Genomic DNA, 105893 nt, shown 5'->3' with positions numbered 1-105893 from the left:
CAGATTTTTTCGAAGGCACATCGTTGGAAATGCTGAAAGGTTGGCCTCCCGGAGCGAGACGGAGAAGAGGCGACTGACTGACACTTGCAGGAGAACAGACGCTGGTAGGAACCCACGGGTGACATGACCACACGATTATACTGACTTCTGTGTGTGATGTTGCTCGTGAGGATGCTGAGTGGGCTGCACGGACGCCAGTGACTCAACGGACGCTGACATGCAGGCGCACCAGGGCGACACTAGAATTAAAGAAGCACTGGTGAACCTGTTCTTTGTATGACTACAAACTGAAATTGTGAATTACATGCTGCAAACTCCATGTCCGGGGGGGTCATCTTTGCCCGGCATTTCACTAAAGATGGCCCACTCTTCTAATTAAATCTGTGACAATGTGTTTCGAAAAGTCTTACGATTGAACTTTTGCAAAAAGCAGAGATCGTAAGTGTAGAAAAATCCTGAAAATGAAACACAAACTGAACAAAATCTGAATGCTTCGTTTTAAACTATTTACATTAGGCTAAAACATGAAACTATTATTTGCCTTGTGATATTGTTGTATCAGCATTAGTCTGTTTGTACAAAACTCTCTTTTAACTTAAATATTTCCGTTACAAAATGTGCTTAAGCCCACCAAAAACACTTCTGTGATTGGTCGAGCATCGAGGTGTGTCACCGCTTGTCATCAATCTCAGAAGTCTCCACCTCCAAGTGACTCGTTGTAAAAAAAAAACGCGCCTGACTACAGCTGGCTGTAAGATGAGTGAAGCCATTATAACGTCATGATATGCTCCGCTCTCGTAACCTCTTGTTCGCCGAGATTTTAGACGGGGAGAACTTTATAAAGTAATAAGTTCAAAACATCTTCTCTTACTTCATCTTGGAGAGGAAGACTTTGAAAAATGTCAGTCAGGAGAGTTGGGTTTTCACATTAGTACTGTGAGCGACAATAACTTACAAGTGGGGAGCTCATGTCACGTTTTCCTCACACGATTTCCTCACCAAAGACCTTTCCGTAGAACGTCTGAATATTTATCGTGATTTAAACCACAGGAAAGTACTGACTCTGATTTATTTCCCTGTTCATGTTTCATTGAATTGATGATTTCAGACTTGAATGGACATTTAATTATCGGCTGTATAAATAAAGTTGTGTTTTGAATGCAACAAACATGAACAAATGGATCGCCTGTTTTCCAAATCGTGTACTGCAACTACTTACATACTCTGTTTTTATGTCCCACCATAAAAACATTGGCATTGAGCCTGCATTCACGGATCGTGTATTGACATGAGATATATTTATTTTGTTTACCGACATAAACTTTCTTAACCAAAGAAAAACTTGGATTTTGGTCTTTAAATTACCTTCATTCTCATTTTCCTGATCCAAAATCCGTATGTAAAATTCCAGCATTCAACATGTATTTAAAAATAGAGTCATATATAAATCATTGATTCTCAACCCACCATTTTCTCTCTCTGCACCTGAACTCACCTTGCGAAGACACATGGACACACTCTAGACCCAAAATAATACTGACACAATCCGTTACCATGGAAACATGCCAAAAAAGAAATGTAACTTTTCATTTTAGTTGGGAAAAAATTGAAAGAGGTGGTTTTCCACAAAGTGTGTGTGTGTGTGTTACCCTTCTTCATGCAAAGTTCTTTTTTAAACCTTGTTGAGTATGAGTCCCTCTGTCCACTGCAGGACCAGCACATCAACAGACAATATAGATTAGATCATCCTTCATCCTATGATTTATGGGAAGAGCACAGGGAACATACAAGCATGTGGACCCGACACAAAACAAAATCGTCATAGTTGCTACAAAAGGTTAAACATCCGTCTCACTGCACACCAGAGGTCACGACCCCGAGCACCCAAGTTGAGAATCGTGAATACTGAACGACTCAGATGAATAATTGACGATGATGCGTTAATTAACAAACAGAAACGAACTTGTTCCTGAATTATGTACGTGTCAAGCTGGGCGCGTGGAGGAAGAATGTCGGCGACCTCAAACCAGAGTGAAGACCTGGATCTACGTTTGACATTCTTGATCGTAAACCTCAATTTTCTTCACTAATATCGTATTATTATATGATTATTTGCTGTTTGAACTTATCAAGCTGTCGCCTCATTCTCGGGAAAGCAGATGGCAAAATCTAGAATATATATATATATATATACATATATATAAAGAATTGAAATGGGAAGACTGATCTCTGGTTAGTATTTTATATCAGAGAAAAATGATACTATACAATAAGAATTTTTCATACATTATATCATTATGTAATTATACATTACAATATATTTATGAATAAAAAAACATATCAGAACTTATTTTGAAAATTAATCATGATCAATAACATGCCTTTAAAGTCAAAAATGACATTAAATAAAATATTTAAAATTGAAAATCAAGAAAAGCAAAAGTGTCCATTAGTTCCATCACAGGACTCGGGGGGTCGGCAGGTCGCACAATTAAAGAGGAAACAGTCAAACGTGTGTCATTTAAGGTCCACGGGGAGATGTAGCTCCGCTCCCCCAGAGAGACGGATAAAAGCCGACGATTCTTCAGACACGATCAGCCGGCGTCAGCTCCACCATTAAAGTGACACGAGAAACCTGCGACGATGGCCGGCTGTAATTCTGCCTGGATTACTGGCTTTATTGCTGTCTGGCGGGATTTGTAACGTTAACACACCACAGAGAGAACTCTGCTCGTGTCGTCAGCGTTCTTCTTTTGACCGTCCTCTTCAAATATGTTCATAATTTAGATTAAACTAATTTATAGATACTTCTATCATTTTATTATAATAGCCTAAAGTGATAGTTCACACAAAGTACAAACTTCACTTATTTTCTACTCACTCTCATGTGGACTAATGCTTGGGATTATTTGGATAGTAATATGTTCCATTTTAGAGTTATAGACAAAAATGTATGTAAATTCGAATGTAGCGACTGGAGCTCACTTATCGTTGTCTTCAGATCTTTTTCTGAAACAATTTTTATTGTCGAGGATTTTAATACAAGATGGACATTACAGTAAGTAAGTAAGAAATTATATTTATACAGCGCTTTTCTAGACCAGTGTTACAAAGCGCTTAAACAATAAAAACATTTTTTTTATTTTTTATTTTTTTTATAATATATATTAAAAAGATCAAGATGACACCGAGAAAAACACAGGTGTCCCAGAAAATCAGGGAAAAGCCTGCACGAATAAGAAAGTCTTAAGATGTTTCTTGAAGGAGTCAGTGGATCCATCAAACACAGAGAGAGAGGAAGATTGTTTCAAAGCTCACAACAACCTCAACAGCCTGGAAGGATTTCTCTCCTCTGGTCCTGAACCATGTGCCGAAGAGCAGCTTGGAGGTATTTGGTTCATTTTAAGTTTGTTTGTTTTGGAGGAAGATGGATCTGAGCTCCAGTCACTATGTTAAAATGGACCTATGTTTAACTCTAAAAAGGAACATATTACACTGTAAATAATCTGAACCCTTAGTCAACATGAGGGTGAGTAGAAAATGAGTGAAAGTTGAATTTAGGATGAACCATCACCTTTTTTTTAAATCACTTTAAGTTCTATTTAAACCAACTTCCCCCATGCAAAAATAAAAAACAACACATAATGTCAGGGCCTAAATAGATTAAAAAATGCCCCAAAATCAAGGTTTCAAAAAAATTGATCTACGCAGATAAACAAAGTTACAGTAAACAACATGAATACATAGAAATATGAAAATATCTAACAAAAACAAAAATATGTGTTATAATAGTCAGGGACGAATTGGAAAGATAATAATAATAAAAAAAATAAAATGGAAGAAAATTGTGTTTAGCAGCAGGAAACAACTTCCTTTTTATTGCTTGGATTAAGATGGATGTAAGATAAGATTTAAGATAACCCTTATCCATCCCATAGTCGGGACATCTGTTGTCACAGCAGCAAGTTCACAGGAGAAAAAAGGTATTAAAAAAATAATTTCAATTGTATATTGTCACTTTGCAATAATATAGAAAATCATACAATATGACAAAATGCAATACACAGTATTGATCACCATACTACGTACATATAGTATGTAAATAGTTTCAGAGTACGTGAAGAAAAAACATTTTAGCATTTAATAGATAAATTAATATGGAGTTGATCCAAGCGAGGAAGCAACACCAATGAGCATAGTAGTCTGGTTCCCTCCTGGAATTTGTTTTCCTTAGAGTCTCATATTGGCTGATCATATGAACGTATTCATTTAAATCTTAATATAATCTGACGGCATCATCTGATAGCGTGAGGGTCTGGCTTGGATTGACTTCTGGGTCTGGAGATCTGCTCCGAGGAGTCTTTGGACATTGATCCCTCTAAGTATGCGAAGTCTGGCTGAAGAACTCACCTGGAAACCACCTCCCTGACGCTCGTGCTCACCGGACCAGAGACAATTGATTGGAGTACCCGAGCCTCCATCGATCCCTTCCATCCCGATTTCACTTAATGACTTGTGTAGCTCAAGCAGTCGGCTCTCGGAGCAGATCCTCGGCCTTCCACGCAAGATGCTGGTTATTTCCGTTCCACTCAGAAAACAAAGGGTTTAGTGTGTGGATTCGTGAAAAGGAGGAAGGATTTGTCAATTCTCTGGTGCCATCACACAATTATCATAATCTCTCCATCGTGAGGCTATTTCGAGGAGAGCGTGATGAAGGTTCCTGGCTGCTTTATAAACCTGGGCTGGTGATGTATGGTTGACTGCGCCGACTGAAAGCCCACCAGGACGTCGCTCCTCGGGCCGTGTCATCCCTCAGGCCGAGCGAAAGGAGCTGAGATGCATTCACCCTCACCTGTCAATCAATGCCCCCTCTCTCATCAGTAGAATAACCTGACAGCCACGCCGTCTTTCCCCATCACTGACACCCATGATCCTCTGCCTGGACCCCTATTTCACCACTTTCTGAGAGCAAGTTTTTGAAGGCTTTCACTTTCCATGCTCATCTAATGCATTTTTCTATTAACCCTCATGGGAATGTACCTAAATGGTTTGAAAATTATTAAACGGCATTCTATATATACATCTTTTTAGTCATTTTCCAACATGATATGATCATCAGTGAACATATTAATTAAAAAAAAACAACAATTTTTTTTTTAAACAGATGATTTTGATGACGTTCTTGATAAAATCTAAATAAAAGTTCCGCTTCTTATCTCATAATCATCATTTATGTCCGTCCTGCACTTTTAAATACCATGTATCTCTACGTGTTCAAATTCAAACGGAATGCTATACTGGCTAGCTTAGCCAGTGGCTAACATTGTTAGCTGCAGTGATATGGAATTCACAACCCCCTTCACACTTTTTATTTTATTCTATAATATATAATGTCAAATTGAGGCCTTTATACAACTACAAAAAACTTCTTGGAAATAAAAATAGTGTTTCCTTGTATATCACTGGTTAGGATTTCAGGACCAACAGCAAAGTAAAAATCTGCAAAATAGGAGCACTATATTTATGTATTAATTCACTTACATTTTTAATCACTGTATAAGTACAATAAACTACTATTTATCAAAACAATTGTTGGACATGTTTATGAGGCGTTGCATTAGTTGGTGCTAAATCAGTACTTTTATATTCCACAAAACCTTTGAAACTTGATACTTTCTCAAGGAAAGAGAAAGCGACATATTATATGCGGCGCTCCATGAGCCAATCTGAGTCCAGAATAGACAACTCTTGTCTTGAGCTGTTAGCCAATAGAATGCTGTGATATATACAGTATATGATGTTATAGTATATGTAATATGTTATGTTATTTTTTAAGAAACAATGCCAAAGAAAATTTATCACGGTTCAATATATGAAAAGCAATACTGCAGGGAACACTTGATATGCATTGTGTCTGATATGAAGTGCATCTTGTCCGTTACGGAGTGTAAAAATCACACCTGTGTCGAAATGAAACTATAATATTTATAGATTCATGTCTGAGATGGGAACTTATTATCTGCAGGTTGTATTTGTCTTACATATACAACTTACACCGTTGACTCAAAATCAAAGCAGATTGTTGATATTGTGACTTATAAACATATCACTGTTTAAGTTAAGAAACTATGGATGTTGACAATTCTACAGAGACATCCAATAAGAATAGAAATGATGTGAAAGAAAAGAATTTGATTGGAGGACAAACATATATAGTATGCAACGATCAAGCCTCCAAGAAAGAAAAGATTTTAATAAGAGTCGTATTATCTGTTACAGACAGTTTGGCAAATAAACATTTAGTTTGGCACGTTGTTGTTTGGTTCAGCCAGGTCGTGGCTCGAGCCGAAGGGGAATCCATCATGTTTCTCTCAGATCTGCATGTCATAATGTCTCCCCGGCGTGTGCGCACCCCTTAAACTGTTTCCCCGGGCCCCTGTGTTGACACAAAAATCATGTATTTCTAGCTGGCAGGCTCGGCTCACTGGAGGTCTGACAAAATGATGCAAGATTCCAATAGCTTAACTAATTTACATCCATTTTCTTTCCCACTTTTTTTTTCCGGAAGACACCAATTACGGCGGCGGGATGCCAGAGCTTATTCCCTGGATTTTAAAAAGATATTTATGGAGGAATTAATCTCCTATATTCATGAGGCAATGATGAATATTTATATGGGCTGACAATTTTTGAAATCTTTTTGGTGGGAGCGTCCTATAATGAAGCCGGCCGGAGCATCTCCGTCAGAGGAACTTGACGAGAAGATATGATGCGCCGGCACAAACATGGCTCCATGAAAGTGATTAGCGTGCAGCCTGTCAAGAGAGGAGAAAACATTACAAAGGCTCACTGTCACACTTGTAAAGAATACGGTTCTATAGAGGTGAACTGTTTAGTTTTCGCTTTAGCATCATTTTTATCTCCTCTGAGAGAAGCTATTTTTAGTTCCCTGTTATCTGCGTTGTGAAGTGTTTTGATCAACATCTTTTCAGCGGATCATTACAAAGATCTTACTTTATAATGCATACATCCCTGAATACATGTGTCTGAGATAACATACATTTCAAACAGCTTTTCATTTCCATCTTTATAAAGATACCTGTCCATCTCCGATGCTCAGGATAGAAGATACGTTTCCATTATTTCAGTGGAAAAATAACAAGCGAGCAAACAATTATCATGTTTCCATCAGCTCTACTCTGAGTCTCAGGATGGACGTTGAAGCAACTGTATAGGATATATATGTCCTTGCCTGCCCAAGGAAAATTTGTTTGATACATTTTTATCAAGGCTTTTTTCTGAGCTGTAGAATTAATACACATCTTTCAATTCCAACTTAAATAATAATCATGTTTGTCTGGTGATCAACTAGGGTCCTTCATTAAAATCATTCAGTTAATTTCTTCGTTTTTATAAAATATACCTCCATCCAGTGACAAAGAGAGATAAAAAAGAGAATTGCGAGGGACAATAATCATAGTCTCTCCTGTGGTGAGAAATACATTCATATTGTATATTCACATCTGTTATTATTGATGGTGTAGTACATAGAATGTTAGACCGGACAGTCCAAGTTTTCTGCAAGTGAGATAAAGATTTAAATCAAGGATTTATAGTAAATAAATTACATTTTTAGTTGAGATTTACTTTATACGAGCCGTGAAGCTCTAGTTACCCACCAGGAGCAAGCAGCGATGGAACTGTGGCAAAGAAAAACGACCTCAAACAGGGCAGAACCCTTGTGAGCACCAGACTCCAGGAAGGCAGACTCCTTTCCTTACCAGGGTGAAGGAAAAGTGTATGTCAGTGATCACAGACTAAACAACTAGTGGCATCCAAATGTTTTATGCTAGCAAGCTAACATTAGCCAGAAATGAATGTTAACTCTCAATTTGGGGTAAAACATACTGCATTCATATTTACTGATATTAATTCATATGGAAAAAAATTGTTTGTTTGTATATATTGATTAATATTGACATAAAATTAATTTTAGACATAATTATAATGTTGTTATTGTTTGTTATTAAGTTCCTCTACTCTGTTGTCTTTTTTAGTTCCAAGTAGTTTTCTTAATACTAACAACTATATTAAATATAAAGCATCTTAAATAAACTATTGCTTGATGAACCGTTGTGGAAATGTAATTGAGCATTGAAGTCCTCTTTCACTCTTCTTCTTCACCTCCTTCATGTCTGTCCTACTTGTTTTTGATTTCTGAGTTTCATCAAATTCTTTATTTTTACTTCATGATGATGGAAAAATGCTAAGTGGCTATCCAATAATGTAATCATCTTAGCTGCGAGCTTCACTATTGAATACATCATATTTAATATTCTAGTTTTTTCATCGTCACATTTTTAGAGAACACCAAAGGAATTGTCTCCTTTTATTGATTTCTCAATAGACTTGCATGAACACACCAGTGCTCAGTTAATCCCACAGGCTTAATTGCTTCTAAAAAAAAAGAGCAGTTTTAAATAGTATTGCGGAAGAATATTAATCGGATTACGACGCTTTTAATGACTTGTTGTTGAGAGTTTTAAGTAGAATCCGGTGGAAGGATTCTCCTGAATAATGACTCATCATTGAAATATAAAATAAGTTCAAGTGTTTTGACTAGTAAAAAGGAGGAATGAGGAGGAAGCATGGATGTTCATTATGAAGATAATGCAGGTGTGACTCGACGATGATGAAAATGGAGGGATCACTATTTTAATTGAAGGAGAGGAAAAATGTTGCGGTAAGAGCAGTAGCTTTATTCGGCGTCAAAATATATCTGGTGATGCAACATGACAGTTCTCTGACATGTTCTATAAGCTTCGCCACTTAAGCATCGTAGGAAGAAAACCTCTCAACCTCAACGGATTCATGTCAGATTCTTTAAAAAGTCCAATGGACGACTAGATAACCGAGGATGAATTCAGTGTAACTAATGTAGTGGCTGTCGCTGATCGTTTTCACCTTTTCGGTTTCAAATTAGCAACGATAAAAATGATTATAAGCTTCATGTGAAGTTACATCCACGAAAGGAAGATTCCAAAAAAACACACAGTTTAAGCTAGTTCTGTGTTTGTTCGTTGGCTGCAGCTATTTAGCGCTGGTTGTCTGCATCTTCTCGTTGCGAACATTTTAATCTAATTCTTTATTATCTAATTTTAAATATTTTAGTTAAAGACCATCATGTCAATAAGTGGAGACGCAAAAAAGTTAGATCAGAGAAACAAGAATTTTTTGTTTTTAATCCTTTTTATCGTTCACTGTTGGCATTTTAATGTTCTGAAGAAGAATCTATTTATTCCCTTCACTGAATCGAAGCAAGTGAAAAGAACATTTTGAAAAGGTAAATAGTTGTCCCATGTGCATACAAGTCAATTGATTTCAGTTGTTTGGAGGCCTTTCCAGGTTGTCAATGCCTCCAGGTGATGCATCAGGTGTGTTAGGAACTAGTGTAGAAGGCTGACCCACAAACTATTTCCATGTGGAAGACGAGAGATGAAAAACTAGCTCAAAGTTAAAGTAAATGCTAGCTTACATCATACACACTGACTGAAAGCTGCCTCTAAGAGACATAAAAAAGGTCAAGAATTTAAACTTATAATTTAAAAAAATCGTATTCGTTTTTTAGAGACACATCCCTTCAGAATTTATAGAAAAACTATTTAATTAAAGTAGAAATTTTTCTTTCATCTTTTTTAAATCACGCACGTTTATATCAAATTAAAATGTTTTTTCTTTTGTTATTTTAAATGTTGTTAATTTAATCAAATAATTTACTTTTGTATATATATTCAAATGAACATTAATGGCCCAGCCCTATAGTGTGATATATTGAATGAATGAATTTCCCTCTTTAGAGCTTTTTTTTCCGCCACTTTTGCATATTTCACCTTCTGCGTCTGTCAATCTGTGGCTGTCACATCACAGCACTACTTTCTCTTGTCTGGCAGCGTTATCACCACGGAACCAATTTTAGCACACTGCGGGGCAGTAAACACAGTTGCCATGGAAACCTCGCCGAGACACACATTGATAAGCGGATTGGAGCAGCTGTATTTCTCTGATGACGAATGAAACCTCAGAGAAGGTTTCAGCTGGAGAAACACAATTAAACTCTGCCAATATATTGTGGCAGCCGCGGCCGCTACACACACTCAGGAATCTGTTTGATTTCTCATTACGAGGCCGATAACAAACCACTCTTATCTGGTTTCACCAAAGCAGCCGCTGGTGCCGCTGCCAGGCTGGCTCTGCCTGCGGGTCTGCACATGGACCCCAATTAGTTTCTACTTTACGCATGGAGGTATTGATCTGGTGCAGCTGCCGAGACAGTCGGACTTCATTTGGGACAATCAATAAATCCCAAACTGATTAAAAACAAGGACAATATTGAGATTCAAGTGACATTTCCGAATGTGAGACATGGAAGAGTCATGTTCTGTTGCTGTTTAACAGGGTTACAGCGGGACTCAGCTGTTTTTTTGGGGGAAACTGACGGACAAAATTTGATTCAGGTGATATCACCTAGGTTGAACAAGGACCCCAAAACCCTGTTGTTCACTGAGAATATATTTTGATTGACATACTTTTATTTTAATCACCATATTCTAGTGATGGTTTGATGAGGCCTCGTGAAGCAGCTGATGCTGTATCATGATACAGTTTTAAAAAAAAACACTAGATGGCACTCTGTGAAAATTTTCCAGGTTTCATTGAATTAGTAGATCAGATCCTAAGATTATGAAGCAGAGAGCGCCATCTAGTGGATTTAAAACTGTTTCATAATACAGCATCAGTTGCCTTGTAAGCCAATCTAGTATTTAAAAATAAAGAAACTCTATTCGATGCTTTATCAATCCACCACTACCATATCCCAAATGTCACAACTGTGTGAACTGAGAATTTTTAGATTTTTAAAATGAGCTATGAGTTAATTTTAAGATATTGATTAGTCTGACACATTTTTGAATTTTCGACCCAATACATGCAAGGTTGATTTAGGTATTTTTCAAAACACTACATCCCTTTATCTGCACTGTGTAAATAATTTAAGTATTTTATAAGATTTTTATTTTGGATTTTTGTTCTTGTTTGATGTTGCATAAAGTACTGAAAATCCCTATTTGGTGGTTTTCCACTGAAAATAGCAGTACAAATCATTCTGATTCTGATTCGGAAACGGAAAATATGTAGATTAAGTAGATGTAGAAATAAACAAAGGATTAACTGACACCACACAAAATCGTATGCTGTGTTTACAACACTGGGAATAAAAGTTTCTGATTTAAATGTAAATTATAAGAAAATGGCAAAACTCTGTAATTATTGTAACTCTTAATAATTATTCAATTACAGTAAAATGAAAGACACAACTGTGTTGGTGTTATTTACACAAACTTAAAATGATTTAGTTGGAAAAAATAAATCAGAAATCACCATTTACTGTTAAACTTGTGTTAAGAAGGTAATGTGAAGCAAACAAAGGTACATTGAATTTGGGGGAAAAAATAATAATATTAGCATAAAGAAGACAACAACAACATACATGTTATAACCTGAGAACCATACAGCGAATCAATCAATAATTTATTTTTTATTAAAAGGTAAATTTCCTTTTCAAATGGTCCACTCTGCTTTTAAAGAGTTAAAATTTGACCCACAGGACACATTAAGACGCACTTCACTCTACATCCTCTCACAGGTGTGAGGGAGAAGCCGGTCCAGTTCATCCAGAACTGACTTCTGTACAAAACTTGAACACAACATGCAAACATTCACATAAACTACACAATTGGTTTTTGCGAGATAAGCAAATATTTAAAACATTAACAAGCACAATCTTGTTTATTTAGGTCTTAAAACACGTGTTGGTAGCTTCTTATCTTGGCACTAAGTGATCATTGAAAGTGATCTGGGCTCTGACTAACATGGCTTGATGACTTCTTGTTGGCTTTATTCCTAAATATCATTTTCTCACGGGACCAACTGGATGTGTTGGTGTCGACCCGACTGACTTCCTCTCTAATGGGTCACAGCTGGTACCACCGACAAATGAGCCCGTGGCAAACACAGTCAAGCGATTAATGAATTTCTGTGTCAACCAATCACGAGCGTCCTCAGCATGAGGTCCACTTGGAACCGCTGGTGCCGATTAGACTCCCGAGGTTCTGGTGGTTCTCTTGGTTCTGTTGGTACCATTTTGATATTGTCGTCAAAGAGTGGCCAAAGTCATGGCAAGTCTGGTCAAAGTTTGAGTGGCCTGTGAGAGATTACGGTCATTTTGAAGGACCTTCAGGACCTAAGTTTTTAAATGGTTCAAATTCAGAATAACAAATGTTTTCACTTGAAATAAACATACTTGTCTTACAGTAAAATGACCATTTATTGCTGCTGATGAAACACACACACACACACACACACACACACACACACACACACACACACACACACACACACACACACACACACACACACACACACACACACACACACACACACACACACACACACACACTCACACAATTGCACAAACAGGACAGCTTGTTTGTTACTTGAGAGCTACATTAGTGTGACAACAGCCGGTGTTTTGTGAGTGCGTTTGTTTGTGCACGTGTGTTTGCATGTGTGTATGCACATGAGTGTACTGTATATGTGTGGATGTTTGTGTTTGTGTGAGCATGTTTGTGTGTGTATCTGTGCATGTGTAAGTGTGAGAATGTGTGGGTCTGTGTTTGTTTGAGTGTACATTTTTGTGTGCCTGGGTGTGTGTATGTCCGATTGTGTGTGTGAGCATTTGTGTTTTTATATGTGGTATGTTACTTTACAGTATGTGTCTAATTGTGTTTGTGTACAGTGTAGGTGTGTGTGCATGTGTATGTCTGTTTTTGAGTATACAGTATGTGTGTGTGTGTGTCTTTTTGTGAGTACATGTAGATGAGTTTGTTTGTGTGTAAAAATGTGTTTGTGTGAGCACATGTGGGTGTGTTTTTGTGTGAGTATAAAGTATGTTTGTGTGCATGTGTATGTGTGTTTGTGTCTTTGAGTATACAGTATTTGTGTCTCTGTGTGCTTTTGTTAGTACATGTTTTTATGAGTACATATGGGTGTGTGTTTGAGTATACAGTATGTGTGTTTCTGTGAGTACATGTGGGTGTGTTGTACATGTGTTTGTAAGTACATCTGTGTGTGTTGGAGTATCCAGTGTGCGTGCGTGCACGTGCATGCGTGTGTGTCTTCCATCTGGCGTGTGAATATTCACACTCAGCTGGCTCCGCAGACTCCTCAGTTAATTACTTTGCAGCGGATCAAAGAAACATTGACATGATTCAAGTTGGAGCCTCAACAAGAGCGAGGATGAATAAAATATGAGCGTTTGTCTCTGATGAGTATCGACGGTGGAGAGAGCAGGAAAACAAACTTGAACAACTCCTCAATGACGAAAACAACCTCCATCACGTGGACATCATGACTTTAACCTTCTTTACTGACTTCTTTGTTGTCATGAGTCACCACCTGATCTGAAAGTGATCAACTCTGGCTGCAGCAGCTTCCTCCGTCCGTCCAGGAGGATAATTTCCCTCAGGTAAACTCTTAATCCGTCAAGTAGAGAGCAGCAACCTCTGGAGAAATACACCGTCGGCGACACAGACGACACGTTAATGTGACTTGTTAGTGAAATATCTATCAAGACCATCAAGACTCTCTGCTTCACCTTTTATGACAAGTTGCTGCTGCTCTTTAGAGGTCAAAGGTCACAACCTAGTGAAAAACGAAGAAATCATCAAAGATGTATATGTGGCAATTTAAATGTCAGCATTAAGTTGAATTTACAATTTTTAGTGTGCTCATTTTAATAAACACAACAATTACTGTAATGCTGGAAGCAATACCACAATTATACACTAGAGGGCAGTCAAGTGAAAGCCACTGTCACATCCCGAATTTATTACCAGAATTGAAGTTGCCAGGAAAGAACGTAATGAAGCCTTTTTTTACAATAAACATGTAAAATAAATTAAAAAGTTAAAAAGTAAACACAAACACTAAAGCAACTAAGAATTAATTAGTTGACGATGTCATTATTGCAGGAAGAAATACCATCATAACTCATTTTGATGAAATATATTGCTTTTGGGTAAAAAAAAAAAAAAAAAACTTATTGTTGACTATTGACTATTTTGTACTATAGAGGTTTGGATTTTTTTTATTTTTTTTATTCTAGTTTGAAAACTACAGTTCCTGATTGGAAGGAAAAGATAGTACACTCTTAAAAAGATCACGGTAGATTTCTATGTAAACAAAAGTTTAGAAAAAACTATTATTAATTCATTGTTTTAAATATTTGCGTTTTTCACTAGTTTGATATGACGCAGTGGCAAATCTGTCAAACTCTGAGACTCCTGTGTTGGTCTCAGTGTTGTCTTGACCTTTTAAATATATATATTGTATTGGGTATTGTTTTGATTGTTTAAGCACTTTGTGACCCTGGTCTGGAAAAGCGCTATATAAATATAAATTACTTACTTACTTACTTACATGTGAGGCAATGATTTATAAAAAAGAATAAATGTAAATAACTTGAACACTTTCAAAAATATTTTCTTATAGCAGTTTTCGTATGTATTTTCTATGACTTCATGAGGGCCACACATATATAGTCAAAGGGTCACAAGTGGCCCCTCTGGCCACACTATCACAACATTAAAGTTTCATAAAAGACACTTAATAATAATAATAATAATAATAATAATAAATTGTATCTAATAGCGCGTCTCATGGGACTCAAGGTCGCTTCACATTAAAAACACATACTACAATAAAATAAAACCAGGTGGTGGAGGATAAAAACAACACAATACTTCACAACAACACGAGGATTGAAAATTCTAGTGAGATCTCCAGTGACTGTGATCCACTTGACAGCAGTCACGAGGCCCTGCGTCCCCCCTCCTTGTTTTCCCATTCCCACAATTTGACGAGTTCTCCAAATTTGGCCCCTGCAGGACTCAGTGGAGACCCATGCAGGAGAGCGGAGAAATCAGATCACCGTACTCATGGCTCACATTCTCCTCTGACCTGTGAGCGTCCTCGTGCTCGCCTCAACATTTATGAACTCAAACGAGCTCCGAGGCAACAGCTTTAATAATGGCGGCAGTAATCAGAAAATACCTCATGAGGAGACTCGCACACTCCAGAGAGCAGCATGTGGTTTTCATTTGTCAACACAGTTTCACTGGCAGCTCGGAGAGATACGACGATTTAGAAGGTCTGCTGGGGGAATGATGAACAAGCTTTCTCCAGTGTGATGAGATCTTTTTCCACTGAGGAATGACTGAGGAGTATTTTTAGAGAAAACAACAAAAAAAGAGGAATGAATCATAGTAGAATGTTCTTCCTGGGGAGCAACGCCACCTACCGGCTGATAAGGGGAGTCATCGAGTTATTTTTGTCCAGTTTACTTAAAAGGTCAATTAATGTTTTTTAAGTGTATCTTAAATTGACCTTCGACCTCTATTGTAATAATCTGTATGTGTCTGTTTGTACAAAACATTCTTTTAATTGATATGTTTACATTAGAAAATGTCCTTAAGCCCCGCCCACTATTAGGGATTAATGTTGGTCAAGGAGGAGTGAAGCCATTATTACGTCATAATGGACTTCGCTCTCGAAACCTCTTCTTCGCCGAGATTTCAGACGGGGGAGAACTTTAATAAGTAATAACTTCAAAACATCATCATGATGAGAGATTTACTTCATCGTGGAAAGAAGGACGTCAGGAGAGTTTTGTATCAAAAATGTTCACTGAAGTTTAGTGAATAACAAAATGTTACAATTTCAATTAAAATCTTTTCAAAAGTCATTTATACAAAAGGAATCATTTTAACATGAAATTCTGACATAGAATAATCACCTCAAATTCATCTAAGTATTATAAAAGATTAAAATGTTGCTTTTGCCAGAGTAGAAGTGTTAGAAGTAGAACATTTAGAAAATGTTTAGAAAATATAACATGTTCTTGACCCTCAAAACATTGGAGGCAATTTTGAGATTAAAGTGAGTAAAAAAGGATTTTGCATTTTCTTTGGTGAATATTTATTACTATTAAAGGTTTATAAATATTTGATTAGGTAGGTTCAATTTATTCTCTGTAAAAAAAATGTGACCCCTTTTTTGTATTAGTTTAAAAAAATATTAGTTTCCATCGTATTTTGTTCCTTCCTTCTCTTTTCCTTCCCTTAAAACAGTCACAAGGTAAAATGTGACCCCCGATCATGAGCCAAGGTCTCAAGCAAGCAAGTTCCCAAAGGGTTTTATTTATTTTCTCTTTTTAATTGATAAATATTAGGGGATGACTTGAATGCTATACTTGCTAGGTTAGCTATTCTGGGCTGTCACGCTAGCACTTCGATTGCACGGTGGGTGCTATCGAAGAAAAACATGCCTTAAACTGGGAACATGAAAAACAAGAATTACAAACAGATGATGAAAATCAGCTGTTGTTTGTCTATGACGCACTTTGAAACGTATCCACTGTGTTGCTCTGACCAGATAAGGTATCTCAGGCTCAGTTCATTCGTTAAAGCAGATAATGGATCACAAGATGATGAGTCCACTTCGATTGAAACTCGCACCTCAGCAGGTTTGAGAAGATTGAAGTCATTCCCTCGGTCCGGCTTGTTGACAGTCGTGTTACTGCTGTTTGCCAGCTGTTGGTCCTCCTTAGAGAGCCAGCAGTCCTGGAATGTTCCCATGCAGATCCTCCGAACATGCACGCACAACACTTGCAGCCCAGCGTTCCCGTCTCAACGAGATCTTTCTTTAATCAGGGAAATTCAGCGATTTTTCACTTCTTTTCTGCTCGACCACTTGGACTTTGAAATATCTCTGAGAGCCCACTTGAACTGGTTGAAGAGGCGTCTTGGCCGTCCTTGGTTACTGGATACTCGTTCACAGCCCTGACAGTGATGGGTCTTGTTTTGACCACAGAGCAGGATACTTTACAACTTTCTCAGAAGCAATGACGAACATTAGAGCCTTAAAAAAATCAAGCTGATGAGGAATGGACGTCTAGAAACAAATGAAAGAAGGTTTGTTCTATGAAAACGAAGCCTTGAACGGGGAGAAAAACCTGAAAATCTCTCAATGTTAATTTCAATATAAATAAATAAAGCGTTTTTTTTAGTTACTACAAGAGCATGTCTAGAATTGATCACATTGTTTCTGGCTCCCCATGATGACAAAACAGTGTAACTGCAACGTCATAACTCGCATACAGCATATATATATATATATATATATATATATATATATATATATATATATATATATATATATATATATATATATACTGTATACATATATATATATACTGTATATATATATATACTGTATATATATATATATATATATATATATATACAGTATATATACTGTATATATATATATATATATATATACAGTATATATATATATATTTGGGGTCTTGTTGTGTCTGGTCTTATCACCCTAGTAAGATGAAAGAGTCTACGTATTTAATATGAAAACACTGCTGTACAGTTTGGTCATGAAGTAATGTAGTAAATAGCATTGTTAAAATGAAAGCTAAAGAGTTATATTACATGACTGATAAATGAAAAAGAAACTAGTCTAGAATATATAGAAAAATAATCATGTAAAAATGTGACATATTGCCACATTAAAATGATGATTATGATAATAGAAAAAAGAAAATGTACAAATTCTTTTTTAGAAAAAAGAGAAATGAATGCTAGTCTTGCTAGCTCAGCTAGCGGCTAATATTTCTAGCTACAATGAGATGAAATGTACCACTTTTATTTACTTTGTTTATGTTGAATATAATAAATTAAATAATGAAAAAAAAAATTCTAAATTATGTACTGGCATTTACAATGAAAATAAAAAATACGTTATTTACACAAGCGTTATATTATTAGACATTTAGACAGTAAAACATTGAAGGTTGTGAAAAAAGGTTAAGGGGGGAGTAAAGATGTTTTTTTCGTTTGTTTTTTGACACAATGATGTGGGGCGTTTTCCATCAGCAACGAATAGAAATTATTTTGAATCAGATTTAATTATCCATCTCATCTCGTTTAAAATAAAATATTAAAATTAAAACAATTGAAACAAGGATGAACTTATTATGGACCGGTGATGATTCCGTACTTTTGTTGTAAAAGTTCACAATCTGCCCCCAAAGAAACGACCCGTCTTAAATCGATGACATGGATCCGATTGTTCGTGTCATCAGGTAAGGTTCGATCAGCGAGGGTGAGGGTGAGGGTGAGAGAGAAAGGAGTGGGCGTGTGCGGGCTGTGACGTCACGGGCTGTCTTCCGCGGGGACGCGGGGTTGTGAGTGGCTGCAGCTGGGCCGTCAGTGTGCATCCCTGGACCCGACACCGAGGACGCCGGGACCGCTCTCTCAAACCAAAACTACTTCGGAACCTACGAGGAACCAACAGACATGGGTGAGTCTGACGGGGTCAACCCTCGCGAACCGGCTCGGTTCTGAAAGTTTTGCGCGTCAGTGTTACTGACCTTGTTTCTGGAGCGACCTGAGGAAAGCGATTAGAGAGATTAAGTGAGTCCTGGAGCAGGACTGGAGTTAAACCAGGATCAGCGTGCAGGACAACACACTGCACAGCCCTGCTGGATCATCACCTTTCTGCTGCTCTTCTTCTCGAAACTGAACCTCAACACTCGCCGAACTAAAGCCACTAAATTCACATCGTCAATATACAAATGAATATGTACAAATACCCAATAATTTGATCAATACTTTAAAGTTTCAGAAGTTGTGATTCATACAACTTTTTGAAGTGATGTTGTGTTGTTGTGTTCGAGGGTCCGCCCTGGTGCTGGGAGCCTGGTGTGATGCTGCGATGAAATTTAAATGAATAACTAAACTTCCAAATAGACGCTCTTATGAAGTGAAATGAAAAAAATAAAGCGAAAAAGGCTCAGAAATTGAAGTTAAACAATAAAAATGAGAACTTGAAATGTTATTACTTTTTATTTCCTGTTTTATTCTTCAACTTTTGCCTTCATCTTAAACACATTTTCACTTCTGCTGAACTTCCTGTCATCGCCTGTGTTTTCCAAGAGATGTTCAACTACATAAACGATACAACTTTCCTTTCTCACGAATGAGAAACTTTTATGACTTCAAATGGAAAATTAATTCTAGGCTTTAATCATGATGAAAAAGATAAAATAATACTTCTTGAAAGCTGATTTTATCTAATTCAAACACATTAGTTAGTTATTCGAATTTTAATATAGATTTACAGAAAAAAAGCAAGTCAAAAGTTCTGTTTAAACAACCTGAATATGGAGAGGCAGAAAAAATGTTTCATTGTTGTGGACATTTAGCACCTCAACTTTTTTCACCAATAAAATCCTGGTCAACTTCTCAAGCATTTTTTTGAATTGTTAATATAATATAAACATATATTTGTTGCTTAAAAATGCTTCCTATTTTAGAAATGCATACAATAAAATAAAATGCAAATTTATAAAGGTCTATAAAAGATCATTGTGAAGAGCACAATGATAAAGCATTTTTTGGCACATTGTTCTACACTATAATAGAACCACAAATGGCCCCTCGGTTGGTCAATACATAAAGTATTTCCATAGATGTTCAAAGTAATTCTTTCTACTTCTCTGTATAATTTCAACGTTCATGTTTCGTGTTACTTGATTGAATGAATGTGCTTTACATTGAATCATCCTTTTCAATAATCTAAAGTTCTTTAATCATCTTTATTTTAGTTTGCTTTTCTTAATAGGGGTTTTTGTCGGGGAAAGAACAGAGTTACAGAATGAAAGGGCCTCGACTATTTTAAGAAAGAAGTTACTTTCTCTTCCTCATATCTGGTCCTGCTTTTTTTTCCGGCTCTGATTTTCTCCCAAATGTGTTCATCAATGATGATTGTGGGATTCCCTCAGTGGCGTCTAGTGTTGTCGCCGGAGAGGAACACGGTGTGAGAATATGTATCAATGCTCATTAATTCACTGAGGCTCGCACAGAGGCGTCTTTGTGCTCCTAATTTGGAACCAGTCTTTTGTGCGACTTCACTGGCTCTTATTAACGTCGAGGGAAGTTCTCTGAATCACAGAGGGGATGTGAACCACAGACCCTCTTTTCTCCCTCCAACCAGTGAGCACTAGATCACAAGAGCGTGCACATCACAAGCTAACAACGTTGGTTTTTCCTCGAGTCTGCAGAGAAACGTCCGTGTGGCTGTGACAGGATGTGACTGAGGTCAGATTTGATGTTCCGGTCGTCGTCCTCGGGGACTTTGAGTTTGCTTGAGTTTTTGTTGGCCCCCGAAGGAGGCGACATGCTGGATTGTTCATGTCAGTTTTTTATCTGTCTTGATGAGTTGACCCAGCAATAGTGACCCCTGCTGGTTCACATGGTCGCGTCACAGGTTTAGGCTTCCAAGTCGTTCCTAGTTTCTTTTATGTCTAACATATTTTTTCTCTCTTTGGAATTCCTATTTTAACAAATTTTGAATCCAAACTTAAAATATAGAAAGTTTGGTTTCACTTTTGTTGACTTGGTTATGTGGTCACATGACTGCAGCGTCTAAGAGCTCCCCACATGTTTTATCACCACAACCGAAACTGGTCTTTTTCACCACTTGAGTGGGTTTTTTCTCAAACGTTCCGGGGAAACAAACACGATGAGTGCTCTTCCTGTCCACAAGAACACTTGCTCGGTAGAAGGGATTTCCCTCCAGACTTCTGAATGAACAGATTAGGAAAGTTGAATGTTTCTAACCCTCTAAACTTTACTCTAGCTTCCTGGCAGAACTGTCATCGCATCAAAATAGTGTGTAGATCTGGAAATGTCTTCAGAAGATTCGATTGAATAACAGGCTGGTCTCATGACTGTAGGCTCACCCAACACACACGGAAACAAAAGTTTCACTTCAGCACTTACTTTTAACACAGAGCAGATCAAGTGTTGCATCATTGTCTTTGCGTGATGGAAGGAAACATGAGTTCATTGCAGGTGACATCGAAGCTTTTCCTGCCAGATGTTTTTGCCTTTGGTGCTGATGCATAAACCAGATTCCATTTATTTAAGGTTGTCCACTTAGTGAAGGTATTTCTCAAACGACTCCTATTGAAGTCTAAGTCCAGGTTGTATAATTGGTCTTAAGCATTCTATTGTTTTAACATCTGAACATGATCTATAGCTTCGCACAATATTCTAATTGAAATGCTACCTTTATAGATTTTTAAGTAATGTTTTTAGACCGACGGTGAAACATATTAGCGACATAAAATGAGATCTTTCTAATATTCTTTGTCCTCAAAAGACAAAACCATTGTTTTATAACTTATTATCTAAAATTATTTTATTAAGTTTTACTGATACATTTTCTTGGAAAATCATACTGTTTCTAAATAGTTGCTAGCTCCTAGCTTTAGCCGTGTTAGCATTGGTTCCAGTGATATAATAGCTTGAGAGTGAAAAAGAATCCCTTATATACTTTGTATGAGTTTGTTTGATTTCTGTTAGGTACAGTATGTTAGATTATACTGCATTTGTTTCCAGATAAACACCATCGGTACATCAAAATAATGAATGATTTAATTATTTCTTGAATTAGTTGAATTCAACAATTCAAGTTTCACCAACATTTCATTATTGAGTTTAAAAGGCTAAACATTAAAACTATATCGAATAAAAAAAGATATATTGACTAATTGAAGCTAAAATATTTAACTATTTGTGCAAAACTGCATTTAGCTTGAAAATAACATTTTCATGAAACAAATTCAACCTTTCAATATAGAAACTGTTGAATTTAGTTTTTCAATAAAAACACATGCAATGCTCACATTTCTTTTAATTAAATCAAAAACTTTGTAAATCAATATTCTGATCGCATTGAAATACCTTCAGATCATATAATTATACATTAAGAAACATTTTTTTGTAGCTACGCTTTATCTGAATTAACCATTAAAAAGACTTGAGATGCCTCCATTTCTTAATTAATTAAAGGTGATCTATTGAATCATCGATGTAGGTCACAGTTGATAAAACATTAGCTTAGAGTCACGAAGTTAAGCTCTAGACTAGATAATCAGAAAACAAACATGAACTATTCAACATGTACAATTCTTAGATACACAAATTACTAATTAAGTATTATTAAGAGTTTTATAAGTTTTAATTTGTCAAAGGTTTGACGTGTTGCTTCACAACCATATGATCAATGTTCAATGGACTTGAAGTGCTGTCAGGCTTGAGACTTTTCTTTTACCAGATGTTTGGTTCGAGTTTTGAAAACATTTGCAGTTCTCAAAAGTTTTTTTTGAAGATGCAGCTGTTCTTTATTTTTAAAATGTGGTGTAGATGTTCCTTAAAACGTTGCAAAACAAGCTGCTTTGCGACAGAATCTCGGCTCCTTCACTCAAGTGGAGGATCTCTGGTCATGTGATCAGCTCTCCTTGACCCTGGAGTGCCGGTTGACAATATGTGGAAAAACTACCCTCGATACCGTTCTTGTCAAGTTCCTCTTTACACTCGCAGTCAACGTTCTTCCCTGACTTTGTCCAGTCCTGCGTTCCAATCAGCCGGAGGTCACGGTTCCACTCCCAGCTCGGGCTCTTTCGAGGTATCCCTGAGCAAGACTGTATCTGCAGCGGCTCCTGGTTCCTCCAGATAAACACATGGCAGCTGTCAGGACCTTCTCATGCGTCTGGGACGTGTCTCAGTCGGACCTCGGGTTCATCACCATCTCCTCTCAGATCACCGTCACCGGTGGTGTGTGCCGTGACCCCGGAGGCCGAGGAGAGGGAAGACTGAGTGTTGACACAGGTCCTCACTCTCCAGATCAACAACGGGGTGATGGATGAAGGTTTGAGGTGTTCCACTGCAGAGATGAACTCCTCTGGTGCAGTTCACTGTCCCTCTGTGACTGATTCCAACATTTCTATTGTCGGCACCAACAACCGCCGTCTGTCACCTTGCTCGGCAATTACGGGCCGATATAATGAGGCAGTCGTCGCCATGGTTACGGGGACTATGGGCTTTTCTCCATTTGGCAGAAGAGCCGTTACAGCATCTTTGGTTAATTACGAGTCTCGGAGTGCATCTGCTACAAGCGGCTCTCAACAGAAACACTTAAGTCCGATCAGGACCCAATTTGTCTTTGGCTTCCTGTAGAGCTCCACTTTGTCCTTCTCTCACATTTCACAGCCCTTTACTGCACTAACATATTTAGACGTATACGTGTCGTTACACCAGTCCTAAAGTATTTTATTTTCCAAATATAATTAACTATAAATAAAACAAATGTCTTTTATCCCCAATTTTTCTCATCCTTTACAGTAGAATTATGATTTTTATAATCATTCATTTCCTTGTATTAATTTGAAAAATTGTATTACTTTATCCGTCAACTTAACATTCAATTTTTTCTTATCACTTGTACTGTAGTACTGTACACCTAATACACAACACTGGATTTGTTTTGTTTCTTTTTTTCATTTATAATAATATTCTTCTGTTTTTTTCATGTCTTTAATTTATATCTATCTATATAGAGGTATCTATATTTAAAAAAAAAAAGTATCCCTTTACTATTTTGTGTTCACTATTTTATGATAAAAAGTCCCGCCTAATAAACCTTAACCTCCATTTTAGTTTTCGTATAAAAAGGTTTCACACCAAAAGTTGCATGTATTTTGTCGACCTACTAATATTTAGAAAAAAATGTTACTCTACAAATTTAAAATGGAATATTTTCTATTACAATTCATGTTAATATACACAGTTTTTGCTGCCCTTTTTTAATAGATGTTCTCGCTTACTGACAATGTTCTTCATTGCCACCTACTGGTGGGAGGTATTCATGCATTGTTGGAGCGATGGTCTTTACATGTGCACCACAGTCCCACATTTTTATGTCTCCCGGGTCAGATGAACTTAAAAAAGCGATATTCGGATGATAACAGCTTCACTGTTACTTTAATGTCCGTTCTGGAACAAGGACTTCTATTGTGTGAAGCATCGGAGCATCACCTTCACAATCTCAAAACAGGAAGCCATGGAAATATGTGAAATAGTTGCTGACACAGACAAGCAGGCGAACACTGCATCCTCTATAAAACATCCCAAATATAAAGTACAACTTGTGTGAGAGAATTCCTGTCAAGGTTAAACTGTCAAATACTTGCATACATTTGTGACGAGGCTGTTTGTGAGTGAAGCTGCATCACTGTTGTTCCACAGTCCGATGATTGTTCCAGAAGCTCTGTCACAAATAAAAAGAGCCTGCAGCTGATGAGCGCTCATTCACACAGACGCTCATTCATCCTGTTATCTGCTGGCATTCGCCGCGCCACCAAAATACAGCGCTTGTTTGCTTTGAAGAGCTCTCTGTGCATCACATGAGTCGCTATTGATCAAATGGTCAATATAGAACTCGCTGAATGACCTACTTCTCCTGACCGAGGCATGAACAGCTGAATTGATCCAAATAAAAGCAGAGGCGGTGGAGGGAGTGACGCTCCAGACCTGGCACCAGTGAAGTTACATTAGGATTCTAACACCAGCGTACTTCTATTAAGTCATATTCATGCTCCTGAAAACGCCCTCAGTGATGGAAACGACTTGTTAAGATGTAAAAATGTAAGGCAAAAAAATAATATGACACAATCGATGGAGTTTAAGTGTGGTCTGTGTGCCAGAGTAGGCCCTTTAAAAGAAACTAACTATACCTTCAATGAGGAGAATAAAATCACGATGTGAACTGTTTATTTTTGGGCTATTTTCAGATTTACATCTAAAAAACAATAAATTACCTTTATAAAAAAAGAAAGGGTTTGAATATAATTGAAAGACAAAAGATCACACGTTATTATGTTCGTAACTAATTGTCTCTGGTTCTGGTTATAAATGCTTCATTTTATATATCAATATATATAAATATTTTAGAGAAAAACATACAATTATTAATGAGATTGTTTTAACTACAGTTGCCCATATTAAGGCATATCATGCGTTATATTTATTTTATTTTTTACTCACTAAAGTTGCTGTAGATTCATATGATTTGGTTCCCTTTTAAACATTTTATATATTTTTTAAATATGAAAACAATGGTATGGCAGGATTGAGTCTGGAAGTCTCTTGCACAACACTTACTAAGGACAATAAAAAACAAAGTTTGTGGCAGTGCATGTGGTAATATAAAATATAAAATATACTCAACTTGGATCACTTTACTTCCTTGGAGGGGGTAGAAAAAAAAGTTTTAATACAAATTTTTATTTAATTCATCAAATTAAAAAGTCATGGTTAACCACAGTTACAATATTTGGAAACTGAGAGCTTCTCCTAATGCTGACCTAAAAAACTTTGTTCTGGCTCTGCCCCGTGGCCTCCCCCTACATGGAGACCCCTCATTTATTTAAACCCTTTCTCCTGAGGGACTGAGGTTTCCAGCCTCAAAGGGGCTACCCTCGGTCATGTAGGGAGTTTCTACTTCGGGTGTAACTGCAGTGACTCACATAAGTAACCCTCACATTTGTCATTGTCACTGGCAAATATTGTAATCATGACTTTTGTGTTTGTTTTGAGCATCATGAGGTTCTTGTCGTCTCCACCCTGGTGTTACACAGCGAGACAAGGCAAAAAGTGAGGCGGGTTAAATGAGTTGAAGGGACGCGGCGTCTCACGAAGACGAATCTATTCTAGCTGATGTGAAACTCAGGTGAAGTGAGAGGAAACACGAGGCCTCCAGTTATTTCCCTCTTCTTGAGATGATGTTTGAGACATGAGAGAAGAATTCATTATTCTGCTTCTCAACGGTGGGAGCGACGGGATTGAGCGCTTTGGATGTGTGCCAGCCGAGCGTATTCAAGCCTCCACAGTCACCTCTTTGTCCGCGCCGCTTTCACCCAGCTGCTAAACAACCGTAAGACAAAAGCATCTGGGGTCCCCGAAGCCGAGCGAAGAGAAGTGTTCACCATATGAAGGGCCCTGTCACGGCGACTCTGCCAAGTGCTGCGACCAGGCTGAATTAAACTGGAATTTTAATGAGCCGTCATGTGTGACTTTTGTCATCAATATTCAGGATCCCATGTAGAACATTCATGGCCAGCTTGAGAAGAGAAGCACGGACACCTTCATCCATATGGTGGAGAAAGACCTGAGAAGGCTAAACTCTCTATTGACGGTGGATTTCTAATCTTACCTGTGGTCGCCAGATTTATTATTAGACTCCAGAGATTTCTCTTGTAGTAAGAGAACCTCTGTTGTAATGATAAGTGGCGGAGAAGTTGGTGAATGGTTTGTGATCACGCTCACATATTCAGGGATGCCAAAACAAACATTTTGGGGACATGTTGAGGACAAGATAAAATGATAATGGTAAAAGACATTCCTCTAGAACTCCTGTTAATTCATATGGCAGGATTCATTTACTAAAGACCAAATTCATTTGATGCATCTACTGTTCATGATGGATACATGAAAACAGAAACTTAAACATGTTTAGCAGATGTGGAAGATGACTGTCTCTAAAAGTTCCTTTAGAAGATTTTCCTGACATTTGATATTACAGCACAGAACTGGTGGGTTGGTGAGCAATTGCTGGGTACTTTTGGTGATTGTGAACATTTAAATTAGTAAGTAATGGTTATTTCTAAAGCGCCTTTCTAGACCAGGGTCCCATAGCACTTAAACAATCAAAAACAATACACAGTTAAAACTATATACTATAGAAGGCCAATACACTTAAGACAGAAGATCATGGAAAAGCCTGCACAAATAAGAATTAAGCTATTGACAAAAATGTATGCTTAGTCCTAGCTCGATTGGTGTCGAGGAACATTTTTTCATTTTCCTATTTATATAATTTCATTTGCCTTTGTGTGGTTGTGCTTTGTACCAACCTGAAAAGTGACTTGTATACACCGTGTTCTGTGTTTATTAGGTTTTGTGGATGTAAAAGCAATAAACAGAAGTTACAAAAGAGTACTGTGTTTAATAGATGCGCACACAAAATGTGAAACACTTTATGTTTTTGAGTTCGCATTTTGGCTTTGTTCTACTTCTACAAAGCTAAAGATCAGACCAAAATCTTGGTCCTGACCAGTTTTATAGACTATAACACTCTGTCTTCCGTAACAACTGACAAGAACCAACAGTCAATAGTTCATTTTTTAACCATCAATGTGGAAGAAAAATGCATCTGCAGGAACAGATGAAAAGTTCACAATAGCAATATTTTCCAAAGATTCTATATATAATCAACATGTTCCCATTAGAGGTTGTTTTGGGGCTGGAGTCTGGAAATAGTTTTGGAGATCACTTGAACATGAGAAAGAAAATGTAGCTTCGTTGCCCTGCATTTTTTTTTTGACAGAATCACCAATCCTTCAAAAAGTTTGTCGATCCTAATTGTAATCAGAAATTTCACCAAAATCTTTCTGTTCATTTTCCCATCATAATAAATTGTAAATTAAAAAAAATTATTCACTCTATTCATTCTTCTGTGTCAATCTGAAGTGAGGAAATGAAACCAAGGGTAAGTGTCTCAAAGAGGCCCTTACATGATTTTACTTTCACAATGACGCATCTTTTGTGAAATTTTATTGACGCAAAGAGACCTGAAGGTCATCGACTCAAAGTTTAATATGTCTGTTTTTCTCACAAACCCACTGAGACCTCCTTCAGTTTCAAATGTTGTTCGCGGAGGGCGCATGTCGAGAATGTGATTTATTGTTTGAGTAAACATGATTATGTGTCTCTCTGGGGAAAAATGTGACAGCGTGGAAGGAGGAAGTCCTGAAGTGTGTGAGCACTTTAGCAGCAGCATATGCAGGAAATTCAATATCTGGAGGGATAGACGCAGAGAACTCCGACTCACAGATGCATCAATGCTTTAATAAACTTGCTTGTGTCGCTCAGTTTTAGCTCCGACAGCCAATCTGGGGAGGAAGTTCCAGATGTCAGTCGACCCTGCAGACTGGAAACTGTAGGGACTCCTCCGAGACACCTCGTAACTCATTTAAGCTTTTGACCCCGGCATGATGGGAAAACAGCATAACAACAAACAAGCTGCTGGAGCGGGCAGAGTTTGGTTTCCTCAACTGTTCCACCAGACAATTTATTATCGACTCTGACCACATTCTTCTACAACACTGACAAGGACTCACGACTTTATCTTTATCTGTAGATTATAGTGGTAATAGATGAATCTATCTGTATTAGGGGTGTAAGAAAAGAGCGATACACAATGAATATTCCAATTATACTTCTGGTTGCAGCCGTCATTACATCCTCCGTACCTAAAGAAACGGTGGAATCAAGGCGATGACTGAGGACAAGAGGACACAGATGCTCCTGCTGCTTTTAAAGATGATGTTTGGGCATATTTTGGTGTCAAGACAAATGAAAGAACATCCACACAAGGTTATTTTAAAGGTTATGCACTGAGACATATGGATAGTATTAGCTGGCAGAGCTCAACTAAAATTATAATGAAAGATGTTTTTCACACAGCTATGTCTCTGGTGTTAGCTAACCAGTAAACCAGTTTACTATGTTAACTAGGATCACTGCTGCCATGCCTGTGTATCCTATAAACTTGATTCTGTTTTAACAAACTCTGAATTCTACAATACCGAATTATTATTATTATTGATCTTTTAGTGACAATTGTAGCAGAAGGCACATTTACTCCATTGTACTTGTACGTGTAGAGTAAAGGAGTTATAGAGTTATATAGTATAGTCCCTCAGAAACTGTTCAAGTAAGTTCTTTAACAATGTATTTGTACTTATGTACTGTCAACCTCTAGATTACGTCATTCATTTACATGGTCGTGAAGATTAATGTGTGTTGTCCAGACAGCACCACAATCATTTTTTTTTGCATTCGTTGACAGGCTGTTGTGTTCACTGACATCGTATTTAACTCATCATTTTACATGTTTGAGGATCAACAGACACAAACAATCATGTAATTGTCTACACTTCATCCTCCTGACGATCGACAGAGACATCAAGCCCGGATTACTGATGTCAAACAGCGAGGTAGATGTGTGTACCGGTGCCGAAACAATAACCTAATGGACTGACCAGGTCGCCATGTGGATCAGAAAAAGCCTGCTGTCGTATCTTGATGCTAATAACTTCACCCATGACTGATGTGCCGAATCTGTGGACCAACACGCCTCTGCAGGGGACAAGTCAGGTTCAGGTTACTGGGGGAGGAAGGTGAGTCAAGGAGGAAGGGGGGTCCGGGCACCACCAGGATCTTGCAACCGGACTTGAGCACAAAGAAGGAGCACCGTGTGTGTGAAGTGGTCTGCTGTTGTCATAGCGCCCACGATGAATCTGTCTGAGAGGCTGGCATGAATGAGGGGTCTCCTTCTAAAGTAGGGGGGTGCTGGAGAGGGTGAAGTCTTGGGTCAGAGGTTGGCAGAGTGAGGTGGAAAACAATGGCAGTGGCAGGAGGAGTGGAGGGAGAGGGGTCCCAGCAGCTGGCGGAGACATGGAGGACACTGAGGGGGGGCTTCATGGGAACCCCAGATTAGCCAGAGTCGGCTGTCTCCGTGGTCCTGCGCCTCATTATGCATGTTTGTATTTTATCAAAGCAGCTGGAGTGTGAGAATGTTTAAATATCAGAGCGTTTTCAGTGTTAAATGGACATATGGTGTGTGAGACATGAGCGCACACACACACACACTGAAAAGAAAAGTTTGTCACACTCACCAGATGCATGTTTGTTTCTCTGAACAAGGTCACCTGTTGACCTACCAAAGGGCGAGGTCTGATCATGAAAACAAGTCAACTTCACCACATCACGTGGCTCCTCTTGGTGGCCCTGCATTAGGTATAAATGTGCTTGTAGCTGCAGCAATCATATTAAAAGGATTAATAACAGTAAAAGATGATCTGTGGGATACATGGTCATCATCACATGTGCTGAATGCCTTTTATAAACAAGCAGGATTTGGAATATACAAAGCTTTTTATCTGTATTTAATTCTAACTGTGTTTGAACTGAAGTTTATTCCTAATTTTTTTTAAATTATTGCATGTGGTAATTTCCTTGAAAATTAAGGTCAAAAGCTTCTAGCATGATAACAGCAGCATATTTCATGACGTCAAAATCTAAATGATAAATAAATACATAATTGTATGACCATAAATCATGGATAAACTGGAAAAGCTGCAAATTGATTCATTGGTTTATTAATGATCACAAGAAAGCTCCATCTGTTTTATCAAACATTTAAAAAAAATCTGGACTTTTATGAAAAGTTGGGCATATCAACCAATCAGAGCCCAGATTTTACTGTGGTTTGTCCAGAGAGAGAAAGAACTAATACTACACTGAAGGATCTGAAGGAACCAGAGACAATGTTGCCTCTAGATAAACGGTTAAAATGTTGCCTCTTTTATACGCCATATTTAATATAGATAACTTAATAATAATAACTTAAAACCACTAGTAGATTTACCTACTTTTATAGGTTATTTTAGGAGACGAGGGTGAACCTTTAGAGGTTATAAGTCATGCAGGAAAAACGCAGCAGAACCTCGGTTCCTCTAAGAGAATAAGTTGAAAGGATGTCTATCGTTTTCCGTTCTCGTGAGGTACTCCTGGCAACTGAAAGTTAGTGGTAGAAAATGTTTGGAAGAGTCTTGCTTTGACCCTTGAGGGACCCCACTCTCCTTGACAAGCATTCATCAATGCCAGCCATAATTAGGATTTAAAGCATTTTTTAACAATCCCAGCGAGGCCGAACAATGTCTACCAGGTTTCTGTTTTTTGGCCCTAATCTGCGAACCTGACTCCAGAATACGTTCATGAAGGATTAAGATTCTGGTGTTGGGTATTGTTCCTCTCCTCTTAAAGACACTGATACCCAGCCTGGATAATGGCAAGCATCTGTGCCTTGTGGTCTTCCTCCAACACTTTTGTAGCCAAACCACAGTGGCCTCGGACAAGCCAGCAGCTTTTAGGGCTGCGAAGTCGACGGGCGCCAAGTAAAGTTGTTTCCAAGCCTTGCAAGTCGGTAGCTGAAATGTGCAATTAGAAAAGTGCAGAGTCAGGCACTCGAGGCATTGTTCGGTCATATTACTGAACAAGATTTGACCTGGAGGGTAAATCTAAACGTGCAGGGAAATCCATCAATGAGTATTTCTGGAACTGGAAATACTATTACCTGGTCAAAGGTCACGTCCTGGCCTTCATACCTGCGGTTCATTTGTTCGAGTGATTAATTACTCTTCTCATGGGAAAGTAAATAAAAGCTCTTGAAACAAACAACTGCACTTCATTCTCCAACCAACATGTGGTTAGTATTAGTCCACTCTGTGGTTGAGTGACATTTGTAGCAATAGATCGAAGAGCTTTAGTTAAACTGAGGAAAAATCGCTTTTCTTTGGTTTAGATTTGTGACGGAGAGTTCAACAAGGGACTTGTTATAAATCAGTCGTCTGTGGGTTTCATCTCCTCAACTGTCCCCGCATTTGGCTCTAATGGATGAGGACGGATCGTATTTTTCCGTCACAGACAGAGAAGCTCCCTTCAGAGGCTGAAAACAGAGCCTTCCTATATTCTGCTTCACATTTTCAAATGGTAATAATAGTTGTATATCTAGGTTTTGAGCTCCAGTCGTTCTGTCTGTAATCAATTACGGCAGAAATAGACCATGTGGCGAAGCGCTTATGTGAGACGCCGTAGTTAGACTCATGAGGTAAATGGGTCGTCAAGCGACGGGCTCTGGTAATTTGCGAGGGGCTTTTTTGTAAAACAGTCGATGGCTTCCCGTGATTCATCGAGATGTGATTGAGCGGTGGAGAGTGGCTACAACTGGGTCAGTAATGTCAGCAGTTAGTGCAGCTTGGTTGAGTCACGTCGATGCTGTTTTGGAACAAAATGGAAGAACTGCCACTCCTCTTACAGAGAGAAGTTCTGTGTATTTATATAGTGTTTATTTTTAGAGTAATCTGTTCCTTTTTTAGAGCTACAGGCTAAAATGCATCATCGTATCTTAGTCCAAAGTGACAAACTTAAAAACATCCAAATACCTGCAAATAGTGCTCGTCTGTAACCACCATCTTGTATTGAAGCCTCCACCTGAGGAATTGTTCCCAAAAATGTAAACAAGTCTATATATGAACAACAGTAGCTGAAGCTTAAAGGCTCACTTGCTACATTGACAGGAAACACTCGGGTAAATATCAGTAGAGCTCTCGTGATGGTAAGTAGGTGAAAGGTAGGCGACAACAAAGAAGTATCAGAGATGAAGATAATGAAGAGACGGCTAAAGATAGATATGGGTTGGTTCCAGCTCGGCATCTTGTCAGGACGTCTCAACGATGAGGTGTTCCAGATGTGCCTTATTCTGTAGATTGTATCGTTGATTTGTTCTTGGAAAAAGCCTAAATCCAAATGGAAATCCATAAAACCATAATCATTGTCCCATTGTCCGTCCTGGTCATGTAGTTGGAATCTGTTTTTGAGTTATTTTGCTAATAGGCAGACATTAGGATCACTTATGTTCCTCTGGGGGGACGATGATAAGACCTGTAGATGGTTTTACCGCTGACATTTCAAAGTCAAAGTCTCACTTCAATCTCGGCCTCTGTGCTCTCAGGGGTCCTCCATTGTTTCCGGCCTTTATCTTCATGGTACTTGGCTTCAGATTTGAACCCCTGAGAACTCTTTAAGTGGGTTTGAGCCAAGCAGGTTGCAGGTCTTCATGGGTGACGGGACAATTAGGGGCATTCAGAGCCCCCCCACCACCAACTCACAGCGTGAGAGGTTGACCCACAATGGAGCCACGTCCATTCGTAAGAGATTCATGGCCATTCAGATTGTGTCCTCAAGTTGAGGAGAGTCTGTCTCGACACCATAAGTGAGTCCACTCCTTGTTCACCACTGAGATCATTTGGCAGGTCTCGATTCAAGCCAAAGCGTTCGGAATTGTTCTTGTGTGAACTAATCTCTGACTTTGAGAAATAAATGCTAAAGCAAACGAATCACTTTCTATTGAAATGATGCAACACAATCTTAGTTCTTCATTCCTGAATAGAATATTTAATGTCTTTTGTATTAACCACTGAATTTAATAAAACTTCTTGGCTTCAATAAACATAGATTTATGTTTCTTGCTTATAGTGCAATAACATTTTTTATATAACTGGCATCTTGCTCTTTCACCCGCCGGTTGCGATTCATTCTTTAATAACAAACATGTTAGTCGTGAAACAGTCATCCAGACGCCCTCTGGGTTTCAAATGTCTTTTATATGTTCCCTGAATTAAATCTTTAAAGATGTATGAGCAAATGGCGAGGATTGTGTGTCAGGAAACCTGCTGGATAATCATGAAAGGAAGCGTGAAAGCGTCACATGGATGATGTCAGTGATGATACAGAAGAATAAAAAGATCGGGATTGTTGTTGTGGGATTCCTGCGAAGTTCACTTCCCTGACCCCTCCGGCCCCCCTCCTCCGCAGATCCCCCCCCCCCTCTCTGATGTCTGGTATCCGTGAGAAGACCCTACTTCAGCGCCCCCCCTGCACCCCGACTGAAAAGCCTTCCTCTCATTAGCATGCCCCTGGGCCGGCTCACTGTGCTGTTGCCAAACAAACACGGCCAAGATCCTCCTCGGCCCCCTCTGTGGTCATCCTGAAGACTTTCGACCACTTTTCCAACAACTTTTCTTCGTCTTCCTACATTTGGTGTTTTTCCGATCAAACTTTTCTTTCACCAAAATGAGCTTAGAAGTTGTTTTTTAACAGTTTTCCATGATTAATTCATTTTTTTCAAATTTAATGAGCAGCGATGTTGAACGAAGTGAAAAAAATTGACTCAAACATTCTGAAAGAAAGTCATGTTTGTTTCTCGGTGTATCCCTCTTATCGCTGTTTTTCAATGCAAAAATCCTCCCTCTTTCATCATATATCACAAAGTAAAAAAAAAGAAAAAGCGTGACCTTTGACTGCTTTTATGAGGCCCAGACTATGAACAAGTAAAACTATAGTTCCAGGTCACGTAGGATGTCTCTGTAACCTAAATAAAAACTTTATTCAGAACTTTTTTTCCTTGTTTTAGAGATACATTTTCTTATTCTTCTTCCTTTATGTCCTTTCTTTTTCTCAGCCCTAAAGTTTTCTGGATAGTTGATTAGCTGGAAGCTTAATCACTGAGATATTTAGTGAACTTCTTTAGAATTTATGGGGCCACATATTGCCCTGGAGCCTTTGCCGTGTACAGGTCAATTTACATGTAGAGTTTTATACTCTTTCCCTAGTATCAGATCTTTAAATGGATCTTTATATAGCCAATTAGTTGTACATGTTCAAACTGACTCCATCATTTAATCTGATTATAATGGATAATAACTTGTGATGATGTTTACTGATCGTCTTATAAACAAAAGTTTGAGTAGGGTAAATGCCTGAACAGAGGGATATCTTTTTTAGATCACATGAGTCTTATATAATGTCAAATCTTGTCCTTATCATTTTTTACCAAAAGTGGAATAGCACAAATGTTGTGCTCCGACTAGTTGTCTTAGCCAAATTCTGAAATTCCAAACTGACGTTTCCTTTTATTATCAGTACAGTCGTCAGTCCACGCAAGAGCTGGAGTATCTTTCGCATACTTTCCACAACCCTGTTGATGAGAAGAGCAAATATTTTTCCTCTCCTCTTTTCCTCGAGAGGCCATACAAATTTGACTTTCTGTTTAGAAAGAGAAAAGAGAAATTGTTGCTCTTTAAAGTCCGCCTCAGTCACAGAAGTCAACTAGACCTTTTGGTCCTGTCTCTCTAGTCCACCATTAAAAATGTATGCGTGGTCAAAACCACTTTCTGACAGAACATTTTAACAGCAACAATGAATAGTCTTAATACAATTGGACAAGTCATCAATTAACCTACAGTTCGTATGTTTTTCTTTAAACTCTTGGAGGAAACCCAACATCTTACTGTGTCCAAGGGGTCATAATAATTTGGTCATCAGGATGGTAGGTCTTTGGTGTGGATATGATGATTGATTCACGAGGCCGGTTGAGTGATCGACGTGTGACTACATCTGTAGTGGAGGCGGACTGGGCCGGTAACAGGAGAAGGACTCAGGAAAGTCTGGGCGTAGATAGGAACAGAGAATGTGCTGAAAGGATGCATTTTTCCTGGACACGAGAAATACATCCATGGAAACTTCATCAGAGGAAAAGCGAGACCCGGAGGCCGAACAAAAGAAGCACCAATGAGCAGCGACAAAGGGCCTGGTCCACTTCCTTTGAGTGGAGTGTTTACCGAGGCGCTAACCTTCTCCAGCCTGTTGGTTCGACTCCAGTCGAGAGTCAGTGGGGGATTGTTTAAATGTCAGTCTGGTCTCTGCGCGTAAATGTTGATGTTCCAGCTGCACGACCGTGTCTGGACGCTGTTTTTCCAACATGCTTCTAAATGATGTGGAGAGGTTTATTCAGAAGAAATGGTGCTCTGGGAACTCACGGTGGAGATAATCGTGCCCTGGACTCCAGGTGATCCCATTCAGGAGTGACGGTGAACCAGCAGAAATTTTTGTATCATATGAAAGAGACTGGCATCTTGACATGTCAAAGAAACTCCACTGCTTTTTATAATTGAATACTTATGGTGCAGCTTGGTTACAAATGTCCCAGGGACAGTTCTGAGCCATTTTGCAATCGTTACGTAAATGGAACCAAATAACTTAAAAAGGCAGGAACACACGGGTGAATGTGTGATTGTATAGAAGACACATTGGCGTCAACACTGTTACTTCTGTTACAGTCTTCGATACATCATTGCTGCATCTGCAAATTGGGAAACTTAGATTATGTTATTGGTGTGAAAAGTTAATTCTTGGATCTTACAATATGGTTAATGTCCGGCCTCCAGGGAGTTTCCTTCTTATCATCATCTGCTTGAGTCCCAAATGAACGTTCTTCAAACTTTAGTACCAGCTCTGCTCACCCTGCATCACCTTCTTAGCTTCTTCTGGAAAACTGTCTTATATTATTCAGTCTTAATAATATTGAAATTGCTCCAGGAATTCTTTACCAAGAAAATTTGTTGCTCAGTTTTGTGGTGTAGATGGTGCTGCTTTTTTGTTTGAGTGAGGCTGGCCCTGCTTCAGTTGTTGAGGAACATTCTTTCCAGAAACGTGGCTCCGACAAGAAGCAGAGTTAGAAGTGTCAGAGTTGAGGATACTCAGGTCTCCATTGAACAGAAAGTTCAGAGATGAGTCCAACAGAGTAACTTGTAGAGAAGGTAGGAAAGACAGATGGTTTGACACATGGAGGGGAGAGAGTCCTGGACCAAGAATGTTAGAGATAAAGAAGATAAGGATGACCTGTTTGATTGATCAAATAGAGTTGAAGGTTTGACTAGATGAAGATCAGGACGTGTAAGTGGAGAACAGTGATGGTAAGCAAAGAGGTATCCGTGGTGAAAGTGTTGACTTGTCTCTGATCATCTTCTGTTCTGTGCTGAGTCTGACAGTCCGCAACATGGTTTTAATCCGAGTAATTTGAATAATAAACGCAAAATGTGGATCTTCAACATGTTTTTGTTTATGTTTACATCTTGTTTTGTCATCATAGCTTCCCTTGGCTCTGTCTATTATCTACACGCCATACGATTCCTCAGTAGGTAAACACAGAGACCACTCTGCAACGCATTTGCAGGAGTGGATTACTGTGCCCCCCCCCCCTCAAGAGGGACCATTACAGCCATTATGGCATTTTCACGATTCATTCTGCTAAAGGAGAAGAGTGAGGAAAATGAGGCTGTTTCTCATAAATGGTGTTTTGGCCTCTCGCCTTGTGGAGGCAACAAACAACAAACACTTAGCTGTGTCGGAGCACATCTGCAAGCAATGAGGCTCCGCGACTGAGTTTTTAATGGACCCGGACGCCCCGGGCAGATGAGAAGGAAGAGCTTGTTCCTGAGCCCTTGTCTGGTTCTGTTAATCATAGACAAAAAGTTTGCGAACAAAAAAGTTTTGAATGCAAACAATGGCCTTTAAAAAAACATAATTTAAAACAGCATTTACATCAGGAGAAACGGAAACAACCAAATAAGAGATTTGTGAAATCTCTAAACATAACAGAAAAAAATTACATACTGTAAATAATTAAGAGAAAAAACAATAAGAAAAGTTCAATTTTGACTCAAGAGTTTTGAAACAAATCTAAAGAAATAGAATTCTAAAAAATGTAATAAATACACTAAGTTTTCAAGCTGAGGAAAAAAAAAGTTTGAAATCATTTTTTTAAACAAATAAAACCATGAATTATAGTAATAATAACACAAAAATACTTATACATTATTATTAAGATTTGAATCAGGAAAAGGGGTTTAAAAAAATAAAACATAAACCCCATTTTATATATATTTCATGTGATTCTAAAAGTTCTCTTCCGTGCTATTTCCTAATGCAACTCTTCAATTGGTTCCCCTTGAAGCACTTGGATGATACATTTCTTTAATCCAGATGTAGGAAATTTTTTCCGATGGAATGTTGGGGATTAATGATGATTATGATGATGATGAAGATGAAGCAGCTGCAGTGTAATTGCAAGAGGGTTGTCATCCCCACCACCAGCCTGATCCGTCTTTCATGAGATGGTCCGATACGAGTCTCTCTGGAGTGTGAAGTGGCTCATTTGGACTGAGTTGTATGAGCTGCCGGATGGAGCTCAGCAGTGGGGCATGTCTGCCTGTGGCCCGGAAGAGCAGGCCGAGGGTCACCGCTGTTCTGAATGAGCCCCGAGAGTCCGAGTGATGGACAGTCTGGAGCTGCAACAGTAGCTCTTTGTGTCCTCTTGGACTCTCTATGTTTTCTGTCCCTCTGTTGTTGTGACGTTAATGTGTCTGAGGCGTCACTTTCTCAACGACTTGTCTGTCTCACCTTCTTCTCACACATGTTGCTAGGCACATGCACGCCATGTGACCATCATCGTGATAGTTCAGCTTGTTCTTTAATGCTTCTCATCTGTGTTTGATCTTCTTCTTATAATTTCTTTCTCTTGTGCCGAGACACGGGTTGAGCAACAACAATGTCATAACACCTTCATCAAAGATACAAAATAAATGAAGGCTGTCCTGAATATTTCTAGTTTAAACTGTTTGGTAAACTATTTAGAATTTTGCCGTGTCAAATATAAAGTGACTTTTTTTTTCTTTTAAAAACATATTAACCAAATATTGATGAGATGTTTACTGTGCCGTTGTGAGTCCCACATTGCACTGCAACAACGCAAATGGATGACAGACAATTTGATTGCAATCATGCGGCAAACATGCCCCTGAAGAGCTTGGGTCAAGGGGGCAGCAACCAAAGTAAAAAGGCCAAGAATATCTCATGCACTCCTGGAGCAACAACCAACATTAACTGATACCTATCTCTCCACAGTATCCTGGTCCTCCTCCCAGTTAATAAACCACTAGTACAGCAGACTTCCTGACAATTTGGAAGAACTTTTGTTCTACGTTTAGTCTCTTTCTCGGAAGGAGCCAATATTGAACAGAAAATATTGGGATAAGGGATATTTATCCCTGTACCTGAACTCGCCTTACAAAACCCATCATGAGATTAAGACCCAAAGTATTACTAGCAAAGCAAAAAACTGGTTTATTCATTATGTTTCTGACACTGATCCGCCACAAGTATAGAACTTAATTTAAAAGTGAGCCAAACAAAATTAATATGAACCAAAAGGTCTGTACAAAAAGCGATGTAAGTCTGTTACAATCATTAGTAGCTGAAGTTTCAACATTAAGCCTCTCTGTGTTTCACCAACACCTCATAAACACATTATCATCCTATCATGATATTGACACACACTGGAGGTGATGCAGTTTTTATGGCAGTTAAAATGAGTCTTGTTTTACAGACCAAATATAGCCCATTGGCCTTGATGTTGACACATCGAAAATAGAGAAAGAATAATGTCAATAAATAAACAATAAAAAAAACTCATTCACTGAAGGAGGAGAATTGTGTCCGTGTGATGTGGCTCCTTTGTCGTCTGCATCACACAAAAGCCTTTTGTCAACAGATGCAACAGTTTATATCTGAGGGCAGCTCCGGAGCTTCCTCTCCTCACAGAACCTCCGAGTGTCACGTCCAGCTGTGAAAACAGCAGCGTGGATTTATTATCAGACCACGCTTAAACACACCGTTAGACATCAGCCATTGTTGTCACTGTAAATAAGCGGTCCAGTCCACCATCTTCGTCAAGAAATTAACTTGTGGATTTTGCCGCTCGAAAGCCTTTGAAAAAGCAAACAAAAAACAGCGATAGAACATCATCATGTTTGTTGAGACGTCTAGTAACTTTGCTCATGGGTCAATGCTGGTCTGCAAAGTTAATTTATGTTGACGGCAATCTATTAATGAGATCTGACATTTATTCACATAAATCATTGTTTAACGACTTTTGATAGATTTCGAAATCACTTTTTCGTATCTCAATGCTGTGACTTGATTCTCCTGCCGTCATCGTCGCCGTCATCTGCCAATCAGGAACCTGATCGACGGTGTCACTGAGTTTTGTAGAGACCAACTGTCAGGATGGACGACTATCTAGGTATAACTGGGAGGAAGCCCAGGGGCAGACCTGGGAGACTTACAATTTTTTTTTCGTGCCATTAGGTGCACCAGATTATAGGAGCATTAGGCTTACTAGTTAGGATACTATGGAGTTGTTTCCATATATTTGCATCATACTACTGAGACTCACTGTGTAGCTAATATTTTCACTGATATCTGAGCAAAATAAAATCAGTAAGTACAACCAGTGTTAAGACATATGAGCACCAGAGGACTTTAAGTGCCTTATGGTCCGAAAAATACCCTAAAATGTTTGTTTCCTAAACCCGAGCTGATCCATCATTATTTCCGACGGTATACAACCTCTCATGGAAACTTTCATTCCTTTACTACGAGACGTTTCGCGCCAGGAAAGTTCACTGCTTCGTCCCGGAGTCAGCTTTCAAGAATCCCGAGTCTACCTGAATGTGACAAGTTGTCCAGCGGCAGCTCTTTAAACTGTTTACGCTGCGAACCGGGTTCTTTTCTTCGTCTCCCAGCTCACGTTCTTTCATCGCCCATAAATAGTCAAAAAGCAGCGCTCCCTGCTCTTCTCTCCAGAGTCGTGTCAGCAGCAAACCATCTGTTATCTCTGGGAAAGGAAAGTTGGATCTTGGAGTGAGGAGAAGACAGAAACCCAGCGAGATAGAAAGTTGGTTCTAAAAACAGGATGTTCTGTGACAACAGCGTTTTGTTGAGAACATGTGGATCTGATTGGAAACACTGGTTTGTTTGTGTGTCCCTGAACGACTTTCATACGCTTTTCTCCTTCGCCCTGTTTCCATCAAACGCATCTGATGGTGTGAAAATCCAGACGTTGATCTGGAATTCCATAAAAGTGTCTGCAGCTGCTATCATGTTCACATCTGGGTTCTTTTAAGACAGACTTGTTGTTGGTTGTTTGCATCTCCATGAGTCAACCGTTTGAACAGAAACACAAGTTTTTCTTGTGAAACTGTGGAATCGAATCTTGTTGGCCGCGATGACTCAAAGTCTCTGTCCTGCCTCCACAGGTTGCTTCGAGTGCTGCATCAAATGCCTCGGTGGCGTGCCGTACGCCTCGCTGGTCGCCACCATCCTCTGCTTCTCGGGCGTGGCCCTGTTCTGCGGCTGTGGGCACGTGGCGCTGACCGGCACCGTGACCATCCTGGAGGCCCACTTCTCCAAAGTGGTCAGCGATCACGCCATGTTGACCGACGTGTAAGTGTCCCTCTCTCTCTCCGATCTCACCGTGCAATCGTTTCCAACCATAAGCTCATTTTTCTTATCGAAAACCCGACGAAGAAGCTTTAATCCAGAGAAGAATCCAAATATGGGCTTTTTTTGCGGAGCTTCCATTAGTCTTGGCAGTAAAAGCCGGTTGACAAGAGACAGCTCTGTTTTATGCAGCTGTAAATTTTAGAGGGAGATGTTGAAGTTAAGATGTCTGCCATCTGAAACAACCAAGAGCCATCAATCACCTGCTGTCTCTGCTCCACTGTGGATCTGATCACATCTTCCCATTAAAAAAAAAAAAGTTTTTGTGGGCACTCATGAGTTGATGTTCCTCCAGAGTGCAGCTGATGCAGTACGTCATCTACGGCGTCGCCTCCTTCTTCTTCCTGTACGGGATCATCCTGCTGGCCGAGGGCTTCTACACCACCAGTGCCGTCAAGGAGCTGCACAGTGAGTTCAAGACCACCATCTGCGGACGCTGCATCAGTGGAATGGTATGTCCAAACACACAGCCGGGCACTAATATTTACCTCAGGAGAGCAGCAGAATCCAACATCTGCAGTGCTTGCTGTTTACTGCTGCAGTTCACAATTCTCAAGTTGTTTGTTCCTTTATTTCATCAACATATAGAACTTTTAAGACATTTACAGTTAAAAAAAAACAACCTTCCTCTTGTTGTCCAGTTTGTCTTCCTCACCTACATCTTGGGCGTGGCCTGGTTGGGTGTGTTCGGCTTCTCCGCCGTTCCGGTCTTCCTCTTCTACAACATGTGGTCCACCTGTGCCACCATGAGGTCCCTCACGGCGAACCTCACCGACATCGAGTCCATCTGTGTGGACGTCCGTCAGTACGGTGAGAGACGAGCAGAGCCAGGAGAAGATTTTGAGGCTGGTTGTGTCGAGAAGATAAACATGATTTTATTTAGGTTAGGTTAGGTAGAACTTTATTGATCCCTCAGGAGGTCTCCTTCGGGAAATTGTTTTTTTTCAATTAGGCACAGCAATACACCAATTATTCATAAAAATAAAATAAAAACAAGAAGAAAAAGAAATAAAGAGAAAGAACAAGATGATACAATCCAAGTCTAAAGACAAAGAACATAGATCAAATAAAAATAACAAAGACAAAGGATACAAAGATTAACATATAACAGAACATCAAGATACTTTTGCTCCACTCCTGCCCCCGAACTCAGAATTGTACAATTTAATAGCCCGAGGAATGAATGAGTCCTTGAGTCTATTTGTTTTGCATCTGGGAATTCTGGAATTTGGGAATCTGGGAAGTTGGAAATCTGGGAATCTGGGAAACAATCTGGGAAAAGAATGTATCACTTATATACAGTTTTATTTATTTAATTATTATTGTTTTTGTTTTTATAACACTCATATTTATGAGATATTGTCTTAATTTTATGTCCCTCATGATTTTATTACTAAGGGGAGACATACTTGTTAAGAACCACGATGTTTGTGGATGACACTGTGACTAGCACTCATATTACCAACCATTTATTATGGTAATAGGTATCAACATTTATTTAGTTCAACCTTCAAATTATACATTTTTTCTCTTCTTTATTTTGTAAGATTTTTGTCAAAATCTATGTTTGTTTACTTATTATTTAATTATATTTGATTGTCACTTTCACTCCATACCTCATGGTTATTAAAGATATAGTTCACCCAAAAATTCAAACCTCACTCATGTCGACTACTAAATCTTAAAATATAGACTTGTTTAAGTTATACAGACGAGCACCATGGAGGTATTTGGATGTTTTTAAGTACCGGTAAGTCTTTTTGGATGAAGATGAAGACAAAGACTATAAAAAGGAACAGATTACTCTGAAATGAATCCCAACCCTTAGTCGACATGAGGGTGAGTAGAACATTTTGGATGAACTATCCCTTAAAATAATAAGAAACATGTCCCTCAAAATCTGTTTTTAGTTTCATGGCAAATCTTTTCTTTTGAAAAGCGTTATTTTCTCACACACGTTCCTCATGTTGTGATTTAAATGTTGGCCTTCTCTGGTCTGGACTATTCCTTAATGTCTATTTTATGATAACGATTATAAGTTAAACATATGAGACCAACTTACGTCAACATAAAGACACACAAGTCATGTTGCAGCAGCGTCACTTCTCACTCTGCTTGTTAGTCGGATCTTGTGACAGGACATGCTTGCTATTCCAGGAATCATCCCCTGGAACGCCACTCCGGGAAAAGCCTGTGGATCCACGCTAGGAGACATTTGCAACACCAGTGAGGTGAGTCGACCTGACCGTCACACACCGTCACACACTGAACACACACACACTCTGATGCTTCCCGTCTGCTTCCAGTTCTACCTGTCGTACCATCTGTACATCGTAGCCTGCGCCGGAGCCGGAGCCACCGTCATCGCACTGGTAAGACGTCCCTCATCATTTCATATTAGAAATATCCTTGTGGAAAGACTGTTGTGTGAACAAGAAGGAGCCATGACAGGAGTGGAAGAGAAGTTGGTTTAACATGAAAATCTGTCGGTAGAGAAGAGATTATTTAGAAATTCCTTTAAGATTAATTTTGTTTAAATATTCTCATCTGAAATGAATAAATATGTGAAGATTAAATATCTCTAAAATCTATCGCTAAAATACGTATATATAAGAGGTATATTTCGTTTTAAACTAAATATATTTACAATTTATAATAATAATATTTATTTTGAGTGGCAATAGAAAAAGTAATTTATTTAACTTAAATATGGATACAAAAAGGGGAAATTGAGTCGTAAAAAAGTAATTCTTAGGAATAAATTGGCATTATAAAACACACTAAATTGAACTCATCAGTACTTTCGTTCAACTTTCATAAAAATATTAATACTTCATGAGGGTAAAGGGCCAGAGGTGTGTTAGAGAATATTTAATTACATTTACAATGGAGACTTTAAAGTTAGTAAATATAATTATCTGTGATTGTTGACGTCAGTATTTTGAAAAATTATAAATAAAGAGAACTGACCAGGAATTCCAAAAGCTTTAACAGTTGCAGTGCATTATGGGACATGAGTGTAGTGGAAGAATGTTGCTGGTGTGATTAAAAAGTCAGTCAAAAGTAGTAGATATGAAGAGATTGATGATGAGTCGAAGAGGACTTTGAACTCGAGACTTGAAACTTCAGACCTGAGAATCTTTTAACCAAACACCGTCGGTGTGAGCTCAACGGATCAGCATGATTGTCAGAGTCAACTGAAGGTCTTTTAAAGGTCGCCGGCATGTCCACTTACCATCTCTTCTGTTCTCTTCCACCAGCTGATCTACATGATGGCTACCACTTATAACTTTGCCGTCTTGAAGTTTAAGAGTCGAGAAGACTGCTGCACTAAGTTCTAGCCTGTCCACTAGTCGTCGCTCACAACTAAACACACGAGACTAGAGACTAAGTGTAAATAGCTGTTTGCTTTTTCTTAGCTTTGTGGTTTCCAACCGATGAAAGTTTCCGTCAGACTGAGGTGAAGTAGAGTCACAGTGTTATTTATATGAAGCCATCACAGAGACCTAAACCCAGCAGTGTTTATCTACAGATCAGGTCAGGAGGAGACATCAGATTATTTGACAGGTCACTCTACGAAACTGGCGTCATTCGCACCTTTTAATTCCTGAAAGAAAATCACCTCATTCAAGACATTTGAAAGACTGTCACAGTATTTAAGGCATTAAGTCTTTACCACCCGCAACACACACTATTAACTCCTTTTAATTCAATGTATTCCTGGCATTTTATTGTCTAAACTCAATGTTAAAAAGTACATTTTGTTATTTCATTTACACAATTGAAATTCTAATCTTCATCATATACAAAGATATAAATTGTCCCTGAATCTAGTTAGCCACTTGCTAAGCTACCAAGAAAAGTATTCAGTTTAAAATGTCCTGAAAACAAAAGAAGAATAAGAAGTAACAAACCAAAGTGTGGCAACATTGCCTGAGACCTTGGCTCCTTGAATGGTTTAAGTGATGTCACCCACTGTAGATGTTTTTTAATTGTGAGAACGAGAAAAGAGTTGTGAAAGTTTAGGAAAGACAAAAGCGGTGATTTCTATGAAATAATTTAAACCTTTATTTTAAAATACATGAAATGTAGTATCAAAGGCGTAATTGAAATTATGAAGTGATGGTTTGGAGTCTGGTTTAAAAAAAATAAACATTTTGAACGTTGACAACACTTAAATTCACTCTGTAAAATATAGTTTGAGATTGTGAAATGACCCAGTTTCCTAGAATGTCCCTTGAGAAGAATTCTTGTCTGGTCAGTGAAGGTGTCATGAAGATAGAAGTGACACCGTAACATCACACGTTGCACAGAAACTTTCAGTGTTATCTTTCACTTCCTGTAATAAGCTTTGTATATTGTAGTGTAACATTAGGCCAGAGGAGGCCAGTACGACCACCAAACGAGGCCCTGAGCCCTTTTTTTTTTTCAATTCCATGTCAAACATATCTTCGAGTTTTGTATGAAGTTGGGCCTGGGCAGTGAACTTTCATGTTCTTTCTCTCAACGTGCCTTTTAAAGAGACTGTTTTTATCTTAACACTGAGCCTGCATGCTAAAACAAATCTGACTATTTGGTATATTTAATTGAAGACTGTAGCCTTTCTTTATAAAATAAACATCTTTGTTTACGAACGGAGCTCCACCTGTTTATTTCCTACAACCACCACTGTCGAGGGTTCAATTGAGGGGAAACTCACTGGCTTCGCACTAACAACAAAACCTTTTCTCTGCATGTGCCACGTCTTTCTGTTTCTTCACTTGCTAACCTAAACTTTGCTCCTCAGGTGTTAGCCTTCAAGCTACCTGTGACAATGTGTACTTTTGTGTGTGAAACTTTTGAAAGGTTAAAGCAACACTATGAAGAACGATCTGTCTTAACTACACTGTTGGCATGCTAACTCAAGCTAGCAGCTAACAGCTAACTAGCGGATACATCTTCTAAAATTTCCAACCTAAAAATGTTTAAATAAACAGCAATTAGTAAAAAAAAAAAGAAAAAAAGGTGCAGTATTAGTATTTAACCGTATTCCGCAGCTAGCATGTACCGTACTACTGCAAATTTCAATAGTTTTTTGTGGATAAAATTAGTACTTGTTTGCGACATTGACACGTGAAACCAAAATGTAGGTAACCACAAGATAACAAAAGAGGGTGATAATATATGTATTTTATTCACATGTCAACCTAACAAGTGTAGTTGTGAATCCTCACAGAATGTTACAGAATGTTTTGTGGCACCTGATGTTAAAAAGATATCAACTATCCTTAGTGCAACATTTGTTACTTTGGAAAAACTTTATCATGGCTAAATCAAGTCTAAAGCCAGGAAATGTATAAACAACATAACGAAAAGCTTAACTAGGATATAGTAAACATGATAAGTCGATGTTACTTCTAGGTCAAGAAATGAAATCTATCTTAGCTCAGCAACACACTGCTGATGTTTTATTCAATCCTTCTGGAACTATTTACTTATTTCTGTGAAAAACATCATCAAGCAGTCAGGAAATATGACAGCAGCACTGTAAAACTGAAATGTTGTATGTTGGATATGACAAAACTAGACTACGTTTTCGTCTCCTCAAAAATGTTCTCTCAAGATCTGTGTTTTAGAATTTCTTCTTAAATGTGTGGTAAATATTTTTAGCATGAGAAATCTATTTTGTACGTGTGCAAGTATTTGCAATACTTCAGGGAACCAGCCCCTAATACGTATGTTAATAAAAAGTTGATTTTTGTCCCTTTATTAAAGAGGCTCGGAAATGTACCACCTAACCCAATTAATAATGACCTAGAAAATAATATTTTGTGTCTGTAAAAACAATTCTGACATAGTGTTGCTTTAGCTTCTGTGATGAAGGGAGAATTCAGGTGTTTGTCAAAGTTTGTTGTTTAATCATTTGAAATTGTAGATTTGTTAATTTTAGGAAAAGCGAAGAGCTATGGGTCCAGAATTCTCCCTTCGTTGCCACTTCTTTAGCTTTGCTTTGCTCCTCTGACATGCTCACCGGCCATCCACCTCACCCTTCTCTTCCAGATCCACTACCTCATGATTCTGTCCGCAAACTGGGCCTACCTTAAGGACGCCAGTCACATGCACACCTACCAAGACATCAAAATGAAGGAGGAGCGGGAGCTGCAGGACATCACCTCGCGCTCAAAGGAGTGCATCAATTCCTACTCATAAGGGATCTGAAACACAAACACACACACAGACTTTTTTTCGACCAGCGTCTTTAACCTGCAGCACTAACACACTAACGCGTCAGTGTTTCTGCTTCCTCTCGCCAACAAGCTACTTATTTTAACTTCTTTTTTATGTTCTTAGATCAAAAACAAGGCTGGAAACACCACAACATTCATACGGCATTGAATTGAAGATTAAAAAAAAAATCCACATTGGAAAAATCAATAAAATCAATTTAATTACAATAATTACATTTATTATCAAACAATAATTATTAGAAGTTAAATAGATATTTTTTATTTTCAATAGTTTTTTTTACTATAATAGAAAAAAAGAAAACTTTTTTAGATCGAAAAATCTGTTTGTTGTTTTGAAAAGTTGCACTATATTAATGTAGTTTCAAAAGACAGTTATTATGTTCCTTTTTAAAATCATCAATTCAATGCTGAATGAATGTCACACATTGCCATATGTTGTTGGTGTAAAAAGAAATGCTGACCGGTAGAGCAGCGGATCAAAAACTCAAATTTAACATCGGACACCATGTTGTCTTGTTTATTCGTAAACAAGACAACATGGACCAGGAGGTCGCAGGTTCGCTCAAAAGGTCAGATCCGTCATGGCTGATGCAACCGCTACCTCAGGAGTGTAGGGAACGATCACACAACAGTGTGTCGCGGCAGGATTTGAACTGTGTCTAAATTTAAAAACTGAATGATTCATTTTCTAGTTTGTAAAAACTATTTTCAGGCGAAAATAGTTTTTACAAACTCATTTTGCTGTCAATTTTTTTTTGTGTTTATCCTCAACATGCAGTCACCGCTACGTAATCCTTTAATCGTTAATGTCAGCAGAGTTTTCTGGGAGATCCTTGCATGAACCTCCCGACTCTGCAGTGATGGAAAAGTCATGTGACTTGTTTAGTAGGCAGTGTTTGCCTGAATCCTTTTCTTACCGAGTGTAACTGTTTTCATGTGCTAGTTTAGTGGTTTATACTTTGTAGTTATTGTCGCTAGTTCAGCTTTTTTTTTTTTCATTCATGTCGAGGCATTCCTGTGACGAACCGATCGCCAACATTTTGTTTTATAAGCGCTATAATTTAGTGTTATTGGAGTAGATTGCGTTCTGATGAGTGAAAGTGAGCAGGAAAAATACGACTGTATCAGCAGTCTGCGTCGGAATGAACCAAAATCTTACAAAAACAATGAAGGCTACCTATCAATCACCAGAAGGACAACAATCCCACTTCCTGTCTGACTGGAATCCCTTTTTTTTTTTGATGTTGCAGCATTTTTTTTTTGTAAATAAAAAAAAATGAAATGACCAGTGTTTGTCTTTCATTTACTTTTCCTGCTGGGCTACATTCAGTGTCTGTTTTGTTTGTGCGTCTCCTTTATTGATCAGAATAAATTGAGCTGATATACAGTAGGTTTAAGTTTAATTCTATTTATATTTTTCCAACAAATGTAATCAATCTAATTGACAACTAAACCTGGAAAGCAATGCTTGGAACGAGCCAAGAGTAAATTATATGATTGACCTTGTTCACAAGTGAAGGGATACAAGTTCTTCTACCATCAGTGACTATAGAAAAAATCTAGTTAATAAAATCTACTTATATTAGCTTCAAACTCATGTTGTTAACATACCAGTTACAGAATGTGAATTGCAGTGATTCATACTTAAATACATACAAGAAAGACAGTGGACCACGTAATGTTTGAACAACTTTATCAAAAATAAATCATATTCAAGAACTATTTGAACATTTCATGAGACCAACATTGTATAAACAAAAAGTTCACCAGAAGTCATCCTCGTCTGCATCGTGATGGGAAAACTGCACAACACTGCAGGAGTGAAAGAAAGACAGAAATCAGCCTCCCGGGTTGAAAGAAGAAGGATTTCAGGATCAGAACATTTGAAGTCACCTGTTGTCTTTGTCCGACAGGGTCTTGAGCTCAGGGCTCAGAGTTCCAGCCTCTTGTTTCGGGCTCTGAAACAAGTCGAGGAAGATGGATACTTGTATCATCCTGTTGCTTCTTCTACGATAGCACTTCCTGTTTAACCGAGTCTCTCTTGTCACATGACTCACCTCAGTGTGCGTCTTCTCTCGGGCCTCCAAAACCATTTTCATGTATTTGTCCAGGGGATTCTCCTCAGCAGGTTTGGACTGCTCGTCCACCTTCTCTTCTTCTCCACTCGTTTCATCTGGCTGCTCCTCCTGCTATAACACAAATCTCTCAATCTCATCTTCCTCCTGATTCAGCCCTTTTTTTCCAATCTCTACCATTTCCATCTCCAGCCGCTCCCGCTCCTGGACCTCCTTCTCTCTGGCATGCTCCTGCTCCAGCCTTCTCTGCTCCTGCCTCTCTTTTCTTTCACGTATCCAACTGGCCTGCTCGTCTTCAGGCGTGTGTCGAGAAGGTTCTAGAACAGGGATCGTTTTATGAGCAGGTTTATTAACCCTTTCATGACCAGTGTCGTCTACAGTCCTGAGGTCAAACTAAGTTTCACTGCTGCTGTGGACAAGAGTGAACCACTGGTCAAGTGTGACTGCAAAAAAAAAACAAGACGTAAGAGGCAAAAGCAAGATGGCCGATGGAGGGAATGAAGTGGATTATAGATACCTTTCTATTTTTAGGGGACTATCGTTTCAAAACGTTGTGGAACGTAGAACCAGCTCCATGAAAAAAGTGTTCTTTTTCCCCAATCGGTAAAAGTTTTAACACAGAATTTTTTGTTGCCCAAAGACGCCTGTGCTCCCCCTAGAGGGCAACTGCGCAATGCTAAGGGGGCATACAAAAATGGGTTGACTAAAACAAGCATCAAGCAGATAGCAAAAGTAGAACCACCCCCCTCAAACCCAAAGAGAGAACCCCCCATATTTAAGTTGAATAAAAAGCTACATTTTTCCTTATTTGTGAAGTGACCTTTAATGTGATGCGATTGATTATGATGAAATAAAGGACTTAAAAACAGCCTCTTCATAGTGTGTCTAAAATAGCTAAAATATTCCGCGCTGTCCAGAATTCATTTGGTTGCGTTGGGCGTCTATGGAAAGGAATAAACGTCAAGCAAGCATGTGACCAGAGAGTGCACCTTGATAAAGCCTCAACACCTGTAATTCAAAATGGCGCCAAGAGGTGATGGGAAGAACCCTAGTTGCAGACAAAACAGAAGAGGAGTAACAGCGAGTCCAGCGATGATGACATCATCACCTTGTGACCTCCGTGTGTGGTATCATGCGGCAGGACAGTAAATTGCCATTTACAGAAGCTCAAATTATACCAACAAACACTCACCCACTGGGCTGTGCCGGTCAATCGGGGCTTCCGGGAGGTCCTGTGGTGGAGTCCGTAGGCGGGGGACAGAGGGGCCATCAGGGGCCTCCTTGGAGAGAGGGACGCCAGTGTCCAGGAGAAGCTCTGGAATGCGGCCTGGATCTGGAGGGAGCGACGCACAAAGAGGTCTTTTATGCTCCACCATAATGCGGCCGAGCCAGAGGACCAGCAGAGAATACATAATCAGCTGCCCTCATCTTCGCCATTGTCCCGGGCCGCCGAGAGGACACATCGCTCATTAACGACCGACTACATTTAAACCTCGCATAAAGGAGTTCCAGAGCTCCGCTTCGGCATCGTTGACGGAGCGTGAATATAAAACGATTGGCCTCGGCGTAATAAATCAGAAGGGCTTTAAAAAGCCGTAAGAGGAACCACATGTGGCCTTGCTCGTCCCGGGACCTTCGGGCAGTGTGAGGAAACATCCAGGTGCTTTTGAGAAGATTCTCTGTAGATGCCGTAAAAAACATGACAGATCTGGGAAAGAACTTTGGGCTTTGATTTAAGCCCCGAATGCCTGATACCATCTGTGGACGATGCTCAGACGGTCTTGGCAGAACCGCAGTGCACTTGATGGATGACACGACGTGTTTGCCTGTTTCACCCGCAAAGTTAACGCAAATCATGTTCCACCTGACTTGTCTACATGATATCAGTCGTTTTCTTTTTCTCACAAATACCCATAGATGTGACCTCCATAACCAAGGATTCTCACCAACATAGTTGACCTTAGAGTTTGGATCCTTCACAGTTTTCAACCAGCGTACAGGGTAATTTCTTTATCCCTCTTTATAACAGCTAAACCTCCTAGTACGTCTCGATCGCATCTTTTTTTAACATGTTCTGTTCTAAATGTTGGAATTATGTATTCATATTTAGAATGAATTAATCTTATACTGTAAAATTCATAATGAATTTAAATAGTAATCATAGTTATGTGTTGATGAGGATTCATGGAACAACTGTGTAGTGAGAACAATGTATTCATGATACAGCTGTTTAATGAAGCCTCATCAACCTATCACTACTAAATACATTAAAAAACGATTTCAAAGTTGAGAAGAAGTATCCCATTCCTTAAGCCAGAGGTGATGTGTTCATACGATCGACAGTCTACAGACTAGTGACTCAGTAGGAATGGGTCCACGCCTTCAGATAATACAGAACTCTGCAGTGAGAAATCTGACCCGTTGTAGTAGAAGAACTCACATTTCTCCGATCCTTAATTCTCTTCACTGGCTGCCAGTTTCTTTCAAGATTAATTTAAGAATTCTGGTTCTTACTCTCAGATTTATTCATGGTCAGGCTCCTCCTTACATCAGTGATCTGATCCAGCCTTACACCCCAGCTCGGGCTCTGAGGTCTGTGGATCAGAATCTACTGATGGTTCCTCACACACGCTTCAGGACCAGAGGAGAGAAATCGTTCCAGGTAGTTGCTCCTAAGCTTTGGAACGATCTTCCTCTCCCTCTGTGTTTGATGGATCTACTGACTCCTTCAAGAAACACCTTAAGACATTTTTATTTGTGCAGGCTTTTCCCTGATTTTCCTAGACTCCTGTGTTTGTCTTATGTTGTCTTGATCTTTTAAGTATATATTTTATTGAGTATTGTTTTGATTGTTTAAGTGCTTTGTGACCCTGGTCTTGAAAAGCGCTCTTTAAATATAAATTACTTACTTACATGGCGCAAAGAACTTTCTAAAGTGCTGAACAAGGAGTCGATATCTCTGTTGATATTTTGTGGTCTGACCGCCAGAGAGAAACGGAGTACAAACAGTTTACAGATCAGTTGTCGATTGTTTTCTGGACTCAATCCATATTAACCCTTGCCTGGGTCATAATGACCCGGGTGGATCCCTTGCGTTGTCTCTGGGTCAAGGTGCACAACCTCCCTGGCTAACAGAAATATACCCAGTAGTGGAGACGACACAAGAGTTAAAAAACATATGTTTATTTTGAGAAAGTTTATGTTTGTCATACTTTGCTGGCGTGAAGCTAAACTGCTTGTTAAAAATGGAAATAATTAATAGATGAATAATTCCAAAATCACGTCAGCGACTCTTTAAACTAATTTACAGCAGTCATTAAAGCCTTACAAATAATTGATAAAACCTTCCTAAATCCAGATGAAACAAGAGAACACCACCTTTATCCGTAAGTAACTTTTCTGGAGATTTAGTTGAAATAAGTTATGCTCTTCAGAGGCCAACATAAAACACTGTTGTGAACATAAACTTACTGCAGAAGTAACAAGCAAAGTGTTCCCTAGATAGTAATGTTTTACAACAAGAAGATATCATGTACCTGGAACCTCCTCAGTAAGATCTTCGATGTTGATGCTCTCTGGCTTTGGTGACGACTCAGCACTTGAAGCAACAGAATGAACGTTCGGACCACTGAAAGACAACATGGAGAAATATCAGTGCCATCATAATACTGAATGGTTGCACTTAACCATATGTTTATTTTTTTAAACGTATTTCTTTTATTTTTTTCTTCTTCTTTTAATAATTCAATATTTTCCAAATTATTCATTTATTTCGATTTTACATATATTCTAATTACATCTTCCCAATTGAATATTATTTAAGATCTAGCCTTTTAAATTAAATATAAAAATGTTTTGAATTATTGGAATTATGTGTAAAAAAACCCCCTGTTCATTGAGATCATTTTTTAAATTCAATTACTAAATAAAAACAGATCCAACTTTTTTTTTACAGAAATGATTAATTTCAATTTTTCCAAATTCAATTCTTAAAAACAAATTAAAATAATTCAACATTTAAAATGTTAAATTCAACCATTCAACACTCTGAAAGCACTGATATACTTCTTAACAGTTATGAGTAATGAAAAAAGGTCTTCCAAGTCCAAAAACAACATTTGACTCAAGCACATTCCAAACTGCAAATCTGATGAAGTCGGGTCAGAAATGTGAGATTAATTATCTTGTTTTCATCCCTGACTTTTATTGTCCTTGATTCCAAAACAGATGTGAAGCCACTCAATCCTTAATTATATTCAGTACTCGTGTCTGCCTGGCCTCGCTCGTGAAGCCCTGCCAGATGGTACCTGGGTGGGTCTCTCGCAGTGCTCTGCAGCTGTGGACTCCGAGGAAGTTTGGGGGAAAAGTCGCCCGGGCTCAACACCTTGTCGTCGTCGACTGCAAGGTCGGGAACAATAGACATCTGCTCTGCAAACTGCCAGGACAACACTGGCTCCGACAAGTCTACAGGAAACACTGCGAGAGAAAGTATTGAATCATGATTCATGCATATACTGTACAGGGGTGTGTGTTAGCAAGAATCTGGTCATAAGTACCATTATACAGAGGGAACCATATAAATTATTGTAATATATTCTGATACCGTAGGAACAAGGATATATTTGTGGTACTGTCCTAGTACTTGTGAGCATGACTCTGGCGTTGCAGACTTGACAGACCGCATGACTCATATTCTGAGTCACCTGTTGTCATTTGTTTTGAAACCAAAATTTGCCCAATCGACTGTATCCTCTCAGCCTCAGTCATCTCCCAGATCTCTCTGGATTTTTTGGTTCCCTCAGCTGCGGGGGGACGTAATGACTGCTGCCATCTATCAGCCGGAAGTTTAATTGCAACACAAATATGAACAAACGCCATAAACATGTATGCCCATTGTAAATTTAACAAAAATCTTTTTTATTGTGTACACACTTTACAAAATTAAAAACTTTTTTGAAAGCCAATTAAAAAATATATATAAATTTTATTTTATTTTTTAATAATTTTAACAGTGCAACAGTGTTGTTGAAAATCGATACTACATATAATAAATGTCTGCGTTTGAGTTGGAAATACCTTCCGTGGACGTTCTTGGGCGGTTCTTCCTGGATGGAGATAAACATCTTAATGGAGGCGATTGTTGTTTCTGTGAGCTTCGAACCACTGAGTGCTGATGGTCGAAAAGGCCCGAGTGTTTCAGCTGGATTTTGTTTGTCTGGTTGGTAACATGTGAATGAGGATGTGCTGAGGTCTTTGTAGATTCTGAGGGGACAGTTCTGGAGGTGTAAGTTGGTCTCGGCTGCTGAGTTAGGTAAGAGATCTGTCTGTCTGACTGGACAGGAGGAGAAAAGGGTCTTGAAGGCGACATAAGACTCGCGGTGGGTTGCGCTGCCCTCTGCTGGTAGTTTCTGAAAGCCTCCTGTAAGGTCTCTGCCTCCTTCCACAGCTCCAGGATCTGCACTTTTGCTTCTGCCACCATCTCCTTGTCGTTGTCCGGGGAGTCCTTCCACAGCAACTTGTGTCCACCTGCTGTGCAAACACCGTCATGACCCGTCCTGCCTCTCGGTCGGGTCCTGTCCCCAAAGATGTCTGGTATGTCTGGACTGAGCTCCGGGGCTAAGCGGTCGACATGGGACGATGGTTTGTGCTGACGCAGCACTTCATTTTCAAGAGCTGTTGTCGTCAAGTGTACGAGGAGAGAGAGAGAAAACAGAGCAAGAGGACAGTTGACATCTAATAGGAAAGAGCGACCACCGTGAGAGAGATGGAAACACATACTCAGGACTAATGGCAGAAACATGCACAGAAACTAAATCCCTCTTCGCTGCTGCACAAACGAGAGGCGTCTGTGATAATACTCAGAGCTGTAACTGCGAGGGGCCAAAGTCTTGTGGTCTCTTTAGCTATTGCAGGAAACCAGGCATGTAAAACATGAACAGAAACAACAGTGGAAATATTTAAGGCAAATGGAAGTAGACTAGTTGAAATGTGCTATGAATATGAATTCTTGACTTTGTGACAACATTTAAATAGGGAAAAAAACTTTAATTTTACAACATAGTAAGAATGAGTGTGATGTTACGATATATCACGATATATTGCAATACTGTAGTAACAAAGATATATTATTTATTTAAAAGAAACAACCATTTTTTTGGCTTTTACAACAAAGAATTGAGCAAATACTTTCTCTGATCAAAAGTGAAAGTTCTTGTAGTAAGTACTTCTCAAAATATTAACAAATATTCTAACTTATATTAACAATTAAGTGCATTAAAAGTCTCAAACAACCTGGAGCAACATGCGATATCCAGTATCTGTCAGTGCTGTCATCCTGGTGTATCCTTTCTATCTCACTCATTGCTGCCGATTCACCAGTTTCTAGAAAATAATCATTTGAACCGTGATCAACACAATTGAAATATAAGCCATAAAAAAACTTTCTATTAAGATAAAATGTTATTGTAAAGGTTTAATATACATTTAAAACAAAGGTATTATTAAAATAAATGTCATCATTTAATCTGTGATCAAAAATATTTAAAAGTAAATTAGTAAAGCGTTTAAGAGTGTTATGACTAGACTTGTTAAATGTATTTTGTGTCACCATTGATCGCCTGGAAGTTTGTTAAATTAGTAGAGCGTCCGATGACGTCACACACACATGGAACTCTGCACTGTCCGTCTTTATTCAACCGGTATTGAACACAAACTATCTTATTTGTTTGATTGAGGCAGATTCCAATGATGAAGTCAACATTAACACTAACAACAACGTTCGTTAGTGATGACTTTTACGCAGTCGACTGAAAGTTTCTCTCATGTCTACAGAACAGGTAACTGCTTTGTTCTTTTTTTCATCTTTCTTTTTTTCAATTTGCTCATATTCTTTGTCGTGATGAGTCTTTAGATGTTTAATAAAGTTACTAGTGTTGAAGCTTTTGGCATGATTTCTCCTCCTCCACACCTTCGCTTACAGCTTAAAAAGATATGACTTATCAAAGTCACTCCTGGACTTTAATTATCTACTTTTATTGTTGAAAAATGTGATTTTAGTTATTAAAGTCTATGAATAATGTTATAATTAAGGGATTAAGCAGCTAACTTGATTTTGAATCCGTATAGCAAAACTCTTCCTGGGTGACTCTCTTGTTGACAGGTCTGTGTGTGAGTGAGATGATACCTTGTTGAGATTGACGAAGTTGCGTTTTGATTTCCTCGACGTGACCAGCCAGCCACTGTGACCTCTCCTCGCTCTCCATCAGCTGGACCTTCAGGTGACCGCATCGCTCCACCTGCACAGAGCAGTGGCACATGACCCACTGACACACAACCCAGAGGCTGCAGTGTGACTGACCTCGGCCTGCAGCTGCTTCTGCAGCATCTGCATCTGCAGCTGGAACTCCTCCTCGTCCAGCCGGCGAGCACTCTGCAGCCTCCGCAGCTCCAGCTGCAGGCTCTGCTCCTCTTTAGATGGTTTACTGATGTCTGACAAGAACAATTGTTAAAGAATGCTGGAAATGTTAGTCTTCTTCAGACTTCATATTTGGTTCATCTTAAACTATTTAGGTGTATGATAATACTTGTGATATAAAACAATGAAATGTTCAGTTATTTCTGTGGAAGTTCATACTGTGTTTAATTTCCTTGTAGATATTCCTGGATCCAGGAGCTCATGTACTGTAGATGCAGTCAACTTTTACTACTGCTTAAATGCAACACATACCAACTCACGTGCATACAAACTGACTCTCTTGCTACCTCACATACTAACTCGCTCATATTGGAACTCACTCACATGTTAATTCACTTATATACTAACTCACCAACATGCTTAGATAATCACATACTAACTCACTCATATACTATCTTGCTTATATACTAACTTACTCATGTACTAACTCACACACATACTAACACGGTCATATACTTCCTCATTACTATATCTACTCACTCACATTTTAAATTACGTACTTACTTACATACCAGACACACTCTCACACTAATATATTAACATAGTATTCTGCATTCTTGTGTCCTTACTAGCGCACAGCTAATACACAACTAGTACACACTAATACACAACTAGTTCACATCAACCTGCTTAAACATGCACATACTAACACACTAACAAATTCACTCACAAATGACAAAGTGATGAACACACTCAACCACACACACAAAATCACAATAATGAACACCGCCTCTGATATTGGTTGAGAGGATGGGACACCCTGGAGAGGAGCGCTCAGAACACCTTAAACACAGACAACTTCCATAAAGATAACTACATGAGAACATCTCTAGATTAAATCGTTTTTAATTTCTCAGACTCATCCTTCCAGCCCCGTCTTTTCTCTCCGTTTCCACTCAGTCTGGGAAACCAGAATCTTTTTTACTCACAGATGGATCAAGCAGATCCAAATCTCTGCTTAGCTGGAATCACAGAGACGGACTATCTCCAGGGTTTAGACTGAAGCTTTAGAGGAAATTGATTTATCTCAGGAGCACAAAAAAATCCCGAAATGTTTTGCCTGTTTTTTGACCACGCAAAATCTAACCTGTGTATCAACCCCAGATGTTATTATTTTCTCACGCTTGACTGGCCGACTCGGGGAAATTGGAGTGTTTTACAGCTCCTCTGAGGAACATGGGAACCGCTCACCTGCGCTGAGCTGCCGGTTCTGCTCCTGGGCCTCGTCCAACTGCCTCCCCAGCAGCTGCACTTGTTCCTGCAGCTGGACTTTCTCCTTTTTCAAGACGGGGTAGTCGCTCACATGATCCAGTCGCTCCTTCAGCAGCTCGTTTTGCTGACTCAGCAGCGACGTCTGCTGCTCTGCCGCCTCGAGCTCGGCCTGGAACGATACAGGTGTGGAAGCAAGTGAAGTAAATCTGTGCTTATTATGAAAAATTCCGATTGACTAAACATCTACCTGCAGTCTCTGCACCTCTGCGCGCATTTTATTTTGCTCTTCCAAATTGGCGTTTACAATAGCCGACTCTTTCTGGATACGAGCCGTCTCCTCTGAAGAACAAAATTAATCAGATTTGAGTCCAAGCACAAACTAAAATGTCCCCTCTGTGTTGATCCAATATTTACCTTTGTTCTTGTTCTCGCTCTCTGTGAGCGTCTCAGTTCTCTTGATGTATTCTTCCTTCAACTCAAGCTGGTACCTAACAGAGTGAGATATTTTAAAAATCGTAATGCAAAATCAAATTAACCCAACAACATGTATACAATAATTCAAGTTTAATCTGGTTAAGATATTATCTTTCCAATGCATTTCCTTTTTTTATAGCTTTATTTAACCATCACTGCAGACTGGAATATAGTCTCAGATATAAAAGAAGAAATTCAATTAATTGTACTTATTAGTTAATTTTGCATAAAATAATGTTTTTCTTTCCCAAGAAAGTGAAAAAAAACACGACAACACCATAATTGATCACATGATATTACATTTGGTAACAGAAAAATTATCACTTGACACAGAAAAAGTCAGTATTGAGAAACATCATCACATTAAAACAAGTGCCACTGTTTGAAATTACTGTTCGATTTTTTTGTGTAATATACAATAAACCAAAATAAATGACAAGATGAGATAAAAATAAACAAAAACAACTTAACGATGGTCTGAGTTGACAAAAAATGAGCATATTCTCTATAAAGATTTATTCATTCAGAATCAGAAAATCAGAAAACCTTTATTAGTCCCGCGAGGGGAAATTCGGTTTAACAACAGCAAGAGAAATAAAAACACCCAGAAATAAAAACGAGAAAGAAAATCTAAATAGAATAAAAGATAAATCTGCGCTATATAATATATACACAATCATATTTACATAAATAACAAGAGGTGCAGTTAAATAGTTATCTTGGTGTGTTCTTGTTGTGGAGTCTGATGGCAGTAGGGAGGAAGGACCTGCGGTACCTCTCCCTCACACACCGGGGATGGAGCATCCTATCACTGATGGAGCTCCTCAATGCCCTCAGTGTGTGCTGGAGAGGGTGAGACAAGTTCCTCCTCATGGAGCCCAGCTTGCGCCGTATCCTCCCTCCAGTCACTTCCTCCACAGGATCCAGGGGGCGCCCTAGGACGTAACCGGCCTTCTTAATAAGGCTGTCCAGTTTAGCCCTATCCTTTGCTGTCATGCTGCTCCCCCAGCAGACCACACTGTTGAAGATGGCAGAGGCTTCATTCTCCATGCCGCTTATTCCCTTATCGAGGTCGCAGGGGGGGCAAGAGCCTATCCCAGTCTCGGGGACACCCTGGAGAGGACGGGAGTCTGCCGCAGGGCAAACAATGACACACAACCATTCACACACACACTCATACCTACGGAGAATTTCTCCAAGTTCCCAATCGACCTCTGTATGTTTTTGGACTGTGGGAGGAACACGGAGTTCCCGTAGTAAACCCACACACGTGTGAGAACAGACAACCAGAAAGTTCACAAGTTGGCTCCCTACCGATCTAAAAGCGAACCGACAACCTTCTTGTTCTTCACATTCACATCTTTACACTCTACTTTAACATAAAGAAGTGTCTAATTATAACAATCAATTGAAATTTAAATAGTAAAAAGATGAATCGATGATGTAAAATATCATAGCAAATGACAATATATTGGAGACAGTCGAAATGCTGAAGTGTAATCAGTGTTTATATTAAATACCTGGAAAGTTCGTTCTTCAACCTCTGGTCGTGTGTGTCCTCTAATGTCCTCACTGCCAGCTCTCTCCTTCGAAGAAGATCCTCAGTTGTCTTCACCTTTTCCTGATGGAGTTGGCACATCCTAAAACGACAGAAGTTTAAAAGTTTGCCTCACAGCAGATCCCAAGTGGCTTTCCAATAAAAACACTTTTGGACTCAGGGGTTATTGTACCGAGACAGCCTGTGCAAACGTGCATGTCTGTGTTCATCAGGTCTTATAGCAGAAGTTGTGGAGGGTTAACAGAGCGGCAACAGGATTGTCAACCAAATGTAAAATTGAGAGAAAAGCAAGAATCTTACTTTTCAAATGATTCAGTGCTCAGTTTCAACTCATTCTCTCTGCTCCGCAGCTTGTCACTCTCTTTCAGAAGCATTTGTCGCTCCATGTACAAGTTCTTTTCCTCGATCTGAAGCAAATGAAACGATTATTGACGTCTTCATGAGTGCCAACATCACATGGGGATATAATTAACAAACCTCTTGTTGTTTCTGTAAACGATCTATCGCATTCTTCTCTCTGTCAGCCAAAGCCTTTGCTTTCATCTCAAATTTTATCTCCAGATCTTTCTTTAGGTTATGGAACTCCTTCTGAAAATGTGACTCTTCCTCCATCTTAACCTTGGCAATTTCCACATTCTTAAAATGTTCAAGCTGGGAAAAGAAAATCACAAGAATCAAGTTAAACAAAACGCAATGTTGTTTGAGACAGTTTGTTATACCTTTGTGTTCATTTCCATTTCCATCTGTGTTTCCAATTCTCTTTTATAAGAAGCTATTCTGGACTGGAAGGAAAACCGTTTGTCGTTGTGAATGGCACCTTCATATTCCTGGTCGATCATTTTTAACTTCTCGACTGTGATGAACACATGATAAGGACAAAAACAAATATATATCAACCACGCCAGAGTTAATAATCTCTGACATTAAATCATACCAAGACATTCTCCAGGTCTAGCTGCTGTTGTCTGTGTGTCTGCGTCATTACACTTTGCGTAGTTGTAATGGCCGGTCAGGTGTGTAAGCAGGTTCATCAAAAAGCCTGTAAGACAAAAATCAAGTTAGTATACGAATAATTTGACATCGAAGTTGTAAAATAATCACTTGATACATACTATTTCCATCGCTGTTGTTACTTGTAAGCTGTAAAAAAAAGGTAAACCTTTAAAAGTTGTATGTGCAAGTCAATTTGTAAGACGATGATAAAAATAATTACCAATGAAATGTACATTTCCGAGTGCGGGTGAACTTTAAGGAGCTGAAGGAGGTCTTCTTTCCTTAGAACCTGCCAAAAACGGAACGTCAGATCACCAGTGCGAGTAAAACCTGCACTTCTTTCAATTCATATATTGTTGGTCTTACTTTTTCTCTAGAAAGGCCACAGTCAGGGTAGAAGACAGACAGAGTGTACTCATGCCCAGCATGTTGGAGATGATCAGCAATAATGTTGTTACAAGCTGTGACAAGAAGAGGCTCGGCTCTGGCCGGTTCCGATCTCCGCAGAGGAGCAGGGTTCAGCTCCTGGATAAGTTGGTTACGAAGCTGAGCCTGTAGCAGGTTACACGGGATAAGGTGGATATGTTATCATGAATATTGTATTTCATGTAGATGATTACGTTCATTTACTGAAACATAAACAAGGGGATTTGATAAATAGAACACTCCCATCTATCCACATGCTTTTTCTGCCTAACCTTTTTACTTGAACAGCTCTGAACACTGATTCCTATTATTATCATGAATAAATATTGTTTATTTATATGTATTGCGAGATCTGGACCTAGTAGTGACACATTACATGGATCGTGAAAGTAAATCAACAACAAGATTCAAATATTTAGGAACCTGTTAAAATGCTAGTACTTACTTTAATGGAGTCCAGCATTCCCTTGTCTTTAAAGGTTTGAAAAAGCTTCTTTCTCAGCTCATCCCGAGACAACGATTCTTCATCCCTGGATGACATCTCTGGAATTTCCTCCAGTAAGCGACAGAAGGGGAAGATTCAGCTGTCATAGCATGTTTCAACCGCTTATAAACTACAGTTCAGTTATGACCGGGAGCTCGCAGATATACGTTTTGTAAACGAATCTTTAAAAAGTAATTTAGGGAACAATGTATCACTTAGTAACGGAGAAGTGCGTCCCTGACTCCGCGTACTATGGTTTGAAGTGGACGTTTATTTCCGGATACCACTTATGACGCAATCGTGCTCTATGTTAGGCGATCAAAGTATTATATGAATTGATTTGTTAAAATGACAGCGAATAGAAAAAACGCTATTCACGTCATATAAATACGAAAAATAAAGTGAATTAATAAATTCAACTTAATTTTAACTCAGTGACGTCATCTTTACGCGACAGCTCCTGATCGTTTACCAGGAAGCGATAAAAGCGGTGAGCAAATACACTTAATATACTCAATACTGTACATTTCTTCTAAAGAATTAATCATTTTGAATAATGAAATGTTACCTTAACTCACTGTAGCCGAGTTGCACGTTGTCATATATTTACGTTGTCGCGGCTAATGTTAGCTTGTTAACTTGTGGTATTTACATTCGTTTAAATGCTAATACATCTATTGTTTGTTACATGTGTCTTTGTCATTTTACTTTTGAAACTATAGCGGAAGCAGGTTTGAAGAAAAAGCCAGTGGATCATGTCTGGTAGTTTTTATTTTGTGATGGTTGGCCATCAAGACAACCCAGTGTTTGAGATGGAGTTCCTGCCAGCTGGGAAGACTGAAGCAAAGGTAAAGCTGTTTCACACATTTATAAATATATCAATGAGAGAGTAAATGTTACTAGTCAATTTTCTACTTGGTCTGATTCACTTACACATGAGTTATTTATTTTTCGTATTTAATATTTCTTAGGTACAAGTTTTCTTTTAAAAAAAAAATCCCAAATAGTTCTGATGGAAATCAGTTTATTTTATCTTCAATATGTCCAATCCTAAATGACTGTAACTATATACCTGTTTATATATACAGTATATATATATCTATATATACATATATATATATATATATATATATATATATATATATATATATATATATATATATATATATATATATATATAGGAACCACGCATTCTAATGTAGTAACCTTACACTTCTGTGACAAATACTAGTGCGAAAGTAAATATTGTTAGCTTAAAAAATACAATTCACTCGTGCAGAATGTAAATAGAAAGTTCTAGATTACAAAACAAGTGTGTTGCCCCATTATTTGTTCAGACTCACACTCCAGATACAATGCTCAGTTTTATACATCAACCGTACCTTTTTTAACATTGGAATAGAGGTTAATCTTTTTGAGATACTCTTGGCTTTCTTTTACACAGAGATGTCTAACAAATGTAAACAATGGCTTATGATGTTTTGTCAATGATGTAGGATGACCACCGTCACTTGAACCAGTTCATCGCACATGCAGCTCTGGATCTGGTGGATGAGAATATGTGGCTGTCCAACAGCATGTTCCTCAAAACAGTGGACAAGTTCAACGAGTGGTTTGTTTCTGCCTTCGTCACTGCTGGACATATCCTTACCGACCCGTGACTCCCTCTAACTTCCTGCCCTAACATGAAACCCGTTTTCCTTAATGAGCGATCACATATAAGATTCATCATGCTGCATGACGTTCGACAAGAAGATGGAATCAAAAACTTCTTTAATGATGTTTATGATTTGTATATCAAGGTAAGTTTTCTCCTGTCAAGTCTAATCGTTTTGTGCAAGTAATAATTTATTCTCTTTCAGTTCGCGATGAACCCATTCTACGAAATCAACACACCGGTTAGATCGTCAGCGTTTGAGCGGAAAGTCCAGTTCCTTGGTAAAAAACATCTCTTGAGTTAATCATCACGCCACGTGGACGCTAATAATAATAACCTCTGTAAATATTTAACTGATTTAATGATGGAAAATAAACAGTTTGCATTAATTGAAAGTTGGTCTGTTATTGATTTCAGTGGCTCTTTCATGTTCACTATTTACTTAGATGGTTTAAAAAACGCATTCATGCAACACAAGATTTATTTGATTTATTTAACAGCAAAACAAATGAAATGTGTTTTTCTCTCAACAGCAAGATCATATTAAAATAAGCAGGTTAAAAAAAACAGGTTATTCTGCCAATGTAGTTATTGTTATAATTTACATGTAGTCATTCTTAATATATTTACAACACACAAGAGAACACAACTAGTAAAGTCAAATTGTCATACAACATTTTATGCCATTTCTCTTTCAATATTTGAGAAGTTATCTTCCATTTCACTCACCTTTCTTAAAAGAAAACAAATCATTGTCATGTTGATTCTAAATGCTACACTTTTGTTTACCGTCAATCTCACCCTTTAAGAAAATTGCTCATTTATTTAAATCGGACAACATTGACAGGGAAAACGAATTCCATTACACATTTCATTAATGTTAATAGTTGAAACATTTAATAAAGGTTTCCATATACCTTGAAATGACGACTGCCATGCATGTTGATCTGGTCTGCATCAGGAAGCAGAGAGGTGCAAATGTAATCTGTGTTAGTGCTGTAGCTTTCAATCAATTTACAGCAAATAAAATGTACATTTATATCACTAAATCTAAACAAGCTTTTTCCGTTGCAATCTACATACAGAGATTATTCATTTGGAAGTTGAGTGTTAGTGGAATCATTTCTACTGTTTTGTTCTTGTTGCTCCTCAAAACCCTGTCCTTTGAACTGCAGTAAATCTAAGGAAATGATTTCGCATTCTTTTATCATCATTAAGATCCATAAACTAACTTTGTTAGCCTTGCCTTGAAAGCTATTTCATGTTGACTGATTTACATAGAATGTTGTTCAGCGCAATAAAGAGACGTTAAGAGCAGCAGGCGGCCGCCGAACGTGGCTTTCTATGGAGCTTGACAGTGTCTGTGGCGATCAGGTGGTCTGTTCTCTCATCCATAGCCAGGACCCTTCGCACCGCTTCCTCAAAAGCAATGGCTACATTGGTGGCATCCTTGGCGCTCGTCTCATAATAAGAAAAGTCCCCGTTCTCCTTGCACCACTGCTGAGCCTCCTCGGCAGACACCTGCCTCTCGCTCACGTCCAACTTGTTGCCCAAAACCACGAACGGGAACTTCTCCGGCTCCTTGACGTCGGCGTAGTAGATGAACTCCTTCTTCCAGTTGCCCAGGTTGAGGAAGCTCTGGCTGTCGTCCACGCTGAAGGTGAGCAGGCAGCAGTCCGAGCCGCGGTAGAACGGCGTCCGCAGGCTGCGGAAGCGCTCCTGACCGGCCGTGTCCCAGATCTGCAGGGTCACCTGGTGGCCGTCCACCTCCAGGTCCTTGTTGAGGAACTCCACTCCGATGGTGTGGAAGAGATGCGCGTCGAACTTGTTGGTGACGTAGCGGTTCATGATGGAACTTTTCCCGACGCCTCCATCGCCGAGTAGGATGACTTTCAACAGGGATGTTTTGGTTGTCATGGTTACGCACACCTCCCACCAGTTAGATGATTAACCTAGTGAAGCAAAAAAGTGTTTAACGTTGGAAAAAAAGAATACACATGTTGCCATTTTGACTCACCCAGATCGAATGCTGTCTCTATCGTTTCCAAATCATGTGCTGCAGGATGTTTCCTGATCACATGCTCGTTTCTTAGATGTTGATGTGATTATCCAGCTGGAACACACGACAATCCATTTATTGACAAACAAGTGGAAAAGGGCCTAACAAGTGTGGTTTTGACAGTCATGCTACAAGCTAGCACTCCGTCGTTATCTTTAAGTAAATGTCTCGTCTAAGGATAAAAACACGACTTGAATGAATTTAAGTTTTAAGATGAAGTTACTGGAGACAATCGAAGAAGAAAAACAACAGCCCTGGAGAGAGGAGGTGATGCACAAGCTAGCTCAGCACCCATTCTTTCACATCTCAAAGGAAAACCCACCTCTGCGGCTGTGGTGGGAGGTTCCGCGACGATTACGAAGAACAAGACACAGGCGAGCTGTGGTTCGGTCTCAGCAAACAGGAGACGTCGTTTCCTGAGCTTCAACGTCTGACTGCTAACGCTCTGCTAACAGGCTAACAACCCCCGGTCGTGTGATCTCCGGGCAGCTCCGCCGTTTCACCGTTAGGGGGCGACATTGCCCCGGGAGACTCTTAGCAGCAGTATCACATTCTGGCGTCATGAGAGTGAGATAATATGATACATTAATAACATGTAACTTAAATGTAGAATATTTTACAATATGCTGGATATTTACTGGTGGAATTGTTTCAATTGGGTGGATTTGAACTGATAAGAAGGTTAAAAAGAGTAAAAACTCGCATACAACAAATCCAAGAAGCAGAAGGAACTTTAGATAAAACTTTTACTACAAAGTCAGTTTATTGTGTGCATAACCTTGACGATGCAAAAATAATTGTCTCAAGTTATGGACGGATTCAGGGCCGGGTCTAGGCAGGGGCAAGAGGGGGCCTGGCCCCCTCAAATAAATGTTGTGCCCCCTCAAACTTACATGTAAGTAAGTAAGTAACAGCACAATGCCCCCTCAAGATTTGTGGCTGCCCCCTCATACATGCCTGTCTAGACCCGGCCCTGGACGGATTGTAGATGAATGCTGGGCCTTTAAAACTCTACATTAACCAGATTATTTATTGATTTATTTCAATCTCATTTGTTTATCATTTCATTTTATCATTTTAATTATATGTATGGAATTATAAACTACAATAAAACATATATTTGACAGTAATTACACAATTATTTACCATAGGTTACTCGTTTTGTCTGGACTAGACCCCAGTCTGGTGGGTTCTTTCAGTTTTTTACTTATGTTTATGATCCAAATTTCATTAACATTTTGTTGTGTAATGTTATGTGGCTTCCGTGAATTTGAGCAATTTTTTTTATGTGTTTTATTCTTAAAAGGCAGTTTTAAATCCCAAAATTTGATGTGATGGTATTTATTCCACACCAATCCCATATAGACCAAAGATGGATCCCCATGCTCGTCCTCATAAAATCTTCAACAGCAAATGAAGGAAGAATATAATTTCAGAGTCCGCAAATGGACCAGAGTTTGAGACCCCTGAGGTGAGGTTTTAGATGAGAGGGACTTCAGGCCTCTTTTTGTTTCTCAGCTGTTACCTGTGTGACCAAAGATGGATGGATGTACTTCTGAAAGCAAATTACATACTAGGCTGAATTACTATCTGTCATAATAAGAAGGTAAAGGCCCACCTTGACTGCGCAGGTGATAACAAATTACATACTTATGGGAAATAGTAGTTTTAACATTGAAAAATGTGATACAGAAACAGTATAAATGTGTGAAATAAACAACTACATTAGAAAAAACAAGTTTATTGTTTCCAGAAATGTTATGAAAATGTACAGCAGCTGTGCGCTGATTTATCACACAGCCTTCAAACACGCTGATATACTTTGTAATTCACATGTCATACATCACTATTATTTATTCAAACAACTGCACACAATACTGTTCATGGGAAAACATTTCCTGAGAGGCTCAAAGGTGAATCAGGTTTGAAATGTGCATTAATAGAGCAAACTAAGATGGGTTTTTCGTCAGAGATTTAAATAGTTAAAAGATAGGACTTCCGTCCTCACAGGTTCCCGAGGTCAGCACCACATTGTCAAGTCCGATCTTGCCTCCAGTTCCTCTCCCACGCTTCGCTTCAAAGATAACCTGCAAGACACCCCAGCCATTAATTATAATGTCATTATCAAGATGAAGTTGCCTTTCACAGCAAACTCACAGAGAGCGGTGCCTCGTCTTTCCAGGTGACGGTGAGAAGCTCTGTCTGCCAGGCCTGGTCTCTGCTGCGGTTCTGGTCCCACACGGGGTAGTCGTTGTTGTCCAGCAGCACCCGGAGGGAACCCACGTCAGGACCCACGATACGGTAGTCGAAGGTGAGGCAGAAGCTTCCCTGCTGGGCCCGGTCGCTCAACAGAAGCTTCAGTTTGGCCACGTCGTCCTGCTCGCCCATCAGCCCGTTCATAGACATGTAGTACTCGGCACCTGAGCAGCAAACTTGTTTCAGACCTGAGCTCAAATACCACTCCGTTCATCGTACCGTTATCATGATACGCCACGCTCCAGTCCATGTCGTCCGCCTTGTCTTGGACCCACTCGCACGCTCCTTGATCGAAGTTGCAGTCCATGATGAACTCTGATCAATTAAAAAAGACATATTCACATCTGATTCACTTTATTCAAGGCTAAAACTATGGATTTACCTTCTTGAACTGGAGGTATTACAATTTCTTTTACTTCAGTTGCAGGTCTTAACACAGATTCGAAGTCTGAAACTGAAAGTGACATTAACAGGAAATAAACTCTTTGCTGACGATTCTGTGAAACAGAATTTTAAAACAATTTCAAATGGCTTTTACACCTCGAAGGTGTATGATCATCTGAGAGCAACTTTGTTTCGATGTCTCTATGTAGCTCCTCTGCAGAAGAACCACACAGACATAGACCGGATCCACCCTCACATGTGTTAACAGTAATACTGTCACTTAAATTGACTGTAAAATTATAAAAAATGTTTTCTGAAATCATGAAAACATAATTTTCTTATGATGGATGACTGTTAAAATCAACTTAATGCATGCAGCTGTAGCAGATGAGTTCGAGACAAAACGTGTGTTATAAAACAAGAGTTTTAGAGTTGTATCACATGTTTCATCTCACTCAGTTCAGAAATGCTGACACTGAATTGTTCACTGCTAATGAAATAAATAATTGAGTGAAAAGTTTGTTATTGTAAAATAAAGATTGTTTATACAACCTTAATTGACAATTTCAAAAGAAAGAAAACTTAGACTCAACAAACAGTTCGATTTGGTATCTTTATATAATATTACTAGAAAGTTTACTGCGTGAAATCATATGCACACATGCACTGTATATATGTTCGTGTTTGTAAACAGAGCATGTGGACTGTGAGGTCATTTAAAAAAAAAGTTAAATATCAATTTAAATTAGGGATAAATAATAATATAACAATGAATCTGCGTGGTCTTTTCCCCTGTTTACCACCATTTATGTCGGAACCATTGCCATTATGAAATTTAAAAAACAAACCCAGGTTGTCGTCATAAAGCTGTAAAAGCACTGTCTATGGTTTCAATTATTTGAGTTTTTCCACAACTAAGAGGGGTTTTCTACAAACAGGTGTCGACCTGCCTCGCTGACAAGACTTAAATACAACTTTAGGATGCAACCCCCCCACCATTTTAAGATCTCTGAACAAACCTCCCCCCCTCCTCAGACACCCTTGAGTGAGCCAGCGGAGTGACAGCTGGGGTTGTTGAACCTGCACCTTCGGAGAGGGCTGGCGTGAGACAGGGCTCGAGTGCTGATGACAGACTTTCCTTCGAGGGGAGAAGTCTGTTTGCATGACAGCTGTTTTGGGGAAAACATAATAAAAGGCTCGGAAATCTTCCCCCCCGTCTGTTCCCTCCTCCTGGATAATGGAAGTACAGCCGGGATGACTTGTGTCCCAAGGCCTTCACATGCCAAAGGAGCAGAATTCCTTCCTGTAGGTGATGGATGACTGGAGGCTTGTCCTCTCTTGCTATCTCAGACTAGAGAAGCTGACTGTTGAAAGCAATTAACACTTTCATTTACTCTCCCACTTACAACATACCTGTACTTGTCCACGTATATCTCAGAATATTATCAAAGGAAAAAACAGTAGTAATGAGATGCTGACTTTGTCTATGAACAAGTCAAAGCAAGACGGTTTGCATTCAATAAGATTATTCGATAAGATATAGATGACATGGAGTTGGACAAGTTGAAATCAGATAAATTGTTCTGTATTATATGGGGGTTCCTGTGATTGTGGTGTATTCTCAAGCTCTGCCAACAACAGCTGATGTCCTGAAAAATTATCCCTTTTTTGCTATCAAAGCTCTCACTCTTATCTTGCTCAAAGGCTTTACCTTTGCTTTATTATGTTCTATTAGCCCTGTTTATTTCACTTGTGCAGCGACATGCTTCCAAGACTCTCTTCTTTTTTGGGGCACTGATTAAAAGGGACTGTCTTCCACCTCCTCTTCTCTTTAACATCCTCTTGTCAAACCTGTCATGTCTTCTGTCAGCACATCCATGTCATCCACCTCATTGGTTGTCTTCCTCCTTTCCTGTCAACAACTCTATAGACTACCATCAGACCAGTGGCCCGGACGTTGTAAAGAGTTTATTTACTAGCCGTGTAAAGATAAACATCACCTACGGAACAAAACTGTCAGAAGTGTATTTAGAGGGTATTGGGTTGCATGACCTTGCGACTTGAACTTTTTTTTGTGGAGAAAATGGCCCCATAAAAAGATGAATTGAAAAGACTGATGTCTCTGATTATTGCCAAGGCTCCGCTGCTTGACTCTGGCTTCCTTAACTTATTCTTTGTTTTTTCGCTTTAGCCTTAACAAGAAATATCATTATGATTTCATTTTGCATTATCGCTGTATGTTTACTCCGTGCACTCCGGTTTCCTCCCACAGTCCAAAAACATTCAGAGGTTTATTGGGAAATTGTATGCGTGTGTATGAATGGTTCCAAGTCTTGGCAATAGGAGTAAGTCAGGAGAGTTGGGTTTTCACATTAGTTCATCTTTAAGTAAACGGAGGGGCCATTATATTGTCACAGGCTACAGATGATGTTTGAGAGCCCTGATTCTGAGGTTTGCTCATATTGTTGTCATGGTCAGTTTTAAACATATGCTATTCACTCTCAAAGTAGGGAGTAACGTTCTTGCTTTAAAAAGTCACTTTTCAGCATCAGTCAACAGAGTTAAGCATCTTTTCTACCATATCAATAATGTCAGCGTGATGGTCTGTAGTTAATTTCCACGCCTGCATACTATTTCACACTCACAACGACATTAGTGTCAGCGAATGTCAACGTCCTGCTCGTGAACATGTCAACTAGAGGAAACAGAAGCCTTGTTAGATGAGCCGACACGTCTTAGAGTCCCTGGAGCAAAACAAAGGTGAACCATGAATCTGTTACTTCAAACCATCAGAGAAGAGCTACAGAGGTGAGGTGTGGAGGTCACAGAGAACATGTATCAACAAGTTCCCTTTTATGTCTGGTCAGAGAGGCTAAGACCCCGATCAGTGTTTGGTTTCACCGCTAAAAGTAGGATAACTGTGATCAGATGGTGTCAGGACGGATCCCTAGCTTAAAGTATTGAATATGTTCTTGCGCGAGACTTACTGAAAACATCCCCTCTAGGGTTGAGCAGGTTGTCCTCGTCTTCTTCCTCCTCCTCCTCCTCCTCTGGGACTTCAGTTGTGACGCCAAGGTAAACCTCTTCCTCATAGTCGAAAGGCTGCTCATGGATGGCAGGAGGCGTCGTAACGGCTGGTTCAGGGATTTTGTTTTTGATGTCATCGCTGTGCAGCTTACCTCCCGGAGTCTCGTGTCTTACTTGAGAGTCTGGAATAGCTGCAGGGAGGGAAGAAAACTTAAACTCACCAAACTTGTTCATTAAAGTGCTTTGCTTACCAATAATATTGGATGCATGAGCCAACTAGAGGATCCTAGATCATGCTGCTACTAATGTCACTCAGTTATGAACATGCCAAGGTGTCCAGGCCTCATGTAAAAGCTTGTGTGCTCGCAAAAACATTTCCAGCCAAAAGCATCAAAGATGGTGCAACTTTCTTATCAGGGTTACTTTGTAAAGGCTTCAAACAACTTCTCAAACATTTTTCATTAATTTTTTAGATCTATTTTAATTCATTACAATCTCTGTATGCATAATAATAACACTACACATTTTCCATATTTTAAAACTAATCACATTTTGTACAACATTTTCACAAAAAGACGTTGTTCCTACTTGTCTTTTGTCTTAAATATCTATAACCATTAATAATAATAATAGACAATAATATTGGTTTCACTGCTACTACTGTATAGTTTCGCTTTGGTGATTAGTTTTTACCTTTATGACTTGGCCTTAAGATGAGGGTACTTTTTGGTTTGCTTTCCATTTTCATGGATTATGACTCATTTTTATTCAAGACCGAAATAAAAATGAAAATGTGGGGATTTTATTTTCAATAGAGAACCTATTTAAAAACCATGAGGTTCAGAAATGTAATGTTGATGATTAAAAATGGTGCTGGTTTAAATTTTACATGAACTAATTTCTAAAAAAAATGTAAATATATAGATTTTAGAAGTTAGTGATATATTTTGAAGCCTTGACAAACCCGTATTAAGAAGTGAAACTAATGCTCTGATTGGAGGTTCGCTGAAGCAGGTTTTCTAGCTTCCACACAGTCTCACCATTGAGGAAATCATCTGCACTGCCTCTGTCTCCGCCCCAGGACTTCTGATAAAACGGCTTGACTACAAAAATAAAGGCACTTTCGTTTACAACCTAAACCCACGCACAGAGAAAGAAAAGCCACTTATAAGGTTCCAAAGGTAGTTACGCGCCCCTTACTTCCCTGAACCTTTGTGTTCAATGTGCTGCAGAACAGCATATTTACACAGGTGGGTCGGCAATCCACGACTTGGAGTAGAGCCGGGGGCATGCTGCAGGAAGTATGCAGTTCCTGTTGGATCTTATAGTGGCTGGGAAATGCTTTGCGATTAGTGGTATGAAGAGTTTGGTTGCAGAATGAGGTACAGGATTAGAGCCTGTAGCTACTCGCACCAGCGTCACAGGTCCTCGGTCAAATGAACCGCAGTCTTTATTCTCTCCTCTGGGTAAGAGGAGAATTTCCCCTCGCGGGACAAATAAAGGATTCTGATTCTGATTCTGAAGCCCATCTTACTAGTAATGTGATATACATTTTCCAGCTCCAACTTAAGTTGAAATTTATATATTTCTAAAACTGACAAATGAGGATGTAAGAGTGGTCCCCTAAGACTTTTTACTGGAAGAGCTTGTTCTACCGATAGAGCCTAGATTATAACTCCTTTTTTCTCTGAATAATAGTAGCCAGTCGTCCTGTGAAGATTTTTCAAGGGATGTGAAGTTAATCGGAGCAGTTGTTCATGCTCTAGGGAAGACCCAGAACCAAGTGGAGAGCCAATAAGTGGGTTTCTATTATCCTATTATTAGACAGCAATAGCAACTGTCAAAGAAAACAACTACATTTTGTAAACCTCAATAGAATGGTTTAAGCTTTCAGGTTTTTTAGATGGTTCAATATTGATATATGCAGAAATATAACCCATCTTGGTTGCCTAGGGATCTCTTTGAAATTCCCCCAGGGGAGCTTTATGGGACAAAGAAAGGTTAGGGGAAACGTTAAGTCTCTTTGCTTTGTCTGATGCCACCAGGAACCAACCATCGGATACAAAAAGAAGTGTTTGGAATGTGCCGTGGACACTTAGAAATCAAGTCTCACCTGTGCATTCAAAGCCATTGCCTCTAAAGCCAGAGTTGCACTTGCACTTGTACGACCCCTGAGTGTTCACACATGTAGCGTGGTGGCTGCATTTGTGGTTGCTGGATAGACACTCATCCAAATCTGTGATGAAAGTATTTCTTTTTTAACAAAAGGTTATTGAATGGAATTTGGCGTTTCATTGGCGAACCTTACCCACGCAGTCGTATTTGCCGTTCATGTATTTCAAATCGTAGCCATCCTGACACTTGCAGTAGTAGCTTCCAAATGTGTTGATGCATTGTCTGTTGTACGGGCAGAGGTTCTTCCCTGTGACACATTCGTCGATATCTAGGGGGACACAGAAAAGAGAATCAATATAAACTCCACAAATGGTGCAGATCCCAAGACCTATTAGTAGCTATGCAATCACTGACACCATTTGTCACAGAGGAAACTTTACTGAACCTGAATACCTTCATAGCAAACAACTGGCCACTTAGAAGGGTTCATTTAAGTGTCCTGCAATGTACGAGTATTGTACTTTGGTCACTTACCAACACATGTCCTTTCGTCTTGGCCCAGTTGAAGTCCAGCAGATGGACAAAGGCAACGGATCTCCCCCTGCACTTCTTCACAGCCATACTGACAGTGGGCAAGAGAGCATGTCCTGGAGTCTGATAGTGAAATGATACAGATAAATCACATTTTCTACGACCAAGGTCTCCGGGATGGAAACAACATGTAGGACGCTCACTTTCACAGGAGCCGTCTGGCATCACAGTGTATCCGTTCAGACAGTAGCACTTGTAGCTGCCATAGGTGTTCATGCAGCGATGTTCGCACGGACGAGGTCTGAGGCCGCATTCATTCAGATCTGAACCAGGATATATGGATTACTAAGCAAGAATAGTGAAAGACACGATTGAAAAAAGGAACATTTTTTCCCCAAAATTAGGAAATGTGTTTCAGTTGTAAGTGACACTTCGGTGTATCTTGAGACTTTCAGGAAAGCCGACTGGATCGAGTTTATTTTTAATGATCTCTCTGTAAACAGCATACCTTTTGCATTGGATAATAACATTTAATAGAATGTTTATGTCAAAGTCTTGTGTTTATTACAGAGCAAAAAACAAGAACATGGTATTAAAACTACCAATAAGGAGTGTCAGCTAATTTTATGTAAGCATGTTGAAAATATCAAGCACATAATATTAAGAAACATCTTATTCTGATGACACATGGGTCAGTTTCAATTCAATGAATGGCTTAATTTAAAGCTTATCTAAGCTATCACTTGGAGTAGGAACATTAATCTAGGATTTTCTTTTTCAATTACCAATGGATTGCGGATTAACCAGGAACGCGTAGCGTCAGCTTGTCATTTATCATTACTTACTCTTTTCAGCAGGGCGTTAATATTTGTTTAACTCAATATAATAACACATAACGCCATAAATTCCCTTTAATTCAGTGAAAAACCTCTTACCCTGCAATTTTCCATGAAGTTTAGTCTACTGAACGATGACTGATCCAGACCCTATTGTGAGCCAAAGGGACATCTGGTTATCTTTACCGAGAGGTAATGGTGCTTCAGGGATTTTAAGTGTTAAGACAAAGATGTAGACTTCATGTGCAGTGTGTGTTACGTCTGAGTCCATCTACGTGTGTGGCCAGAATGTCGATATTGCTGATAGGCAAGATTGACAGCTCCCCTAAACGTGAGGCAAAGGTCTCGACCTCGCAGACAAAGTGACAAACTCAAAGGGGCAATTCCATGTCTTTCAAAATAAGACAATAAGACAATAATCAGTGTATTTTCAGGGCTATCTCCACCCTGACTGAGCACTGGCTCAACGTAAACAAGCCAACACTGTGTCGCCCTCATAACTACTCTGATTTTATGGTATGAAGTTTTCCCAAAAATCACCTTGATTGCAGGTCTTTCCCGTGTATCCCTGGAAACACTTGCATTTGTTTGGGCCGACACACTCGCCGTGCTTGCAGCCGAGCTCACACTGGGCTGGTAAAACATTTAGCAGGAGAGAAATACAGAAATATCAGACAATGGTGGACGACAGTCAAACCACAGTCTTCTATTAAACACTCTTGGTTTTCCAAAGTCATCAGTCTGGGAAAGTCCCTCTCAGGATGTGGTAGAACATTTTTTTTTTTACATCTGATTTTAAGTGAGGATGAATGTCAAGTACTTTAATTTTACCTTCACACTGTCCTTTACCGTTCTTCTTCCAGCCATAGCAACACTCCAGTCTGTTGCCATAGCGACACACACCTGGTTGGGTTCCAGTAAAGACTTGTCGGTGCTGCCTTTGTGGACAATTGGAAGGAAATAAGTGTTATTTCACTCTTTATTCAGTTTTGCATGACATTTTCAAGAAAGAAACAATTGGTTTTACAAATGATTTTAAGGTTTTGTCATTCAGCCTGGTGTGCTGCCCATGAGGGCAATACATAACAAATCTGACTTTATCAGTCTTTATCAAGAAAAAAAACCCTTTTGAACATTTCTTTGGAGAATTGGTTGCACGTGCTTATTCAGCGTTACCTTCAGGAGCCTAAGTAGAAATCAAAGAACCCAAGAGAGCTAAAGCTTGTGGTACATTCATGTCTAACCTTCATGTTGAAAGTTTCTTCCGGCTGAAAGCATCTAATCTTCTTTTTCTTTGCCTTTGAGCAAAACAATTCTTCACCTACAGAAGTTGATGTAATAATTTCCCTGTTGCACTAATTGTATAAAATATTAACAGGCTATTTCAGTACTTCTAGTTTATTATGTACCATTCTACTTTATCACCGTCTTGTTCCTGATCCTTGTTTTGCCATACAAACACAACTCATATATGTAGCTGACACAACACCCAGTGTACCATTACGTGTTCTAAATACATTTAATAGATCATTACTTCCAGCTAATAATCAAACAGTGGCTCCACAGAGACTGGAGGAATCCAAGAAATCCACCAGAATAGCCGGCTCAGGAGGGACCCCGCTCAGCGTGACAGGTGCTCGTCTGCTATTAGCATCGGTGTGCCACATTTAGTGACACACTGTCTGGCCTTGACATTGAATACACACCATCTAAACACAAGTACATTAGGGGAGAGTGTTTTTGCTTCCTGACGCTTGCATGAGGTTAATGTAAAACGTGTGCAATATATGTTTAAAAATGTAAGGAAGAGGATGTAGAACACTCAAGACCCGAAAGCCAAATCCGGCCAAGTCGTTTTCTGTGGCCTGCCAGATGGTTGTCTCAAGTAATAGTAGATTCATGCTGATGTAATGACCTATAAAGATCCCAGTGTCTAAAGGTTTAGTTCACCCAAAATTCACGGAACCTCATGTCAAGTAATCTGTTTCTTTTTAAAATTATAGGCAAAAATGTACATTTATTTTAATATAGGCACTGGAGCTCAGTTGTCGTCGTCTCTAAAATGAAAGTTACTCGGAAAATAATCCCAAATCTTAGTTGGCATGAGGGTGTGTAGATCACGTGTGAAATTTGGATTTTGGGTGAACTGTCACTTTAACATAAAGTAAGCAACATAGTTTATAGATGTCAACAATTATACAAAGGTTTCCAATAACAGTAAAAATGATGTTAAAGAAAAATCTATCACTCACCAAATCTCATGGTGAGTGTTTAATAGAGGAGTTTGGTGTAGAAACCTTCTGCTTGTTTTATTCTTGTCTTGGTCCAAAGTATAGTGCATGCATATCCAGAATCAAGAGTGGTTACCACTCCAGTGATGTTTGATTCACAGTCAAGAAGGCTAACATTTCCTCGAGCCAGCACATTCTTATTGTTTTATTTATTTGATTGGTTGCTATGTTTTTATGAAGTCAGATGTCATATTATCTCAGTGTTTTTCTAGTTACTCTTACATAAATAGGCCAGAGTCTGAGTGACATCTGAACTAGGAACTCTTTGGTAAACAAACAAGTGCTGGGTAGACTTGATTGAACGAGGAAGTTCGAAGCAGAAAATGCTCTGAATCGAAACACCGAATCGCTAATCTAATTGCTTATGTTGAATTGGTAACATAAATTATATTTCTGACCTGAACCATATAAAATAAATTGATCCAAAATAGAAATAGTTGAAGAGAGTGAATGATAAGGCTTAATGGACGATGGGCGGAGTGTAAGGAAATAAAATGGATGGAAGATAAACAAGCGCTTGCATGTAACGAGAAATGAGGAAACAGGAAAGAAAGGTGGATTAAATGAGGATGACACTGAAAATGCTAATTCATAAATCCTAATCAATGATGGCTTCTTTGAAATTGTAGATGCTAAACTAAGGCTGTCGCTTCCATGCTTACGTGTAAAGAGCGTTATTTTGATTTTGACCATTGAAATAAATTGTCCAAACTAAGGTTAATACAAGAGGAATAAAGATGAAAAAAGTTTTAAAAAAATGGAGGGATGAGTTAAAAATAAGGTTGTCAGGAAAAGAAGTTGGAAAGTATGTAATAGTAAAGTAATAAGCGTGAATCATGGGAAGATCAAGGATGCAGGGATGCAGTGGTTGAGAGAAGATAATAAGTAAATGAAGGGAAAGGACCCAATAGAGATACTGGTTATGATGATGAAGAGCTTATAAAGGTAAAAAGTGGTGGATGGAAGAAGTACAACATAAGGGAATGCTGGAGGAGACGACAAAAGTTTAGAAAAAAGAGAGATAAATAAGTTGATGAAGAAAGAAAACCGTGACAGTTATGGCTGAAATGGTGCAAAAGGAAGTGAGAGTGGAGTCACATCAATGACTCTTATTTTCAAGCAAACATAATGTCGGAAACCTGCATGCATTCAGGTTTTTTCTGAACTTTAAGAAAGTTCTTTCTAGTGCTAGTTTATGTCAAGACTTACCTGTGAGCCGATGAAACATGAAGCCCAAGCAGAAAGAGACTCAACACTGGTAACAGCCTCATGGTTGTCGTCCCTCAGACTCTCAAATAAAAACCTCTTCTCTCCTGCAACACTTGATCTCAGACTCCTGCTGCTGACGCTCATAAAACCCTTAGGTTCGCAAGAACGATCCCTTCCGGTGGAATGTCTTCCTCAAAGTTGAGCCTCGGTGTGAGAAGAATATCCTCCAGCGGCGATCTTCAAAGTCCCATAATTTACTCTCTGGTCCTTCTCGCCTGTGTAAATTGCAGGAGTGGGTTGACACTGGGAAATGACACGGCACTTTGAGGGATAGGAGAAGCAGGGGTGGGTTTGTGTGTGGAGTGGTGGTGGTGGTGGTGGTGGTGGTGGGGGGGGGGGGTGTTTCGGGGTGCTTTCTCTCTCTCCGCTGAAACCCAACACAGACCACAAGGAATTCTTCCCTCAAATCCTGTTGATCCCACCTCTAACCGACCTGAGCAAACATTTGTTGTCGGAGCTTCTATGCAGTGTTTTTTTTTTGTTTGTTTTTTCCGGATAATTAGCTGCATCAGCTAATTGCGGCGTCAGGCGAGCACGGGTCTGTCATTAGCAGCTGCTGCCAGCTTTGATGGAGCTCCCACAGGTAGCACATAAAGCTGCGTCCTGGGCACCGACGCTTGTTCTTGGCTCGCCTATAAAAATATTTCATAGCTTTACAAGTCGACGCCAACATCTGGTTCTCTGTATTCTGGAAATGAAAAAGGGATGTCTCTGATTTGTTGGAACACACCCCTCCTCCAAACTTAGTAGCAAGTAACTCTGAATTTCTGAAGCATTTTTTGTGTTTACTTTGCTTATTCATTTGCTGTACTCATTCATTTATATTGATTTCATCACTGGGAAACTTTGATAGGCCGACCTGTTCAAACTAACTCAACTTTTTTACAGGCCAGAGATGGCGTTTGCATTCATTTACACCAAGGCATGGAACTGAGATTTTGGAGAATCTACGAGATTGTGATAACACTTTTCTAACAGTGGGGGGAGCCAGAAACATTTATGTTCAATCTCGAATATTGTGTGTTTTTGTGTTAAGACAATTCTTCACACCTAATGAAAACAAATGAATACAAATATAAGATTATATATATTATACGTCTTTCAAACACAAATAACACAGAAGACTTCGCCTCACTGCATTTCTCACCACTGTATCATGATACAGAGTCATAATGTTGAAAGACCACTAGATGGCACACTCTTCTGTAAAAAAGTTGGCTCTAATTGCCATCTGCCTGTCTTTAATAATTGAAGAATCATGTATCACAATACAGTGTCATTACATGAGGCTTGTTAATACATCACTGGACAATATCATGATACAGTGTCTTAAGTTTGAAATTATAAATGATGAATATAAATGAATTTCCAGTGGTTATTGAGCAGACAGTGTCATCTAGTGGCTTTTCAAAAATGGAGACACTGAATCATAATACAACAGATGCTTAAATCATAGAACAGACATTTTTATTTGTTCAGGCTTTTCCTTGATTTTCTGAAACTCCTGTTGTGTTATCAGTTTTATCTTGCCCTTTAAAGTATATACTTTATTGAATATTGTTTTGATTGTTTAAGCGCTTTGTGACCCTGGTCTGGAGAAGCGCTATACAAATAAAACTTACTTACTTACTACTAGCAGTTGTGGCCGAGATCTAAACAGCCAGTTATGACGCAACATTAAGTAAAATGAAATCAAAGGCTGCGCACAGTGTCTTATTTTGAAGATGTATTGCGTCCATTTGTCTTTGAATGGATTTACTTTCTCTTAAAATGATCCACAGAACTCAACATTGAACATATTTCAATTAAGTCAGCAGATAAAATGGAGCTGCAGAGTCATTTAGAAAAGCGGCTCAACCTGTAACACAAGTTGGTCCTTTTTATTGGACACTAGTATTTACCCCAATCAGCTGGTGTTACAAGCCACTGATAACACTTGTTCACGGGGCCTCAGGCCATACCTTTAGTTTGCAGGCTGTTTTTGGCCCAAAGACCTTAGTTCTATTGTTTCATTGCAAATAGACAGCATTACTCTGCAGGGAGCAGGAACTAGTCTGTTCACATGAATGTGGTGGTTTGTCCCAGTAGACCACCGTGTTTGTTGACTCTTTCTAAGTTCCATTTAAAAAAATCGTAAACAAGCAGCTAGTAGATGTAAAACGAGAGAAAATCACATATGCTCTTCTCCTCCAGAAGAAGGAGACAAATAGCACTTCAATGAATGTGATAAACACTGCCTGGTAAATCATTACCAGCAACAAAAAAACCCCAGCAACCATTACTTTACAAGATTTTATTGAAAAACAAAATATCTTAAAAATAATAATATAATAATAAAATATATTAAAATCGATATGTTAGAACTAAGTTTTCTCTGCAGGATGTTTGGACTCTCTCTTTGAGGTAAAAGATGTTTAAAAATGAAACTGTTTGTTCCTCATTTGTCTTTTCCTTGTTTAAAATAGAAATAAAAAACGTTTATATATATATATGAGTATTATTTAAATATTCCATTAAAGAAATATGCCAACCAAGGTTTTCATTTGAAAATAATCCTTAAACCATACCTGTTTACATGTTTACCAGATAGTAAAAAGTGAATCCTACTTCCAAACAGCTTAGTCTAACATACAATAGGAGTTAAGACAAATTATATTTTCTTGATTCTTCAATGTAATGCTAAAGAATATGTTCCTCTTTCAATTATGCGTTTTTATTAAAAGAGGAACATTATTAATAACACAATAATCACTATTCCTACATATTTTAACTTAATGCATTTCAAAAACAGTGAATTGGGTTGAGGGGGGAAATGTGTGTGTTAAATATGTTTTTAGAATCTTACGTGGGAAAGCTCGAGATCATTTTGTAAACAGCAGCTGAAGTTCGTCAAATTGTTCCAAGTTGTATTATTCCTGATGCACTGACCTGTCTCCACCACTAGATGTCCCTCTTTCTATGTATTTATATAGGCGTTAGGGAAAGTTAAAACTTATTTTTGCTGTTCACATTTTTAAGTTTTGTTCATCCACTGCCACCCGGATCAGGTCCCCCGCCCTGTGGCCCTCCATGACCCCGGCACTGTTGTGACTATAAAAGGAAGAGAGTTTGATTCTGAAGCTGATGTTCGACCACATCCTGCCTCGAGCACAGATGAGTAATACACGGATTCTTTAATGCATCAACAACAAACCAGCACAGAAGTGTTTCAGGCTGAGAGGACAGAGATGTTGGGATCACTTCAAGGCATTAAGCTACACTTTTTAAATCTTGTTCCACAATGATGGAACATTGCTGGAGTTGGGTGGGGCTCACTGGCTCTAGGCCTGTCATTATTAACGCAGCAGTGACCTCCTCTGACGAGCAGGGGGCGCTCCTGCAGAATATCTATATGAGTATTATTTAAGAATGTCACTCGCTGGAGGCGATGACGTCACCAGGTGCAGATCACCTGAGACATGTTGACAAGATCCTGTGAGAGGAGATGTTTGTTTTTTAGTCTAAGCTCATCTGGTTGCTCGCAGACCACATGAGGCCGTTTGTTCTTGTTTCTTAGGTTCATTCTTTGAAATGATGTAAGATATTTGTATTATATTGATATATCTATAAATACTTTTATCTTAAATCAAAGAAAAAAAACAATAATTTAGTTTTTTTCTATCTTGATTTATTTAATCACATAATTCTTGTTATATAAAGTGGTTTTCTTCAACCTTATCTAGTTGATGAAACAAGACTCAACCTAACCTTTTGTCTGGATATAATGTTTAATGAAACCTTTTGACTTAAACTGACACAAATAAAAACGCCAGAACAGTGTTAATGCATCAAACAATGGTCGGATTGCAACTTCCCTTGTTCACTTCCTGTATTGTGAGGAAATATAGAATCACATTTAGATTCTTTCTTGTCCCACCGTGTCCCATTAAGCACGAGGACAAGAAGTGGTTCACATTTACCTGTGAGAATAAAGTTATTCTGGAAACTAATGTAATTTGAATTAAATTTGTGAAATTAAGTTATTTGCAAAAAGGCGTGTCACATTTAATTGCAGATCATTTGCATTTGTATTACTTACAAATATAAATGCATAAAATTAATTTCATTAATCATGATAAACTTTTTAAAAAAGGAGCGAATACAATAACCGTATTCTGTGGTGTTGTGATGTTTTTTTTAATTGGCTATGAAATAAAAATGAAAACCGACAAAATGAAAATCAGCAAATCCAACTATTTGAGAATAACAGTTAATTTTTAGATTTATTAAATATATTACTTGATTCAAAATGTTTTTATATAAAACATAAATAAAAAAATTGGAAGAGTAAAATAAAAAATAGATAAACACAAACAATATGTAAAAAAAATATACAAAAAAATAAAAATCACCATCAAAAAATGCAATAAATTGAGTATAAATGGCATGTTCTTTAATTATCGCGAATAGATAGAATTAACATAGACGTCATCAAAAAATATATACGCAAAAGACAATGTCCTATTTAATATCCTGTGACATGGTTGAACTATTATATAACCTTCAGTAATTTCAAACATGTCCAGAGATATCGAAATATCAGCGATGATCTGTCAAATTAACTTGAATGAGTAAATCACTAAAATATAGTAAAAATGTATGTATTCCTAACATAGGCATGTTTGAAGAAAAACTAGAAATACAAGACATGTAGTGTGTTTCGTAATCACTCTTTTGATGTAGAAAGAGGGTTACTAATTATCTGTTTTATGTTTTAAATGTTTGCTTTTTCAGTTCTTTTTTACCGAACTGGCCCTTAAGTGCTGGTTAGTTATTTTTAGGACTTGGAATAGACCACATTCAGGGACGTAAAATTTGAGCAATTACAAACATTCTTTCATTGTGTTGTTCCTGTCGAGAGCTCGTATTACCATTTAACCTCTTTTAAACAGGTTCTGGGCTCCAGCTGAGAATGTTCTTTATTCTTTTCAACTGGTTTTCACTGTCTGTGATTACAAAACTATGTACCCTGGACACCTTTAAATAAAGAGACTCTGCTTAAGGAGCTGACAATATGGACAGTATCTGCTATAATTAATCATAAAACTAAACAAAACAGCTAATTTCCTACTATCTGTCTGTTGCCTGTGGTATGTTTAAAAGCTGACATTCAACATTCGACTGCTTTGTCTTGACGGGATATACGCTACAGCCTGTTATCTGCGTTAAAAGCAGCATTTTTACAAACCAGCGGACGTGTTGAAGCATGTGCTCGCCCACCGAAATGCACCTCTGGTTAAGACACGACTCCAGACTTAGGTTTCATCCACACACAGACGCTGTCATTTCTTAAAGTTGTGCAGCGGCTGGAAATGATGACTTTCTGCTCAGCGAAGATGAAGAACACATTGTTGACTCAGAGCATCATATCGTGGATAGAAACCTGCTGATGAACATGGTCTGCCAGCACACTTCTGTTAACAGCTGCTGCTCAGAATGGAGCAGCTCTGTTGCCACATCCTGTTGCATAATTCTCAACACGCAACTGTGTTATGTCAATCGTCACACAAGAGTTTGAGCCACACAGCTGTGTTCTAATATACTTTGAGATCCGTCCGAGACCTAGAGTAGATCCACTGCTCCCCACATCTAGCTGGCCATAGACTTTCTGTGACCAACTGTTGAATATACAGAGTCCAGAATTGTTATCTATTTTTTTAAAACATGCAAATCATCAGTGTGAAATATACATCAACTCTGTAGAGGTCATCTCTGCTGGAAAAAGGCAAAAGTCAGATAAAAAGGCACTATAAACTCTATCTATGTGGTCTGTGTGAACAATTTCATTTTGCATTTATTTTTTCCTTACTTTACGTTAAAATATGACAAACGTTTTTTGTCAGCAGTTCTCTCTCTTTAAAAAAACAAAAACAAAATTGAGAATTTATAAAATATTGCGCCTGAAAAGAAGCAACATAAAAAAGGTTTTTTAAACCCCCAAAAGTTATATATGATAAAATGAAATACTAATTTATTATAAGAGTTTATTTTATTTCCTTCTAGTTTTTTCCATTTCCACTGATATTGATACTCTTCTCTTCTTTATTTTAGTTAATGGCCCCTCACAACAGTCGCTGCGTAATTGTGGCCCCTGAGGAATCTATGTTTCCACCACTGTCTAAATGACCACTAAAGTGGCTGAATCTAAACTGATAACAAGTTTTATTTGCATTGTGTTTATATTTAAAAAACAAAACTCATTAACTTCTTTGCAAATAGAAGTATTGTCTAAAATATCAATTTTCTGTTCATAACAACAATGACATGTATTTACTTTTATCAAAAACGAAACAAAGCAGAAATTATTAAATATAATCTACATGTTTAGTGTCCCAACATCCATAAGAAGAAATGTTTGCTTTTACCACTTTCTAAAATGGCATTGATTTGACTCGGAACTGCACTGAGGCCAGAAAGTATATGGGAAACTACCATCACACACAGAACTACATCCTTGTCAGTTGTGGTATTATTGTCTTTTAGTTTTTGTGTATTTTTAGTTAAGCCTGTTTAACCTGTTTTTTCATCATAGGAAACTTATCATGTTCCACCAAACCTCTATGTATTTTTACTTGAGCAGTCGTCACAGATTAAGACAAAGTCTGAAAAGAACGACAAGATGGCAGTATTTAAACTAAAGTAACATACTGTATGTACACTATGTAAAGTGCCAGATATTTACTAAAAGAGTGTAACTGGTATAAATAATATAATTTAGTTAAAATTAATTTCGATAACTCGACTTATATACAGTAAGTTATTAGCATGTCATAAATAAAGACACTGCAATGACCACCTACGTTTTAATTTTTTTATAATATGCCCTCAAACAAGGTTGAAAATATCCTGTATAATGTCCACTAGAAAAGAGTTTGCTTTAGAAGTATTGAGATTAAAATCCCCAAAAATATTTTAAATAAATGACAAGCATATTCAGGCAAAACGCTATTGTTTAGACAAAACTCTTTAAGAACAGTGAATTACCTACAATCTAAGAAAATAACTAATATTTTTATTAAAACAAGTTACTGCTCTCTATTAGAACGATTCATTTAAAAATTTAAGAGAAAATTATTCCTCAGGAGTTACTAAATCCTTACTTCTGCTGTGTTGTGACTAACATGCTGTTTATAAGAGTGTGTTGTTTAAGACAAGCTTCTCTACACATCATTCCGCCATGAACACACTCAATTCTCCTTATCAGCCGGGAAACAGTTGCCCAACAGTTGGTGCCCGCTAGATCCTCGAGTAGCTCTTGGAGATATTGTTCATTTTCCTATTTTCAGAATACAGAAGAGCGTCACGCTGCCATGAGACCTCTCCGAGAAAAACTTCCTCTTGTACAAGTGTATGTATGTGACTTGTGGCACACAGGAAGGCTGTGTAAGCAAACCTGGACGCACGTTATTGCTCGCGGCGCCTTTTCTAGATATTTACTCAAACTACTTCAGTGTTTAAGGTTCTCAACACTTCGACATATCAGCCAAACTTGAACTTACTTTTCTTCTTGTGTACATTTCTCTGTTGACATGACTGAAGGTCCGCTAACTGTACACAGAAGCAATATAGTGCACTACTGATGTGTTTTTCCTCCTGTTCCATTTGGACGACATGTTACTACTACCTAAGGTTATATTCTGAGTCTCTCCTGGATGACCTGCCCTTGCAGAAATAACCCCACTTCTTAAATAATCTCGATAGTTTGTCCACTACAAATATGACAAGTAAGAGATGAAATACACTAATAAATGCAATAGATCCATACAGTCTTTCAGCAATCATGCAACCTACCTTATTTTTTGGACTTAAAGGTCAACTAATATAAAAAGCCAACTCTCCTGACTCACTCAGATGTTTAAAATGTTGTCGTCTTTCTCTCCAAGATGCAGTAAGTCCCTCATCATGACCATGTTTTGAGCTTATTACGAGAGCGGAGTCCATTATGACATAATAATGGTCTTCACTCCTCCTCCAGCCAGATGAAATCAAGCACCACTTTGTTTATACAATGAGTCCCTTGGAGGTGAAGATTTCTGGGATTGATTACACACACTGAAAAACCAAGATGCTTGACCAATCACAGCAGAGTGGGTGTGGTTATGGTGAACAAGATTTTAGCTCCAGAAAAAAAGAAGCATTTTCAGTGGGCGGGGCTTAAGTTCATTTTCTAATGTAAATATTTCAATGGAAAGAGAGATTTGTACAAACAGAAACAAACTGATGAGTACAATAGAGGTCCAAGATCTATTTAAGACACACTTAAATCAATAAATGAGTTGCCCCTTAAAGTCCTTTCATTCTCTGGGAGTCACTCTTACAGTACATGATACATGTTATGGTAGTATGTAGTATTGTTGCAGTTGTGATATTATTGTTTTTTTAGTTTTTGAGCATTTTTAATTCAGCACATTTGTGTTATGAGGTAGGTAAGTCAGTTACAACAACAATATAATTTTAAAAGTTATTTAAAAAAATGTCATAAGGAACATAAATGATATATTAGCTTAGCAGCTTTAAAGTGTAGAGTAGAAAAAACAGCATAAGTAAATGTGTACATAAATATATGAACTATTATATAGTATATAATTTACCATTGGAGCATCATAAAACTTCAAAAAAGTTGACATGTGTGCATAGAAGATTATTCTGTATCTTATATTATTATTAATGACTGAGAGTTTTTTTTATTTTAAATTATCTTATTCACAGGCTTTTCCTTGATTTTCTGGAACTCTGTTGTGTTATCAGTTTTATCTTGCCCTTTAAAGTATATACTTTATTGAATATTGTTTTGATTGTTTAAGTGCTTTGTGACCCTGGTCTTGAAAAGTACTATACAAATAAAAAGTACTTACTTACTTACAAGTAAAGCTGATTGTTCCAGACAGCTTTACTAAAAAATGAAGCCTGTGAACTAGCAAAAACACAACTACTACCCAATGAAACAATTTGTTATTTTAGTAGATTCACTTCCTTTAAAGCGTGGAAAGCAAAACACATTATGACTCGACATAAGAAAATGCCAACATTTTCTTATGTTTGCAAAAAGAACAGACGGAAGTTCAGATAAAACCAGACGTTTATGTAAAATATCCTGCAGTTATCACCGAACTGTGATCAGCTGTGACGGTAGAAAGCCGAGACCTCAACACGTCTTAAGAAGTGAAACGATTATATGTCGGTTCTGTGAACAGGAAGTTGATCTAGTGTGTTGACCTTTAGATGAAATGAAAGTAGAATACACACCACATCCACACAATCATACAGACAACATCAAAAGACTTGAAGGCTTTTTTCTTTTTTTCTTTTAAGAGAAACGTTTGTACTTAGCCGGAGCCAAAGATGCGTCTCACACTCACAAGTCAATACCACTTGCCTCAGAAGCTTCATTTCCTCTTTGGCTGATGCATTTTCACTTAACCCTTCCTCAGATCACTTCCTGTGTCTGTCACACATGAGCGGTATAGTCGTCGCCATTAACTGCTGTTACGATGCTGCAATGACTTCCTAGTCCAGTTAGTACTCAACTCAACAACCATCTTTGTAGAACATTGAACAACCATCACCAAGCAGTTTCTGTCCATCATGTATGCATCAGGGCACGGAGGTTGCTCAACCAACAACCCTAATCAAATAACAGTCATCTAACCAACTGTCTTAAACTCAAGACATGGGGGCTGTGAATGTTGTGAGGGGCCGTCAATCCAAAAGAGAGGCGAGAAAATATGATAGAAATATTTCATCAATCATCAAATACATTTTACTATGGCAAAATATATCTATAAACTTTTTGTGTAGAAGAATCTGTTAGAAATTCAATAAAGTATTAAGTAAATTACAGTTATTACAATAATAAACACAAAATAAAATTCCAGGCTGTTGAGGAAATGTGTCTATGTTCTTCTCTGACCTCTTGAGGGCGTGAATACAGTCAAAGGCGATTTAAAACGAAGATTTAAAAAAAAACTGTTCAATACCATTTGAAATTAAATTTAACACCAACCGAAGAATATACCAATTATATTGGCGTATGTGAAAAATAAAGTAAACTAAACGTTTTAGTCCTCAGAAAAAAACTTTCCTTAACTTGGTGATTCTAAAAAAGCTCTTGTTCAGCCATGAAGCCAGAAAGCTCAATCTCAATGAATTCAGACTTCATGTGATGCCTTGAGTGTGTCTGAAGTTTCATCATGAACTACGTTAAAATATCTGCTGTTTGTTAGTTCTGAAATAGGGATTGTGTGTCAATCTGTTAATTTTAAAATAAATAAATAAATGTAACTGAATACTTTGAGATGTAAAAATAACATCTTATTTTCAAATTTTCAAGACTTTAAAGTGAATGTAATGCCATTTAAGGCATTATATTTCGATTCATGAATTGACTTCCTTTCAAGACTTGTTAAGGATCTGCTGTTCGGCCAGCCACTTAGACCGCTAAAGGATTTCAATCCAGTGACATTTGTAGCTCTAACCCCTCGATTCCACTAAATGCATCTGGGTTACGGTAATGGAGGGCCGTGACTGACCGCCTTAAGGTGACGCTGCAACACTACAACATACATTCACGAGCGTTCAGGTTCTCCGTAGGACTACAAATCAATTCTCATTGAATTGAGTCCAACTAAGACTTTTGTTCTTCAGTTGGCGGGTCTGGACGTGTTTTCGTACGTGATCGAATTTGCAGGTGCCAGATTGGGCCGCAGGCTACATCTTTCTTCAGAGCCATTTATAATGAAATTTAAATTAACATTTTTTGTTGGTTATTGGGAATTCATGTTGACCAAACTTCAATGTTGATCCTTTTCACTGGTCACTACCAAGATCCAAATGCCTGATCCCAGGGTGTGCCGGTCCAAATATCGAACTTGTTATTATTACATGGAGTCCTGTGAACAATAAAATACATGTAAAGCCAAATATGCCAGGAGATGCATGGAGTCAGGGGCACAGCTATTAGTTAAACCGTTTTTGAGGACATCCAGGAGATGTAAACACGAGTCTGTTAGCACGACATTACCTGGTGGGATTTAACCCTGATTTCTCTCACTGTTATTTGTGCTCACTGGTTTTAATCGAAAATGTTTTTTAATATCCACTTTGTCAATATTATGATCAGAGGTGTATCTGTGTTTGCCTTGTCAGCTCTGTCAGAGTTTCAGGTGGTTCCTGTCATCTGTGATTTGTCTGTTTAGTCAGGGAGTTTTTTCATTTTCTTTTCATTTTGTCTGTTTTGCTAATGTTGAGAAGTCATGTTCATGTTGACGTGTTGCTTCCACATATTTCTCCATCTGTCTGTGTATAGTTGTCCATCTCTTATCCTTCTTTGTACTTTCTACTCCCTAATCCATTTATCCATCCATTTGTCTGTCAGTCCGTTAGTTTGTTAGTCTGGGCATCTTTCCATTTGTCCTTTTCCCTCCTTCCATCCATGCATCCTTCTATCCATCCATCATCCATCCATGTATCCTTCCTTCTGTCCACACATTAATGCAACCTTCTATCACTCTATTCATCCAATAATCTATGCATCCATCCCTTCTTTCATCCACAAGTCTTTCTATCCATTTATCCATCCATTCATCCTTCCATCTAATCATCCATCCTTTAATCCTTCAATCCATCTGTCCATCCATCCATCCATTCTTCCATCCGTCCATCCAATTATATGTTTATCAGTCCATATATTATCTATAACCAAATGATTGATGTCTCTCTGTTCGATCTTATCAATCTATACACCCATCCATCGGTCTTTCCATCTCTAAGTCAATCTACAGTATGTCCATTAATCTTTGTTTTTCATCCATGCATCCGTCCTTTCATATGATCAACGACCTGACATGGTGAGGTAACATGTAATGTAACATTGAACACACTGAAAAAAAGAAACTGTCCTTTCATTGGAAAAAAACAGAAAATAATATGAAATGTCACCTCCGCGAGATCAGACAGTCCTGAACGTTCTTAAGTTTCGCAAAAAGAAAATCAGACACATCCCGCAATGTTTAGAGTGTTATTCTACCTGGTGATTAGAAGGGAATTTCTAGAACAGGTCTGACAACCGGTGTGTTTGCTCGCTAACATTTGCTCAGGAAAGACTTGCTACAATAGCATCAGGTTTAAAATAATAAACCTACTTTCATAACAGATTTATTTATTCATCATCAGACATATAGATGTTTCTTATCCCTTCAAGGTTTCTTAGCACCAATACTTTGTGAGTGGATCCCTCGGCTAACACACCCTCAGCTTTTGTCTTGTGACACAAAGGCAGCGCCACTTTTTCCCACCGTGACTTTGAGAATGGAGACAAAGATGAATTGTCTTGGTGCACAATTCATAAAGATGAGGAACACCCAGACACACACCAGGCACATTGGACTGCTGCAATCTGCTTTTTTGTGTTGCTGTTCCTAAGATTAAATATTAGAATACCAACAAACAGCTGGCTTTAAGTTGTGATGCTTACAATCAATAAAGTTCTATCTATCTAATATCTACAAGATTCAATATTTGTAACTAACCTTTCTTCTTTGTTGAGAGATTTTGCGCTCCAGTTTCCCAAGGCATTCAGAAGGCATGCTGTCTTATCTTGTGAGAAACATTACAGATAATTTGATAAAGGACAAATACATCTCTGAATGTTGGCTACTTTGAGTACTATAAGACTTAATACCTTGTCCAATACAAGCTATATGTTGCATATAGTTTAAGAGGCATATTTTCACTACTGAACAAAATATTTCTACACTGTTGTTCTGACTGTGGTTAGTTGTAATGCATTTTTGGCCCCCAGATATTAGGCAGACATTCTGCGCAACAGTGTTTCATTAAAATATAAATATATAAATTAATACAAAAATGATAGTCGTCCAGTGTTCTCTGAGCTTGCTTTGTGTTTAAAAATATATTTTGGGAATGAGAACAGGCTTATTTTTGATAAATGACATAATTATAAGTAAATAAATGTGTAAATAAATATTAAAATGTCAAAATAATTAAAAACATAAATGACTTCTGATTTTATTTTGTCAAAGAATGGTGCTTTTCTGTATATACTGTATTTATATATACATTTATTTATTTTTATATTTATTCAGAAGTTCATTTATTCATACATTTAGTTATGTAATTATAAATGTATACATGTATTTATGATTATCTCATTTATCATCTTTCATACAGTTTATTTTGGTGTCTAAACAAGAAGGAGCTGTCTCGCCTGCAGTTAATACAAAACTTTGCAGCGAGAATTCTGACCCGCTCTAGTAAAATAACTCACATTTCTCCGATCCTTAAACTCTTCATATATTTTAACTGTGTATTGTTTGTGATTGTTAAAGTGCTTTGTGACCCTGGTCTAGAAAGGCGCTTTGAAATTAACCTTCACTTACTTACTTTACATTTGTATCCTTTCTTACAGCTCTGAATGTGTTACCATTCATGATCCTTCTAAAGATATCACCAGGATGTTCCCACATGTATACGGTCAAGAGGACAATGAAAAAGGAAGAAAAATACTTAAACATTAATGTAATCGATCGCAGTGCTGCTCCAAAAATCACAGCTTATTAATGTTGTATTTTAAATGTTCAGCAATTACAAAGGAGTAGAAGCCTGAGTTGGAATGTATTTATGTAGCATGCAAAGAATGCAAAGATGTGTCTCAACGTGAAAAGCTGTGCTTGAACATGTCCCGGAACGACTTTTCATCTTTCGGTTTTCCCTTTCTCGCTGCAGAACTTTAATGTCTCCAAAATACAATGTACTTATTTATAGCTGGTTCATTCTCATCTACTAAGTAACATCTACGTTGTGAGACACACTTGAAAAACCGTCTGCTGCCATGGCAACAGGGCTTTAAAAAAGAAGGAGGAAGCGCTGTGGTTCATGAGTGAAGTTGAGTCTAACTAGGCGGTGGATGAAAAATGATCTCCAAATAACCTGCTGCTCCAGTCTAAAAACTCAAGAATGTCTGATACCACTTCTGTATTCCATTCTATATTAAAGTGTAAGAAACTGCTTGATCAAGGCTGTCATCTTGTTTAGGTCCATATTTACTGTATATAGCAGTGGTCCCCAACAACTGGACCGCTGTATCGTACCGGCCCCTGAAGCTTTAGGCTGCATAAAGCAAATCATTAATAGAATTTATCTGTTGTTTAAAAGTGTCTGAAACATGTTTTAGATTTATTCTAGAAAAAAGAAAAGCATGAGCAGTGCTTCTTTTCCAGACCCTTGTCTTGTTACCCCTAAACTAAAGAAACGAGTTGAGTGTTACCGATAGTGTCATTTGTATTTTTCATGCGCGGAACATTCATTTTGAAGGTCAGCTTGTAAAAAAATAAACATGGTTGGACACACTTGGTGTGGAGTTAAGCCCAGGTCAGACTGTGAGGCGCGGCTGTTGCATCACATTTCCAGGGACGGTCATAGTTTATACAATTTTACATAATGTCTCCAACTTTTTTTTTTTTTATAAATAGTATGAGAAACTTAAAATATAAAACCAGAGAGCCTGCATTATAAAACAAAAGTTGTAGGTTGTTTGAGCATTTCTCTAGGCCACCATTTTGAGAATCCCAAACGTTGCAGATTAAGATGCAAGACTGAGGTTTTTAAACTTTCAATAGCCACATTTAATAATGCAGGTATGCATGGCCCTTATCTCAAAAGTTATAAACTTAAGCCATTTTAACTAGTCTGAAAAGAAAGCAATAGTCTGAGGACTGATCCAAACTTAGTTTTTAAACCAACGTCCAAGAAATGCATATTCCAACCTCAATGTCACCAGATCAAGCAAAAAAAAAAAAAAGTCACCTGTAGCCACAGAGAATCAATTGTCAACGTCTTAAGTGCGATCAAAAAAAGTCTTCGAGGGATACTCATTACACAAGGAAGTCTCCGATCGCAACATCCTAGAGCTGCAGTACAAGTTGTTCAAACTTCCTACATCACACACAGAGCAGGAAGTGTCAGCATGAGGCAAACATGCAAGTGATCTGGCGAAATAACAGTCCATTAAACGTGATTTACATTTTTTTTTATTTTGCACTTTTCACAGACCCTTTACATTCCAGGTTTTTTTTTTTAATTGGTGACCATACATGAGAAGTTAATCTCATCAAGCTGCAGAGTTTCAAATCGGAATGACATTTAGAGTTCAGATCGGTAGAAGGAGGCAGGAATGTATAGAGCAAAAAGGTGAGCTGGGCTCAGCTAGTCTTCTCCTGGTCGATGGCTGCAACACAAGAAGCACAGAGATGGGATTCAGTCACGGTTTTTTTGAGCCCCCTCCTCGAGGCATGTTGCAAAAACTTACTTTCTTTGGTGGGAAGAGTGTTCTTCTCCTGCGTCTCGGTTTTCTTCAGCTTGGTCTTGTCGAAGCTTGACACCTCCGAGACGTCTGGTTTGTCTCCCATCCTTAAAGAATCTAGCAGAACATCGCAAGATGAGACACATTTTGTTTGTTTGTGCACACGAGTAAACAACAGTGTGGACAATAGCAGGACGTGCGACGATCACGTCTTAAAGAAACGCAAATCTAAAGCATAGGAAAAATGTCTGAGAACTCACCTGGTTCTGGTCCGATTATGACAACGTTGGTCTCCGTGAGTCGAGAACAGAAGTGACGTTCGTGGCGAACGACCGCTCTTTTTATACGACACGGCATTCAAATGAGCCTGTGACGTCACGCAAACTGTGTTTTTTTTTTCCCTTCGACTTATCTACGAAAATTATTATTATTTCAAGCCATATTTAAAAAAGCAATATGTCGTTATAAAATGTGAAAAATAAATATAATTAAAAAAAATCATAAAAAAAAGCGTTGGTTGTGATTGTGTTGTTGAACAGGTGCGTTCAATTAGCGATTGTAATCGCACCTGATGTCGAATCACGTCTGTTTGACTTGTTCATATTAAACCCGAAAAATAAATGTACACGAGTTAATTCTAAGGTAACTCTAGATGTGGATTTTAAGAGGGGACAAGATGACACCCCGTGGACAGACTGTGTAAGTATAAGTAATATGTGCTGTTCTGTTGACGTCCACGTCACAGTAAAACGTCAACTTGATGCAAACATTGCTCAACTCTAACCGTTCCTCCGCTTTCAAAAAACTCGTTTTAAAGATTTATTTTACACTTGCATGTCTACATGTTAAACTTCTAATATGAGGTTTCATTTATAACTATTCATTACCACCCTCATTATTACTATACTTGATCGAATACTTATTTATTTCAGTATTTTTAAAAGGTTACATTCGTTTTTTAAGCATGTCTGTGATGATAACACAAAATTGTCTGAACTTAGTTTGTATTATTATAAATATATTATATGGTCATGCAGAAATGTTTATGATAGATAAGGAACTAACACAATTTTAGCTTCGGATTTCTTTCCCGTTCTAAATGATTTATTTTTATTTTTTATTTTACCATTGAGTAACAATATACATTAAAAGTATTTTTTTCGAATTATAAATGATACTCTTACTGATTTTTGATAAACGAACATATCATTATATCGTTTACATGTTAGTTGTGTTGTCTCTGGGTCAAGGTGGTGGAAGTCATTCTTAACTCGGAAGGAATAAAAGGGACATCAAAAACACATTTGTTTTCAGGCCACCAGGTCACCTTGACACAGAGATAACACGACGGTTAAAAAAAATAATAATAACAATCAGGCTGGGTAGAAAAAAAGAGACCAAGACATTTTTGTATGTTGTTTATTATCATTAAGGCAATAGATCATTAATATAATCTTAAAACTTTACGAAAAAAATAATTTAACTAAACTTCCTTAATGGGTCATTTGCTATTTAATAAAACTTAACTTAATTTTTTTTTTTTTTTTATTGAATTAATTTTTGTGAAAAATGTAATACGAACGGAATAATTTCATAATATAGTTATAGTGTTTTGTGATTTGTGATTATATATATGTTTTTTTTTTTTTTTATAAAAAAAAAGACCAGCAGAAGTAATTACTTGTATGTGTTGCGTATGAGTTTAAAGGACTTGATACAAAAATAAAAGAAACGACACATCTCATTTAGTCAAATATGATTAGATATTTATTTTAAATGTAATGTATTAATAAACAAGATTAGAAAAGAACAATCAAAAGATTCAAAATGGTATTAAAATATGTATTAAAATGCCCAAAAAAAAAAAGATTAAAGAACAATGGGAAATAGTATTTATAAAAACAAATTATAATCATGATCATGAAGAGTACTAATTACAGATAATTCTTCCAGTTCGACAGAGTTAGAAAAAAAATGCATCTGTGAAAGGATATAGTTTTTCATTTACTGTTGAAGTACTTTGAGTAGGTCTTGTTGTACATGGCTTCATTGTCTACTCGGATGATGTTTCTAAGGTTCTGCCAGAACCACGGCTCGGCAGCTGCATTTTTGGGCCATCGGATGACGCTCTTCCCACAGAGTCTCTCTCTCAAGCGCAGCAGGTACGAGTGCTGCAGCACCGGCTCCAGCATCAGCAGCACCATCACGTCCTCGTTCTCCTCCAGAAGTCTTTGATGGGCCAAATACATGGCCAGCCTGAAGACGCCTGTCCTCACGTAGCCCTGTGTCAAAACGAATATAGTCTTGCGGCTGTATCTGATGCTATGGATGAGGTTGTCCACCAGAGGGACTCCCAGAGCCCAGTCTCTCTCCTCTAGACACAGCGGTAGGTAGTCACGGTCATCCTCCAGTTGTACTCTCAGAGTACTCATCACCCACTCGGAGACATGCGGATCGCTGGTGTCATAGGTCACAAAGACGTCATAAACGTTGTCCTTGGAGTTCAGTACTTTATAGCCCTTTAGCTTTGCCCGCACGTAGTGCAGGGCGTAGAAGGCATCCCAGTAAAACAAGTGAGCGACTGTGGACACCAACATGAATAGAAGGATGACAGAAGTGGTGAAGATGTACATCGAGAAAGCCAGATCATCATCCACACAGTTGGAGATTTGGAAGTGAGTCAGAAGTTTTCCCTTTTGGTTGACTGGCGAGTCACACATTACATCCCAAGTCAGTTCTGGTATTTCTATGCTACCACTTTCAATCCACAATATAAACTCCAGCGTGTCACACGTGCACTCTAATGGGTTTTGCTGAATAATCAAAGTTTGGATCTTTGTTTTGGGATTTAAAGATGTCTGATTGATGGTGGTCAGCTGGTTTTTCTTCAGGCTGAGTACCTTGAGATTTGGCGCGCCCGTCAAAAACCCATCATCCAGCTGGAAAATGTTGTTGTTGGACAAGTCGAGGAAGGACAACATTGGCGACATGATTCCAACCACTTGTGATAGAAAGTTGTCGCTCAAGTCCAGAATCTTAAGTTGTTTAAATTCCTTGAGTTTCTTCCACTGAAACCTTGTAAGAAAGTTTTTACTCAAGCTTAGCTTGGTCAGTGTTCGGGGCAAGTATGAAAACACCAAGTCTGGAATACTGCTGATGCTGTTTTGGGATATATCCAAAGTGGTCAAGTTGGTAAGATTTGCAAAAATCATGTTGTACGATTGATCACTTTTCCACCTATCACCCAAGAGGTTGTGTCCGAACTGAAGCTCCGCCAATGAACTGCTGCACAGCTGTTTGGTCATTATGTTGCAGATGGAATTATGACTCATGTTCAGCACTCTGAGAACCGGCAGATGTTTGAGGAAGTTCAAGTTGTGCGCGATGCCGTAGACTTGAAAGTAGTGCGGGTTGTAACTCAGGTCCAGCACCTGAAGCTGCTGAAGCTCTTGGAAGGAATTGTTGTAAGCCAGATCAACCTTGTTGAACGACAGATCAAGGTAGGTCAGGTTAGGCAGCGAGGAGAATTCGGTTCCATTTGGTGCAATTGCGAATCCGTTTCTTGAGAGGTTAAGGCATGCAATGTTTTCATACCCCTGAAACTGTTGTTTTGTGATGAAAAATATGTTGTTGCTAGACAGGCTGAGCACTTTTCCGGCTCGTCTACACTCTGGCTTGATAGAGAGAAATTGTTTGGCGTGTCGAGGAAATGTTAACGTCAGCGCATCATTTTGTCTGTTATCTGAGCTAAGAAGTTTCTGATCGCTCATTGGAGACAGACGGTTTTCTGCAAGGTACAAGATCTTCAAATGGGAAAGATTTTTAAATACTGAGGGGTCATAGCTTGTCAAAAAGTTTGTGCCCAAGTTCAGGGTGTTCAGATACTTTAGTTGGTAGAGCGGTTTAAGAGTTTCTGGCCCGAGCTGCCGGAAGACAAGACCAGCTAGATCGAACTGTATAAGAGACTTGAGATTTGAGAAGTTTTCTGAAAGTTTTACCTTCTCTGGGTATTGTCCTGGTTCATAGTTGAATGATATATCTAGTTTCTTTAAACTGTGCAGGTGGTTTAGAAACTTGGCTTCAGTGGTAATGGCTTGCAGTAGTAGGTTAAATGAGAGCACAAGGACTTTCAGACGTTGAAGGTTTTCAAACCAGGAGGATTCCACAACCCTTAGTGAGTTCCCACCCAGATGCAAGTACGTGAGCTTTGTCAGATTCTGAAATGCATTCGGATGGATGTACAGGGAACCGTTTTTACAGGGGTAGCAGACGAATGGAGCAGAGCTGCATCTGGGGCAGTTTCCCTGTAGGGCAAGTGCATTTAGTTTTCCAAGACCCAGAAAGTCCCTTTCGTTGATTGATTGTATTCTGTTGGACATCAGCATCAGGTTAACCAAAGAGCTTGGTAAGCCCTGGGGGACTTTGGTCAAATTGTTAAAAGAAATGTCGAGGGTGTCGAGTTTGGTCATGACTAAAAAACTGTCGTCCTCAATTATGATATGTTTGCCACAGTCGTTCAAGTAAAAGCAGTTTCCATAAAAATACAGATAAGTTATGTTGGCCAGGCCTGCAAGCATCTTTTTATCCAAGTATGTTATTTTGTTCCGATTTAGAGACAGCTTTCTTAACTTGGCGGGAAGGTTAGTTGGTATTCCTGTTAAGTTGTTCCCTCCAAGTAACAGGGTCTTTAACTGTGTCAGGTTCTTGAACGCATCCTTGCTGATCTTCAACTGTCCCCCCTTGTTGGCCCAATTCAGCTTGAGCACGGTGAGATTGCTGAGTTGCGACAGCCGATTTGCGGAGATATTCTTGATTAAATTGTCTGACAAAACTAGCACCGTAGTGTTGCTTGTAATCCCAAATGGAACATCTTTAAGAGAGCGTCCATTACACTTAAATATTATGTTCGACTTGATTTGGCTGACGTTACACGGGAAGACCGGAGAGTTCCAGTTGACATCGGTGGCGTCCTGGACCTTAAACCACAGGAAGAGCAATAGCATGTGTGAAGAACCCTGTAGAGATGAAGACAAGTTAAAACGGGATTCTGTTAAATCTGATCATCTCAGAGCAACAACATGTACATTTGAAAATATTGACTTTCTAAATATGTGTAGAATGGTAGGTAGGTTGTATTTTTTAAAATAACTTTCAGTTTCAGTTTATTTAAAAGGACAATGTGCAGTTCCATTAAAAAGGAGGCTGCACCAGATTTAGCACAATGCTACAATGCTAGTGATATTTACAATATTATGACCACGTTTTTATAAAGCGAAGAAAATATTAAACCATATGTAGTAGGAGATGATATTTAAAAGCATTATGACCAAATATGCAGCGATCAAGTGATGATATTTTTTAAAAGGTAATGACCACACAGGCTAAATGCTGCTACAGAGCTCTGTGCTCATGTGTCATAACGATAGCAAACAAAGACCAGATTCACCTGCACATGCAATAGTTGTGCAGGAACAATAACTCCTGAATGATGCTGCCAAAAATTAAAAGCTAAAAAAAATATGCTTTGCCTTGATATATTGAATTTAAATGCTAGGTGACAGTTTTAACAGTAAAGAAGTGATGTGTTCACTGAGATCTTGGATCAGGATGAAGAAAACAATTGTGGAGTGAGTTTTATCGTGTAACTGTGTAAGTAAGTTAGTGTGAAAGTGAATTTATTTGAACTAGAACATGGCTTTTCAGTTGTCCATGTTTGACTTTCACTCAAAACCATTGTGAAGAAATATTGGTTGACTTTCAGTTCAAGAATGTTTTAAGACCTACAATATCACCAAAAACACCTGTAAACTGACTTCTGATGATTAAAATTGTTTAAATACTTTATGTCCATTTGTTTATTTGTGTCTGTTAATGGTTTATACCATGTTATAAAGTTCCCCCCTCTACCCCACATTAAATTCTCCATAACAACCTAAATGTACATGTAACCAGTACAATTTCCGTTTATTGTTATCCTTAATGTCCACCAGGTGGCAGTAATCCCTTATTGCACAAAAAGTGTTGCATGAATTTCAAAAAAGAATGCAGTTAAATGAAAGTTCCATTAATACATAAATACCATATTAAAGAAACTACATTTCAGATGGCATTTTGAAGCAATGCCAGCAGATTACTTTGCACTTTGTAAAATAGTTTAGTAAAAAAAATGGAAGTAAGCGAGGACAGACATTAGTAAATGGTTGCAGTTCTCTTTTGAAAGTAGTTATCCGTGTTACGTGTAAGCAAAGTTAGTCCATGTATCTTTTACAGTTTTGTGAAGCTGTGAAAAACACAATGTTAATGCTGAACCAAAAAAATAATTTTGGTCACATCTGGAACACACTCGATCCATTTAACAGGGTCAGAGCCGCCATCAATATGGAACATTGATCCTCGCACCTCTAATTAACCAGCGATGGAGACGCTTCCTCACTCTGCTCATGCTCTCATAGTTGAAATGTTCACAACTTACCATCATGTCTCTTCCCTGGAGGTTCAATTTATTCGTCAAAAACGCATCCTCGTCTGAACGCAGATGTAAAAAGTCCCAGTCAAACACATAAACTTAACTGTGGTCAGTCGTCGAGCAGGAACTGATGTACGGTTTCACTTCCTCTTCCAAACAAGTTTATGCAGTTTAGTGGAGGTTGTGTTTAATTTTAATAAAGACTAAACGGCAGTCATCCCCTTAGGTCACCTTTTGGTCAGCAGTAAAAAGGAAGATGGAGTTAAAGATGAAAAGGAAATTGGGAAATTGATTTTCAGAAATCTATTTTAAGTTATTTTTGTATACAGTACATTACTTGTGTACAATTGTAGACATTTTCAACTACAATCGCACTTTTTCACTGTGAAAAATCTGTGATCAGACATGATATTTTGATATTTAAAAGGAGCAGAGAGTAGAATAGTTATTATCATTGCTCTGCCTTATTCACTTTTCTATACCACTGGACAAAATGGTATTAGCATTAATACTGGCTATGAATGCATCTCAAGTTTTTACCTGTTGCGGTCATTATTACACCAATTCAGACTCCATGAGATTACACTGTTTGAAATTGTTATATATGTTCTTTTAATTTTGACATAATTTGGTTCATAGATCACTTGGTAACTTGTTTTTATCAATTTAATTAAAAAAACAACAAAATCTCACTACAAAGACAACGGCTTACCGTAAATATTACATCAGATAATGCTCATCCAACCGATCCAAGTTGCAGATTTAATTTATTAAGCAAATTAGAGAGTAAACAAAACACAAGATCAGTCTAAATCATATGAAGCTAATGTTGGCATAAAACATGTTAAGCATGATATATACATTGTTTTGTCCACCTTTTGGTCTTTGTTTGGTCAACATTTGGCCCGCCAAACCCAAAGATCCTGATCATCTTCAGCCATTCCACCTGCTTGATAACATCGTGTCAAACGGCAATAATTGAGCTGAATTGTTTTTGAAGCTTTTTAAATTACATTTCCTTTGATTTAAAAAAAAAAAAAAAAAAAAAAAAAAAGCACGAATATCTTTGTCTTGAGTTTGACAGGTTTACAGTGTCTCTTTGAAAAGACTGTTGTACTGCGTCTGTCCCTGAGTCAACAATACACTCCTCAGACTGAACCAGAAGTATGACTGAGCTTGAGGATTTTTTGGCCACTCCAGCACTGATCGTTTATACAACCTTCTTCTCAGTCTTAGGTACTTTGAGTTGCAAGGAACCTTCTCCAACAGTATTAGAACAATGACATCGTTCTTTTCATCCATGAGCCTCTGGTGGGCCAAGTAGAATGCCATCTTGAAGCTGCCACTTTTGATGTACCTGTTGGTCAGTATGAACACGGTCCTCTTGCTCTTATGGATGCTCTGCGAGAGACTGTCAATTGTTGGACAACCAGGGATCCAGTCTCGTTCCTCCAGACACAGAGTCAGTCTGCGGTCTCCACGCTGTTCTAGGTGAACAGACATCTCCCTCCAAACCCACTCGGACACGGCAGGGTCGTCTTTATCGTACAAAACGAAGGCGTCATAGGAGTCACTCTGGTAGGGCAAGCGCTTGTACCCTCGTATCTTCGCCCAGCAAAAGTGATAGATGTACCAGACGTCCCAGAGGAAGCGATGGCTGGAGATGGACAGGATGAGCAGGCCGAGGACAAAGGATGTTGTGAGAGTGTATAGCAATAGCGAGATTTCACTGTACTGACAGGCCAGCAGGTCAACAGAGACAACCGGGGAACCTCTTTGTGTGCCAGGTGCAGCACAGGTCACGGCGCTGGCCAGTTTGGGAATAGTCACGTTGATGTGGTTCAGCCATTTGACAAATGGAGTGGCCTTACACGTGCAGTGGAAGCTGTTGTTGTTCAAAAGCAGTATGTGCATCTGATTGACAACTTTGTCTGGGAAGCTGGTTTGATGGATGTACTGTATACAATTAAAACTGAGATCCAAGTGAGTCAAGTTGTAGGAGTCTTGGAGGAAGTCCGGTGTCAGTTCAACAATGCGATTGTCATGCAAAATTAGCTTCTTCAGGGACTTGGCGGAGGCCGACAACACGGGGGGAACTTGGGTTAAGCTGTTTTTACTCAGATCCAACACCTGCAATGAGTTTATAAGTTCCAGTTTGTCCCAGTCAAAAGTCTTTAGATTGTTGTTCCGGAGGTAGAGCTCAGACAGCCGGGGTGGTAAACCACTGAAAACTGCCTTGGGAATATATCGGAGGTTGTTTTGAGAAATGTCAAGAACTACCAAATTAACCAGTTTCTTGAAGTAATTGAAGTATCTGTCATCCCCATCCCGCCACATCACATTCAATCGGTTATCTCTGAACTCCAGCTGCTCCAGCGACTCGCTCTCCAGCTCCTTGTTTGTGGACGTCGAGATCTTGTTGTGGTTCATCATCAACTTTTTCAGATTCTTTAAATTCTTGGTAAAATTTAGCATATGTGTCAAACCCTCTGACTCGAAGTAATGGTTGTTGTGGCTTATGTCTAGGACCACAAGCTCCTTCAGCTCCTGAAAGGCCGTGGAGTAGAGCAGGTCCAGACGGTTGGCGGAGAAATCTAAATATTTAAGATTGCTTAGATAAGTGAACTCTGTTCCATTCAGACTCTGACTCATTAGATTCCCTGAGAGGTTGAGGCAGCGCAGCTCTCCTAGATTTAGGAATCTATTATGCAGGAAGAATATGTTATTCCTGCTAACATCAAGAGTCTTTCCAAACTTACTGCATTCCTTTTTGACAAATGAGAGAATCACTCCCAGTTCTTTGTCTTTATGTTTGCAGCTGCGCGCATACTCGTCATATCTAAAGTAGTGGATCTCTCTGGTATCGTCCCTTTGGTACTCCATTGCAGGCAACATCGGAGACCAGTACTTGTTCTCTTTTTGGGAAAACCCCAGAGTCTCCTGGTCATCGGACGGGGACGATATTTTGTTATCAGACAGGCTGATGATTTTAAAGCTTTTCAGTTCCATTAAGATGCTGAGGTTTGCAGTTTTTATGAAGTTTGTGCCAAAATCTACAACCTCAAGCTTCTTTAAATGTTTCAGAGGATTGATAGTTTCTGGGAGCAGCTGTTGGAAGATGTATCCCTTTAATCTGAAAATCTTCAGGGATTTTAAGAAGGAAAATGCGTGACTTAGCTGCAATGTTCGGGGATAGCGCTGCAATTCATAATTGAACGAAAGATCAATTTCCTCTAGTTTGCCAAGGCAACTAGGAAAATGGGTCAAGGCCATATCACCTGCTAAATAGTTGGAAGATAAATCGAGTACTCTCAGATCTTTGAGGTTGACAAACCACTCTGGCGGCACTCTTCTTAGAGAGTTACTGCGCAAGCGTAAGGTCTTTAGTTTGGTCAGCATTTGAAAAGCTGAGGGGCTGATGACAAGCGGTGAATTATTTGGGCAGGGCGTGCAGGGGAAAGGGGAGTTGTAGCACCGAGGACAGTTTCCACTTATATCTAAAATCTCCAGGTTGGTGAGATTCTTGAAGTCCTCAGCTGTGACTTTCCTGACGTAATTATTGTAGAGGTAGAGCTCCTTTAGGCTGGTCGGAAGTTGATGTGGAATGAATGACAAGTTGTTTGACTTTAGGGAAAGCAGCGTTAAATTGTTGAGCTGTGAAAAAGTACCCTCCTGGATACTGTAGGACACATTGCAAGGGTTTCGGTAGTAACAGTTCTGACCCAGGTAAAGCATACGGATATTGGTGATGTCAGAGAGGTTTTCTCTCGAGATGTCAAAGATATGATTGACCTCTAGGCTCAGCAGGATCAGTTCAGGAGGAAGACCTTGGGGTATTTTAAGTAGCTGGTTTCCATCCAAGTAGAGAGCACGGAGATTCCTCAAGTTGGTGAAGGTGTTATCATGAATGACGACGCTCCTGGTGCACATGTGGTCTTTTGGGCCTATCTTGATAGGCACGCAGTTGCACCTCATGTCGATCTCTGTGAGGTTGTCCATATTGTGGAAGGAGGTGGAGTTGAACTCATGAATGTGATTGATGGTGAGCGTCAGGTTCGTGGTTTCTCTGGGGATGTCGGAGGGAACATACACAAGGCTTCTATCTGTGCAGTCCACCATTACGTCACTGCTGTTATCGGCCTCACTGACATCACATGGCAGAGTTTTTGGATAGGAAATGTTGGAAGCCAACGTCATCAGACAGCAGCACAGTCCCAAGAGTGAGACGTGCATCTGCATGGAAACAAGAGAATGTTGTCAAAGAAGCCAAATCTTATTGTCATACTCTTGACAGATGCATATACAAATACAATTACCCGTTTACGACCAAAAATGGAGAAGCTTATCTATTTTCACCTAAAAAAAAATAGTCTGGGATCGCTTAACCCGCTTTCGTTCGAAAATGTTTCCCAACTGTGGACGAAGCACGCTGATTGTTCCCTGCTATCTCCGCCCCATCTTCAGGGCTTCACATCATCAACATGGCCACATGATGCCTTCATCACCTGATTTCGAATTCCAAACAGAAGCGGGTCAAGCACCCAGGCTAGGTTTCCAAGTCTTGCTTTGGACAACTCTTTTCTCTGGGTGAACCCAGGGCCTCTTCCCAGTTGAACAACTAACTAACTTGACGCCTGTACCGATGGATGGGCCACAAATTAATTTAGATTAGCAGTTGCTATATACTCAGCATTTGTGGATGAAAAGGCTATGAGTAAAAACCGCTGTACTCCATCCACAGCTTGAGACGGTAGAGCTACAATGCTGAACTCTTCACACAGGAAGCGACTGCTCTAAAAGACTCTGTGTATGTGATGACATTGAGACCAAGAATAACACCTCAGTATAAACTAGTTGATCTGAATTTCATTAATTTTAATTTAACAGCACCATGTTTTGAGTGAATGAAAAATGATTTTCCTTCCTAAGAGACCACTAGCTAATGAACATACAAAATGAATAATAATATTAATCACTCAACTGGAAACTGAGACTTCATCCTCACAGCCTTTTAGCATTTCCTTCTACTAGCATACTTAATTTATTTACATCCCACTGTGACTGATCAACACTGACACAAAACAAATCTACATCTTTAATTCCGTTTTAATAAGTTGATAATAAATAAGGGCTACACGTATATGATCTGGAAGATTACATTTTCAGGTAAAAATTGTATTTTAGTCACATGAAATCCATAAAAGAATAAATAAAAACATACCAAATGTTGCTCCATTTTTCACGGGAGAGATCAAGAACGCTCTGTTCAGTTTGTTTTTAGCGACAAGTTTAAAGGGTCGAGTGGGAGGCGGGGGGGTAAAAAAAGAATAGCAGGTGCATCAACTAGTTTGGTGTGTGTGTATATTTATACAACATCACTTCCTCATCAGCATCATAATGCTACGAAAAATATGCTTTCAACAAAAGTAGGGTCGTTCTTTAAATCTTAAAACAACAATTAAATTAAATTTTGAATATTTTTTGATAAAAAAGTCTTAAGATTTTTCTTGAAGGAGTCAGTAGTCAATTTAGTATTTTAATCATACTCAAAATACATTATTTTGAGATTTTATACATGCACACAAATCTGGCCCTCTTTGTAAAAGAGATAGACACTTCTTTTTTAGGTGAAATGAGACTTAAATGAGATTTAAATAATAATCTTTTGTACAACGTTTGAGGAACTGAAAGCAATATTTTCCAAGTGATAGTATTCCTGTTTGAAACATAAATTTAGTTGCGCTTAACTGAATTTATGAATTTAATTGTGCTTTGGCTAAAACAAAGATACTGTTTAAATGTTTGCTGTTCTCTGCATTTTAT

The 105893-nt window shown here is 38.6% G+C and overlaps 8 protein-coding genes across 12 annotated transcripts; 2 read left to right on the top strand and 6 right to left on the bottom strand.

Moving 5' to 3' along the window:
- Positions 1-18352: 18352 nt before the first annotated feature.
- gpm6bb (glycoprotein M6Bb) lies at positions 18353-47335 on the top strand. Of its 2 annotated transcripts, none has more exons than XM_087803657.1 (7): positions 18353-18489; positions 40655-40841; positions 41194-41350; positions 41540-41708; positions 43056-43129; positions 43205-43270; positions 46938-47335. In XM_087803657.1, the coding sequence occupies exons 1-7, from the start codon at positions 18486-18488 to the stop codon at positions 47085-47087; spliced, it is 807 nt and encodes a 268-aa protein (XP_087659783.1). In that variant the 5' UTR covers positions 18353-18485; the 3' UTR covers positions 47088-47335. The 2 variants fall into 2 exon arrangements, with proteins under 2 accessions (XP_087659783.1, XP_087659784.1); XM_087803658.1 differs by lacking the exon at positions 46938-47335 and adding an exon at positions 44159-45532.
- A 1466-nt stretch (positions 47336-48801) lies between these two features.
- On the bottom strand, positions 48802-62064 carry ofd1 (OFD1 centriole and centriolar satellite protein). Of its 2 annotated transcripts, XM_087803649.1 has the most exons (22): positions 61783-62064; positions 61278-61463; positions 61132-61200; positions 61031-61058; positions 60853-60957; positions 60638-60771; positions 60396-60569; positions 60219-60325; positions 59881-60000; positions 58301-58374; positions 58134-58225; positions 57866-58055; positions 56558-56688; positions 56384-56495; positions 54277-54873; positions 53508-53676; positions 52737-52828; positions 50393-50533; positions 49378-49517; positions 49183-49314; positions 49019-49083; positions 48802-48937 (listed from the first exon to the last, which is right to left on the bottom strand). In XM_087803649.1, the coding sequence occupies exons 1-22, from the start codon at positions 61876-61878 to the stop codon at positions 48889-48891; spliced, it is 3003 nt and encodes a 1000-aa protein (XP_087659775.1). In that variant the 5' UTR covers positions 61879-62064; the 3' UTR covers positions 48802-48888. The 2 variants fall into 2 exon arrangements, 1 of the variants encoding a protein (XP_087659775.1); XR_015713163.1 differs by lacking the exons at positions 48802-48937; positions 49378-49517.
- Positions 62065-62229: 165 nt separating this feature from the next.
- trappc2 (trafficking protein particle complex subunit 2) lies at positions 62230-63873 on the top strand. The gene is made up of 5 exons (XM_087804001.1): positions 62230-62311; positions 62544-62669; positions 63318-63466; positions 63542-63623; positions 63684-63873. The coding sequence occupies exons 2-5, from the start codon at positions 62577-62579 to the stop codon at positions 63780-63782; spliced, it is 423 nt and encodes a 140-aa protein (XP_087660127.1). The 5' UTR covers positions 62230-62311; positions 62544-62576; the 3' UTR covers positions 63783-63873.
- A 79-nt stretch (positions 63874-63952) lies between these two features.
- rab9a (RAB9A, member RAS oncogene family) lies at positions 63953-66013 on the bottom strand. The gene is made up of 3 exons (XM_087804445.1): positions 65860-66013; positions 65496-65591; positions 63953-65430 (listed from the first exon to the last, which is right to left on the bottom strand). Exon 3 carries the CDS (start codon positions 65393-65395, stop codon positions 64787-64789), a length of 609 nt encoding a protein of 202 aa, XP_087660571.1. The 5' UTR covers positions 65396-65430; positions 65496-65591; positions 65860-66013; the 3' UTR covers positions 63953-64786.
- A 1314-nt stretch (positions 66014-67327) lies between these two features.
- egfl6 (EGF-like-domain, multiple 6) lies at positions 67328-78856 on the bottom strand. 3 transcript variants are annotated; one of them, XM_087803652.1, is made up of 13 exons: positions 78187-78856; positions 75518-75624; positions 75227-75319; positions 74054-74173; positions 73854-73973; positions 73513-73647; positions 73318-73440; positions 72245-72307; positions 71165-71395; positions 68176-68247; positions 68013-68108; positions 67695-67957; positions 67328-67624 (listed from the first exon to the last, which is right to left on the bottom strand). In XM_087803652.1, exons 1-13 carry the CDS (start codon positions 78246-78248, stop codon positions 67520-67522), a joined length of 1590 nt encoding a protein of 529 aa, XP_087659778.1. In that variant the 5' UTR covers positions 78249-78856; the 3' UTR covers positions 67328-67519. The 3 variants fall into 3 exon arrangements, with proteins under 3 accessions (XP_087659778.1, XP_087659779.1, XP_087659780.1); XM_087803653.1 differs by having other exon boundaries at positions 68176-68241; XM_087803654.1 differs by lacking the exon at positions 72245-72307.
- A 14450-nt stretch (positions 78857-93306) lies between these two features.
- Positions 93307-93944, bottom strand: tmsb4x (thymosin beta 4 X-linked). Its single transcript, XM_087803659.1, has 3 exons — positions 93865-93944; positions 93611-93721; positions 93307-93529 (listed from the first exon to the last, which is right to left on the bottom strand). The coding sequence occupies exons 2-3, from the start codon at positions 93708-93710 to the stop codon at positions 93504-93506; spliced, it is 126 nt and encodes a 41-aa protein (XP_087659785.1). The 5' UTR covers positions 93711-93721; positions 93865-93944; the 3' UTR covers positions 93307-93503.
- A 1403-nt stretch (positions 93945-95347) lies between these two features.
- Positions 95348-100270, bottom strand: tlr8a (toll-like receptor 8a). The gene is made up of 2 exons (XM_087803648.1): positions 100077-100270; positions 95348-98619 (listed from the first exon to the last, which is right to left on the bottom strand). Exons 1-2 carry the CDS (start codon positions 100080-100082, stop codon positions 95605-95607), a joined length of 3021 nt encoding a protein of 1006 aa, XP_087659774.1. The 5' UTR covers positions 100083-100270; the 3' UTR covers positions 95348-95604.
- Positions 100271-100820: 550 nt separating this feature from the next.
- LOC148068742 (toll-like receptor 7) lies at positions 100821-104312 on the bottom strand. The gene has a single exon (XM_087803650.1). It carries the CDS (start codon positions 104307-104309, stop codon positions 101157-101159), a length of 3153 nt encoding a protein of 1050 aa, XP_087659776.1. The 5' UTR covers positions 104310-104312; the 3' UTR covers positions 100821-101156.
- Between the last annotated feature and the right edge of the window lie 1581 nt (positions 104313-105893).

This window comes from Callionymus lyra, chromosome 12, assembly GCF_982586985.1.
Source record: "Callionymus lyra chromosome 12, fCalLyr1.hap1.1, whole genome shotgun sequence".
Taxonomy (NCBI): Eukaryota; Metazoa; Chordata; class Actinopteri; order Syngnathiformes; family Callionymidae; genus Callionymus; species Callionymus lyra.
Note: the sequence above shows the minus strand (reverse complement) of the source record. Positions and strands in the feature narration are given on the sequence as shown.

Bases quoted from the DNA above. Each gene is read 5' to 3' on its own strand.
- gpm6bb (XM_087803657.1), top strand. The intron at 43,130-43,204 runs GTGAGTCGACCT...GTCTGCTTCCAG, and splicing joins ACATTTGCAACACCAGTGAG to TTCTACCTGTCGTACCATCT. The intron at 43,271-46,937 runs GTAAGACGTCCC...CTTCTCTTCCAG, and splicing joins GAGCCACCGTCATCGCACTG to ATCCACTACCTCATGATTCT.
- ofd1 (XM_087803649.1), bottom strand. From the start codon at position 61,878: ATGTCATCCAGGGATGAAGAATCGTTGTCTCGGGATGAGCTGAGAAAG. The intron at 58,375-59,880 runs GTATTTAATATA...TCACTCTGTTAG, and splicing joins TTGAAGAACGAACTTTCCAG to GTACCAGCTTGAGTTGAAGG. The intron at 53,677-54,276 runs GTATTTCCAACT...TTTCTCTCGCAG, and splicing joins CCCAAGAACGTCCACGGAAG to TGTTTCCTGTAGACTTGTCG.
- trappc2 (XM_087804001.1), top strand. From the start codon at position 62,577: ATGTCTGGTAGTTTTTATTTTGTGATGGTTGGCCATCAAGACAACCCA. The intron at 62,670-63,317 runs GTAAAGCTGTTT...TCAATGATGTAG, and splicing joins CTGGGAAGACTGAAGCAAAG to GATGACCACCGTCACTTGAA. The intron at 63,624-63,683 runs GTAAGTTTTCTC...ATTCTCTTTCAG, and splicing joins TTTATGATTTGTATATCAAG to TTCGCGATGAACCCATTCTA.
- rab9a (XM_087804445.1), bottom strand. From the start codon at position 65,395: ATGACAACCAAAACATCCCTGTTGAAAGTCATCCTACTCGGCGATGGA.
- egfl6 (XM_087803652.1), bottom strand. From the start codon at position 78,248: ATGAGGCTGTTACCAGTGTTGAGTCTCTTTCTGCTTGGGCTTCATGTT. The intron at 75,625-78,186 runs GTAAGTCTTGAC...TTGTCCACAAAG, and splicing joins CATGTTTCATCGGCTCACAG to GCAGCACCGACAAGTCTTTA. The intron at 71,396-72,244 runs GTGAGACTGTGT...CCCTCCCTGCAG, and splicing joins TGCAGATGATTTCCTCAATG to CTATTCCAGACTCTCAAGTA.
- tmsb4x (XM_087803659.1), bottom strand. From the start codon at position 93,710: ATGGGAGACAAACCAGACGTCTCGGAGGTGTCAAGCTTCGACAAGACC. The intron at 93,530-93,610 runs GTAAGTTTTTGC...CTTGTGTTGCAG, and splicing joins CACTCTTCCCACCAAAGAAA to CCATCGACCAGGAGAAGACT.
- LOC148068742 (XM_087803650.1), bottom strand. From the start codon at position 104,309: ATGCAGATGCACGTCTCACTCTTGGGACTGTGCTGCTGTCTGATGACG.